At 37.2% G+C, this 144,179-nt stretch overlaps 3 protein-coding genes across 11 annotated transcripts in view; 1 reads left to right on the top strand and 2 right to left on the bottom strand.

Moving 5' to 3' along the window:
* Positions 1-17,967: 17,967 nt before the first annotated feature.
* ACBD4 (acyl-CoA binding domain containing 4) lies at positions 17,968-36,548 on the bottom strand. 7 transcript variants are annotated; one of them, XM_087916240.1, is made up of 12 exons: positions 36,477-36,548; positions 35,221-35,324; positions 33,405-33,492; positions 32,545-32,665; positions 31,401-31,485; positions 28,456-28,576; positions 25,694-25,795; positions 24,561-24,661; positions 22,594-22,669; positions 20,403-20,620; positions 19,089-19,142; positions 17,968-18,654 (listed from the first exon to the last, which is right to left on the bottom strand). In XM_087916240.1, exons 2-12 carry the CDS (start codon positions 35,227-35,229, stop codon positions 18,544-18,546), a joined length of 1,086 nt encoding a protein of 361 aa, XP_087772366.1. In that variant the 5' UTR covers positions 35,230-35,324; positions 36,477-36,548; the 3' UTR covers positions 17,968-18,543. The 7 variants fall into 7 exon arrangements, with proteins under 7 accessions (XP_087772366.1, XP_087772367.1, XP_087772370.1 ...); XM_087916241.1 differs by lacking the exon at positions 19,089-19,142; XM_087916244.1 differs by lacking the exon at positions 25,694-25,795.
* A 9,286-nt stretch (positions 36,549-45,834) lies between these two features.
* PLCD3 (phospholipase C delta 3) lies at positions 45,835-114,465 on the top strand. 3 transcript variants are annotated; one of them, XM_026718252.2, is made up of 16 exons: positions 45,835-46,103; positions 76,744-76,905; positions 88,077-88,305; positions 89,117-89,246; positions 90,219-90,444; positions 96,787-96,988; positions 98,302-98,446; positions 100,095-100,247; positions 101,042-101,158; positions 102,642-102,677; positions 103,746-103,905; positions 107,846-107,962; positions 110,087-110,265; positions 111,454-111,589; positions 112,582-112,731; positions 113,245-114,465. In XM_026718252.2, the coding sequence occupies exons 1-16, from the start codon at positions 45,986-45,988 to the stop codon at positions 113,331-113,333; spliced, it is 2,349 nt and encodes a 782-aa protein (XP_026574037.1). In that variant the 5' UTR covers positions 45,835-45,985; the 3' UTR covers positions 113,334-114,465. The 3 variants fall into 3 exon arrangements, with proteins under 3 accessions (XP_026574037.1, XP_026574038.1, XP_087772364.1); XM_026718253.2 differs by lacking the exon at positions 101,042-101,158; XM_087916238.1 differs by lacking the exons at positions 45,835-46,103; positions 76,744-76,905 and adding an exon at positions 87,911-87,985.
* Positions 114,466-119,943: 5,478 nt separating this feature from the next.
* Positions 119,944-144,179, bottom strand: part of NMT1 (N-myristoyltransferase 1) — a 26,699-nt gene continuing 2,463 nt past the window's right edge. Inside the window, exons 2-12 of the mRNA XM_087916239.1 lie at positions 131,959-132,058; positions 131,356-131,500; positions 130,378-130,496; positions 129,480-129,571; positions 127,824-127,940; positions 127,189-127,359; positions 125,972-126,080; positions 124,433-124,603; positions 122,775-122,942; positions 122,378-122,515; positions 119,944-120,756 (exon numbers count right to left, since the gene is read on the bottom strand). Of these exons, the coding sequence (XP_087772365.1) occupies positions 120,736-120,756; positions 122,378-122,515; positions 122,775-122,942; positions 124,433-124,603; positions 125,972-126,080; positions 127,189-127,359; positions 127,824-127,940; positions 129,480-129,571; positions 130,378-130,496; positions 131,356-131,500; positions 131,959-132,058 (1,351 nt within the window). The 3' untranslated portion in view covers positions 119,944-120,735. The remainder of the gene's footprint in view (positions 120,757-122,377; positions 122,516-122,774; positions 122,943-124,432; positions 124,604-125,971; positions 126,081-127,188; positions 127,360-127,823; positions 127,941-129,479; positions 129,572-130,377; positions 130,497-131,355; positions 131,501-131,958; positions 132,059-144,179) is intronic.

Here is a 144,179-nt window from a genome sequence, read left to right as displayed (position 1 = left end):
GACTCATACTGGGGTGCATCTTCGCTAATCCCGACGGAGGAAGATGCCATCTATAAAACATTTTATAGGCATTTTCTACCGATTATAGGCATTATGCTACCGATTTTGTAATCTTATTGTTTCTACCCCAGACCTTTTCCCATTCTGTTAAGGTGATGCTACGTCCTACATTCCTACTCCAGGCAATCATGTTCCCTTTTACAATTTCTTCTAATTCAACTTCTAATAAATAATTATAATTTTTTTTTTGCCTGATCCTAATAAAATTTAATCTGATTGCTGGAGTTTATTGTTGATTCCGAATTCTTTCTTGTCCTGTTTGTATCTACTTTGAATTTGAAGATATGCCCACTGATCAATTTTTTGTCCTCGCTCTTGAAATTCTTGCCTCGATTTCAAATTTCCTTGTGTATCCGGCAGGTCCTTATATTTAATCATTTTAGTGATATCCAGATTATTTGGGTGGATCATCGCCTCCATTGTTGAAATCCAGATTGGTACTTTTATATAGTGTTTTTTCTGTATTTTCTTCCAATTTGTTAATAATGAGTTTCTAATTAGATGTCTGTAGAAATATTTTTGACTAGTTTTCCCTACCTCCCATAAAAAAGCGTGCCACCCCCTCTGCAAATTATGGCCTTCCAAAAATAATATTCTCTTGTTAGTTAAATTCACTCATTCCTTCAACCATACTAAAGAGGCAGCAATATAATACAACTCCCAGTTTGGAAGTGCCAGTCCTCCCCTGCTCTTTATATCCTGCATTGCCTTTAAATTTATTCTAGGTTTTTTTCCTTGCCAAATAAATTTAACAGTTATTTTGTTGAGTTCTTAAAAAAAAATTGTGTAGTTTAATTGGGATCATCTGAAATAGATATAGAAATTTTGGAAGAATATTTATTTTAATGGCAGCAATCCTGCCTAATAATGAAAGTTGCAGCTTACCCCATAATTCTAAATCCTTCTTTACCTATTGCATCAATTTATCATAATTATTTTCCTTGAGTGTCTTACAGTGTGCTGTCAACCATATTCCTAAGTTTTTAACTTTCTTTGGTACTTGTATTTCCATAACTTCTTCTAATTCTATTTTCTGTTTTTCTGTTAAATTTTTAGTCATTAATTTAGTTTTCTTCCTCTTAATTTTGAGTCCTGCTACTGCTCCAAATTGTTCTAATTCATTCATCAATTTTTGTCCTCTTTCTATTGGTTCCTCAATAAAAAAAAATCATATCGTCCGCAAACGCTTGCAACTTATATTCTTCTTTCTTAACCTTTAATCCTTTTATATCTGGGTTCTGTCTAATTCGCATTAATAATGTTTCTAATGTGAATAATATGAAGAGCAGGGGTGAGAGTGGGCAGCCCTGTCTGCCTCCTTTTTCTATTTTTATTGGGTATATTCCCTGTTTATTATAATATTAGCTTGTTGTATATCATAAATAGTTGTTATAATATTTTCAAATTTGGTGCCTAGATTCATATTATAAAATTTTTGGATTAAAAATTGCCAATTTAAATTGTTGAAGACCTTCTCTGCATCTAAAAACATAAGTGCAATTTGTTTTTTGGGGTGAGCTTCATAAAATTCTAAGACATCTAGTACTGTTCTTAAATTGTTCCTGATTTGTCTGGTCGGGAGAAATCCATTTTGGTCTTCATGTATATGCACGTTTAGCATTCTTTTTAGTCTGCTTGCTATAAGAGAAGTAAATATTTTGTAGTCGGTGTTTAACAGTGAAATCGGCCTATAATTGTTTTTATATCGGGGATCCGAATCCTTCGGGATCAGCGAAATCAATGCCCCCCTCCATGAGTCCGGTATCCTGGCTGCCAATAAAACATCATTAAAAACTTCTACCATAAGGGGTCCAATTTGTTCTGCAATTGCCTAGTACAGCTCCCCTGGAATCCCATCTGGGCCTGGGGTTTTGTTGTTTTTCTGGTTCTCTATTGCTGATTTCAATTCCAACCAAGTAATGTCTTTGTTTAATAGTTCTACCATTTCTTCCCCAATTGCTTTATCCTTCACTTCATCTAAATAGTTTCTTATTCTATCCTCATTAACATCTTCCTTTTTATCTAAATCTTCAAAATACTTATAAGCAATTTCTTTTTTCTGTTCTATCTCCTGCTGTATATCCTCCTTACCATCTTATTAACTTATTAACTTACCTATTAACTGATATATCAATCTCTTTTCTTTCCTTTTTTTTAGTTTATAAGATAGCCATCTTCCTGGCTTATTAGCATGCTCGAAATAAGTTTGTCTAGTCAAATTCAAATTTATAATCATTTTCTCTTGTTCAATTAAATTCAATTTATGTTTAGCTATCATTATCTGATTTTGCAATTTTGAATCCTTTGGGGTACTCTGTAATTGAGTTTCTAGTTCCTTAATTTTTTGTTGTAATTTATTTTGCTGGGCATATTTTTCCTTATTCCTCTTGGCATTATAAGAGATTGCTATACCTCTTATTACTGCCTTCATTGTATCCCAAATATTTTGTTTCATGGTTACCCCATTATCATTTTCCTTTAAGAAATAATTTAATTCCTCCTTGAGTTTGTTAGTATATTCTTTTTCTCTTATTAATTTAGTATTTAACGTTCATATTTTCTTTGGTTTTGCCCTACCTTTCCATATTATCTGAATTGGATTATGATCTGCCCATTCATTAGGTAAAATTTCAATCTCTTTTATCTCATTTGCTATTTCCCCATTCATCCATGCCATGTCAATTCGTGTCCATATTTGATGGGGATTTGAGTAGAATGTGAATTGTTTTTTCTCGGGGTGTAATCTTCTCCATATATCAGTCAAATTTAACTCCTTCATCATTTCCCTACAAATCTTGGGAAGCTCTCTTTCCCCCCCTTTATTCTTCCCCCCATTACTGTGGTCTTTTTGATAATCAGCAATAGAATTGAAATCTCCTATGATACAAATATTTCTATTTTCCAATCCTACCATTTTTCCATAAAGATGCTTTAAAAAGTCTTTTTGATCTCTATTCAGGGCATAGATTGCCACTAAGAGAATTGGGATGGCATTGATCCAGATCTGCAAAACCAGAGTTCTTCCTTCAGAATCTGACCATATTAACTCTGCTTTCAAATCCTCTTTAACATATACTGCAATCCGTTTCTTTTTTCCCGTGTCTGTTGGTGCAGTAAATAGCTTCCCTAATTTCGGACATTCTAAGTGTTTTTCATCTGTTTTCTTTATATGAGTTTCTTGTAGGCATATTATATCGGCATTTTGTTTGATTAGTTTAGCTAGTATCCTTTTCCTTTATATCATCGAATTTAAGCCATTTATATTAATTGATAGTAGTTTTTTTTCTCCCATTTAATTAATTCTGTTTTGCTCTTTGTCTTGTAATGACTCTGGTCTCTCCTTGTGTCTGATGGTGTGTAGTTTCTTCTGTCTCCTGATATAAACGAGTATTTCCTTGATTTCCTACAGTTCCATCTTTATTTTTGTAACAACCATGATCTTCCTGGGAGTTTGTTTCCAGTTCCTCCTTACTGCTCTGGTCTTCTGGACCCACCAGCCGCTCATAGAATTCCTGGGCCATTTCCATGGATTTTTTTTTAATTTTCCTTTCTTTCCACGACACTAACATCCCTTCTGGGATTAGCCATTTGAATGCAATTCTCTCCTGGTTTAAGTAAGCTGCTAATAACTTATAATCTCGCCTTTGTTCTCTTACTCTTCTCAGTTTCTGTTTGAGAATCAAGATTTCTTTACCTTTGTACGTGATTGTTCCATCTCTGGACATTCTATAAATAATATCCCAGACACTCCTTCTTGTAAATCGTATATGGACTTCTCTTGGGCATTTGTGGCATCTCGAATAATTAGTGCTAACCCTATAAACTTCATCAAACTCCCTTAAGATGTCATCTTTGTCCTTTTCCAATAATCCAGCCAGTATTTCCGCCATTAGTTGTTCCAGGTCGTCTTCTCTGGATTCCACCAAATTTTGGAATCTCAAGTATGTAGCTGCCTTGTCCATCTCTAGGTAGACCAGTGAGTCCTCCATTTCTTTGCTCGCATTCTTTAATTCTTCCTCTACCCTTTCTAATTTCCTTTCTGTTCATTCGGTCCTTTTCTCTACCTCTTTTATTGTTGCTTCATTTTTTTCCATGCCCTCCTGTAATATTCCAACTTTGTCCTCTACTTTAGAGATGTCCGCTTTCATTTCTGCTTTTAATTTCCCCATCTCCTCTTTTAGTTCATTGATATCTGCTCTCATCTCGTTATGGTTTTTCATCATTGTTTCTTGCAGCTTTGTCATCAATTCCTGTAAAGTCAACAAGATTGATTGGATGTTGGCATTTGAGATATTGGCTTGTTTCTCTATTGGTATTGTTTTCTTCTCCTCGCCATGGGCGAGGTTGTTGCCAATGTAGTTGTTAATGTTGGGGTGACCTTCCTTCCAGTTTTCAGTGCTGTAGTAGTTGTGGAAGTCACAAGAGACTTCCAGTGGCAAGGCAAGGACGAACAGAGGTGCAGAAGCCTGTCCGTGGTTTCAGCTAATCTCTTCTTGCGGTTGGTGTGATCCTTTGAGGGTGCTCGAGTCCCAGAGAGATTCGTGCCGGTGCGGGGAAGACTCGGGCTGCAGTGTGGGGAAGGCAACCCCCCTGCAGCGAAGAGAAAGCCCTCCAGAACCCAACGAGCAAGAAACAGCCTCCTACCAATGGCGGCTCCGAAGTCCGGACTGCCACCGATGTAAAGAAGCGAGTGAGTGACAGTTTGTGAGATCGTCGGGGAAGAGTGTGGTAGAGAAAATTAGCGGCGGAGAGGAGGATTGGAAAGTCATAGACTTATAGGCTGTTACAAGTGTCTGTCTGGAGCCCTAAAAGAAAGTGGCCAAAAGTGGATGTGAGACAAGTGAAAGTGAACGAGCTTGGCAGACAGAAGAGAAAGTGAGGACATTAACGAGTAAAAAGGGAAATTTATGAGGTTGGGAGGCTAGCGTCTGGAAAGAGTCTGGAAGTTGTGGAGGATTCAGACTATTCCATTTGATCTTTATTCGGATAGACTTTACTAAAGCGGAGACGGGAAGAAGAACAAAGTCGATGGAAAAGAGACAGCGTGGCGCCATAGGTGATACTTAGAAACGCTGAAGTGGTTGTAACAATATAACTGATTTAACCGATATAAACCATTTAACAGACCTTTGGGAGAATACTGATCCATTTGAGGAGGCGGTTTCATCTGAAGAAAACCAGGACAATTGAACTTAGGAACATTAAAATAAAAAGCAAAATTGGAAACTTCCGAATGAGTGGAGATACCGTGTAACTGCAGTCATTCAACATTTTTACCTCCCCACTTCTGGTGCGTTTGGAGTAAAAGCTTGTAAATTGAGAGACGGAAAACCAAAATCTTACCTCTAAATTTCCTTCTCCCCTTTTCCCTTTACTCCCCTTTTTCTGTATATATTTGATCAATTTTTTTTTCTTTTTCCTTACTATTTGGCGTTATGACAAATTATCTCTCTTTCTTTATTCTCTCTTTGTAATGATTATAAATATGTATACTGAGTAAAGGAATATTGATTGTTGTATTAAATTGTTAAATAATTGAATTAATTGATTTATTAATAATAGTGATAGTTATATTTTGACCAGACATATAGGGGAAATAGTAAGAACATTAAGTATTAATTAATTAATAAGTATAGGGTTCTATATATTAATATTACAAGTTATTGTGTGACCATAATTGCGAACGTAATATTGTCTGTGTTTAAGAATATTTAATATTTAAGATAAAGTTAGATAAATACACATAGATTTATAATATCTAAATATAGTTGGATTTGATATGATATTTATTATATAAATATTTATTACATGAAGTAAAGTATAGAGGTTGAGCATAGACCCCTACAAAATTATATATTTGATTTAGAATCAGGATCTAAAATAATATATATATTCCAGTAACCAGTTAAGAACACAGCTACCCAGCAGATAGATAGATTAAGTAATTAGATACCGGTCAATCTTAACATAGAGATTATAACACTGAATGTTAATTTGGGATAATATATTTAATATAGTTCAACAACAGAAACAAATTTTAAAAGTAATGGGGAATTTTAACTACCCTGACATCAACAAACACTGCACCAAGTGGAAGATCAAACAGGTTCCTGACAAACCTAGCAGACAACTTTGATTTCCAAAAAATAGAAAAAGGTGATGATCAGTCATATTGGACTTCCCACTAACAGAGATGAAATGATAGAAGGTGTTGAAGCTTCAAGAACCTTGGGGAGGAATATTGGAATTCTACGTTATGCAAGCACAAGTAATAGAACAAAGTCAAACTAGAGTCTTGGACTTTAAGAGAGCTAATTTCAATAAACTTAGAAAGATTTCATGGACAAGAATCCACAAAGAGTGACTTCCGGGTTGAGCCTTCCTCGCTGACGGACTGTAGATTGCGACTGTCTGCTGCTATGGTCCGTGCTCTTTCGTTGGAGAGCCCCGATCATTGCGATTAGGGGCTGAAGCTGCTTTGGGGGTGAAGTAAGGGGAAGCTGCAAGTCAGGTTGAGGGGAGCCGCATCTCCCCTCCTGGACTTGATCTTTTTCCCCGAAGACGACTGAAGCGATGATCCAAAATGGCCACCCTGAAGAGGAGGACTCAGCTGGATTAAGATTTGTGCAGGAGTGAAGAAAGTGGTGGATAACACCTGAGCTGGGACAATTGGGCGAAACAACTAAACAAAAAGTACCCCAGGATTAAGGTAACATTGAACTTTTAAGGAAAGAAGAGTAAGCGGCGAAAATACAAAGGGACAGGAAAAAAAATAAGAAAATAATTTTGACAGCTAAGCGGGGCTTCGAACCGGGAAAGGATGAAGCTGGAACTATTGTTATTTTTATTTTTAAAATAAATGTTAAAGGATTATATTTGAAATAATTGAAATGAAATGAAAAGATGTTTTGATTGAGATTAATGTAGGAGACTAGAATTAATTTGCTTGTTTCTCTCCTTTCTGAAAGTTTGGAATGGAAAAGGTAATAATAGAATTAAGTGTGCATATATGAATGTATAAATACTGTCATATTTGTATGTAAAAGTGATGACCCGGAAATATGTTGTCCACTAAAAGGAACGTTTTGTTTTTATGTGAAAAATTGAATAAAATTTGTTTTTTTTAAAAAAAGAATCCCCAAAGAGGAAAACAACTCAAAAAGCTTGGGAAATTTTAAAAAGTGAGATTATAAAAGCCCAGTCTAGCACAATACCAATGAAAAATAAATAAATAACAGCTCTCAAAAGAAATCCTATGGCTGCATAAAGAACTCTAATAAATTGAAAGACAAAAAGGACAAGTACAAAAAGTGGAAAGGGGTACATAATTAAGGCAGAATATCAGCAAATAGCCCAAGCCTACAAAGATGAAGTGAGGAAAGCTAAGGTTCATAGTGAACAAAGGCTTGATAGAAGTAAAAAATAACAAAAAACCTTCTCCCAACATGTTAAAAATGAGAAAAAAATCAAGGAAACAATTGGTCTATTGCTGGGAGAAAGTGCAAGAAGGTGACAAACAACAAGGAGAAAGCAGAACTACTTAACTTATTTTTTGCATCTGTCTTTACATAGGGAAGGGATCTTTGAGTCTTGGTGGACAATCATTTAAATATGAGCCAGCAGTGTGCTGCAGCTGCCAAAAAAGCCAACACGGTTCGCAGCTGCATTGACAGAGGGGATAGAATCAGAACATGTAAAGTTATAATACCACTTTATAAGGCCACACTTGGAATACTGCATCCAGATTGAGTTATCGTGGTGTAAAAAAGATGTTGAGACTCTAGAAAGTGCAGAGAAGAGCATCAAAGATGATTAGGTGATTGGAAGCTATCTGATGAAAAGAAGGACTAGGGGTGACAAAATAGCAGTGTTCTGATATCTCAGAGACTGCCATACAGAAGAGGGAGTCAAACTATTCTCCAAAGCACCTAAGGATAGGACAAGAAGCAATGGGTGGAAACTAATCAAGGACAGAAGCAACTTAGAATGAAGAAATTTCCTGACAGAACAATTAATCAGTGGAACAACTTGCCTCCAGAAGTTGCCAATGCTCCCAACACTAAGTTTTTAAGAAGAGATTGGATAATTATTTGTCTGAAATGTTATGGGGTTTCCTGCCTAAGCAATGGGTTGGACTAGAACAGTGGTTGCTAACTGTTGGGCTGGGGACCATGGTGGTCCATGAGAAAATTTTGGTGGTCTGCAGAGAAATATCCCCCCCAAAGCATACCCCCCCCAAAATAATCCAGGCTGCATGGGAACACAAGGCTGCACCACCTACATGGCCCGCCCACCTGCTGGCCCCCACCTTTCGGCCAAGCACACACCTTACCTTGAGTAGAGCCAAGCAAACTGGAACTGGAAGGTAAGACCAATGGCAGGGAAGGGAAATCTGCCCCGTGATGGCTTGCTGAAGTTGGTGGGAAAGTTGGTCCCATATTCTAGAGGTGCAGTAGTCACAGGACTGGTCCTTTGGTCATCTTGGAGCAGCTGCTTCTCCAGTCCATGGCAGGCTGGTGCACCTGGGTGGAGGAGCAGCTGCTCCAGGATGATCAAAGGCCAGTCCTGTGACTACTGCAGCTCTGGAATATGGGACTGACTTTCCTACCCATGTCAGCAAACCACTGTCAATCAAAATTCATATTAGTGGTCCGTGGGATTTAAAGTTATGAATTTGGTGGTCCCTGAGGTCCAAAAGGTTGGCGACCCCTGGACTAGAAGATCTCCAAGGTCCTTTCCAACACTTGTTCTATTCTAATACTCTTTGGAACTACACACCTAGTACATGGAATTTGACAGACAACATAGATTCTCTACATCCTTGTTATGTCCAAAATACTGATATTCTAGACAATATGGTTGGTATTTTTATTTTTGCATTTTGTTTTTTATTTCTTTTTGTACTATTTTAAAAATAATAAATGTAAAAAAGGCCACATTTAGTAACATATGTTCTGAAACCTGAACACATAATACATACGTGCAGTAGAATAAAGCAGGGGTCACCAAACTTTTGGACCTCAGAGACCATTAAACTCATTCTTTTAAATCCCGAGGACCACTAATACGAATTTTTTAAAAAGCTAATATATTTAATATAATTTTTTTATGTTAAATATAAATTTAATTATATACTGTATATTTACACACACACACACACATTTAATTATAACAAAAATGTAAATGCTTAATAACAAAATAAAACATCCCAGGCTGGAAGCCTTCCCCCGGGGAGGGGGGGAGCTCTGGAGACAGGCAAGGAAAGGTGTCCTGGGGGCACTTCGCTCACTTACACAAACTCAGCCACAGCCAGTGATTATTTGGTGGGGGGAGAGAAAGCATCTCTCGCATTACCAGGGGAGGAAAAGAGGCAAAACAAAGTTCACTCTTTCACTGAGACCTACAAAACGCCAATCTACTCGTTCCAGGAGTTCTTCAAAATCACCAAACTCTCCCACTTGCAGTTCTCATGCCTCCCGGTTCTTTGAGGGACTTTAGAGTCAGGTCCCTAAGATGCACGTGCCAACCAGCTCCCACACACAGGTGGCAGCAGCAACAGTCCCCTCCGCGCCCCTGTTAGCTCTCCCATTAGTTCTATAGTTTTGAATTGCTCCCGCCTCTCTTTCCCCCCCTGTGCCCCCCTCAGAGATGCAGGCAAAGCCGCCACAGCGTTAGTGCCCTGAGTTGCCTTAGCATGTTTGGTTTGTTAAGAATCACCCTACCTAGAGAAGGAGGTGCTGGAGGAGGAGGCAATAGTGGAGAAGCAACTCAGGGTGCTACCACTGCAGCGGCTTTGCCTGCATCTCCGAGGTTTTGATGTTGAGAGAGGCAATGAGGGTTGGAGGAGCTGAGAGCTGCACATAGCTCCATCTCCCTTTCCTTGGCTGCCTGCACGTGGGCACAGGTGGGGGAAGGAGAGAGAGGCGAGAGCAATTCAAAACTAGAGAACTAATGGGGAGAGCTAACAGTGGGTGCTGGAGGGGACTGTTGTTGCTGCTGCCTGCCGTGTTGGGAGCTTGTTGGAGCATGCATCTCAGGGACCTGACTCCAGGGTCCCTCAAAGAGCCGGGAGGCATGAGAACTGTGCAGCCCAGATTAATTGCTTTTGGGGGCCATTTCTTCTGTGGCCCACCAAAAATTTTCCATGGCCCACCAGTGGTCTACGGCCCAGTGATGGGCAACTGCTAGAATAAAGAACATAAAATGATTTAACAATGCAAGCCTTGAAGTTAATAATGCAAGCTTTGAAGTTATTTACTCATAAAGAATTCTGACTACCTAATTTGTGCTGTTTACTTTGCCGGGATCTATTCACATGCCATACTGGTTGCAGAAATGGGAGTTGTGGTCCAACAGACTTGGTGATTTCAGGTGATGGAATATTGTTTTATTGTTTATTGTCAGTGCAGGATATCATGTAATGCATGCTGTGAAAAATGAATTTATCATGTAGTATCAATAGGTAATTAAAGTAAATAAATATGTTTCAGAGCGTGCCAAGAACTCCCTCTTCCTCGGCTTTGGTAATGTCTGTTTGACCAAGCCATTTTGGGATTGTACCAACAGAGGTGGTTTGGGGACTTGAAAGTTAGTGTCATGTCCCTGGTGGAAACTGACTTTGAGGGAGAGGAGGAACAGCTGACAGGGAGTGGAAGTGTGGCTCCGGAGGTTGTGGAGGAGGCTGGGGAAGGGCAGAGGCTGGTTTGGCAGTCAGGGCACGCAGGGAGGAGAGGATAAGGGAGAAACATGATCTACTGGAGAGGAGAGGGCCTTGATCCTCTTCATGGGCTGCAGCTGTGACAACTGGATAAGAGTATGGGTGAGTGCTGGAAACAAAGTGTGGAAATATCTCTAGTTTATTGTTCCTCTCTGAGTTTGGCATCCTTCCCAGTGTGTGTTCTGATATCTGTGGACAACTTCAAGCCCTTATCTTGCCTGGTTTGTGTTGTTTTTTACTCTTTATAATTTAAACGGCCTTTCCTCCTTCTTGTAACTGCTTGTGTGGGAGTATTTTGTCTCCAGTCAAGGATATTTGGAACTTGGAAGCAAAGTGAAGGAATAAAAGGGGCTTCACCTGTTTTTTGTGACTGTGTTTATTTTGTATCCCACCTTGGGTCATCACAGTTAGGGTTAGAAAAGTCATCTTTCGGATGTGCTAACTGCTTATTGTGCATAGCAGTGCATAAGACTATTTTGCACAATCACCTTGGTTCTTTTGTAAAAAATAGGAATCACAGTGCCATCTGTCTAAATAACATATACATAGTAAGAATATTAAGTATGTGAAAGCTATTTTTTGCAGGTGATAAGAATGGGTTCTTAATATTCATTTTTATAAAGCAAAAATAGCCCTGTTTTTCAGAGATGTTTTTTTCTTTATTTCCAGGAAGCTTTTAGAAATGCTTCTTTTCTCTAGTTCCAGGGAATCTGTTGTATTTTCCTTTCCAGGGGAGCTGAATATTTATATGCAGAATCCCCCAACTTTATAAGCTGCAACCTGAAATTTGATGCCTGCTGTTGGGACAGTCTGTTCCTTCATTGTATTTGGAAGGCACAGCAAAAAAAGAATAAAACACCACTAGAAAGATAACCCTACAGTTGTCTTCTTGTTTTACTCACCTAGCAGATTGTGAAAGTCCTTTTTTACTCAGAGGGGAACGCAAGATCTAATCCTTACTTTCCCTGGGTTGGTTTTTAGTTTGTTATCCCATGGCCTAGCACTACCAACAATTGCTTAGTGCAGTGCTGGTAGATCAACAAAATTTCTGGGAAGAGGTTTAATTTAGATCCAGAGCCAGATAGAGCTGATCTCTAGCTTTAGAACCTTGTTTTTCAGAACTGACAAAGTTGGAATGAAACCATAACATCAGCTAAGATTTTTAAATGGCCACGGAAAATCAAAACAGAGGTAGCCCAGTGTTCTTTTATGTCACAACGAGAGTTTGCTCGGCAGAAACCAACAGGTTAAATTTTTTATAGCAAATACTACTAAAATTACAATCAAAAGGCTCAGTACGGGAACATAAAGAGCTGGCAACCCCAACTCAACTGGATTTAATTGTTCATAGCCAGCAGCAACAACCTATGTGCAAAAACTCAATTTAGCATAGGGAAAGATGTGAAATTCCATGAATTAGCACATATTCTTAATTTTTATATAGCAAAGTGGTTCCAGATACCTTGGCAATGTGCTTTGTTAAAGATTTCTGAAAATAGCCATGAGCAGAATACAGTAGGAGGTAGATTGGGTCTTTAAAAAAATCTAATGACTAACCTTCATTGATGGGGATGCCCTATGACTAAATTTGGCTATGTGATGGAATGTAGTCTGGATTCCCAAGAGAGAGGGGCTGCATTTCAGAGGACAAAGAGACAGCAAAGCTTAAATAATTTGGTCAGGAAGAAGAGAGTTAAGATACTTCCCTAGCCATTCTCAGAGTATATCTATAATAGTGCAAATAATTTCCTTAGTTTGGTAAGATTTCTGTCTATAGGTGAGGAACATAAATGAAACTGCTCAGAAGTAATTCTATGTCTTTTTCTTAGTTCATGGAGCCTCACAGGCTATAACTCATTAAGATTAAGCCAAGTTGACTTTTATCCTTTTATGGAGTAGCTCAACCTCTTCTGAAAGAGATTCTATGCATTTGGCAACAGAAAGTAAATGTATGTGATTGCAAAACCCACGCAGACACGCAGTATGTCTTCCCCAAGGACTGTGGTAATATGTAGGTCCTTAAGTTCAATATGTTGCATATGTTAATTACCAATATTTTGACCATTGAAAACTACACCTCATGATTAATTAGTTTAATGGTTACCTTATGGATTAATGTTTAAATATTTTCAGGGCACACAAAATTTATTCCATAAAAGAATAGTAATGAATGTTGTTTTATTTTATTGGCTAAAATAAACCAATTGTATTGTTTTAGTTACAGTAGCAATTTTACCCTAAGCTTTGGGGTGCATCTATATTCATATTAAAGCACTTGATTGCTCTGATTTGAGCAAAATATAACTTTCATTAGTTTCTCAAATTCCTAGGCATTTAATCAGAAAATTCTGCAGGATAATCAGCAAATAATTGAGTGGGAGCAAGGATTTGTTGTTTGCCACTCTGAAAGGCTGGACTACAGCCAACAGATTTAATTTATGAACTGTAGGTCTTGGATGAGCCTTAGGAAAATGCACTTTGAGTTAAAAATATAGTTGCCAACCAAAGCAAGTGCTTTAGGAATTGGGGTAAGGGTTTTCTTATCTCCTGACTTCTTATATTATGCATATATGTGTAAGTGTGTGTCAGTGTTGATCTCAGGTAATGTCTGGACTAGCTCTTGCAGTCTTCTTGATAATTTTCAGAAATGGTTTGCTTTGACTTCTTCCTGGGGCTGGGAGTATGATTGGCTCAAGGTCAGCTGGCTTTGTGTCTTAGGTGGAACTAAAACTCATGGTCTCCCAGTTTCTAGCCGGGTATCTTAACTATTATATCAAACTGGCTCTTTAATATAAATATATTTACTACAGATTACTTCCTGTTCCAATTCTCCTGCTTCTCCAGTGAGAAATGCTAATAGCAGCAGCAATAGCACTTAGATTTATATACCGCTTTGCAGTGCTTTATAGCCCTCTCTAAGTGGTTTACAGAGTCAGCATATTGCCCCCAACAATTTGGGTCCTCATTTTACCAGAATCACAGTACTTTAGGCCTCTCTCCTCTGCAAATGGAGGCCTGCATGAGGCCTGCAGCAAAAGGCTTTGCAAATGGAGGAAAGGCCTGAAACATCGAAACTTTCCCTCTGTTTGCAAAGCCTTTTGCCATCTTTGCAAAAAGTCTTCGCAGCTCAAAATGGAGCTCTGCAGCTCTGTTTTTCTTTGTGTAGGTTTCATCTGGCAATTGCAGCCCAAAATGGAGCTCCAGAGGGGTGGATGTGCCACTCTGAAGCTCCATTTTGGTATGGGCAGTCTTGTCTGGCACTTTGCAGCCCCAAATAGAGCTCTAGAGGGGTGTGCACAGATGAGAGGCTGGAGAGGAGACAGCTTGCTACATCTTTGCATGGTAAGGTTGAGTGAAGGGAAAGCAGTTATGGGGAGCATGTGGTATTTCAGTGGCTCTGGGAGGCCTTGTGTGGTCTTAAGCAGGTGGCTTGTTTCATCACTAGCCCCCCTCCCCACAAATGGCCTTCCCCATCCCGAGATACTGTACCTGATGTACACTTAATGAACAATGCATTTGATTAGTGAATGCGTGGGTAAAATGAGGGCAGGATCCCATTCAAGGTGCAAGATTCACTCCCATCAATCCTTGGGGTACAAATGGAATGGGCGGGCTCCATTAACAGATAACAGATAATCAGAGTTGGAAGGGACCTTGTAAGTCATCTAGTCCAACCCCCTGCTCAAGCGGGAGACCTTACACCATATCTGACAAATGGCAGTCCAATCTCTTCTTGAAAGTCTCAAGTGATGGCGCTCCCACAACTTCCGAGGGCAAGCTATTCCATTGGTTGATTGTTGTCAGAAAGTTTCTCCTTATTTCCAGGTTAAATCTCTCCTTGTTCAGTTTCCATGCATTATTCTTGTCTGGCCTACAGGCGCTTTAGAAAATAGCTTGACCCCTTCCTCCCTGTGGCAGCCCCTCAAATATTGGAAGACTGCTATCATGTCTCCCCTGGTCCTTCTCTTTACTAGACTAGCCAAGCCCAGTTCCTGTAACCGTTCATTGTATGTTTTAGCTTCCAGCCCCCTAATCATCCTGGTTGCTCTTCTCTGTACTTTTTCTAGAGTCTCAACATCTTTTTTATAATGTGGTGAACAAAACTGAATGCAGTACTCTAGGTGTGGTCTTACTAAGGCTTTATAGAGTGGTATTAGTATTTCCCTTGATCTTGATTGTATCCCTCTGTTAATACAACTTAGGATTGCATTAGCTTTTTTGGCGGCTGCTGCACACTGCTGGCTCATATTTAGCTGGTTGTCCACTAGGACTCCAAGATCCCTCTCACAGTTACTGCTATTGAGCCTGGTTTCACCCAGTCTATATGGGTACTTTTGGTTTTTCTTGCCTAAGTGTAGGACTTTACTTTTCTCTATATTGAATTTCATTTTATTAGATATGGCCCAGTGTTCTAGTCTGTCATCAAGATCCATCTGGAACTTGAGCCTATCTTCTTGGGAGTTAGCTATTCCTGCCAGCTTAGTATCATCTGCAAATTTGGTAAGTTCCCCTTCTATTTCCTCATCTAAGTCGTTAATGAAGATATTGAAAAGTACTGGGCCTAAGACAGAACCTTGTGACACCCCACTGCTTACTTCCCTCCATGTAGACTGAGACCCATTAAGGACTACTTGTTGAGTACAGTTCATCAGCCAGTTGCAAGTCCATCTAGAGGTGGTGCTATCTATTCCACTTTTTTCTAGCTTACTAAGAAGTAGGTTGTGGTCTACTTTGTCGAATGCCTTGCTGAAATCTAAATATATCATGTCCACAGTATTTTGCTGGTCTACTAATTTAGTCACTGTGTTGAAGAATGAAATAAGATTGGTTTGGCATGATCTGTTTTTAACAAACCCATGCTGACTGCTAGTTATTACTTTACTTGTTTCTAGATGTTGGCAGATCTATTTTTTTATTATCTTTTCTAGAAACTTCCCGGGTATTGATGTTAGGCTGATTGGTCTACAGTTTCCTGGGTCTGTTTTTTTTCCTTTTTTGAAGATGGGAACCACATCAGCTCTTTTCCAGTCCTCTGGTAGTTCCCCGGTGCTCCAGGATTTTTGAAAGATATGATGCAGTAGTTCTGAGATGACTTCTGCCAGCTCCTTTAAAACTCTGGGATGTAATTGATCAGGCCCCGGTGATTTGTTTTCATCACATTACATTTGTAACTCAAGGACTACCTGTATTATTCTAGTTTCTCCGAATGTTCCATGTTTTTTCAGTTTTGTCCCTTTCTTCCATTTAATTTTATTTCTAAGAATGCCTATTTGCCTAAGGATATTCTTAAAAAGAAAGTTAATGCTGAAGAGTGGTACTCCTTCATTTTGCAGAATGCTAATATATTTTATTTTAAAAGATGTTTCTATTTTTTTAAGTCAGGAATGGTAAGAAATCTGATGGATACAAAGGGAGAGCACGTACACCTGGATGCCTACACAATGGTAGCCCCCATGCTGTATGTAGCTTAAATGTGAAAAAGCATGTGTTCATTTCCTATTTGACTTTAGACAGGGGCAATGGCATTGCTCATATTTGTTTGTTCATTGTCACCACACCTTCAGTTTGTAGATGACTAATTTATGAAAACATTCCAAACCATTTTCTGCAAGTTTATTGGAGAATCAGATCGCAAGGGCCATGCATGATTATACACTTGAAGTGGGTTTGCAAATGTCTGGAAATTAGTGGTGAGCTGCCCAAATATCATACTGCTGAAGTATAACCACAAAAGAGCTCAACCTTTGTATCTTTTGGTACTGCTAAACTTTATAGCATGCATTTTAGTCAAAATCTACCTTGAAATCTGCATAGAAGGGCAAAACATTTCAGTTCTGCCCATTTTATACATTAGTGCATGATTTGCCAAATACCTCTATGATTAGATGACCCTGGAATGTTAATAATAAAAGTGCAGCTCTCCTGCCATAAACAAATCAACTAATTCTTTTCTAAGTTAAAAGTGATTAATTATAGCATGCTAAGCCATAAACCAGAGGTGGTTGATTTAACAATATATAACATAGGGAACATGTGATAAAATTGGGTTCTTTTTTTCATTTTTTCCCAGGTTGGGGTAATTTAAAAAAATTATGGGGTAATTGAAAAAAAATTTTTTTTTAGAAAGTATTCCTAAAATTGCTAACCGACAACACTGAGAGCATCTGCACCAAAGACAAATTCAAACTCCTTGTATGTCCAATCACACTTGGCCAATAAAGAATTCTATTCTATTCTAAAAAATAACATTATTTTTGTGAGTTTTAAAATATCACTCTCTTGATCATCACAGGGAAACTGTATTCTGGGGGCTGAAAAAAAGGAAACAGGCTGCTTGCAGCACAAGAACACTTGTTGCCCTACACTGCTGTTAACTATGAGTTTCAAACAAAATGGTTCAACTCAGATTTACTATTCAGAAATCTGAGGTAATCTCTGGAGATGGTAGTGGCATTTAGAGTTGTTTGGAAGTGGTGGTGGGAAGGCTACTTGTACAATGCCGTGCTTAGCTCCTGATATTTACTCAGAATCTTTTCTTATAATTTGAAATAGTTGGTACAGGTCCAATCCTCTTGAGCAACATTAAGATAAATGTGTTTCTTCAGCCAAATAAGGTTTTTAATATTTTCTTCTTCAGGCGAGATATACCAAATAACTCCTTCAGATTTGCCTTACTGGATTTGAGTGGATCTCTCCCTTTCTGGTGTCCTTTTAAGTATCTTCCTGAATATATTTCATTTTGTTGGCAATCTTATTGTAATCCTCAGAACTGGATGCAGATATTTTTATGTTAACTATATGCATTGCTTCCAAAATGAAGAGACAGATAGTAAGGAACTTCAGTATTGAGGGAAAGGCATCACTGTTCATTCTCAGAGGGATTTTTTGGCCTCTGATTTTAAGTTGAGATATGAGATTAATGATTACCATGTCAAGTTGTCAACCTCTTGTTTCTACAATCAGTGGTAAGAACCTGATAATCGTAACTGTGAAAGACTCCCTCCATTATGTAATCTTTTCAAAATAGCATGATCCTCACCTTAGGTCCTTGAACTGACCGCTTGACCAACATTCCCAATTTTTGATTCCCTGGTTGAAAGAGGAAGCATAGGCAAATGAATAGAAATCTCTTCTTAGGAATTATTTTTAACCAGTTTTTCTTAAACAAGTATGTATTATAGACAAAGAAGGAGACTGCAGTTTCTTTATTTAGTACAAAACTATTTTTCACAGCTGTAATGGTTTTAAGCTGTAATGATTTTTTTGTCTGGGAGAAAAAAAGACATTGCCACATTCATTTCTCCTTACATATTGGGGAACTGGTAGCTGAAATATTCCTTTCCTGGACTAGTCAAAAGTTTGTTTACCATTCCCATGCATTCAGGTTCCGAATCAAAGCAGAATTAAAGGTTCCTTTTTTAGAAAATCATCACAAAGTTAAAGTCCATTGGATTATCAGGATATATGTTGTCCCTTAAAGCATCATTTTTCTCTTGCACCTTTCTTCATGCTGACTGAATAAGAACTCCATACTTAAATTTACTTTTGTACTCACCTTTATCTTTATTTTACATTTAGTTAGTAGAAAATCAAAGTGTATTAAATACCTTTCATTCTGAACCACAGGATTGTAGCACAATAGATTGATGAATATGAAAAAGCATGGTAAATGTTGGTAGGAGTCTAATGTTTGAAGTTCAAACCCAACTTTTGAGGCATTTCCAGAAGTTTTTCTCCCTTACTTTTATTAAATGACAATAAGAAATTCATCGCTTCTGTCTCTGGAAGTACCAAAGTAGTTGCTGGACAACAAAAGGCCAAGCCAGCAAGAAAAACCAGGTATAAGGAGACAGATGTACAGGCCAACTTGGCAGTTCCTGTGAGATAAAAGAAAAAAATAATGGCAGAGACTGAAGGAAAAATGGGAAGTGCTTGTCAATCTTCTTGGATTCCAGAAATTCAAAACAAAAGGAGATGTGCTTTCTTCAATTCATTTAATATTTCCCAGATTAAAATTCAGATAAAATGATTAAGTAAAAGTAATCACTTTTGAAGTTTTATTCATTAATCAAATATTCTTACTGATTAATGGGGATTGATGGTATGGAAGGGGAGGAGTAAATATTTTAGTACTAATATAAAACATTTTGACATAAGCTTAGACAAGTCTTGTGCCTTACTACAATTGCTGTCTATATTTCTCATTTAATGCTGCAGTCCTCTCAGAATTAGCAGCCAATTATCTGATACCCAACTAGATATTTGCTTGTATCAATGCATTTGGAAAAATTCCCACCAGGAGCTCCCATACCTTTGCATCAGATACTTTGGATGGAAGGCAAGATTTTAACGTAGATGTATGGTGCTGAAAGACAGAAAAATCAAGATGTTTGTGACACTCCCCTCACATTCTATTTTCTAAGCAATTTTGTTGAAAGTGTAGTTCAGATATCAGAATGATTGGGGGTAACTTTATACATGGATGGGAGATCAGAGATACATGTAAATTTTTAACAATTTTTAAAATCAGTATCTTTGACAATTGTATATAATTTTACAACTCTTGCCTATATCGATTTATACAATAATGTGAATTAAGGCAGATGCCTTTTTTTGTTTTGTATTTGTTTTAAATATAAATATTTTGTGTTTTTTTTACAGAAACATTTGCTTTCTTCTCTTAACAGATTTTGCCACTGCCAGTTAGTGTAAAATCAGGCAAATATCAATTTATTTACAATAGCCAGTAGGGTTATAAAATAACACTGATCATAACAGTACAGAAACATCAGTACAACATGGAGGAGGAGGGGGCTAGGTATGACAGACAAAAATAAAGATAAATGCAGTGGCATTATTGGGACCAAAGGTGAGGATTTAGAAGTATATTGAGAACAAAACAGAATAATAATACCACGCAGAATTCAACAGTTAAACCACTGTGGCCCTATACAAGATGGTTTGAAAAAGCTCCCTGGAAAGTGAATTCAGGGACCCTGATGGAGCCAGTTAAAAAGATCTTGCCCACTGTCTCCCACAGCAATAGATACAGTTTTGATGCATATCAAATTCTTTTCTAAAGATCCTAATACACAAGCAAGCACTGTACTGCTTGTACTGATGAAGATATGAAGAGCTCCAGCATATGAAAAAATGCTCTACAGTACTAGAGGAAATTTAGGATCTTCTATTTGCATTTTTATTCTATTCTAGTTTAGGATTTTATTTTAATAAACTAATGCAATGTGGGCAGCCCTTCAGCACAATAGCACCCTGTTGCTCTTTTAAGGCTGAATTAGTTTATAAAGAATTTGTTACAGAGTACTCTGTGCTTACAGTTCTAGAACTGTAATTCTGAAAATTTCCCCGTCATTCTCCCATATTTCCTTTTCTTACCCACTCCCCTCCCTCTCTTCACTCTATGTCTCCTTATTTCATCAAACATGCTTAGGGTTAGGGTTGAACATGTAGAGCTGCAGTTTCCAAAATCTCAATGCAAGAACTCCAAGACTTTTGATGTGCAACTTGTCCCCCACATATTCATTGTTCATACGTTGCTTTTGGGCTTTCTGGTTTGCCTTTTATAAACCAACATGCTAGTCAGCTGTTAAAGGAAGCAATATACCTGCAGAGCTGCCCATGATTCCAAATAGTCGAGTCTTTCCATTACTTTTTTCATATCCTGCTGCAAAGCTTGAATGGTGCTCATCACTTGCAGGGTCATGTCCTTCTGGGTCAAGACACTTATCGGGCTCTCTCTGATAGCTTCAGGGTTTTGGCTGATCTCAGGTGAGACAGTCTGCAGGTGTGTAAGATGAGATGGAGCCAAAAGACCCATTGAAGCTGTAACAAAAAAAAGAAATAGATAATGAGACCTTGCTAGTTTAAATTAAAAGTGTCCCATGAATTAAATCAGTCTGGATACCACATCTATCCTTGTGTGAAAGATTTAGATGGGAAGGTGGAGAATAAGATTTAAGGCACTTACATGGTTTCATTTGAATGCAGCATTTCTCTCTTTCTTACTTGAGCCTCTTTCCACTTGCAATTATAGGGTGGATAGCCTAAATATAAGGGGTTCCAATGCATCAAAACTAATGAGAAGTTCATATATTCCACTGAAAATGGCAGAGCCAAACCATGTTTGGAAGTGATGAAAATAAAGGAAACACTGTTTCCAGTTCCTAATGTTTTAAGCTAATCAAACACAGGGCAATCCACAAAAACAAGGCAAGGAAGTGGCAAAAACTGGAGGGAAGAATAAGGATCAGCTGAATCTATACTGGTATGTTACCGTACTAATTAATCTTCCATTAGGCGAAAACTTGAGCTGATGAGGAGAATCCGCCAATATAACCAAGGTAAGAAAAGGATATCTTTGCATTATCAGTTTGAACCATATGCTGTACAAGGCCAACCCAATCATGTTGAAGGATACCGATATTCAGGGTTTGTACATCGTGCTCCAGAAAACCACCATCTCCAACTTCTTGAATAACGTTAAAGTTCCTCCAGGAGGTAATGATTAGAGGTGGATATCTGACTACTACGCAGTTCTGGTGTTGAGTTTACAAATAGCCTAGCCTAGCCCAGATTTTGGAAGCTGGTATACAACATGCCTGTTTTGAGTAGTAAATTCTCATCTATGCTTTTCCCTAACTGGATATTGTCTAAGTGCTTTGAATGTTTTGCTGACTGAAAATTGTGGAAGGTATTGTCCTAATATATCTATGAAAGACAAAATTGGAAGATATTATTGCTACAAGAATCAGAAGAGTCCAACAAGAAGTAGAATAAGAATATAGCACAAGATTATCTCTGATGAGTAAAACTTTAACAGAATTACTGTTATATGTTTCCCATCCTTTATTTAAACAAAAGATCCTAGACTGGGAAGACATATTTTCACTATATTTTTTCAAATAAAATGCTTGTAATAAACCATCAAATCAGGAAGGAAAAGTGGTGTATATCTTTCTAAAGGAATGATACTCAATAGAAAAGGACTTTCACATAATGGTTCATTAAACCTCCAAGCTCAGCTCTCACCATATTTTAATACAGCTCTAGTTCCAAATGATCTCAGCCTTGGCATAATTTCCCTCTCTTTTCTACTGATAAATATGTAAATGGAAGTGCATAATAGATTGTGGTCATATTCCTGGTTGGCTCTGGCTGAAATATTTAGTTAAAATACAGTAGAACCTCTGGTCATGACCATAATTCGTTCCATAACTTTGGGCACAACCTGATTTAGTCATGACCTGAACCTAATTTTGGAAATTTGGCACTTATAAAAAAAGGGGTGCAGAAGGGGAAATCGGCCGTGAAAAAAAAGTTGTGAATTTTTTGGTCGGAACCCAATTTGGTTGTGGTCAGAAGCGTTCATGACCAGAGGTTCTACTGTAACTGGGCAGAATTCTACAACATCTCTCATTTGTACCTCACTCCTTCTGAAAATTTATTATAGGATACATAGAATTATTTCTATGGTGGAAACACAACAGAATATATAGTATATTGTGGATGTCCTTCTAGTACGGTTGCATTCAATTTGGGGGGGAATAAAAACATACATTCTCTACCAAACTTATTTGTTTTACTTTTGCCTTGGTTACTCCAGAATGAAAGAAATTAATTCTTTTTCAGACCTGTTTGCACTCGTGGATGAAACAGGATTTTGTTGCCAAATGCATGAACCACAACATCTATAGGCATGTCTTAGACCTGTCTCTCTGCTTTCTTTCTGAAGCAAAAGATTAGGTGTCCCTTCTATTTACCTTCCTTCTCCAACTAAGGATTCTCTAAAAACTTACATCCTGTTTTCTCTGCAGCTTGATTCCTGGGAGGGTTGCTCAAGGGAAAGCCTTGTTTGTCTGGTAGCCTTCTGGCCTATGGGGAAAGAAAAAGTAAAAACTAGATTTTTAGAATCACTGTTTGCCACTTTGATTACCACAGTTTCCTCTCCCAATTCAAATTAATATGATTATTTGTTAGGAAAGTACCTAGTTTTCTGTTGTAAACCTTACATAATTCCTTAAGAGATTATAAATGTTATTCTGTGGAGAGGAGAGTCATAGTATGGCCCTAGAACTACTGTATCTGAAGTAGGCGGCTTGAGAGGCCAACTGTTCAAGCGGGAGGATTGATCCTCCTTAGCAATGCTGTGGGGGAAAAGAACCCTGTAACCAATTTTTTTTTAATGACAGAATACTAAAACCAAACATGAGATGCCTTTTATCTCCCTATTGTTATTTCTAATAGGTTTACAAATTTTACTTCTCACAATTTATATGCGTGTGAATAAGTGAAAATTAAACAACCAAGGGTTTTATCTCAGTCATCTGCTCAGAGCTTGCAAGCCTTACTGTATTAAAAAAAAAAAAACCACCTTTGATACTGTTGCACGTTTTATCTTGCCTAAATTCATATATCTAGAAATTCATATATCTTTGCTTTGAATTCAACAGCTCAAATTATGCCAGTCACCCATTACAGGTCCTCAAAAGCTGATTCTTTAGATAAACATGGTTTAGGACCATGGGTTGATTAAATGTCTTTTAAAAGAATCTGTGATATAATTGATTAGATATAGCAAAACTGACAAACTGACCCTAACCCTAAACAATTGCATTTATCAGTGTAGGATCAGGATATTCTACTCAGAGGACTACTCTTCATGGTTTCCTAACTATGCTACAGCCCTGGCCCAATGACCATTTTTATGCGGTGTCTTCATATTCTTAATCTCCTACACACCAAAAGTTTAAAGCTGCCTTTAATTGTTCCAGTTTTAAAATATTTTTTCCTCTTTTGCTGACACAGTTTTTTGCTGTGGATATGATCCATCAGTGATGTGATTACTGGTGAAGTCAAGAATGGGATATCCACAATTTTTACTGGCTTCTTTAGGTTCCTAGAGGTATATCCACTTCCTTCTTGCCCTGAGCATTAACCTCCAAAGCCATTTTCGCTGGGGGCTGCAGGAAAGTCTAGACTCTAGACACGCAGAAGTCTTTGCCCATGTAATACCTGCGGGGGCTCTCTCTGAAGCACTTGTGAAGTCTTACAGAGATTCCCGAAACATTAAAGTTTATAAACACAGGTTTAATATTTTTCTGGAAGAGGGATAGACTTGTTTTTTTAAGCTCAGGCTTATCAGAACCCTAGTTCTGTGCTGCAGAGTGGTTCATTTAAACTAGGAAAGAGAGTTGGATTCTGCCAATTATGTGTTGCTGTCACAAGGGAAGCATTTTGAGTTCACTCCTGACAAAAGGCAATTTTGGTGGTGTTGGTAGTGCCATTTTACCCACTGAATAGGCTAATTCTAGGTGCTGCTGGCCATGGCCACTTGATGGTAGTAGTAGCTGAGATGGAGTTTGCTTATTATTGATCACTCCTTCCTGTTTCATCTGTGGCTTCTCTCCATTCCCATAATTTGGCAGTTGGGTTATTTTTGACATGGGTTTAGCACTCTTTCAGAAAAGTGCCAGACCTGTGTTTAGAGACAGACAAATTGACAAACAGCATGGGCCATCTCTGGATCTGAGCTGTTTATTTATTTATCAAATTTATACAGTTGCCCATCTCATGAGAATGCTTGGTGGGGGGAGAAACAAAACAGAAGAATCCACCAAGTGCTTGGTGGATTAAAAAAATTAGCTTTACATTCAAACATCTAGAATACCACCAACCATCCTATTTGTTATTAAAGCAGAATAGTGATCAGCAGTAAGGGCAACACATTTATGATGGGATAGTTTTCCTTGCATCATTTCATCACCTGATGAGATTCTTCCTGTTCTAGGCTATCACAGAACACCTCATTCTCTGAATCGTTTGTCACTTGGCTGCTCTTCTTAGCTCTGTTGGCAAGGCCAGGTCCTGCAAAAGAAAAATCAGCTCAGAATAAAAATAATAAAGTAGAATCAGAAGAAACAGAGAAGATATATGATTGTGAATACATGTGCAGGTGATTATACCTTACAAAATCTGAAAATTCAGATGTAAGGTGTTATGTCTTTCCCCATAAATTAGGTCTAGTAAGGGAGGCTAAAGCTTTAAGTGCTTAAAATTGTTTTTGTGGGCATATTATTTAAGTTGGGTTTGCAAAATGTCAGGTCCATGAGAGTCAGGTAATTGCTATGGGTATACATTTTATAAAGAAAAATAAATTGAATTGCATAGGCACCTTATCTGATTTACAAGAGAGAAGGAAAATAATACACCGTGGTCTGCTTTGATCTTATTGCTTAAATTATATACAGCACATTAAGATCCAAGAATCAAGCTGGGCATCAATAAGCCAACAGGCTGATTTCTAATTTATGACATTAATTTTTAGAAATGGGAAGGATGAGGAAGAAGAAGAAAAGCCGCCTTCTTCAAATCAGCTATCTCTTGCTCATAATGAAAACATCAACAAATTTTGGTTAGTTGTTATGGCTTCTCTGAAGAAAACCTGCAAGCTTAAGTTTTTTGAGCAAGTCTATAAAGTTCTATCCAAAGATCCAATGTTCCATCACAATTACAACATTGGTTATTTAAAAAGACATTTTCTGAAGAAGGAAGTAATTTCACCCTCTCACTACACACTTAGTTCTTAATGACTGAATTCATAAGGAGCAGGAAACAGGCCACCAGTTCTTCCAATTATACAGATATAATTTCCTCATGGGGTGAATGCTTGCAGTGAAGGCAAAATCCGCCCTCTTCCATGACATGAAGTAGCTTCACTCTGTAACAATAATCCTACAGTAAAAATGACTGCATTATTCAATATAAAGTGAAAGGAATACACATTATCTACTGGGAATACTTGTAGTATACATAGGGTACCTATACCCCCCCCATTATAGGGTACATACACAGGGTACATACATTCCCCCATTATAGCATTTTACAAAATGCACTTGCCTTCTTGCTTGTACTCTTTATATATTGATGGATTTGGACAGATTTCAGCAAGCCCATCTAATGAACTGTTTTGCAAAGAGACAGTCTCTGAGTCTGATTTAACTGCAAAAGAGTAGAATTATTTCAATGTTGATCAGTAGCTATAGCTTTGGTGTTAGGATTAGTTTTATTATTAGACCTGCAGAAATTATTCAATGAAGTGCTTTGCTGAATCTGTTCTTCAAAGCCAATAAGCGCTCCTTGAAAGTTTGATATGGCTGCTTTTAGGGACCTCAGCAAGGATGGATTTCACATCTAGGCACACATGCCCAGAAACTTTAAGAGAGCCTAACACACTAGTGCCAAGTCTTTGATCATATATGTTGCCTTGGAAGCTTCGAGGAATCAATCTAGTTCTTGCTAAATGATTTGCATATCCTTGCTTCATCCCATGCTTTAATTTAATTTAAGCACAGGAGTATTTTTTATTGACATTAATAGCCACAAGGCAAACAATATCCAAACTGGGCATGACTGTTTCCAGGACTCTGGAATTCCAAGTCAAGCACATGATTTAAAATGGATGATTAGCAGAGAGGGGAGTAGTCACAGAGTAGAGCAAACAAAGAACTCTAACTACTCTTACAGTATGTAACAGTTTGGGCAGAAACAACAACTTGGCTCTAAAGATCTTTTCATGTGTTCTTTAAAGAAAGTTCCAAAAAAAGATAGTTGGAGACTTAAACAGATGGCTAAGTATATAGTACTGATTTAAAGCTTCAAAATATCTCACTTCTCTTCAAGTCCATTATCTGAGACATATTCTAATTAACTAACATTAACTTAAAGACATATTTATTTGACTCCTATCACACTTTTTATCCAGGAGCTGAGGTTAGCATTCCTGAAAATGCCTTTTCCTAATTTTCTTCTTACAATGAAGTTAAGAAATAGGTTAGCTAAAAGAATGACAGGGCCAAAATCACCTTGTGGGCTTCTATAAGTTGAGTCTAACACTTTACCCAATATGCCATACTAGCTGCCTTTATCTTAGCAGAAAAGCTTTTAGAATATATACAAGACTTGACTCCAGAAAACACCATCCACTGAGCTAAATGAAGACTTTCACTCTTCCTTGAGTAATTTAAGGAAACCAAAAGGATATAACTATAATTAAAAATTGCTTCTATGTATCTCTTCTCAATTGTTTGGCAAAATTACAATGGAATTTTTAATAAACATGTATTTCCACCAAAGAAAGAAATTAGGCTTAGGAAAACTGGATCTATATTCATGGGAGATCTTTGAGATAAACTCTGAGAATCTTTATTTTAGTTATTTGATTTATATCCTGCCTTCAAGGAACTCAAAGTTGTAATCATCCAATTTTCCCCATAACCATCCTGTGATTTGGGTTGAGTTAGAGAAGGTGAATGGCTCAAAGACACTTGCTGAGCCACCAACAATATAAACAGAAACAATATAGTAGCTGTCTATGTATACAGACCAAAATAGAGCCGTAGCAGGGAGGTACTCCTATGAATAGCTCAGATGTCACTCAAAGGCAGAGAGCATATAGTGCCAAGCCGTGCAGTCTATTTGACTGGACAGTTTTCCTGTATAAATTTTGCTAATACAAATGGCATTCAAACTTAGCATGGAAAAAGATCACTCCTAGGCACCTTCACAGTCCTGGCACCCTGGCAAGTTCACCATCTCACAGGTGCTTGGAAGCCAGATATGCAAACTGCTACTTTTATTTCATCCACAATGTCTTCAAAGTTATTTCACTTTGGGAAATGTTCATCTTAACTTTTAATTGTCTGCTGCTACACTGCTGTATACAAACTGCAGCCAGACCCAGTGGACAGCAGAGAACCCTTTGTTGAGGATCCTCTGAATTTATCCCAAGACCAGTCTGCAGTGTTACACAGTGAACCATGGATTACTTATCCTATTTTACCTTGAACTAACCCTAATCCTTACCCTAACCCAACTGTTTTTAAACCAGCTACTTTTCTGGGTTCACATAATGCATTGAATCGTAAGCCAAACAAGCTTAATTTGTATTATTGGTCAGCTACAAAATATTGGTCACAGTTAATCCTAACCAAACGTAGTATTGTATGTTTTGATTGAATATCTGCTAGGTCTTTAACTGACCTGCAAAGTGTGTTATAAATCCAGACATAGAATGGCTTTTGTTCACCACTGCTGGAAGAAGTTAAGAGTTGGGTACAGGCCAAATTTTCTTTTAAGTCAACTGATCCCAAGCTGCTCTGTAGACCTTTTGAAAGCTGCTTCCTGTGCCAAAGTCCCAAACAAGTCAAAGCAGGTTTTCATTGCTCCACTCCAAACTGATGAGCTATTTCAACAATTTGGGAGATAGGTCACAGTATCTAAGATTACGGCTTGGGAGGCCACAAGAAAAAACAAACAAACATCTGGTTGAAACTCCCTGGCCCAGAGGACCAATGTTCCATAATCAAACGTATCTATCAAGATCCTTACATTTCCAAGAAGAAAATACTCTGTGCACTAAATTGCCTAGATCAGCAAAGTGACTTCACACAGGAGAAGTCAAAAAGGCAAGAAGGGAGTGAGCAAGATGACTTTTAAGTTTAGGTTGTGGATCTTGAAATGTAAAGAGGATAGCTATCTAATTGTCAGCATTCCAATGAAACTCCCCATTTTCAAATTCCAAGGCTGACACTAATCAAAGCTGCTGTCGAAATATCCCAAATGCCTCCCTCTCAATCTGCTTTTGCTACCCACAAGCATACCTGATTTTTTCTTGAAGAAGGATTCAGGGGGTCTGGGCATATCATGGATCACTTCATAGAGGGGTTCAAAGTATACAAACATATCCTCCGAAGCCTCGTCCATCGGCACGGTGTTGATGACCTGCCAGAAAGTCTAGAAGTGATCCCAGATGGTACAAGACCATTCCCTGGGTCCCCATGAGAGATCTGGAAGCAATTGCAGTGATGGCATTGTTGAAACAAAGAAAGCAAGACCTGATCTCTTGGGAGGCTCCTGAAATGCCTTCTTGATTTTCATAAAAGAAGAATAGCAGACTCAGTACTTGCACTCAGTAAAGGCATTCCAGCTCATAGCTGGTAAGTTCTCAGCTTGCTTGTTTTCCATTTAAATATTTTTAGAATTAGTTATATTTCCCTAAATTGGGCAGGATACTTATCTTTGAAATACGGAAACAGAAACAATGGATTTTTCTAAGTAGAATGTCTTGAACGCGAAGTCAGAATGACACTCATGCAGGAGTACAGGTGAAACTCGAAAAATTAGAATGTCGTGCAAAAGTTCATTTATTTCAGTAATGCAACTTAAAAGATGAACCTATATATGAGATAGACTCATTACATGCAAAGCAAGATAGTTCAAGCCATGATGTGTCATAATTGAGATGATTATGGCTTACAGCTCATGAAAACCCCAAACCCACAATCTCAGAAAATTAGAATATTACATGCAATCAATAAAACAAGGATTGTACATAGAACAATATCGGACCTCTGAAAAATATAACCATGCATATGTACTCAGTACTTGGTTTGGGCCCCTTTTGCAGCAATTACTTCCTCAATGCAGTGTGGCATGGAAGCTATCAGCCTGTGGCACTGCTGAGGTGTTATGGAAGACCAGGATGCTTCAATAGCAGTCTTCAGCTCTTCTGCATTGTTTGGTCTCATGTCTCGCATCTTTCTCTTGGCAATGCCCCATAGATTCTTTGTGGGGTTCAGGTCAGGCGAGTTTGCTGGCCAATCAAGCACAGTAATCCCACGGTCATTGAACCAGGTTTTGGTGCTTTTGGAAGTGTGGCAGGTGCCAAGTCCTGCTGGAAAATGAAGTCAGCATCCCCTTTCGTCTGCGGAAGGAAGCATGAAGTGCTCCAAAATCTGGTAGACGGCTGCGTTGACCCTGGACTTAATGAAGTACAGTGGACAAACACCAGCAGATGACATGGCTCCCCAATCAGCACAGACTGTGGAAACTTCACACTGAACTTCAAGCATCTTGCAGTGTGTCCCTTTCCATTCTTCCTCCAGACTCTGGGTCCTTGGTTTCCAAATAAGATGCAAAAGTTGCTCTCATCAGAAAAGAGGACTTTGGACCACTGAGCAACAGACCAGTTCTGTTTTTCTTTAGCCCGGGTAAGACCCTTCTGACGTTGTTTGTTGTTCAGGAGCGGCTTGACAAGAGGAATATGATATTTGAAGCCCATGTCCAGGATCCGTCTGTGTGTGGTAGCTCTTGATGCACTAACTCCAGCCTCAGGCCACTCCTTGTGAAAGTCCCCAACGCTTTTGAATGGCCTTTTCCTCTCTAGGCTGCGGTCATCCCTGCTGCTTGTGCACCTTTTTCTTCCACACTTTTCCCTTCCACAAAACTTTCTATTAATGTGCTTTGATACAGCAGTTCGTTTGCAATTACCTTTTGAGGCGGAGGGCGTCAGTGATGGTTTTCTGCACAACTGTCAGGTCAGCAGTCTTTCCCATGATTGTGATTTCTACTGAACCCGACTGAGAGACCATTTAAAGGCTCAGGAATCTTTTGCAGGTGTTATGGCTTTATTGGCTGATTAGAGTGAGACACTTTGAGCCTAGAATATTTGAACCTTTTTACAATATTCTAATTTTCTGAGATTGTGGATTTGGGGTTTTCATGAGCTGTAAGCCATAATCATCTCAACTATGACACATCACAGCTTGAATTATATTGCTTTGCATGTAATGAGTCTATCTCATATATCAGGTTCACCTTTTAAGTTGCATTACTGAACTTTTGCGCAATATTCTAATTTTTCGAGTTTCACCTGTATATTTTTTTGCAGTTGTTCCACATCTTTTACTATAAACATGAAGACCAGAAGCTTGAAGCAGTGTGGAGGGCAGAGGAGTGAAAAAGATCAAATTTTGAAACAAATCTGGTTGCAGTACAAATCTCCAAACTTGGATTCTGCTAATACTTTCCAATTAAGCATGTAAATATTAGTATGTAACCATATTTCCTGGAAAATAAGATCGGGTCCTGTCTTGCAGCCGCAACACCACCACATCGCTCGGCCTCCTGCTCCACTGCAGCCACTAAGCAAGCAGAAGTGGGCTGGTGGCCATGTGGGCTCCTGCTGCACATGGTTGTCGGTGCTGCCACCACGAGGCAGATGTCAGAGCATGGATGGCCTGGCTGCGGAGGGCGAGGTAAGCCGGTGCAGGAGCAAGGGGTAGCTCCACTACTCCCCACTGTGCCTCGTGGCTGTAGCACCCAGATGGAATGGGCATCCAACCAGCTGAATATGCGCTTAAGAAGGGCTTATTTTGGGGGTAGAGCTTATATTAGGCACAGGTGTAAAACATGCTAGGTCTTATTTGCAGAATAGGTCTTATTTTGGGAAAACAGGGTAATAGCTATTTTGATATAATAATTAGCACGTTGGTAGTTAGTATATAGCTAGAGCATTACCAAATAAAATATATCATATAAACTTAGTTGCATGAATTTAAGTCCTTAAGCATAAATTTATGCTTAAGTCCTTAAGCATAAATTTAAGCTGAGTCCTGGATGGGCAGTGTCCTGTCATTTCTTTCTTGTCTTGTCTCCTTTGAATCTTTTAGCAGTCCACTTACAGTGACACTCCTCACTATAACGAGTTCCCACAACAACCTCATCAAAACCCTACCAACTGACATTAACATTTTGCACAATTTACCTTCTGGGCTGCCTTCTTCATTTCCATTATGTAAGCAGCCATGGCTTCCTCTTTGGTCATCTTTCCCAAGCTTTTCCAGGCATCCCTGCCAAAACCCCAAAATATCTCTTATCTTGGGAAAGAGCTTCATTTTTTAAAAAAGCAGCCAGAGGATGAACTAATTTGAAATTCAAAATCTCTCAATAATGGGCCTTTCTTAAGGATTTCTTATGTTTGAGCACTAGGGATAATCACACAGGGATGACTGCCATCAGTTTGTGTATGCTATGAATCATATTCCCTTTATTTCATGAATACTTTAAAATATTTACACTCCAGTTTGAACATTTCAAGCAGAGGACACTATTTAAAGCAAATATAATTTTTTAAAAACGGATTGGCTCAGCAAGCAGTTCGAATTGAGGTAACTCCATTGACATTGATATGATTTAGATTAATAATGGATCTTCATCAAGTATAATTAAGCCTAAATCCAACTCAGTTAAAAAAATAGCAAATAACAATGATAAAAATAACAAAATTATAGAATTGATAAGAGAACCCCCGCCCCCCAAAAAGCGCCGTGTAGCTCTTCTGGTTTGTAGTCAAAGTCAGTGGTGTTGGGGAGGGAGGCAATGTCAAAAATAGGCAACATGACAGTTGCACCTTGGGAATAAAGTCCCACTTTTTGTATATGTGTCAATGGCAAAGGTGGGACTTTTGGGGTGATGTCATCCCCACCTATTTTGTCCTGTTCTGTAGATAGATAATGCTATTCCAAAGGGACAGCTGCGAAGAAAGCCCTGTTTCTTATTGTCATAATTCTAATTTCTTTACAGAGTGTGAAACAAAATAGGACAAAAGCATTTTGCTGCAATTAGCTTATAGGCTGATACAAACAACACATTAACGTGTTCACTCTCCAAATCTATAGGAGTTTATAGATCAAAAGTAGCAGTTTTGTACTGGATTAGTATCCAGTGCAATTGAACAATATTAATTGGGTAAGCTTATGTATGTCCATTAGTTTGCAGATATTGTACCTGCTCTAGCATTGAAATAGCATCAGAGGCTGGATTCTAACAAAATCTCTTAGCTCAAAACAAACCTCAGAAAAGACAATGTTTCATTTGGAACTGGGAGAATGTGTCACTGGCTTTCTTACCATTTATATCTGCCAATAGGATCCCAAAATCCCGGCCTTGGGATCTGGCATTGACCCATTGTTGCTTGCTTGTAGTAACCATAAAAACGTAGCATTTCTTCATATGAAGGACGATAGGAACCTGATGAAATGGAGGACATGTTCAGGATCCTACATGAAAAGAGTTATTTGATGGCAGGATTTCATTTGTAAGGTTCCCAATTGTGATGGAACCACTAGCTGAATTGGAAGGGGTGCCTCTAAAAGTCATTCAAATTTAGAGTATATTTGGGGGAAGTAACATTTGACGTTAAACCCATTAGGTCTATATCTGTCCATTTCCCAAGGAAAAGTAAAGGTTTGGCAAGATTTTTGTAACAGATGAATAATAAAATATCTACTTGGACCCTCCATCAGTTATTCTGGTTGCTTGTGCCTGACACCAATCTGTTTCCAGCTATAGTGCAATACTGGAAATAAAACAATTGAATCTCACATAATTTTTTTCTTTAGGGCATTTCATAAGGAGGCAATAGGTCTCAATATATAAATACATAAATCCAATGGTTTTCAGCCTAGTCACTTAAGCTAAATCGGGTTACTATGCAGACTTTTGAATATGAACCAATAGCCGTTATTGTTTAAATCCTTCTACTAGGCCTCTGCCAAATTGAGTGCTATGTGTAAAGAATGGAAAAACCTATAGAATTCTGCATCAAGACATACTGCTCAAATTGGGGAGAGTAACAGGTTTAATTTTTTTCTAAATGTAGAAATCTGGCTTCTTATTCTTTGTGGCTGATGAGTTTTATGTTTGGTACCAGCCCTCAGAGAGATAGGTGAGCTAAGTAACCTGAGAGGATCCCCAAAGAGATTCTTACCATTTTTGGGCAAGCCTTGAATGACCTGAACAGCTGCTTCAAATTGTGTCTGGCAATTCGTTTCTTCTTTCTTCAACCCCATTGGTACCTAGTCAGATTTTTTTTAAAAAAGGTTGAAATTTGGAGAATGCAGACTTCAGGGGAAAAGGGTATAGATGAGTGAAGTGGTAGAAAGAAGAATTTTTCTTCCAATGTTTTTCTCCTACTCAGTGAGTTACAGCAAGATCCTGTTACAGAACTATGCTTGCCCTAAGATCCTGTTTATTATAATTAACTTTGTTAGTTAAAATGAATAATCAGTATTTATACAGAAAAAATGTGTTTACAAATAATATTTATAAGACAATTGGAGAAGTTAGTTCATAATGTCTTAGTTATATAGAAGAGGTAAAAGTGCATAGATACATATGGCCAAATTAACTTCCAAATTTTTGACTGAGCAGCAATTTAATCTCTTGCTCCTAACAATGATTCCAGATAGTGGTTCCTAACATTATGAGTCAAAACACATGTGCAGCTATTCTATCTTTCCCTCATCATATTTTCTGCAATTACAGAAAAGGGTTTTTTTCAGCACAAAGTAAATGTGAAAAGTTAAAGGAAAAAAGTCTCCACGCCATGAAATTCTGTGATCAACGTGGAGTGATTGTTGCAGAAAAATCACATCTGGAAACACCTAATTCCAAAATCCGTACCTTATTGCGAGGCATTCTAGATCTTAGACAAGGAGAGCTTCTCTTAAGAATCTTCCCCATGTGCCATTTTTGCTGATTGAACACAGACACCATACTCAAAAGCAACCAGGCACATTTTCTTTTGGCTTAGGTGAGGATAAGTGGAGCTCTGCAGGGCTTGAGAATCAGTTGTTTCACTGATCATGGAATTTTAGCTTCACTTTGCTTTATTGCCTCGCCTGAACTCAGAGCTCATTTTTCCAATCAGCTTTAAGAGCAACTCTATCTAATCAGTTTCAAGACTTTATATTGCAATCTACAAATAAAGCTTTTGGGAAGCATGCCCAGGCAGGCAGGCAGGCATGCAAACTAGCGTCATACCATCATCATAATAACGTCCAGTTGAAATTCAAAAGCAAAAACAATTAGGTCTTGACTGCCAAATAGTCCTTGACTTATGACCAAAATGGAGCCCAAAATTTCTATTGCTAAAGTGAGACAATCGTTAAATGAATTTTGCCTCATTTTATGACCTTTCTTGGCATAGTTAAATTAGTAACATGGCTGATAAGCGAGTCTGATTTCCCATTGACTTGCTTATCAGAAGGTCAAAAAAGGTGATGAAATGACTGTGGGACACTGCAACTGTCATAAATATGAATCAGTTGCCAACCGTCTGAATTTTGATCACATGACCATGGGGATGCTGCAACAATAGTGTGAAAAATAATCAGCCACTTTTTTCAGCATTGTAATTTCGAATAGTCACTAAATGAACTCTTACAAGTTGAGAATTATCTGTAGTACCCAGAATTCTAGTGGTATTTTTTTGCAAAAACAGACAAACAAGATCATCTCTTATTCTATTAGTCTAGATAGTTCTGCTCATGAGCAAGTGCAATATTAAAGGAATGAAACATGCATTCTTCTATTGGTTAAAGCACTGAGTGGCTGTTGGCTGTTTCTTGCTTACCCTAAGTTTTCAAAGACTGAAAGAATGAAGATGATCATAGCTGGTTTCACAATATTTTAGCTTTTCTCAAAACTTGGCAACATTAAGATGTATGGACTTGAACTACCGGATTCCCCAGCCAGTTGAAATCTACATTTCCTATCATTGCCAAGGTTAAAAAAAACATTACTTTTTGCATGTAATTGCATGTAAATCACTCTCCGAGAGCTTCTTATCTCATCACACGAGGACCCAGATTGTTGGGGGCTGACTCTGTAAACTGCTTAGAGAGAGCTGAAAAGCAATGTGAAGTCTAATATAAGTCTAAGTGCTATTGCTATACAATGCAATGTGACAAATGTTAGGCTTTGACATGGGAAATCTAGAATAGAGTATAGGGTGGAAGCTCTAAATATGGGAAGCCAGCATTAAGAAAGATAAGAGCTTCCCAGACCAGATCAAAACCCTTTCAGATCCCAGATTGTATTTCTCTAATTGGCCAGCCAAATATCAACTGAAACACAAACAAAAGGGAAAGGTGTGTGATAGCTAGTTTCACATCCCCCAGCCACTGGCAATGAGACACAGCCTGCCTTACTTAATTTAATCACATTGCCAAATAGCTATGGGCCATTGTCTCACATAAATTTTTCTGCATCTAATCTTGATGTTTCTATTAGGAGTACCTACTCCATTTATGCCGAGAGATGCCATTTCCTCAGACAATGCCAATGGAGTATTCAGTCATATTCTATGCCAACCATTGCAATCACATTACTTGATTTCTACATTCAGAGCTAAGATGATCCCCTTGTTTGCTTTATCAATGCAACCCGTGCTTCAGCTATTAACTTTGACATCCTCTTCCACCTTTCCCTTGTAAAACATTCCCAACCTCCTGGTACAATGCTGACTGAAATGCTTTTTACCTAACTCAGGTGAACATCTGTAGCAACCGTAAGTGTTGTCTCCCCAAGCATTCCAAAACAAGGATCTGATTTCTTATTCCCATTCCTCTCAAATGCCAATTTATTCAGCAACGTTTACTATTCTGCCAGCCTGCACACGGTACCAGTAAACTCCTGTGGTGATTTCAGGTGATGCCTCTGCATTTTAAAACCTAAGCATTCCTATGTGAATCCTTGGATCACAACATTTCCACCGCCCTCTCCTGATCCTTGCGTATCGGCAGGCCTGCAAGCCCCTTTTTGTAATTGCATCTCATTATTTCTTTGTTTCTGGGTCAAGGTAGAAAACCGGATCTTTACTTCCGTTTTTCTTGGCCTGCCGCAAAGATTTATGCCGAAAGGACATCGGCTTACCGCAGGGACTAACTATATCTCCGGCATCTAATGTCCATCCGGTGAACCTAAATCCGCTGCTCAACTATGATCCCCTTTTTTACTTTCAACAATTATGACATGGATATCCCTTCACCAGCCCTACCTCGTACTCGGTCTCACAAAGTGCTGTGCTCACTTCCCTCTGTGCTTCTACATCGCTTTTGTCAACTTCTTGTTCATTGCAACAGCGGTTGATTCAATTTTGACCTCCTGAGTCCCGCCCATAATCGTCCGAATCGCGGTGAAGCGAGATTCAGCAAATCATTGCACAGTCGAGGAGGTTACGCCTCTCACCTCAGCCAATCAACAGAAGCAGATTACCCTTTTTTCATGCTGCAGACCTCTCTTTATTGTGTGCCTCATTAGGTGTTTTGTCTCGCGCCTCCATAACTTTACCTGTAAAATGTACCTGCCAGCGCCTCCTCCTGGGAAAGATCCCCTCCCCCATTTAATGAATCAGCTCTTGGGATCATTCGAAATGCACATATGCAGATGTGGTTTCCTGAATGTTTCTGGTAAACTATATAATTGCCAATCTCGTGAATTACTTTTTAAGACAAAAGCGTACGGAGTTTCTTCAGCACTTGTCAATGTGAATGGAAAAAAATTATCAGAAAAGTTTGAAAGTAATGGCAAAAGAGTGTAAAAATCATTATTCATCTTACTATTCCTTTGAATGAAAAGTAGTGGTTTCTTCTGCTTAGCAAAAAAAGCACGATGGGGTGTTACCAAGTTGGATATATTGTTGTAAATTTATGCTGAATACCAAGCAAATATATTTGTATATTATGTCAGATAAAATAGAAGCAATTGAACTTAGGGACCACCTTATCTTGGCTGCAAAATTTCAGAAGACTACTAAATAAAGAAAGAGCTAGTGTTCTGTATCCTTTTTCCATCATCTCTAGTTTGCAACCTTGCAATGGCAGCTATATTAAAAATTTTAACTGCATAGTGTCTTTATTAGTAACTGGACAAGATTATCAATGAGGATACTGACAAGGAGGCACAAAGTTAAGAGAGATATTGTATGAGCTGTTGCCCAGAAACTGCACTGTATTAGCTCTGATTTTATTACTTTTAAAGATGTGATTTGAAAATACAACATAGAATTTATGGAACAGAAACCCACGGGGACTTCTCAATGCCAGTTTTTTAAACATTTTTATATTTTAACTGATTGTATTTTAGCTTTTAAAATGACTTTTAATCTTTCATTAACTCAGACAAATGATTGATTAATCAACCATATGCCAATCCCAAGCCTGGATAAATGGGGAGTGTTAGGGAAAGCAATGGTGAATTATCCTACAAAAAAAATATCTCACCAGAACACTTTATGGTAATAACTCAACAGATATGGACAACCAACAGGATGGATGGTAGCCATCAAGCTACTGGAAAAGAGCAAAGGTTAGCTTTTAGTAGTCAATATTTTATGAAGTTGTTGGAAGAAAACCTTTGGGAAACCCGACAACTGATGGTGCTCATGACAAAAGAGATTGGTTACACTATGCAAAGGTATATCAAATTGGAACATGGAATGTTAGAGTCGTCCCTTGGGAAACTCAAAATTGTAAAAAGAAATGATTTGAGCTAATATAAACATCTTTGGCATCAGTGGGTTACATTGAACAGGCAGTGGATAATTCAAATCGCACAATTGTGTGGTTTATTTTTCTGGAAACAATATCAGATGAAAAGGAGTTTCAGTCTGCATAAGCAACAAGTGGCTTAATGTGTTCACAGATCATACAGTGACAGCATAATATCTGTAATATCTAATATACCTATATCTATCTATCTACCTACCTACCTATCTACCTATCGAGTGATTTCAATGCATAAATTGACCAAGGAGAAGTTAAAAGAATAGTAAGCAAGTTTGGGCTAGGTAAACAGAATGAAATTGGTGATTGCCTAGTGCAACTGCCAGGAAAATCATCTCAGCATAATGAACACATGATTTATACAACACAAACGAGATTTACACACATGGACAACGCCAAATGGACAATATTGAAATCAGATAGATTATATTTTATTCCAAGAACACTGGAAAGATTCAGTTAAAACACTTCCTGGTGTTGCTTGTAGACCATCAGCTAGTGGCTAAAATGAAGCTCAAACTGTGCAAAGTGAAAAATTGTATTATTTCCCCCCAAAATCCCATTCTCACATTCCCCTCTGCTGCTGCTTCTGTGCTGATCTCTGGGCCATTTAGAGGTTGGACTGTTTGGTGGTAGTGGTGGCCAGGGAGTGGATGGGGAATAGGTGGTGGCTGGGGTCTTCCCATTTTCATCTCCCCCAAGGGAAGTCCCACCTGCCACTTCCTCCGCACTGCCTACCCTGCCCACTGCTGAATGCTCAGAATAGCCTGGAGCTCACCATGGAGGCAATGGTGATGGTGGTGGTGAGGGATGTGAGAGTAGAAAGTCCCCTGCTGCCATCTCCTTATTAAGACCAATGCCAGTTGACATCATCATTGCCCTGTGTCAAGAGATATGGACTACACATCAAGGGCCTCAGACCTGGAAAAGATCTGTTTTTATCCCATTAGTAAAGAAAGGCAGAAACTTTTCCAGTTATCACATGATTGCACTGATTTCTCACACAAGCAAGATTCTGTTAAAATTATTTTTTAAAAAAACTACTTATACATTTTCTCTTTACATGCATAAGTGCTTTGTGAAGAGCGTATCTGGATCATTTTGCTTACATCATAATACTTTTCCAGTTCCTAATTTCTACCTCTATTATCCAACTATTGGTAAAAGAAGTCTCATGTTTGAAAATATTATGTATCTTCTTTTTCTTTTATTTTTAATGTCAATCTATCCATTTCTGCACAAGCTAGTATTTTTTTAATTAATCTTCTTTTGTAGGTGTTTCTTCATTTTTCCAGTGCTGTACAAATACAATTCTTGATGCTGTCAAGACATGCAATATTAAATAAATATTCCCTTTATTATACCTATATGGTACTATACCTAACAAAAATATTTCTGGCTTATAATCTATACGCTGCTTTAACATTTTTTCTAACCATGTATGTATTTTTGCCCACATCTTTTTTTTTTGGCACATGTCCAGCATGTGTGGTAATATGTGCCTGGTACCTGATTTCATTTTCAACACTTGCTGGACGTGTTTTTAAACATCTTTGCTAATCTTGCTAGTGGGAAATGCTACCTGTAGAACGTTTCATACAGATTTTCCTTATAAGAAGTTAGGATTAAGGTTGATTTGCCTTATCTTGCTGATTTCTCATGCAAGCAAGATTCTTAACAGAGGCCACAGAACGTCATCAATCAAGAGTTACCTGAGCATAAGCTGGTTTTAGAAAGGAGTGCAGCACACGCGATCACATTGCTAATATTAGATGCTTATGAATATCAGAAGAATCTTTATATGTGCTTTATTTATTACAGAAAAGCTTTTGGCTGTGTAGAATACAATGGCCAGCTTTACATGATTTTGGTATCCCAACTCTTAATCAGACTCATCAGATCATCAGACTCATCGGATCATTGTATCAGATCATTGTATATTATCAGGAGGCAACAGCGAGAACACTTTATGGTGACATAGATTGATTCAGAATCACTGAGGGAGCTAGACAGGGATGTATTTTATCATCTTTTTTGCTCAATCTGTAGGTTGAAGAAACAGACAGTTCCAGAAATTAAATCTGGAACTGTTAGATGTTGGAATGAAGATTGTGGGAAGAACCATAAATAATGCAGATGATACAAATTCTTCAAGACCTCTTCAACCTCTTATTTGTTTTGCTATTTAAAAACATATTCATGCAATCTAAACAACAGTTTTCTAAAGACTCATGCACATTAGATGCTGTTTGAATGTTTCTCAGAAAGCAATAAAATTTTTATGGCTACTTCCACAGGTAAATAACTGAAATATAAATTTATTATTTCACATCAAGTGCAAATAAATAGTTAGAAAAATAAATAAGGGGGTGTGTGCTACTGTTTTGGGGGGAACGCCAGTCAACATAATTTTTAAAAATAAATGAAAAATAAGATAAAAAATGAATGGGTGTTGAACAAGTGTTGATTGGATACAGTCATAATAAAAAAGTGTACTGGGGTGACTTCTGATTTTAAATTAATACAATTTCTTCATATTCCGCCACATAATACAGTATATTCACCATACTAGTTAAATATAGAGACAATATTGACAATATTGTATGGATTGTTGTCTCATTTCTTTTCCTATTGTGAAACACTGTTTATCCATTCATTAATTTATTGTCTATTGTAAGATGTTCTGGTACATATTGTCATATTATGTTTCTTATTGTGGCAGTGGCATGATCTGTACAATCAAAGAATATAAAAAAAGCAAATTCTCTTTTGCTCTTTTCGTTAACTGTAGATATATTATACTAGCTACCTTATTTTGTGTCTCCCAAACTTTTCTGAAATCTGGTCTTGTGCATTTGGAATTGCATCTTATTTATATGTCTTATATTATGTGAAGAAATAAAACAAAGTTTGATATATTCTTAAATACCCCTGTATTGGCATAAATGTATATAGCAGGGTTGTCAAACTCAAGGCCTGCGGGCTAGATGTGGCCTGTGGGCTGCTTAATTCTGCTTAATTCTGGCCGCTGAGGCAGCTGTGAAAAATGGGGACAGTGCCTCTACCAGTGAGAATGGAGCTTGGATTTTTTTGGAAGTTTTCGGCCTGGATGACCTCCTGCTACCCTGTACCAGTGAAAATGGAGCCTGGGAGGGAGCACGGACTCCTTTTTAACTGGCAAAAGGCTTCAGGAGGCCATCCAGGCCGAAAACAGGGCTCTGTTTTCGCTGGCAGAGGGATAGTAAAACAAACTAAAAGCAAAGCAAAACAAAAGGAGAAATATCTCCCCGTTTGCATTTGAGCATTCAAGAAGGGACAAGAAAGGAGAAAGGGAAAGAGGAAAGACAAAGAAAAAGAGTTGGAAAGACAGCAAGGAAGGAGAGCAAAAAGTTGGGAAGAGAACAAGGAAGGAAAAAGAAGTAAAGAGGGGAAGGAAGAAGAAAGGAGAATGAAGAGGGAAGGAAAAAGAAGAGGAAGAAAGGAGGGAGAGAGGGAAGTCCTTCTCTGGAGGACAAGAGTTTGGAGCTCTCCCTGATTTTGACTTCCTCTGCTAGAGACAATGGGTCCCCCACCGGGGCCACCACAGGTCTCCCGACATAAGAGTTGGCCATGCCCCCTAGTCCATCCCAGCAAGTCAAACAGAACCCTGATGTGGCCCTCAATGAAATCGAGTTTGACACTCCTTGTATATGGGGTGTTCCAAAAACTCAGGTCTTCTATACAATTTATTATATAAATTACATTAAATGTTCAAATTGACTGTCCATCTTCTAAACACTTATTTTACTCATTCGATTCATGATCTTTGAACATTCTTGAGTTCAATATCATTTTTTTTAAAAAACTTTTGATATACCTTACATATATATATATATGTATGTATATATATGTATGTATGTATGTGTGTGTGTGTGTGTGTGTGTGTGTATATATATATATGGATCTTTGGTTGTTCGGGTTTTCTCCCGCGTAAGATTCGAAGTATCTAGGCAACGTTTCGATGAAGTCTCATTCATCATCTTCAGGCTTCTGTCTCCGCCTCTGTGCTTCTCAGAGTAATGGAGATTGCAGCTGCTTCCTCCTTTAACTGCCAGTGGGGGTGGGACTTGATTGGGTGGGGGCTTGGCTGTGTTCTGATTGGGTGGGGTGTGTTCTCATTGGTAGGGGTTTGGCTGTGTTCTGATTGGTTGGGGGTTAGCCGTGTTCTGATTGGTTGGAGGCGTGTTCTGTTCAGGTGGGGGCTTGGTTGTGCTCAGGTTAGTCTTAGTTGCTGGGGGATTTGAGCTGGTGAGCTGTGATCTTGCTGTTTGGCTTCGAGTTCGTGGTCGTGCTGCATCTTCATAGTGGGTGTCGGTTTGCTTCATGTATGGCTCGGAGGGGTTTGAGGTGGGTAGTGATGCAGCTGCAGTGTAGCTTCTGGTCCATGGTCGTGTCTCATCTTCTGAGTGGGTGGGAGTCTGTTTTCTACATGGAAGTGTGGTGGTGGCATCTTGTGTGGCTCTCATGGGTGTGGGTCTGGTGTCCTTCTTCATGTTAGGTACTCGTCTGTTCATGAGGGCGGGTTTCCAAATGGCTGGAAGGCGGGAGGTGTCATCTCGCTTGTTCATGCTGTGTGGGCGTTTTTCTATCTCTATGGCTTCTCTGATTATTCTGCTGTTGAAGTGTTCGGTTTTGGCGATGGTTCTGGTATTTTTAAAATCAATTTCATGTCCTGTGGCTTTGAGGTGTTGGACCAGGAAGAGGTCGTTTCTTCTTTTTGATTGAGTTCTTATGTTCTTCAATGCGTGCACTTATTCTTCTGTTAGTTTGTCCAATGTATGTGGTAGGGCAGGCAGTGCAGGGATTTCGATACTCCTTGGTTTTCTAATTCGATTTTGTCTTTGGGGTTTCTTAGGATGGTGGATATTTTTCTGTTTGTGCAGAATGCTGTTTTGATGTTGTGTTTTTGGAGGATCTTGCTAATTTTGTCTGTAGTGCCTTTTATATATGGGAGGATCAAATCCCACAGCAACTAAGACTAACCTGAGCATAACCAAGCCCCCACCTGAACAGAACACGCCTCCAACCAATCAGAACACGGCTAACCCCCAACCAATCAGAACACAGCCAAACCCCTACCAATGAGAACACCCCCACCCAATCAGAACACAGCCAAGCCCCCACCCAATCAAGTCCCACCCCCACTGGCAGTTAAAAGGAGGAAGCAGCTGCAATCTCCATTACTCTGAGAAGCACAGAGGCGGAGACAGAAGCCTGAAGATGATGAATGAGACTTCATCGAAACGTTGCCTAGATACTTCGAATCTTACGCGGAGAAAACTCCGAACAACCAAAGATCCACATACAAATACCCGCGAGAACCTCAGAAAACAAATATATATATATATGGATCTTTGGTTGTTCGGGTTTTATATATATGGTTCTTTTCCAGTCAGATAAACAATCTTCTTCCATATTTGTTGACATAAGAGTTTTTAATCCATAGACTTCTTGTGAAGCATCAAAGTGGCATTTCATCTGTGCCTGCTGCTTTCCTACATGACAGTTGATTTATTGCGTTTTATATATCTTTTTTTCTATTGTAACTAGCTCCTTAATACTGTTTTCTACAAATGTTTCTGTCATTCTATAATTCTGCTTGTAAAGGGTTGTGAAATATTTTAAAAGTATAACTTTCATTTAAATCTTTAAAAAAGAAGATTAAAAACTAATACAAACTAATGTAAATTAAGAAAGAAAAAAGAGAAAGCAAAAAGAACCAGTTTGGTCTAGTGGTCATTTACCAGGCTAGACAGTAGAACGCTGAGAGTTCAAATGCCACCTTAGCCATGAAAACCATCTGGGTGACTTTGGGCCAATCACTCTCTCTCAACCCAACAGCTCACAGGGTTGTTGTGAGGAAAAATAGTAGGAGAAATAAGTGTTCTTTATTGCCTGGAGTTATTTGTCAAAATAATAAATGCAGGATATATATAAGTTGAGCAAAAGAAAAAAAAACAAAGGACTGGTTTCCTATATTATTTATAGTAGTTATAAGCACAATTATACATTTGCTTATACCAATTCCCCCTCTTAGAACTCATACATTATTTCTTTTGGATAATTTTGTTTAATTTTCCTGTGATTTTTTAACTTAGGTTATGATTTCCTCAATTTGTTGATATTCTTGGTTGAGATATTTGGTCTTGTGATTTCTTACTTGACAGTGAAAACTGTATTCATTGTCTGCATCCTTTTAAATGTCCAAAATTCTCATTCTTTGTTTTTCCTTGACTATTATAATAAGTTGTTCTGAAAGCCAGATAAATCTAGATAAAAATTGGGAGATAAATGCTTTTGGCCTCAAGATGGTGCTGCTTCCCTATATAGACAAAATCCATTTATAAAATAGAACGTGCCAAGATACATGTGCCAATGTAAATCTTACTTTTGACTGAATGTGTGCTGGATCCAGTGGACTTCAACATCTGTACTTAGAATCAACTTTAAAATGGAATCCCTCATGTGCTTGCGTTGCATTTGGATGGGAGCTGTATAAGTTTGCACAAGTAAAAAATTGTGAAACATCTTCATTTAGAGTGTGCTGGAAGAAATGGATTTTTATCCCTTTAAAATGTGAAATAATGGGTAGGTTAGGATTTCTCCTCAAGGGACTCAGAAGGATGTGTGCCTGTCTGTGTGTTAGGTGGAGGGGTATGTCTTTCTAATTTGGGAGTCTTCATTTTTGCCCTGTATAGGGTGTTGCTAACTGTGACAATTCTCTTTTTGCATGTCTTTTCCTCGTACCTGTTGTTGGATTCATGCTGCCTAGTATATATAAGCCATGATTTATTGTAGTTTACATAATCATCCAACATATTGTGTCATACATTAATTGGTTGCATTCAGCCAATATTCCAAGCCACAAAGTAAGCAACCTTGGTGCAATTTGTTACAAATTCAAAACCCAATTGGAAAAAGTTACAAAGTTTGAAAAACACTTGTCTAATATGTAGTGGGAATCCAATCCATGTACATGAGGCGTTTCAAATGTGTTACTCAAATAACAAAAAAAATTTTCCCCCCTTATTTTATGCCATATACACACTTAATCCTTACATATATCTGTATATCACTACTATGGTTTTATCCTATCCTCTTTTGTCTTTTAGTGTGAAATCTATCTTGGTCTATCCATTTGTACCAGCAGTTCCAGCTGTTGTAGTATATTGAAGTGTCTTTATTTTTTAATGCCAAGGTTAATTTGTCCAAATAAGGATAAAAAGGAGGTCTCACAAACTGTTGAAGATGAAAATGTTTTTAATTGTTTTCTGTCTTTTTCTTTCTATTTTCTTCTTCCTTTCTTCTTTTCTTTTTCTCTCTTACATTTATGTATGTGTTATTGCTCTGTTTTAATTGTAAAATCAATAAAATTTATTTAAAAAAAACAAATAAGAAAAATTTACTCAGCAACTGTATTTTTTTTTGTAAACAGTGCCATCTTTTTAAACCACACACTCTGTGCTATGGCCTTATTTTCCATATCAATGGAAGGGATGTTTCATAAAGAGGAAAGTTTGGTGAAGTGGAAACATGAGTAATCCCCCTCCCCAATTTTATAAATATAATGCAAAAATTGCAAACTTTGTAGTAAGGCGCAAATCAATCAGAATTATTTTTTTCTTCCCCCAAATTCGAGAGGGCTACTCCTTGGGGTGATATTGAGCGCGCACCATCGAGCTTCCCAGCCGCTACGGAAGGCTGTGAGTCGGCGCGCAGATCCTCCAGCCAGACAGCCGAAGGGCGGGAAAGAGTTAAACCTTTCGCCTCAGCTGTAATTTGAGAAATCCTGCAAGCTCTGCTTCTCCAATCTGCGCGCGGCAGCGGCGAGTCACAAAGGAGGCCGGACGAGCAGAACTTCAATCCTAGAGGGTAGGGCTGCCCCGTAAGTGGGGCGACAAAACAATAAAAGGGCTTCCTCAGCCCCAAACCGGAGGATAGGGGAGCCAATAAAAGCTCAGCCATGTTTTGCGGAAAATGGAAAAAGTCCGGCTTGGAAAGTTGTCAGCACCACCAGCAGCTTTCTGCCCATCATGGAGGAACTGCCAAATCCTCGGGGCACCGCGCGTTCAAAAAATTGGGTAAGTGAAGTGCCTGGCGAGCCGGGTAGCCTCGGAGCGAGGAAAAGGCGTACCGCGCCTTCCGAGATCTTTCCTGGTTATTTTACTGGGTTCAGATGCAGCGCTGATGAAAGTTGGGGCTCAGCTCTGGCATCTTTTCATCTTTGCCGGAGCTCAATCCCGGAGCAAAGTATGTCAGCCTAGGTAGAAGAGCACCTCTGAGCGGCTGCAGAGTGCTTTCCCTAGTCAGCCAAGTAACTCCCGAGTTCGAGCGGACTAAGGGCTGCTACATTTATGGTGTAAAAGTGCGGACATAAACATATTTTGTTTTTCTCTTGAAATGTTTACAGTTATTTTTTAAAAAATTTAAACCGTCTGTCTAACTTATTTCTATACAAATCCCTATTTATTTAGCGGCATACTAATTTCCCTTTTTTTGAGACTCCAGGAAAATATGTGAATCAGAAGGAATTGACAGAACAACTGGATGACTTGATCTGTTTTTTTGGTTTTGAAACTTGAACTTAAAGAAGCGTAATAACTTGATCTTAAGTCAAAAATAATCCATAAATAAAACATATTTTAAGAACCGTGAGCAATCTTTTGTTGCTTAGTAGGGTGACAGGAGTGAAAAGAGAATAGTTATTTTGTATTATAAACTGAGTAAAATAATTCTTTACCTTCATTTTTCAATTTAACAATGAAACTATATAAAAGGTGAGGCTAAATTAGTACATTAAAATGAGATAAACCTCTTTAAACTATAAGACAATGAATATATTAATAACATATGCATTTAAACATGCCTCTGATATTTATATGATTCTTAACATGTTCTGTTATTTCAATTTTGATTTCATCTAATATATTTTGAATATGGTTAAGTTTTATGCCTTTTTCTTTCTTACACTGATCCTTCAAAAAGTATATAGGAGACTGTTCCTGGAGAAGAGATTTTACTTTCAGATTCATTATCTTTATTCAGGTAATCTTGAGTTATTTATCTCAAATAGATTAGGCAGGAAAATATTTAATTTTCTCAAGAAAATACATAGCCCTGTATCAGGTTGTTTTTACTACAGGAAGGCGGGGCATTTAAAAATTGCTGTTCCAGGAATTTAGCTTTAAACCATGGAAAATAATAGTGGAGTGTTCTTTTTTGTGGTACATTATCTCAGCAACCAAGTATATTCTAATTGTAATGCCTATAATTATGTAATATCTGCTAGGAAGTAATCAGAGTAAATAGTATCATAGAAAAAATTGATTGCAAATTTCCTTTCAGGAATTTGTAGTTGATGTAGGAGTTGAAATTTTCAGAAAATGTTTGTGTATAAAATTAAAAATTGTATCAAATACTAAGGTAAGAAAGTACAGCTTTATAATTTTCAGTGAAAATGTTTTTTTGGGGGGTCTCCTAATAGCTCTCCTTAACAAAAGGGCACATTAACAATAAACATTGTAATTCCAAGTTAAATATATAACTTACAAGGATAAACAACTAATTTCTATGGGTATTTATTTCATGTCAGACATTGTAGGAACTGATTAACCTATTCATTTATGAATTACCTATCCATTTAAAAGATGCTCAAGATGATGTGCTATAAAGTGGAAATTGCCTTCAGAATGCTCTTGAGAATAATGGAGGTAGTAAAATGAATATAATAAAGCCACCACTCTGTATTAGAATGATATTTAAAATATTTATTATAAAATTTCACTTAGAATTAATATATTAGAGCATAAAGCTAAAGAGGAGTGACATTTAATTAAAAGAAAGCTGATTTAAGTCACTTTCTGTGAAGTATGAATGAAATGCATGCATTAAACAATGCATTAAACAGCTTTAAATATTGACTTGATGGCTCTTACATTGAAATCTTGCATCTTTTATAATAGCATTCCTTAGCTTGCTACCATGTAGGTGAATTGGGACAAGTGCTTCCAAAAAATTCCCAGGCAAAAGGTATACAGCATATACTGTACCAACAAAATTGCTGTTTTAGCACTTGTAGAAGCAACAGGTTGGGAAAGAATGGAGCAATGCAACGTGGTCCTATTTCCTATACGGGGAAGAATTCTGCACTAACTGAAGCTTTTGTTTATCAAGTTTTTATTCAGCTATTATACACACACACCAATGCATGTACACGAACAGTACTCCATTAATTGAAATTATATCCCACTTTTGGGTCTATCTGACAATCAAGGTGATTTTACAGGAATTCAAATGATAAAATATCAGAATAAAATAAGTTCAGAATTAATTAAATTATTTTTAGAGAAACCTTTTCAACTAAAGATTAAAAGCTTAATGGAAAAGAATTTTTTTTTCACATTTTCCTAAATTAGGGAAGAGTGGGGGCCAAAATACTCCTCCTCTGAAAAAGTTGTAGGTCATGGGGAGGAGGCTTACCGCATATATGAGCTGCCAGCAGTGGAACTTTGAAGTACACTACAGCAATGCTAAAACATGTCTAACAAATAATAGTACTTAAAGTGGTAAAATAAACAGCAAACTGTTAGCTCAGCTGAAGAAAAATGTAAATTCTACATTTACTTAAAAAATCAAATGAAAATATTAAAGTTTAAACTTCAATTTATTATCTGCTGTTTAATTGATGCTAGTAGAGCTGCCAAACACTTTCCTCAGGAAGGGGGTATTGCAAAGCTAAAAAAAAAAAAAACTCCATAAAACATTTCTTTTCTAATTGCTTTTTTCTGTACATAGGAGCCAATTTGATCTGCTGATTAACATACCAGGCTGGAAACCAGGAAACTGAGTTCTAGTCCCATCTTATGCATGAAAGCTGGGTGGATGACTGCAGGCACTCTTTGTCAGCCCAACCTACCTCACAGGATGGTTTGGGGAAATAAGTGGGGGAAGGAGTATAAGGTACATTTGTTACCTTGTGCTATTTGTAAAAAATAATAGAGGTGAGATTTTAAAAATCTAATAAATAGCAATGATAATCAGAGGTATCCCAGAGTGAACTTTGCAATGGCAAACTTTATGGACAAGTTTTGTGTTAAATGTCTATGGAGATTCTCAGTCATCCAAGCCATGGTTATTCCAAAAGTGTTTTTTCAAAAGTCAACTGGACTTTCTGGTGTTTCTTTGAAAATATTTCTCTTCTCATCCAAGAAGCTTCAGCTCTGAGCTGAAGAAATTTCTTGGATGAAAAGCGAAGCATCTTCAAAGAAAAACCAGAAAGTCCATTGTTTCTTGAAAAAGCACCTTTGGGACAGTTTTGTGTTACTCATTAAAGTTGTAATAATAATAGGACCTGCAGATATCAAATTTTGATTTTCTCTATAATGTAGCTATACTGAGATTTGAGATGGGTGCCACTCTCTTGAGTCTATTGATATAGACATATTCATGCTAAACAATACACTAAGCCAAAAAGAAGGTTGACAATTTGCGATTCTGTAGAAACCATTGTAGCATGCTGTGGGAACTAGGTCATCATGTAAATAATAATGAGGTTTGCTTATTTTATCATAATACTTACATAATTATGGAATTGTGTTTTACTAACCATTATTTAGCATGCTGAATGAACTCAGATAGGGTCTTCATATTACCATTTTGCTGTATTATGTGGGATAATTCTGTAGAAAATTGGATTTAAGGAATAAATACATAATGGTGTGTATGCAGAAATGTGTTGAATGGAGCCCGCAGGAATCCTTTGTTAAATGTTGAGGATGATTAAGAAAATCAGCTTGATATACTTTAATGGGTGACCATAGATGGTGACAAGCTAATGCAATGAGAAACACTGAGGAGAGATCAGCTTACAGTGACCTAGTTGTGATAAGGCAGGCAACGTAAGAATAAGTTGTGTAAGCTCAGTTCTGCCTAAGGGAGGCTAGGTAGAAGAGTGCTTAAGGAAGAATTGAGAGAGGATGGTTTTTGATTTTTTACCTGGCGGAATTTTATGTCTCTCAAGAAATTGCTTCCAGATAGCGGAACAGGATGCCTCTGTTTTTATGAATTGGCGGCACCTTTCTGCATCCTTCCTCCTACTCCAGCAATTCTCAATCTCATCAACTTTAAATTGGGTGGACTTTCAACTCCCAGACTTCTCCAGCCAGCATGTGGAAGTCCATGGCAGGGAAATTGGAGTCTACCCATTTTAAAATGGCTGAGGTTAGGAAGCACTGCTCTACTCACTAGGGAGGGACTGAGCAACATTTGAATCAGCTGTAAATTTCCCACATTTCAGAGAACAACAACATGATTATGAGTCGAGTAGTTGCAACACAGAGGACAGATGGAGAGTCGTCTCCGTATTGGTAAATAAATGGTCAGTTATAGAGGGCAAGAATTAAAATTAGATGTAAGGGGAAGGGGTGGAACATTGTTTATATTTGTAGAGGTGTTTTTGGATTATAGCTTCTTCAAGGTATCTGCAGTTCTTATGAACTTGACCTAAGTGATTCATTCTTGTCTCTGACTTCTACTCTCGTTGATCTTGTTGGCCTTCTGGTAAGGACCGATGAGAGTTGGTGTTTCAGCAATGTTTTTATATTTGCCATCCTTGTATTAGGGAATCTTCTACTCCTGCTGCTTAATATGTCCTTTGTAAAGGGAAGGAGAGAAATATTAATTTATATCCGAACTACATCACACTGAAAAAAAAAATCCTAGGATGAAGCATCCTGATTTATTTATACTTATTCAGGATTGTTGCAAGGGCTTTGTCAAGGCTAAAAGCAGTATGAATGCACAACTTGTGTTCTCATTCAATGATTTTCCATTTTTAAAAAGCCCATTTGTTTTCTATATACTTACATGCCATTATCTAAAAGATTTTTTCCATTGGAACTTTTTTTTAGAATTTTAAAAATCTAATCTTTCTTATTTTTGTCATCTCAGGTTGACAAATATGTCTAATAATCCTTCTTCCTCCTATTTGCCCCACATAAGAACAACCCTGTGAAGTGACTTCACTGAGAGAGAATGAGTAGCCCAAAATCATCCAACCAGTTTTCATGCCTAATTCAGGACTAGAACTCAGAGTCTTCTGGTTTCTAAGTGCTTGGTGACTTATAACAATGTTATGCAATTTGTTGGCCTCAGTAAGGAAGTGGTTTGTCATTGCCTATTTCGGGGATACTTACACATTTCCACTTTAACCTTCTGTCTACATCTTACATCCAAAGATAAACCTTACTGATTTCTTACTGATTTCAAGCCTAGTCAAGCCTTGTCAAATGTAACTCCTCACTTTACTGTTAGAAAGAACAACAAAGTTATAATATGTAACTTAAAGTGTTCCTCATGCAAAAGAGTATTTGTGTGCAGATTTCCTAATAGCATGAGTGCAAAATGTGAAGCCTAGAGTTTTATAAACCTACTTGCCAAATATGGCTCTGCCATCTTCTGGTGTGCTGCACAAAATCTGGTGTGACCCTTGAACAAATGGAAGTTTTGCATCCTTCTCTTTCATGACTTGAAATCATTAGAAAGATGGGATATGAAAGGATGGTATTTCATAATGTGTAGCTATTGTACCATGGAGCGCACTCCCTACCTAATCTAGAAACAGTGGATAAAATTTGAGTTCTGCACATTGCAAACAATGTGTTGCATATTGTATATGCATGTTCAAGTACTCCTCTTTTCCACAAGTCTTCATATGAGATCATGTGAAGGTTTTCTATTTAATATTAAAAACAATTATACAATGGCTAGATTTCAATGCTTGACTCTAAGAAATTTTAGTAGCCTACTTTGCAACACAGCAAATAGAATCTGTGGCTTCTTCGTCTCTTGTCAGACTGCTAGATTTCTGAGAAGATTGCTGAATATCGAAGCATTCAAAACTCAAAATGTTTCTAGTCCAGTGTTTCTCAAACTTAGATGAATTATCCAAGATTATGTAAGAATGGTTATTTTGTGCTAAAGACACACAAATCCATTACTTAATCAAAACAGGAGCATTTATATTGTCTTGACATGTTTTATCTACATTGGATAAAAAGGAGTTTGTGATAAATGGTTTCGGGTTATAGAGGAAAAAGTTTGGGAAGCTATTAACAGCAGGGACGTCACTGAAAAAAGAAATGGATGCAACATGTTTTGAATGCAAAACAAACATTTAATGCTGATCTGATCTTGTCAAACTGGAGGCAGATCACTTAAACCTGACAGAACCATTGAAGACCTGAACACTTTTGGTATGGTCAGAAGCCGTTAAAACCCTATCATAAAGGTCAGACCAACATGTATTGTTCAGGATATAACTGGTTTGAAAGTGAAACTTTTTGCACACTGCTGCTGTGAGAAAGCCTATGAGCAGAATTTAAAGGCAGAGCACAATGCTGGATAAACACAAAGAAATATAGAAACATTCTCATGTATCACTAACAGCACAATTTTATGACTCTGCATAAGTAAAGCCCACTTGTGACATACTGGATAGTGGCTGAAGGTAAAGACTTGCATGAATAAAAAGCATCCAAGTCTTTTGTTTAAAGCAAGAAATAAATTTTTTCTAAAAAATTCTTGTTTACAAGCAGCAGTTGAGGTTTTTCATAGAAATTTGTAGCCGAAGGATTGGACAATAGGATTCTACTTGAAAAAAAATTCTTTCACTAAAATAGTGCTTGTTGGACAGAAAAAATGTCCTCTACAAATATTTTTGGTCTAATGGCTCTTTGGTTTATAATAAATCATGTGCATATAATAAATTCACTGTGCAAATTGTTCACGGTATACAAAGTTACCCAGGAATTGGTGAAATATTGTCCAGTTATAACATGAATACTAGGAATGTATCCAGATATCAAACACTTAATGCTACCAATAAAAAATCCTATATTTGTTCAATTTGTTCTTTTTTTGTGGAAAGTGAAAACATGAAAAAAAACTTGAGGAAAAATATGGGTGTATAGAAAATGACATGAAATCAGGTCTTCTAATGAAATTACAGGATTGGGAGTCAAATGATAGCATAACCAATTTCTCCAAGATTCAAAGCACTGCTTGCAAATGAATTTACGATGTACAGATATTAGACAAGAAACTTTTTTCAGTCTTGATTAAAGTTCAAAGGATTTGTAGAGTAAGAGATGTTTATTAAAAGTGTAGGTAGTATAGAATAGTTACAGAAGCAATGAACAATTATGAATTTTAAGATAGATTTGAGAATAGCCCTCTTTCAAAGTTTAAAGCAACTTGGTCTTCCAAGTGTGCAGGAATGAAGTGTTTACAGCAAGCAGCAAATGCTCTATTGTATGGTGGTAATGGAAATTATAGTCTAAGCCAATAGATGGGTGAAAACTGCCTTCAGAAGAAGAGTTGCTGTTTGTATGCTATCCTTTAAGCCAGTGGCCTCCAACCTTTTTTGTGCCACGGCCCGGTACCGGCATCACAAAATGATCCGCGGCCCGGTACCAGCATCAGCACGCATGACAAGGCAAGGCGAGCTGAGCGACTGGCCAGCCAGCCGTCCCCCGCTTCTCCCCGCCATCTTCAACTCCTCCTTTGTACCTTTGTCGATGGGCTTCGCTTTGGGACGGCTTTGGGACGGTCGCACAGCTCGCCTTGCCTTGGGTGCTGAAAGAATCCTCGCGCCTTAGTTTCGTTCGAAGCCCCCTCCCTTCGATGAAACTAAGGCGCGAGGATTCCTTCAGGACTCAAACGCCGCTTTCCAACCGGAAAAGCTCACCCAGAAGCACTTTCTCATCAAACAAGATGGCGGCGCCGAACAAACCGGCGGCCTGGTAGGAAATGTTCCACGGGCTGGGACCGGTCTGCGGCCCGGTGGTTGGGGACCCCTGCTTTAAGCTATAGTGAGGATGTTTGGATTAACCAACCCATCTGCTACATAGGAGAAGGATAATTCCTACATACACTTTTACCTATTTAAATTGGGAACTTCTTTAATTTCATTCCCTCTGTGGGGGGAAAAAACCCTAGGTGTATCACTCTGAGAAAAATTCTGTTAAGATGCAGTGTATACCATACAATAACAATATTGAGGACCAGCAACCGTGTTAGACTAAATGAGAAAACCCTCTTCATTATGCTATAGCTGGGGCTGGACACAGTTGTTATTTAAAAGATCTTCATTTCCCAGGATAAACCATTTTTTAAAATTAAGCTACTGTTCTTAAGAGGAGAAAAGAAAGAAAAGATGGATTGGATGTATGTTTCATATTGTTTATATGCTTGAATCAGTGGTGGGATTCAATTTTTTTTACTACTGGTTCTGTGGGCGTGGCTTGGTGGGCCTGGCAGGGGAAGGATATGATTAAATCTCCAGTCAGAGGTGGTATTTGCCGGTTCTCTGAACTACTGAAATTTTCTGCTACCGGTTCTCCAGAACTGGTCAGAACCTGCTGAATACCACCTCTGGCTTGAATGTAGCATTACATCCTCTGCTTTTCTATTATCTCCATTTATAGATTTTTAAAATGTTTCCCCAAATGATTTTGTATCTATTGTGTTTTCTGAGTTGTTTTTTTTTTTTTTTTTGCTTGTGACCCCTAAGGTATGCAGGGAATACCTTCTATGGTAATATTTGGTCTTTCTTTGTACTGGGTCAGCAAACATTAAATATCATCCAAACATTTAAAATGCTTCCATTATGCCAGTTAGATCTAAAAGTTTGATAATTCTATAAGTTTAAATGTCCATAGAGTACCAAGGTAGGTGTGTATTTGGAAACTTCTGCTGATACACCCAAGGGATTAAAAGGCTATTGTTGCCATTATAGACAAGCCTGAACTTGTTTTATCTGTTATTGTACCAGTCCTAGTTTTAGGACTGCAGCTATACAGCTATGTATGTTGTTATCTCAAGCCTTGAAATATTAGTCTCCATGGAACTGTTATACAAAGCTGAATTCCATGCTTCCTTATATCAACATTGTCTTAAGAAATGCACTTAATGAACAGGTAGAAAGTGCACTAAACAGGCAGTCTTCAACTTATAACAATTCATTTAGTGATTGTTCAATGTTACAATGGCACAAAAAAGTGACTTATGGCCATTTTTCACACGACTTGCAGTATACTCATGGTCACTTATATAAATATGTGTGTGTGTGTGTGTTATACATACACACACACACACATATTATATATACATATATATCTGACTCGAGATATAGAGAGACAGATAGATATAGATATACGTACATACTATATAATGATATACACACACACACACACACACACACACACACACATATAATGTATTTTATATAAATATATAAAGACCTTATATATATATATATAAAGACCTTAATTAAGGTGTTCTTATTTTTCAGCATAATTATATAAGGTGTTCTTAAGAAATTCACAAACAAATTTTTGCTGTAACTTTGTGGGGATTCTGTGCCCCTGAGATGGTGCACCAAGTTGTTCCAGTTATTCTAATCTATTAATCTGATCCAGAAGCCCCACAATCTATAATCTACATTTGTATTGAAGTGCTGCTTTCATTGACTGTGTCTGAGAGCAAGTCATTCCAACAATATATTTTTCATTTCAGAAGCTCAGGATTTTAAATGTTTTGGAATATGATATTTGGTTCTTCAGAAATTAAAACAGAGAATATTTTATCAACAAGCTGCCTGTTATTAAAAAATGATAGACCGAGTTGTCCTCCTTTGAGTCAGTAAAGTCATGCAATATTTTTATGCAATGCTGAAGTTGCGCATTTTTAATATATAGCCTCTTTATGGAGTTTTCAATGGTTCATGATGAACATTGCACAACTTCAATGGTTTGACAGCTTGAGAAAGGAGAACGTCATCCATCATTTTTAGTAATCAGTAGTCATTTGTAAGTACGATTTTTGACCTCTATGCAAATTTGAGGTGAAGATAGTGTTAGGAATAGAACTCGTTAACTTGGGGACTACTTGTATTTTTTCATATTATGGCTTGTTTTAGAATTGTTACTTTAAGAAGCTTGCATTTAAAAAAGGAGAAAGCTCCCTGATTTCCCTCTTGCCCTGGAGAGTCCTTTCCCCGTCTTTTGGTTTTAGAACTTGTTGTTTGGATTCATAACACACAGTCTGATGGTTGGCTGATTTTGGTGCAGGTGTGTGCTCACAGATCTGACTCTGCCAGCAACCTACGGAGGTATGATATTCCAGACCCAAGAAAATGTTTCTTTTTCTCTTGTTAACTGCAGAAGACCCAGCCACATATTGAGAATGACAAAATTTTGCCTTCCTAATTATTCCTAAGACAAACAAGTTATTCATAAAGATAGTGTGCAGGAAGTAATACATGAAATAAATACACCTATAGATCTCAAATATGCAACTCTAGTTTCACCTCATTATGAATTATTCTTCTGATCTTACTTCTTGGTAGCAACTTGATTGCAAAGGTAGGAAATTCTGTAGTAATTTCTGCATTGCATGATTGGGCTGATGTCAATCTCCTCTGAAAAAAAAAAGTCACACGGTAATCACTCATCCTCTGAGTGGGTTGTAAATTTTCTAACTTGTTGCTCTGAGGCTGTCTCACTTACAGAGAAAACCAGCTTGTGTGGAAATACTGGACTAAGGCGGTGGAGGAAATCAGTGGTGGTAATCTTATGTTTACTAATTTGGTTACTAACTGCATGATGTCAGTATTTTATTGGAATGTGAAACAGCTTCCTGAATAACTGTCTTCTAAAGTCAATAATTGGGTGCAGAGGGACCAGTAAAATGAAAATAAGTCCAGACAAGATAGGTGGTGTTTTTGGTATGTACAGTACAGACATACCTCAGAAATATTGTAGGTTCAGCTCAGACCATCAGAACATTTGATAAAGCAAATATCACAATAAACAAGTCACACTATTTGTTCATTTCCTAGTGCATACAGTATAGGATATGCTGTACTGTAATCTATTATGTGTGCAATAACATATCTGTAAACCACACAACGTGCATAATATGATATTTTTTAAGTATATTGTAATTCAAAAAAAATGCTGCTCATTTCCTGAATCTTCTTCAAGTTAATAGTCTGTTGTTCAATCATTAAGTCAGGTCTACTCTTCGTGACCCCATGGACTATAGCATGCCAGCCAGGGGTGGGATTCTACCAGTTCGCACCTATTCACTAGAACCAGTTTTTAACATTCTAAGAAGTTCGGAGAACTGGTTGTTGGACGAAATTACTGGCCTAATCCTGTAAGGAAGGCAGGAAGGAAACATTCTGGTATTGCTTACAGAAACTGCCTCTCCGTTAACCCTTATTACATTCTTGGCAGGACTAGATTTCCTGTCTCAGGAACTTCTCTGGAATGTTTTCCCCCTCCTTTGCTGGTACTTTGCTTGTGTGGAGTGATCATTCAAAGTTACAATGGCACTGAAAAAAGTGACTTATGACCATTTTTCACACTTACAACTGTTGCAGCATCCCCACAGTCATGAGAGGCCGGCGAAGAGATGCGTGCCTCAATGTGAGTGATATTGAGTTGGCCACACCCAGCCAATAACATGACCACCAAGCCATGTCCACCCAGTCACATGACCACTAAGCCATGTCCACCACCTAAGCCATGCCCACAGAACCAGTTGTTAAAAAATTTGAATCCCACCCCTGATGCCAGGCCCCTCCTTATCCTCCACTCTCTCCCTTAACCTTATGCCCTCTGCATAGATGACATTATCTAACCATCTCATCCTCTCTGCTGCCCTTTTCTCCTTTTACCTTCAATCTTTTTCAACATCAGGGGTTTTTTTTTTCCAGTGAGTCCTTTCTTCTCATTAGCCAAAGTATTTGATCCTAAACTTCAGTATCTGCGCTTCCAAAGTTTTGCTGGTAGAGGCTCTGTTTAAAAAACAACAACAACACAGTATCTTTGAAGCACCTCTGTTTGTACTGAATCCATTAAATATCCAACCATGTGTATATGAAAATATATAAATCAGAGGTGGCCTGTAATATAAATAAAATATAGAGATTTCTTCAAATATCACTAGAGAGTAGCCATTAAACTACACTTTGGGAAAAAGTTGAATGCTCTCAAAATGAATGAAGAAATGAAAAATGGGGAAGAAAAGAAGATAGAGGAGTGAGGGAAGAGGCAAAATGAAATAAGACAATCAAAAAGCAATATTTTCTGATTTATTTATTTTTTTGGTGCAGTAAGATGTCTTAAAATTATAATACCAACTTTCTGCTTATATCAAATAATTGCTAGTTATTTCTATTCACTTTTGGGTATATAGAATTCTTGCAGCCGTCAACATGTATAGCAACATCATTTCCCCCATTATTTCTTTACCTAATATCCTAGAATAGTTTCCGGTTTCCATTGTAAGCCCATGTTTAAAATCTTCTGAATTAAATCATGAATCTGTTCCCTGTATTTCTTTGTCTTGTTGCAAGTCTACCACATGTGATAAAAAGTGTTCTCCTTACACTTGCATTTCCAACAGATGTTCAAAACACCCTGATACATCTTCAGCAATTCTCTGATGTTAAGTACTATGAGTACATCATTTTATACAATCTTTAAGAATATAATTCAACATGAATTTTGGTACTTTAGCCTGTATATTGTCCCATTCCTCTAGCATTACATTATAATAAAAAAAAATTCCACATCGAATCATAGTGTTTGGCACATTCACTTTCTAATCAATTGTAACAGCATTTTATAAGTATTATCTATAGAATGCTCATCATTGGTAAAAGTATCATTTCAAATTCACTTTTTGCAACTTGACAAAGTAAATCTTTCAGTTGTATATAGATAAACCAATGACATGTACAACCTTCTAGCTCTAAGTATTCTTTTGATTTGAGAATGGATTCACCTTGAATAAATGATATTATTTCATTATAAATCCAACAACTGGAGCTCATTATCATTTCCTTTTCAGAAAAGGTTTCTTGAGGTGACATCCAGAGATATTTTAGAAAAAAAGTCTTTGTATTAATTCCAAGCATTACACACCTACATACTCCAGACGCCTAACAAAATGATTCTTAAAATCCGAATTCATTTTAACTTTAGATAAGTACCATATCTAAGGTACCATATCTACCATATCTGGTGTACCATAGATAGGTGTACCATCCAAACCTCAGTTTGTAAGTTTCCAAATCCAGTACCTTTTTATTCTTCAGGGTCATCCACTCCTTCAGCCAAACCACACAACATAGCTCAAAATACAATGTTAAATCCAAACCACCTCTTTCTTTGATATCCTGAAACAATTTATACTTAATTCTTGGGGTTTTTTCCCTTTCCAAATAAATTTAGAAATTTGCCATTGCTTGAATGGAGCCCTGGTCATTATTACTGGCAAAGTATGAAATAAAATAATGTCTTTGATAGACATCTAACTTGATTATAAAGATCCTACCCAACAAAGATTGCTGCAATTTATATCACTTTTGTAAGCCTTTCTTAGTGTAATTCCAAATGGATACATATTTATTTTGAAAGAATTTAGTTTGTATTAGACAAAATATTCCTAATTAATTAATTAATAATTGAGCTGTTTTTCTACTTTAAAACCTAATTCTTTTTATTATGTTTTCAGGGTCATGTGCAGCCATATTTTTGCTTAATATTTTTGTTTTCTGTTTATTTATTTTAAAATCAAGCCAAAGATCCAGAATCATTCTTCATCAAATGTGGCAAAATATTTTGGTGATCTTGCAAATATACAAGTAAATTATCCACAAAGGTTCTTAACTTATAAGTCTCTTTCTTAATTTTCATACCACTTATTTTGTCATCTTGCCTGATATCTCTATTCAAAACATATAGGACTAAAATAAAGAGCAGTGGTGATAGGAGACCACTCTATCTGTATCTTTTTGTATCTTACATATTTTATTCAGTTCATCATTAACTATTACATGCGTGTTGGGATGTGCAACTCAAACAAATACCTTGAATGAATTGTTCCCCCAAATCCGTTTCATCCCAAAGCCTGAAGAAAAGTATATCCTCATGCTTATTTATTATCAGGGTCTTAGGATCCAAATATATAAAGCTATAGTATCTGTGGAAACAATTACATCAGTCAGAAAAAATTGGAATGTAATGTAATATTTGGAATTTAAAAGGTTCAACCCCTTCTCCGCTGAGCCGAAGAGAGAATCCAGGATGGGTAATCTTTGGTCTCATAGCTCTGCAGACCAAGTTGAAAAAATGAGGAAGAGGCATGTCAAGGTAGGACCAACGCCCCTTTTCTCATGCTAAATTAAGTTTATGGGAAAGCTTAATTTTAGAAACTGGTGAAAAAATGACGATGGAAACAGGGATATTGAATATTTAATTTGTCAGATGGTGAAAGATGAATTTCTAATATACTCTGTGTTAAGAGTCAAATATCATCATATAATACAATGCCAATATTTACAGGTGAAACTCAGAAAATTAGAATATCATGCAAAAGTTCATTTATTTCAGTAATGCAACTTAAAAGGTGAACCTAATATGAGATACACTCATTACATGCAAAGCAAGATAGTTCAAGCCCTGATTTGTCATAATTGAGATTATGACTTACAGCTCATGAAAACCCCAAATCCACAATCTCAGAAAATTAGAATATTACATGCAATCAATAAAACAAGGATTGTACATAGAACAATATCGGACCTCTGAAAAGTATAACCATGCATATGTACTCAGTACTTGGTTTGGACCCCTTTTGCAGCAATTACTTCCTCAATGCGGTGTGGCATGGAAGCTATCAGCCTGTGGCACTGCTGAGGTGTTACGGAAGACCAGGATGCTTCAATAGCAGTCTTCAGCTCTTCTGCATTGTTCAGTCTCATGTCTCGCATCTTTCTCTTGGCAATGCCCCATAGATTCTTTGTGGGGTTCAGGTCAGGCGAGTTTGCTGTCCAATCAAGCACAGTAATCCCACGGTCATTGAACCAGGTTTTGGTGCTTTTGGCAGTGTGGCAAGTGCCAAGTCCTGCTGGAAAATGAAGTCAGCATCCCCTTTCGTCTGTGGAAGGAAGCATGAAGTGCTGCAGAATCTGGTAGACGGCTGCATTGACCCTGGACTTAATGAAGTACAGTGGGCCAACACCAGCAGATGACATGGCTCCCCCAATCAACACAGACCGTGGAAACTTCACACTGGACTTCAAGCATCTTGCAGTGTATGCCTCTCCATTCTTCCTCCAGACTCTGGGTCCTTGGTTTCCAAATAAGATGCAAAAGTTGCTCTCATCAGAAAAGAGGACTTTGGACCACTGAGCAACAGACCAGGTCTGTTTTTCTTTAGCCAGGTAAGACGCTTCTGACGTTTGTTGTTCAGGAGCAGCTTGACAAGAGGAATACGACATTTGAAGCTCATGTCCAGGATCCGTCTGTAGGTGGTGGCTCTTGATGCACAGACTCCAGCCTCAGTCTACTCCTTGTGAAAGTCCCCAACGCTTTTGAATGGCCTTTTTCTGACAATCCTCTCCAGGCTGCGGTCATCCCTGCTGCTTGTACACCTTTTTCTTCCACACTTTTCCCTTCCACATCACTTTCTATTAATGTGCTTTGATACAGCACTTTGGGAACATCCAACTTCTTTTGCAATTATCTTTTGAGGCTTTCCCTCCTTATGGAGGATGTCAATGATGGTTTTCTGCACTACTGTCAGGTCAGCAGTCTTTCCCATGATTGTGATTCCTACTGAACCAGACTGAGAGACCATTTAAAGGCCCAGGAACCCTTTGCAGGTGTTATGGCTTAATTAGCCGATTAGAGTGGGACACTTTGAGCCTAGAATATTGAACCTTTTCACAACATTTTCTGAGATTGTGGATTTGGGGTTTTCATGAGCTGTAAGCCATAATCATCTCAATTATGACACATCACGGCTTGAACTATCTTGGTTTGCATGTAATGAGTTTATATTAGGTCCACCTTTTAATTTGCATTACTGAAATAAATGAACTTTTACACGTTATTCTAATTTTTTGAGTTTCACCTGTACAGTAACAGCTTTTCTTAATAACATTATTTGGACCAGTAACATTCTCATTTTCTGAGGCACTGAGATACTAGGACAATTTATTAAGTCCTTTGAAAACAACAGCAACACATTCTACTATTGGTTATTTGTTGTTGTTTTTCTGTCATAATTTTAAAAGCAACAATAACAAAAAGATTGTGTGAAATGCAATAAAACAAAGCACAATAAAATGAAGTATTCTTGCAGCTTCTTTTAGAGTCATTTACATTTCTAAAACTGCCCAGGTCCTTGATATCAGGGCAAAATTTAACAAGGTCCACTACTGGCTAAGAGTAAACACATAACAATTCAGTCTTTAGTATCCCCCCAGCTTGTGGAAGGTTTCTTTTCTTGGTTTTGTGGTTATAGGAGCCATATGGAGCAAGGTCAACGGCAGGGCCAAAAGGTCTGATTGAGATGCTTAGAGGTCTGCCCTTGGTCCACATACTGAATTTTACTAACCACATTTTAAAAAATATTATTGTTGGTGCTTTTTCAGGTATGGAAACCTTGCAAACTAAGTGACATCTTTTGCCACGCAAAATTATTATTTTTATTCAGATATTTCATCCATTTAATTACTACTATTATATTGTTTTGATTTGCCCTGTATTTAATTCAAATAAAGTTCATATAGCTCAAACTACTTTTTATTGATAAAGAAGGTACAGATTTTTTTTCATAGAAACACTAATCTTGCTACTAAAGCACGGATAAATTACACAGTTGGACATTGCTAACATATGGCTACTCATAGCATTAACAAATTCAATTCGTTCAGAATATTACGTACTTAATTGGGATTCCCAGGTGAAGGGATTTTGCACTTTTTTTCTATAGAAAATGAAACTGAATAAAATGAAAACGCCTCTGTTCAGTTGCAGAATGCATTTTCCTTATCCGGAGTAAGAATGGTGGAAGCGCTTTATTGCATCACTTTCGCCATTGTCTCTTTTGCAATATTCTCCTTCTGCTTTTGCACTTTACATGGGGTGATTTTTCATATGATGTGTTGATGTTAGTCCTGGGCTCAGACAGCCACGTCAACTCAGTAAATCTCACAATAAAAGGAAGATAGAGCTAAGGTAGCATTACATATTCCTGAATTTGTCAATCTGTATGAAATGCCTAGCTCAATTTTATTTCAGCTTTACTTCCCACAGCATCTGAGTAATTTCACTACTGCGTCATAGAAACTGCCAGTGAGTATTGCAGAAGAAATTCCTTGTATCTATATTTAATCTTGGTGTCCTTATGTAAGTCTTCCAGCCCTCCAGGTCAAAAGCAGTTCTGCAAGACGTTCTACTCATATGTCATCTTGTTTTCACCAAAACTATTTATACCTTACTAAATGTTTTGTCTACTCATATGTCATCTTGTTTTCACCAAAACTATTTATACCTTACTAAATGTTTTGTCTTAGATTCTAGCAAAATAATACATATTTTTGCCACCGTGTAATGGAATTCAGAGGAGGACATAGGGATTACATGCACGTAGCCAAACCCTGATGCACATATACTTTTTAACTTCAGATTTCCAAAACCAAAGAGACTGTCAACTTAACTCCAAACTATAACAAACAGTCTTTTTGTTTTTACCTCCTATTCTTTCCTTCCTAATTACTGTATTTCACTTCTCATTCTCTTAAGAAAAGAAGAAGAAACCTAAAACATAGGTTATACTATTAAAATGTTACCTTTGTGTAAAATTGCCTTTTGAGTGGGGGCAGAAATCCCAATATGCATAAGAGTTGTAGTAAATCTACCATGATGTATAAGCCACCATGATGCATAAGCGCACCAACGTGCCTACCGTCCCTGTCCTATTTTTTCTTTTATTTTTCTTATATGTATCCATGTATTCATAACTAGGTTTTTACTTATACCTATTATCTTGTAAGCAATTGACAAAAATAAATAAATAAATAAATGATATCCATCCCCTGACAAATGCAAGTGACCAGTGTTTTTCCAACCAACTTGACCTATTTGCTTGTTTCTCTATTTGAAGCATTTAAAAGGTTAACCAAATGGAATTTACTTTTTGCAGGACTAATGTTGACTTTTCTTCATCCCTATCCTACTATGTGCTTGATAATTTTATCTTTAATAAAACATGTGTACATGTTAACCAACATTAAACTAGGCAGCTTCTAGCTTACTGAATTGCCTCTGGATTCTGGACTAAAGTAAGCTATACATTTGCAGTTTTATCATATCGAAGCTAATCTAAGGGACACATTATATACATTTTATTGCAATTTCACCTCATGCCAACAAGGAATAAAATGCTTTTCGAATTTTCATGGCTACCAAATTTGAGGCATCATTTTGTATTTCTCTGCTGCCATCCCATGGTCATGCAGAGTTTTGCAACCCAGATCTGGCAATCCTACTGTAGATTAGCTTCAGTATTGTGATCCTGATATGCATGACCTATATTTTCTGCAGGAATTTCATTAGATTATGATTTCGGGTCAGGATATAAATGCTGACTTGACTTGACTTTACCTTTTGACAATTTTATATTGCCACCTATATTACATGGAAACAACCCGAAGTGGCTGAAAAACAAAGCAGTCAGATAATTAAAACACAGAAAACTTTAGCACACTACCAATACAAGACAATACCCTTTCAAAAATCACACAGAATGCTGGGATTACCTCCCATCATGCCACAGCATCTGAAGGAAACACCAGATCTTTGTAGCCTTTCAGAAGAAACAGAGCAAATTGGGGGGGATGCTATTCTATTGAGTAGGCACAGCTATGGAAAAGACTTACTTACTAGGTCCTTGCCAGACAACAACATTTAACACAGGGGATCTGGAATAAGCCAATCTTATTCAATCTGATGGGATGGGAAGATGTTCTCAGGAAGAGGTGATCCCAAAACTACTTGCATCATTGCATTCTGGACCAGATTCTGGGCGGTCTTTAGGGACAATTCCATATAGAATGCATTGCGATAGCTCAAAGAAATGACTAGGGCAGGAATGACCTTAAGCAAGGTCTTCTGATCCAGAAATGGGTGCAATTAGTACAGGATTAAATTTGTACAAAAGCCCTCCTAGTTATATCTGTCATCTACTCCTTAAGCGTGAGTTGCGAATCAAGAGTTGGACATTGTTCTTCAATTCTGTCCAGGGGAGTAACACCCCATCAAGAATTAAATAGAATTTCAGTTCCCCAGATCGACTGGAACCATAACCCCAAAATTACTCATGTCAGATGAGCACTAATGAGTTGACAACATCTAAATGGACCGAGTTTTGCAAGGGATGCTTGGATCCCTAGTTGTAGAGAAAGAAGAGTTTTTTTTTAAAGCCTGAGATTAAGAAGAAATAGGCCACAGGGAGTCATTTTTGAAGGACTGTCTCCCATAATATCAAACCAACTGGTTCGAATTGGCATGTCTGGCACATTCAGGTTTCCATTGATTAAACAGTACCACCTATCCTAAACATGACTACTCTATAGCAGGACCTATCCTCTGAAATAAAACACCCCCCACTTCAAATAGTGCTCCTATCCTGCTTGGGGTTTGAAGAGCCTTATAAAACTGGTTGTTTGCACAGAGGCCTTTGAAGGGACCATTTTTTTTCTTTGTGTTCTTGGTTTATTTTCTTTGCCATCATTGTACTTCTGCCTTATATTACTGTCTTATATTGTTTGTTTGTGTGTATGCTTTCTATTGTTCTGTTCTTAAACGTTTTAACAATTCTAAGCTGCCTAGAGTCATTGGGAGACAGGTGGTATCTAAATAATGATAATGATGATTAAGGAATATATTAATCCATTGAGAAAATAGTCTTTACAAAGAAAAGAAAGGCAATAGAGCTAGTGAAGTAGAGGCAATGGAGGTAGTTTCTAAGCTTTTATGTTAGCTGCTTTAGGAAGGAAAATTGCGGCTTACTTATTTTCTGTGTGGCAGCAAGGGGACATCCCCTTCTTGTTGAAAAACACCAGTCTGATAAGAGAGTGGAATGGCAGAGAAAAAACAACAAGGGACAGTTTATGAGAAACGAATTAAATTGTCCCCCAAATAAAACCTGATCCATTCTGGTTTTGTTGGGGCATTAGCATTTTCAGGATTCCCTCATCTTTTTATCTAATTTGTAGGAAAATAAAGCTCCAAAACAGCTGATGCTCTCTAGTCTATACAATTCTAAAAATAACACAGCAGTCTTAGCTTATGGGATTTAAGTCTATAAACATTTACTTTGGGTACAATTCGTTTAATTCTGTAAGATTACTTCTGTGTGGACTGTTTGTTTGGAACAATCAGTTGCTTTTCATTAAATTACTATAAGTTTGATAAATGACTGCAGTTTAAGTCTTTCCCTCCGTCATTTTCCTCCCTTGTTTCACACTTGATTTTGTAAATTTTGTGTGTGTGTGTGGTTTCTGGTGTAACTCTGCTCAACTATGATAACAAGTATTATAAAGATATTTGAAGGCTTAATATACCTTAACTATATGTGATTTTCTTCTCTTGCTTATATTGCTTTTTTCTCTGTGTGTATTATCCAACAATTCATAAGCCCCGAGCACTTATTTTTTATTCTTATTTTTCTTGCAAAATTGTCCTGTTTAGAAAAATTGCACTTGGGATCTTGAGATGGAATGCTGTGACAAATAAAACATAACAACTCCTGCATGAGTCTTCCTAGCTACAAGATCCAAGGTTTTTCTTGTAAATAACTTAAGGTTTGAAAGTGAATGCAAACATTGTGCATATAAAAACCTAGATAAGTGAGGCTACTTGTTGCATAGTAAGAAAAAGTATGCAAGTTTGATGGTGTGATTCCCTTCCCAACAGATTCTAAGCTGATAAAATCCATTTCCATATAGAAGTGGCATATTGATCTGCTTTTATCACTGTTTTATTATTATTCATATATGAATTCATACAAGATATATCCGCTTGTTTATTTTAATGTTGGAATCTGCAAGGGATAATATGCTCTTTAAAAAGATAATTCTGTGTTAAACACATCTGTTAAAGCCATGGCTGATCCTGTAGTTAGTCTTACACACATCCTTTTGACCTATTGCCACTCAGCTGGCTATAAACAAAATCTTACAAATACAGATGGGATCTGTGGGATAGATAAAGAAAAGTACAGAAAGTGACAAATGATCTGGCCAAAATCAAAACATTTGTGGTCCTCTCTGCATTGTAGTTAAGCATCAGAGCCAGGAGAAATATTTTTTAAAGCAACAGTGATGATGTGGTTGTTCCTTGCTAAAATATAGGCTAAAATCTCCAACCGTGGCCAAAAGCTAGGAAAAAAGTCATTGGCTTTTCTTCTTTAAGAACAGCTGGAAAAGCGATAACACTGTGTGTGGTGCCATTTTCATTGTGTTTACTGTATTGGAATGATGCTGACGGTAACACAACTGAAGCTCTCCAGGAGGAGTCAGCTGCATTGCAAACAGGAATCTTTGCCCATTTTTCTATCAACAACATCCTCAACCTTTCTTCCTCCACCCCATTGCATTCCAGCACCCCATGGATTTGCATGATCTCTGGAAAAATTACACCACTCCCGTGTTCCTTCTTGGAACAAATAACAATAACTTCCTCCGTTCAAGTGGAGCCCAGGAGCAGGACATTTCTCACCATGAACAGAAATTATTCTGCCTAAAGTACAGGAAACAACTTCACTTTTGACTTTTCTTTTAAGTTTAGAATTGAAAGACATGTACGTATACGTGCTTGATATTGTGAACAGATACAAGCAAGATCAATACTTTTCAGCCTCAGAGTTTGAGAAACAGCGATCTAGGTGGTCCTCTATTTCCCTCTGTATTTATGATTCTTTTTTGCTTTGTTTTGCTGATTTGAGGTAGGGGAGAGATTTAGAAACTGGACATTTTCTCCAACCCCGCTCCCCTTTCTTCAGTCCCTTTTATTTCTCCACATTATTCTGTTCTATAAAATATGTCCTGGCTATTCTATGATATCTGTGGGAATATGAGGCGGTAGTGTGCTGTAGCTGCCAAAAAAGCCAATGTAATTCTATGCTGCATTAACAGAGGGCTAGAATCATACCACTTTATAATGTCTTGGTTAGATTAGAATACTGAATCCAGTTTTGATCACCGTATTATAAAAATATGTTGGGACTCTAGAAAAAGTGCAGAGAAGAGCAACAAAGAGGATTAGGGGACTGGAGGCTAAATCATATAGTTGCAGGAATTGGTTTAATGAAAAGAACTAGGGGTGACATGATACCACTGTTCCAATATCTCAGGGGCTGCCATAAAGAAGAGGGAGTCAAGCTATTCTCCAAAGCACCTGAGGGCAGGACAAGAAGCAATGGGGGGAAACTAATCAAGGAGAGAAGCAACGTAGAACTAAGGAGAAAAATTTCTGCCAGTTAGAACAATTAACCAGAGGAACCACTTGCCTCCAGAAGTTATGAATGCTCCAGTATTGGAGGTTTTTAAGAAGAGATTGGATAACTATTTGTCTGAAATGATATAGGGTTTCCTGCAGAGGGTTGGACTAGAAGACCTCCAAGCTCCCTTCCAACTCTGTTATTCTGTATTCTTTGATCTGAGAGGCATTCTCCATTTTTTTTCTTCATGGGAAAAACGTCATAATACAGTAGGTAGTAAAGACATAGCTGGAATATACAGCTTTCTCATTTTACTACAACCCATTTACTAAATTTTCCAATTTCAGTTACTTCTTCCTCAGCTGTTATCATTTTTGGCTGAACGTCTGTGTGTGTGTGTGTGTGTACATGTGGTGCAGGTTTTCCATTAGGAAAGTTCTTGTATCAGGTAGCGTTGAGGTGTTAAAGGAAAGAAATGTGTGTATATGCTTTAACTTGCCCTGCATTCCACTCAGTTGGTGGAGAGAGCTATTCCCTGTTAGCTGTGTTGGAGTTACAGTTAACTACCTACTTCTTTGCAGGAGCAGGACAAGGACAGATGAGTACTACCCTTGTGTTTAAGCAAAATGTCTCAGTCGCATCTTGGTATTCTTGTTTGGGGGGCAATTTCAATGGATTGGCTTAGTATAGCTTTTGCTTGCTTGAAAAGTTGGCGGGAGAGTTTTCTGTACCTCCCAGTTCTTCAGGGAAGTGTCCAGTTTAGGCATTGTTACTCCAGGTGAAGCAACACAAACAACTGTTGGATGAGCTGGCTGGTCTCCTCTCCCACCCAACTTGCCGTAGCCAACTCACTGCAGAAGAACTCGCAATGGTCAACTCGCAACAGGACAACATGCTGTGGGACAGTTCAACAATTAAACTTGATTATTTAAAATGGTTAAAAATTATTTTAATTTTTGTCATTCAGATTTAATTTTCTTTGGCATAGTTTCTTTAATGATTCTATTCCACTGTTTCTTCGATATTAGTGTAACTCTTGTCCTGTGGCAAGTTGGCCAAGTGAATTGTCCCATGGTGAGCTGGCCTTGACAAGTTGGCTGTGGTGAGTTAGCTTTTAAGTATAAAAACCTTTTCCTACCTTGATCCCAATAAGCTTCTTTAATCTAGCAATCATTTTTAAATCTAATCTAATTCTAATTGCATTTTCCAGTAGTACAAATGGTCTGTTTACAATCAATTGCTCTCAGGGATAGAACATGAAAACATTTGGAGGTAGCAAATGGTCATCAGAAGTACACACACACACACACAGCAGTGCATCATATTGGTACAGTTCATACCCGTATTTCTACAAATTTCATAGTTGTACTTGCTTGCCTGAGCCATATATACATATATTACATATTTATTTGTATATGTAACATACATGGAACGTTTAAAATTCCAAATAAATTACTTGCTATGTTATTTGCCAAGTTATATTATTATGGAATGATTTCCAAATTATGTAATACTTTATGCAGAAGTGTTTTCTTTCTAAAAAGAGTTACTGTATAATAGATTCATTCAGAAATTTTCATATTTATCTTGAATAATCCAGATTTCAGTCATGTACTCTTTGTATATTGATTTTAATGCTTTTCCTCTGTTTTTTTTTAAAATGATATCCAAATGAATCTTATCTCTGTGCCTGTTTCTATTGCTTTCCTCATCTTCTAAGAGAAACAGAAATATTTTTGCTGATAGATTTCAGGAAACACTATGAAGTATTCTGCTGGACAAGTGGCTGGGAGTGGCATAGAAAAACACCTGCCCCGCCTGCGTTTGGAATTTTTTTTAAAAAAATTATAAAAGTTTTATTTAAGTTTTCACAAAACATATAAATACAAATAAAATATCTTTTTTTGAGAACAGCGTGACCACGGGTTATCACTTCTCCATACAGACATAAACTCAATACATATTTATCTTATAAATTCTAATCCATATCTTATACCCATTTTCACAATTTTTTCAATAGTTTTTCCCTTTCTTTATTTCCTATAGTCTTATTTTAAATTATCTCACCCCTTTCTTAATTCAATTACATCTTTTTCTAATTTTTAAAATCTTTCTAATCAATGTTTTTATACTTTTGTCTATCCTGTTTACAATTTCATATTATCTTTTCTCATAAAATAAATTTTCACCTGTAATTACTAGACTGGAGTGTAACACCTTTGTATCTTTTTTCAAATCTTGTTTAAAAATTTAAGTTACACCTTTACAGTTATAACATTCATTTTTTAACCCCTATTTTATAACACATACCTATTTTCAATCAAATTCTGCTTGGTACATTCCCTTAAAAATACACACTAAATTCTTAAAAGAAAAAAATATATATGTATATATATCTGTGTATATATGTATAACAATAGTAAATGGAATAATTATTCTGTTCAAGTACAGCTCTGCCATTAATATTAATAACAATCTTTTACATTTCTATTTCTTTTAACAAACATTACCTAGTAATATCAGTTGTCTTTCACTTTAATCATCTATATTTCATATTTTACTTATTACTGTCTTTAAATAAAAAACAAAACAATAGTTATTAACAGTAGTCAATAAAAATATTACTCTTATTCAAATTCATCTTATCAACTGATAAAAATCTTCCATCTTTCTTTTCAGTTATTTTTAACTTTCTTTTTAAATCATTGAGAGCCTTATTCTCTTTACAAACAAATATTCCATTACACATCAATTCAAATTTTTTCTATCACTTTAATAATCTAAACATATTTTCTAACCCTTTTCTATTTCTAATATAACAATACTATCCCATGCACCCTTGCAGAATCCTCTCCTTAAGTTAAATTTTAACCATTGTCTCTGTGTCTTTTAAATAGGTTTATACCTTTAATTTTTGTACGCTTTTCCTGTACCTTTATATCTTGTTTCTGTCCTTTGTAGCTTCTTTTCCTTTCCCCTTCCCTATCTTCTTCTCCCTCCCTTTTTTATTCCTTTTTCTATCTGATTCTCCCTTCTGTGATCCTTCTGCTTTTTCCTGATATGATTACTCTTTTTTTTATTGTTGCTTCTATGCTTAAGTTTTTAACTCCCTTTCCCCACTTTCCCCTTTTTACCCCGCTTAAAGTTGCTTGGTTATTAAAGATTGCTTCTTCTTTATTCCACCCTTCTTGTTCTGCCAGCGTTTTTTGTTGTCTTTCATAGATCAAAATCTCCATTTCTAAAAATTGAAATATGAAGCCAAAAGATCCTCTTCTCTCGTGTGCTTCTTTTTGTTCTTTAAGTCTCATTTTTAACTCTTCAAGGAGTGATGCCATTTTAAAAAATTTTAAACAACCCCCAATTGATTTTATTTTGTTTCATTAGGATCCACCATCCAAAATTCCAGGAATCATCCAATAATCCAAAACTGTTTCTTGCTTCATTTCTCACTTTCTCTTTCCAGGGGCTTTGTTATCTTGTAACAAAGTTTCAGCTACAATATATTTTTTGCAAGCCTTGTTAAAATTCCACTATCAATTTTTTTAAAGTTCCAGGTGGTCTCCTCCGTTTTCCAGATTCCAACTTCTTGTTTCCTTTTTCCCTCCTCTGCTTTCTTTTTTTAAGAAAATTTTTAAATTATCCAAGAATCTTTATCTCTTTGACACTTTATTTTCAGCTAGAAATAGCCTATTAATGTCAAAGTGAATTAGTATCAATTTCTTATTCGAATCTCTTCTTCTTAACATTCCAAGTCAATTAAAACTGTCAATATTAGAGGAAAAAAAGCCAATTCCGTTTCCTTTCCCTTTCTCTTTCACTGCTTAAGATCTTTTTTAGGAATAGTATTAGTCTTTAAAATTCAGATTCCAGGTACCTTAAATAGATGTTCTCCATTCAACCCGGTCAGTCAAACTTTCTCCTTTAAACTTCCTCCTGCACAATCTTGTCTGGTTCTTCTTTGAGGTGGCCATTTCTGACCACTGATGCAACCGCCTTTGGGAAAGGGAGTAATGGCCAGCTGAGGAGGAGAGATGCAGCTCTCTTCAACCCCGCTGATGGGTCCCCTTTCTTCACCACCTCTACGGGGTGGCTTCAGCCCCGAATCCGGGTGGCTCAGGGCGCTCCACGCACGATTGCGGATTTCAGTCCATTGCTGAAGAAGCCTGAACTGGAAGTCGGAATTTCTTAATATATAAGAGTGTATAATATATAAGAGTATATCTCTTTGTTTCATATTTTTTTTTCTGTTATCCAAACATTGAAACTATGTAGGCCCCAACAGAAAGTGGAGGATTATAATCTAGTAAGAAATATAAAGTTTCTTCAACACAATTGCCTTCTTAATCTATGAATGTGGCAGAAAAAGCAATTTTTAATTTGGCTATTAAGTCTTAAAGATTAAATATTAAATATTAAGGTTAAATATTAAGTATAATCCCATCTATTTGTCCCTTTGGGGGACAATCAGAAACTGGTAACAGGGATTAACCAAGGTTTTTGTCTATTTTTCCAGAATAAAAGGTGCAGCAACTTTGCATTCTATGGATCAAAGTGTCCATCTGAATATATTTGGTCATATGCATCCTATAAGTGGACACATTTACTGTATTTTTTGTATTTCCATTTTTATTTGTCTCATTCCAACTATAATACTGATCTTTTTTTGCTTTCATTTTTAGAAAGCTTAAACCACAATGAAAAGTAATATTGAACTATGTACTTCTCTCTTATGTGTATTTTGCCAGTGGTTCAATGTTTTCCATATTCCAATCATCTTCTAAACCCGCGGTTGCCATGGGCCATGAGATAATTTTGGTGGGCTGCAGAGAAATGTCACCCCTAGAGCACCCCCCCAAAGCAATTACTCCAGGCTGCACAGAAACACAAGGCTGCTCCACCCACATGGCCTGCGGGAACCCTTCCCACCCACTCCTTACCCAGCAAAGTTGTCTGTTAAGTTGCTATTTTTCCTTTTTTTTTTCTGACCATCAGCTGTTCTGCTGTGCCAGGAGATTTAGATTAGCTAGGAAGCAGGAAATGGTTGGATTTCTTGCTTTCTAGCTGGTCTTTAGATCTTTGGCTCTGCATAATTTAGATCTTTGGCGTGCATAAGCACACCAACATACCTACCGTCCCTGTCCTATTGTTTCTTTTATATATTTTTTATTTTTCTTATATGTATCCATGTATTCATAACTATGTTTTTACTTATACCTATTATCTTGTATGCAATTGACAAATAAAAATAAATAAAATAAATAAACAGCCGAACCTCCCTTAGGACTGAAAGTTCTATTATGTAGACTCACGGCAAGCAAATTTTATGTGACAGACTCAAGTAGCCAATGGCAGATAGATAGATCAATGAATGATTCTGTGAGCAACTCAATCTACCTGCCTGCTTTGCCTGATTTTGAGTAAAAGTTGCTCTTTTTTTAAATAAAAAACACAATATTTACATACATGGTGTGTTGTGAGTTAATTTTGTGAGTTTGCTTGCTAGCAAATTTTATGAGTTCGCTTGTAAGCAAATTTTATGTGACAGACTGAGCTAGCCGATGACAGATAGATAGATCTCTGAATGAATCTGATTCTGTGAGCAACTCAATCTGCCTGCCTGCTTTGCCTGATTTTGGATAAAAGTTGCCCTTTTTTATAAAAAATTCAATATTCATATAAATATTTATAATATTTACATACAAGCCATGCCCAGCCAGTCACATGACCACCAAGCCACACCCACAAATTAGGTCATACCCACAGAACCGGTTAGTGGTCCCTGAGATTTAAAATTATGAGTTTGGTGGCCCCTGAGGTCCAAAAGGTTGGCGACACCTGTTCTAAACCATAAAAGCCGAGGTTGGCAGGAATTATGATTCAGCATATTCACATCAAAGAGCTGTTGAATCCTTGAATGTCTTACCTTTGCCAGTTTGAACAGACTTCCACATCCGCTTACTTGTCAGACTAAATTTTCCTCTGCTCCCCAGTTAGGTAGAGCTGTCCATCTAGAGTTTGATAAACCTGTTGTTGATGTGGAAGGGTTCTCACTTACTGACAGGATACAAAACATAATCCAGTGTCTCTGGTTTACAGTTGTAATAATGTATGCCTCCTAATTGTGAGACTTAAAATCCCATTACGATGCAAACAGAATATTTTTAAAAAATACTTGTCACTGTCCTCAGTTAAACTTCCCTGAATGCCCTGTGGGAAAGGACTTTCCCCCCTCACCTGTTTGTTAAGGGACAAGAAGGTGACCTTAGGAGGCCAGTTGAATGAGGAAATATCACTTTCTGTATCCTAAGCCCACAGATTTTTATGAGTAGGCATTTAGTAGATCCTCTTGTGGCTAGAGAATATATTAACATGCAGGGTAGAAGATCTTCTAAGAGCATTGTATGGAACAATGCAGTACCTTGGAAGCTTGGAAGCCTACTAGTAGCTAGAGCAACTCCTGAACAGTAGTAACTATACTGTTGAAATGGGCAGGTTTGGTCAAAAGGTAGGTGGCGGCATTTGGTGCCAACTATAGAGTCCAAGTTTGCAATTCTTTCTGTGCATCCGATTCAGCTCTTGAGAATGGCAGTTTCAGGCTAATCTTTGCTATTATCAAAATCTATGCTGTCATTGGAGGTACAGTACAACAATTTGAATCAATAGATTCAGGAACTAGTAAAGGCATGGCTTGCTCTGTATGATGTTGATCTTGATTCATCAACCCAAATATCTTCCCTATTTGAGAATTGCCTGTGCTTTGTCTTTTGAATCTGAAACATGACCATCACCCCTCTTTTGTCTTTGTCTTCTGATCTTTTGGATTTGCCTGCTCTGGAAATTGAGTCTGAATCATATTAGTGTGACAAAGAATCAGAAAATGTGCAGGTTAGATAACTGGATCTTAAGAAGTATCGTAAGAGTTTCCAAACCTTACCATAAAGTTATTTTTTCCAAAATGTCAGGATACAGGCTTTTTAAAACCAAAAGATAGGGAGAAAGGAAAGTGGAAACTGTAGTTGTTTTCTTGCCTCTTCTATTCTTCTGGATGGTGTTGACTGATTGTAGATAAGTGAAAAGTTAATTTCACCTAATACCGTGTTTCTCACAAAATAAGGCCGGGCCTTTTTTTTGTTTGAGCCCCCCAAAAACGGCTAGGACGTCTTTTGGGGGGGTGAATTAATTTTTCCCCCCTGCGCACCAGCGCCGTCTCCAAAAACAGCATCTGAGTCGCTCCCACTTTTCCCCCGTCCCCGTAACAACAGGAAAAAAAAGATTTTTGAGGTACCTTGGGAGCATTGCGCGCTGCATTTTGGTTTAATCCCGAGTGGCTGGGTGGGCGCGAGAAGAGCTGAGTGAGAGTCTCTGCTGCTGCTACCCTTGGTGCTCCAGCCTCGGGCTCTGCAAGTTTGCAAATGTCCCGGTGAGCAGCCCGTTCCTGCATTCTAAGCGCCCAGGCTGATCTGCAGCTGTCCCTCTCTTGCCAGCGCTGTCTCCAAAAACAGCAGCAGCAGTGGCGGGAACCGCAGAAGTTACGGAGGTGGCTCCCCCACCCGAAAAGTGGCTGAAATGCTGCCACAGTTCCGCCGCTGCTGCCACTGTTATTGGAGACGGCGCTGATGAGAGAGGGACAGCTGCAGCTCAGCCCGGGCACTTGGAATGCAGGAACGGGCTGCGCACCAGGACTTTTGCAAACTTGCAGAGCCCAAGGCTGGAGCACCAAGGGTAGCAGCAGCAGAGACAGTTGCTCGGCTCTTCTCACACCCACCCAACCACTCGGGATTAAATCAAAACGCAAAGCACGGCGCTCCTTTTTCCTGTTGTTACAGGGACGGAGGAAAAGCGGGAGCGACTCAGATGCTGTTGTTGGAGATGGCACTGGCAAGAGAGGCGCCAGAACTGGTGGAAACCATGGAAGCTATGGAGGCCTGAGAAGTGGCTGAAACGCTGCCAGACATCCACACTGACGCCTCCCGCCTGCTGACCCGGGTAAGGGAGGGGTAAGGAGCCCTCTGTGCTCCACCATAGTGTTAGGAGTGGCTGATGGTGGGCGTAGCTGCCGCGGGCACTCCTAATGGCAAATTCCCACCTGCCTCCCCGCCCACTTTCGCATATTTTAAACTAGGCCTAAATTTGGGGGGAGGGGCTTAATTTCATTTTATGCCTAGAAAAGCATGCTGGGTCTTCCTATTGGGGGGTGTATTGTTGGAGAAACACGGTATTTTACAAATTCCAAGGTTTGCCCAGAAAAAAAAAAGTTCTAAATCATGGTAAAAAGCAATGCCTCTTGCTCTTTTATTTCAAGATGTAAATTAAGTACTAAATTTGTTTCATCTTTCTCCCCTGCTGTTTTCTCTCCAGGTTTGACGGATGATGAAGATATTAAGATAATGCTGAAGGGAACCAGTTTCTGGAAAGTCAAGAATTATCAGCCCCAGAAACAAAGACTGTTCCGGCTTCTTGAAGATGGGATGTCTATCTGGTTTGAGACTCGTTTTAAAAAGGCTCACTCCAAACATATTTGTAAGTTTCAAAGTATTTACAAGTGTTTTATTCTGAATTTTACTAAGTGTGTTAATTCTGCCTGTTTAACTTAAATTCTTATGATCTACTATTTGCAGCCCATTTCTGGGCTAAACACTTAGATAAATCTTACTGTTGCTTATTCCAGAATTAAAAACTCAGACAATCTTCCCATCTTTGATGTTCAATGTTGATAAGCTCAATTAGTTGGAAATTTTATGTTGATAGGAAAAGATGGTGATTCATGGAAGAGGAGTATAGTGATAGAGAGAAAAGGAACACACACACACACACGTATCTAATTATCTATTATAGATTTCCTTCTGATTTACAGCTTCAGAGTTTTCCACCATTGTGGGATAAAATGTTAGCATAGCGCTGTAGTAATTGTTTATTCGAGATGCTAATTGGAGGCTACAATTGTGACAAGACAGAAAAAACAGAGGTTTGTCCATTTTTTTAAAAAAAATCCTGGCTTTGTCTTTGACAGTGTTATTCCTCACAAGTAATCACAGCTAGATTTTTGTCTTTCCTGGGATTAATGTAATTCACTATAAAACTGTCATGAGGTCATCAGATCATTTTCATTCAAATATTCTTGTTTGTATGCACAAATTGCCATTTTCAGTTTCCTATTTAAATCAAATATGAAATGTTTATTCAAATATGAAAGAATGGAACTTAAAAGCATATCAAAATTACTTTCATATCCTTTTGCAAAAGATTAATTATTTTCAGTAAATATAGAATATCACATAGACTTTGTTATATAAAGTTAAACATTTCAAAAATCCTATCACATTTTAGTTTACAAGATCCCACATAAACCAATAACAGCAACCATCTCAACTTTAATTAATTTCATATTAGTTTTATTTCTCACCATTTCCCCCTTTTATTGTTATAGTTTTTAGATGTTTTATACAATAGTTGTGGGTCTCATAATCCACTTTGTATGAAGAAAATGAAAACAAGCAAACAATTACACCAGATTCAAAGAAAAAGTTTAACTGAAAGCATTACATTTAAATATGTCAATGTTCTTTTTCTAAAGACAGATTGTCAGTTCACTATTAAATAATATGTCTACTATTTTTCTTAATACTTATAATTATATCAATATTCATTAAATAATAAAACCTTTTACTTCTGATCCTCTTCTCAGGAAAATAATTGTAGTGATAGACAAAATTTGCATCAATTTAATTTCTAATTGCCACACTTAATTGAGCAGTAATTAAATAAGGTTTATAGGTGATATTTAACTATCAAAAATTCAGAATTTATGTAACAATGTATAAGGAATTAAATGTTTGTTTTACTTCAGTGCAAAGTTTCTGCCATACAGGACTTTAAATCTTTGATTAAGATATGTATTTACTTTCCATCTGTGAACTCTGAAATGGACCACTATTTTTCCATGTGGTCAGAGTTATTAATGGCTCTATTATATAATATATAATATAATATCCATTCTTGTTCTATTTTAGTTCTTTGTTTCTGACTTACCTTTTTACCTACATTGAAAACAATTTAAATATTCCTTTAAAAAGGGAGGAGAGAGAAGGAGGAGAGGAATAGGTGGTCAATGGTCAATTATATATAAAAAGAATTGTGACTGAGGACTTCCTGATTCACGGCTTAGTCTCTTAATTTGTAAAAGTAGCTCTTCCCATTCGCAAACAAGAAATACTTGTACTCTCCTGGCTATGAGTTATTCATGGTTGATTCCTTGAGAACAGGGTGTGGGGTAGGAAGGAAGATTTATTTGTTTTCTTTGGACATTTTTTAAAAAACTTGATAGGGGTAACACTGCCTTGCCGGAATGCATCTTGAAAGATAAATACTTTATTAGGACAGGGTGAGGCAAGGGAAAATTGCAGGAAGATTAAATATGTTGAATTGTGGCTTGACTGCTAAATATAACAGCTTGGGTGTAGGCTTTTTTTTTAAAAAAAAATACAGACTTGCTTGGGCATGTGACAGTGAAATAGCATGTGATAACTGACAATCAGGTGCTCTGTGATCCATCTTTGTTGGGGGTAACTCATTAGGCCAGGCATACAGTCTTCTCATGAGGAGCAACAGTCCAGGATGCAAGTGGGTGATCTCACAATCTCTTCTTTGTGCAGAAGGACAACGGCCAGCCAGAATTTATCATCTGGCTTCTAATCTCTGCTGCAATGCCATTCCTGGTCTTTCAGAGACTCCAGCTATAGATCCTCACTTGGAAACAAAACGTACTGGGGTTGCTGAAAAGATTTTATTTGCTCATAGGATAACATAATAAAACGTTGAAAAGTCATAAGAGCAATTTTCCAGGTGAATTTATCCTGATATAATTAAGGTGGAATTAGTTTCAAATGTTTCTTCCTCTCCTGAACTAAACCAATTTTTCTATAATAATGCAGCTCCCTCTAATAACAATTTTCTTCTTTCTGCCATGTTCTTAATATCTGTTAGACATCCCATCACAGCTATGCAAACCCACCCTCCCTCCCTTCCTTTACATAAAATGTTGAGATTGCCTTACATCTATTATTCTCCCATTGTTTTCCACTGCTTCCATTGTACCGATTTTCTTTCCAGTTGAAAAACTGCATGATGTTTTTGATGTGTAATACTAAGAACCCTCTTTCTGAAATCATCATTCAGAATAAGAATTCACCCACATGTACTACTCAAAAGTTACAAAAGTTATCTTTTCCTTCTTTATGTTGCTATGTCAAACATGGAGATTCAAATCCCCCAAACTAGGATTCTCAGAAATAATAACTAATTCTCGTACATGTTGAGGTAGAAGTAGAGGCATTTCTTAGACAGTGGGAAATGTTGAAGGGCAAACTGGCCAATATGTCTAGGACTGGTTTTCCTTGAACTGAAATGCTATTACATGTAATTAATCAATGAATTATTAATCAATATTCTGCCCATCTCATGGTTCAAATTGACTCTGACAAGCTTACAATGTAATAAAACATACAGATATAAAAACAATTTAAAATTACAAAAGATTAAAAAGAAATTTAAAAAAAACCCTGCAGGTTTGCAGTGGAAAGGTGGTGGTGGTGCAGTGGTGGAATTCAGCCAGTTCGCACCACTTTGGGAGAACCGGTTGTTAATTTTCTTTCTTTTTTTAATTCTAGAAAAAAACATTTATTTGATATACATTTAAAACAGACAAATCAACATATATATATATATATATATGGATCTTTGGTTGTTCGGGTTTTCTCCCGCGTAAGATTTGAAGTATCTAGGCAACGTTTCGATGAAGTCTCATTCATCATCTTCAGGCTTCTGTCTTCGGCTCTTGCTTCTCAGAGTGATGTGAGATTGCAGCTGCTTCTTCCTTTTAACTGCTAGTGGGGTGGGACTTGATTGGGTGGGGGCTTGGCTGTGTTCTGATTGGGTGGGGTGTGTTCTCATTGGTAGGGGTTTGGCTGTGTTCTGATTGGTTGGGGGGTTGGCCGTGTTCTGATTGGTTGGAGCGTGTTCTGTTCAGGTGGGGGCTTGGTTGTGCTCAGGTTAGTCTTAGTTGCTGGGGATTTGAGTTGGTGAGCTGTGATCTTGCTGTTTGGCTTTGAGTTCATGGTCGTGCTGCATCTTCATAGTGGGTGTCGGTTTGCTTCATGTATGGCTTGGAGGGGTTTGAAGTGGGTAGTGATGCAGCTGCAGTGCAGCTTCTGGTCCATGGTCATATATATATATATATATATATATATTTGTTTCTCTGAGGTTCTCGCGGGTATTTGTATGTGAAAAAACTACCAAATCCAAAATAAAAGCCTCCCCATCAGTGAAGAAATCCAGCAAGGAATCATACCCAGAGAAAAATCATCCAGATGCCCCAAGCTTTATGGTCTCCCCAAAATACACAAAGAAGGAACCCCACTCAGACCAATAGTCAGCTCCATAGGCTCACCTCTACAAAACCTGGCCAAATTCCTCGCCAAACAACTACAACCCTATGCAGAATCCATCAACTCACACGTAAGAAACTCATTCCAGTTCATCGAGATCATAAAGAAACAAAACTTACAACCTAGCGACCTACTAGTAAGCTTCGATGTCATATCCTCTTCACCCAAGTGCCAATAAAAGAAGCCTTGACAGCCATCCAAAACAAATACAACCCCCAAGCACATCCTAGATCTAACCAACCACTGCCTATCAATACATACTTCACCTACAATGGACAAAAATACAAACAAATAGAAGGAGCACCCATGGGATCACCCTCTCACCTGTCATCGCAAACCTCTACATGGAACACTTTGAAACACAAGCTCTAGAAAAATACGACCACAAACCCAAACTCTGGCTCAGATACGTAGATGACACCTTCATAATCTGGCCACACGGGAAAGAAAAACTGAACAACTTCCTCACATACCTCAACAGCCTACACCCCAAAATACAATTCACCATGGAAACAGAAGCCAACAATCAACTTCCTTCCTAGATGTCTTGGTATACAAAAGATCCAATGGCTCCCTAGGACACACCATCTACCAGAAGAAAACACATACTAACCGCTATCTACATGCACTCTCACACCACCACCCAGCACAGATCAATTCCGTAGCCAAGACACTCATCTCCAGAACAAAATGCTTAGCCGATGAACAACACCAAAAACCGAACTACACACTCTCACCAACGTGCTTACAGCCAATGGATTCCAAAGAAAGAAGATTACCCACCTAATCCAAAAAGAAACCCCAACCAAAATCCAAGACAGAGAACAAGAAAACGGCAAAGCCCTCCTCCCATATATAAAAGGCACTACAGACAAAATTAGCAAGATCCTCCAAAAACACAACATCAAAACAGCATTCTGCACAAACAGAAAAATATCCACCATACTAAGAAACCCCAAAGACAAAATCGAATTAGAAAACCAAGGGTATACGAAATCCCCTGCACTGCCTGCCCTACCACATACATTGGACAAACTAACAGAAGAATAAGTGCACGCATTGAAGAACATAAGAACTCAATCAAAAAAGAAGAAACGACCTCTTCCCTGGTCCAACACCTCAAAGCCACAGGACATGAAATTGATTTTAAAAATACCAGAACCATCGCCAAAACCGAACACTTCAACAGCAGAATAATCAGAGAAGCCATAGAGATAGAAAAACGCCCACACAGCATGAACAAACGAGATGACACCTCCCGCCTTCCAGACATTTGGAAACCTGCCCTCATGAACAGGCGAGTACCTAACATGAAGAAGGACACCAGACCCACACCCATGAGAGCCACACAAGATACCACCACCACACTTCCATATAGAAAACAGACTCCCACCCATTCAGAAAATGAGACACGACCATGGACCAGAAGCTGCACTGCAGCTGCATCACTACCCACTTCAAACCCCTCTGAGCCATACATGAAGCAAACCGACACCCACTATGAAGATGCAGCAGGACCACGTACTAGAAGCCAAACAGCAAGATCACAACTCACCAGCTCAAATCCCCAGCAACTAAAACTAACCTGAGCACAACCAAGCCCCCACCTGAACAGAACACGCCTCCAACCAATCAGAACACGGCTAACCCCCAACCAATCAGAACACAGCCAAACCCCTACCAATGAGAACACAGCCAAGCCCCCACCCAATCAAGTCCCACCCCCACTGGCAGTTAAAAGGAGGAAGCAGCTGCAATCTCACATTACTCTGAGAAGCACAGAGCCGGAGACAAAAGCCTGAAGATGATGAATGAGACTTCATCGAAACGTTGCCTAGATACTTCGATATATATATATATATATATATATATATGTTTTCTGAGGTTCTCATGGGTATTTATATGTAGATCTTTGGTTGTTCGAAACGTTGCCTAGATACTTCGAATCTTACGCGGGAGAAAACCCGAACAACCAAAGATCTACATATATATATATATATATATATACGCACACACATACACACACACACATATGGTATTCAGCTTTTTCCCACGTCATTATAGTTGTGCTTTTAAAGTTGTAGCAATGTTTCGGCAGAATCTCATCTGCCATCATCAGACTTCTGAATAGTGTTCGTCTGTGAGTCAGACTTTCACAGCCGTTTCTGTTTTAAATTTGGTGCTAGCCTATGCTATGCCAGAATGTTTTTTTCTTCATCCTGATTGGTTGGGAGTCTTGGTCTGTGTTTATTGGTCTTGGAGTTTGCTGTGTTCTGTTTGATTGGTGTTTCTAATATCTTCTGTCTGTTTTGTGGCTTTTTTTGTCTTGACTGGCTGGCAACATTGTATTTCCTGTATTGGAGGCTTTTTGTGCGGCTTGGCTCCGAGTAAAAGTCTCCAAAAAGCCGCACTGCTTGCACTGGCATGAAGCTGAAAGCACCAGCCTGAGGATGGCGAGTGGGACCTTACCGAAATGTCGCCAAGATAGTCTTAATCTTACATGGGAAGGTTTTCATGATCTTTGGTTGGATCTTTGGTTATTCGGGTTTTCTCCCGCGTAAAATTGGAAGTATCTAGGCGAAGTTTCGATGAAGTCTCATTCATCATCTTCAGGCTTGTGTCTTCGGCTTTGTGCTTTATAATGTGTAATGTGAGCTTGCAGCTGCTTCTTCCTTTTAACTGCTAGTGGGGGTGTGACTTGATTGGGTGGGGGCTTGGCTGTGTTCTGATTGGTTGGGGGGTTGGCTGTGTTTTGATAGGTTGGGGGTGTGTTCTGTTCAGGTGGGGGCTTGGTTGTGCTCAGGTTAGTCTTAGTTGCTGGGGGATTTGAGCTGGTGAGCTGTGATCCTACTGTTTGGCTTCACATTCGTGGTCGTGCCACATCTTCATGGTGGGCATCAGTTCGCTTCATGTATGGTTCAGAAGGGTTTGAAGCGGGTGTACATACATACACACACATACATACATATATACATTTTACAGCATATATTGAGCAATGGTTAAAAAAAAATTCTTTATCTTTATCTTGACATGATCTGCCTTGTTACAATAACTCCTTCGTTCTTTTAATGTTTTGATTTCTCTATATAGTTTATGATTAAATTGTGGAAAATTCTTTCATTTCCATAACTTATCCAAATATCAAGTATTACCTTTTCTTTAACCACTCATACCAAATGTTCTATATTTCATAGTAGTCACTATCTTGTTTATTTTTTAACAGTTTGGTTAGGCTATTCATCTCAGCACATTCATGTATTTTTTAATTACCATATCCTCTGAAGGAATGGAAGACAGTTTCCAGTTTTGTTTGTAGATTATTCTGGCTGCAGTTATGATGTGCAAAATTAAATATTGATATTTTTTTCTCCATGTTTGAATCTATCATACTTAGCAGAAAGTTTTCGGCTTCAAATTTTAAATTTTGTTTTGTTATATTTAAAATCCAATTTCTAATATTTCTCCAAAATTTCTGAACACGTGGGCAAGTCCACCACATGTGAAAACATGTTCCTTATGTGTAGTTTTATTTCGAACAATTCGATGGTAGGTTGGAGAACATCTTAGCCAGTCTCGCGGGTGGTAGGTGCCAGCAATAAACCATTTTATATAAGTTTTCTTTATACGAGACTGACATGGTTAATTTGTAATTTGTTTGCCAAATGTGTTCCCACTTATCTAATTCAATACCATGACCCACGGTTTTAGCCCAAATTATCATAGATTCTTCTTTTAATTTGTAGTCCGAAAGATATTTATATGTTTTACTAATTGTTTTCTTTTCCTCTCCTAGCCATATTTTGTCTAATTCTTATGGGGTCATATTAAAGCCAAATTGTTCTCTATCTTTTATATAATGGGTTTGTATTTGTGCAAAGGGCCACCTTTCTTTGAATTTGTATTTGGTTCCTATTTTTAAGCTCTCCAGTGTCATATAATAAATCTTTATACCTGACAATATTTTCATAATCCAATACATTTGGATGTGTAACTGCTTCCAATGTAGATAGCCACAATGGAACCTTTGGGTAGTGTTTTTTTTTTAATCTTTCCCCAGATATTGAACAACACATTTCTTACATGGTACCTTTGGAAATATGAATGTTGTTTAGATTTTCCATCCCACATGAAGGCGTACCAGCCAAGTTGGAGATCAAAACCTTCTAATACTAATAACCTTCTATTTTCTAATTTAACCCAATCCAACTTGACTGGCACTGTCTGAAACAAGAACAACAATTTTGGCAAAATATTCATTTTTACTATCCAAATACGTCCCAATAGTGATAACTGCAATTTGACCCTATTATCTAAATCTTTAACTATTTGCATTATTAACTTATCATGGTTATCTTTTTTAATCAACGAACATCTAGCAGTCAACCAGATCCCTAGGTATTTTACTTTATTTACCACCTGCGTACCTAATTTATTTGCTAGTTCTTCCTTCTGCTCCTTTGTACAGTTTTTTGTTAACACTTTTGTTTTTTCTTTGTTAATTTTTAACCCTGCTACCTTTCCGTATTCTTCTATTTCTCTTAGTAGTATAAGGCTCGCTTCTAAGGGTTCTTCTAATATAAATGTCATATCATCGGCGAATGCCTGGAGTTTATATTCCTCTTTTTTAATTTTTAGTCCTGTAATCTCTTGGTTTTGCCTAATTTGCACTAAAAGAGTCTCTTCTGCCAATATATACAGTAGAGGAGCTAGGTGGTAGCCTTGTCTTACTCCTTTATTTATCTTTATGGTATCTGTATTTTCCCCATTTATTAATATTTTTGCAGTTTGCATGTTATAAATTGTCTTAATGAATCCTACAAAATTTTCACCAAATTTCATGCCTATCAGTTGTTTAATAAGAAAGTTCCAATTCAGGTGGTCAAATGCCTTCTGGGCATCTAAAAATATCAATGCCATTGTCTTGGTTATTCTAATATATCTATAATGGTTCTTGTATTTGTTTATATTTGCCTATGGGGGAGGAAGCCATTCTGATCAGTGTGGATAATTCTACTTAATACTCTCTTTAATCTTTCCACCAATATTGTGGCCATTATTTTGTAATCTACATTTAAAAGTGATATTGGTCTATAGTTTTGAATTTTTTGTGGGTCTGAGGGTAATATATGCTTCCATCCATGATTTAGGCATGTTAGCATTCTCCAAGGCTTCATTGTATAAGTCCACCAATATCTCCTCTATTGTTTCTTGGAATTCCTTATAGAATTCCGAAGGAATTCCATCTGGGCCAGGGGTCTTATTTGCTTCTTGTGTTCCAATTGCCTTCCTAATTTCTTCTATAGATATTTTATTATTCAAATTTTGTTTCTCTTCAGTAACTTCGGGTAAGTTCATTCAAATATCGATCAATAGATTCTTCTGGTATTTCTTCCTGTTTGTACAATTTCATAAAAAACTCCTTAGCAATTTCTTTCTTTTCTTGGCTCTGCGTGCATAATTTCCCTTCCTGATCTTGGAGAGCTACGATCGTTCTCTTTTCTTGTTCTTTTTTAATTTTATGGGCTAACCACCTCCCCGGCTTATTTGCATTGTTAACTTTCTGAGCAGTTTGGTGAACTGGTTGTTGGAAGAAGTCATTAGGGCAGAGAACCTGTTGTTAAATTATTTGAATCCCACCACTGCGGTGGTGCCTTCTCCATTAATGCATTAATCATCTCCAGCCAACTGCTTCTCCTTCAGGGGCCCATGCTCCAATGGGCGCAACCAAGTTTTAAGGTTTTTCCTGAAGATCAGGAGGGAGGAGAGGGATTTCACAAGACATTCTTAGGAGTGGAAGGCTGTGACAGAAAAGTCTTTTCTCCTGGACTCCACCAATGATAATTATTTGCCAGCTGTTTGCAAGAAGATATTTGCAAAAATTTAAAACAACATCATTCTTTATTTATTGGTTAAAATATATAATTTTTCCATGAAAAATATTTTATTATGTTAATATCTTATTGAGTTAATATTGTTATTTTTATATGAATGAACATATGAATGTATCAATTTTAATATTTAATATGGCAAAAATGGATCAATACAGGTAGACCAAATTTACAATAGTTTTTTAAATGACTGTTCAGAGTTACAATGGCACTGAAAAAAAGTGACTTATAACTGTTTCTCACATGACTGTTCCATGATCATGTGATCAAAATTCAGATGCTTGGCAACTATTCATATTTATAATAATTGCAATGTCCCAGGGTCACATGATCACCTTTTGCGACCTTCTGACAAAGTCCATGGAGAGGCCAGATTCACTTAAAAGCCATGTTACTAATTTAACAATTGCAGTGATTCACTTAAGAACTGTGACAAGGAAGGTCATAAAATGGGGCAAATGTCTCACTTAGCAACAGAAATTCTGGGCTTAATTGTGCTCGTAAGTTGAGGAGTACTTGTATAAACCATATAAACAAAAGGTCTGCCATAATTTTTAAAAGTGGAAAGGAGTTCTGAGAGCAAGAAATTTAAGAAACATTATTTGAGATATCCTAGCAGAGAAGAGGTGGTACATTTCCTTGGCTGATCAAGCCTCTAGTTCTCTCCTAAGTTGGAGCCAATCACTTTTTTGCAGAGGTATTTAAAGTCTTACTGAGATGGTAAATGAGAAATGTTATAAAATAAGCACAGCCTGGTCCGAGATTTGCTTCCTCTTCTAGGAGTGCTAGGTTATTATTCCCATCCTAGCCAGGTATAAGCCTAAGCATCATAAAACCTTCATTCTGGACAATTTTTAATTAGTTTTTGATAGACTCTTGGTTGGGAAATAAAGAAAACTACCTTATATCACAGCCAAACAATGCTCCATCTACTTCAGACCCACCTTCTGTCTGCTGATCTGGAATGATGACAATTGGAATTCAGTATGGTTGAGAGATACCAGATCAGGAAAGATTAATTGGCACCAATGACACTCATTCTCCAGGGTCTCAGTGACTGGCTTTTCCAGCCCTATGGTAAAATATTGTGAGTTGAAACTGGAGTCTTTTGCCTGTTCGTTCTATGTTCTACTATTTGTTTATTTATCAAATATATATACACACACACACACACACACACACACACACACACTTCATCCCATGGTGCAAGGCAACTATAAGTCTTTCCCTGCTTTCTTATGGCAAATGAAAACATTTTCACTGAAAGTGGTGGTAGGTATTTGGTGAGTTGAGACACTTAGAATATTTTTAATTTTTATCTCTCTCCATGAATGACTCCCTTTGATGCCTTGTCTTTCAGTCTCCATCCTCCATGTTGAAAGTGTACGTGAAGGTTACCAATCTGAGGGGCTTCGGAAATTTGGTGGTTCTTTTGCAGAAGAGCAGTGCTTCACTATAGTCTTCAGGGGGAAACGGAAAAACCTGGATCTGGCTGCTCGGACTGGGACTGAAGCCCAGCAGTGGGTGAGGGGACTCACAAAACTGATGGCCAGATGTGAAGCCATGAGCCAGCAAGAAAAACTTGAGCAATATCCTTTCTTTCTATATCGGCAAATAGAAATGGGGTAGATATTATTCCCCCTTAAAGCTGAGGCATAGATTGTAAAAAGAGAAAGGAAGTTTTTGTTGAATCAATACAAAACCCTCCTTTCTCTTTTTAAAATCTATGCCTTGGCTTGTGTTAGGTATTAGACCCATATGGTATCATATTTATAATGGGATTTGGAGCCCCATTTGATTTCATGGGTTGCTGTACACTGGTGATGTGCAAAAGAAGCAAATAGTATTAGTATTTACCCCTACTATCTTGTGACATCTTCCATGGCAGTGGAATATAGGGCAATGGCCACAGAGTCAGAAGTTGAGTTATGCCTCAAAGGCGAAAATGCACCAGCAAAGGAATTATGTGGCAGTGATGTTACTGGAGTGTAACTATTCTATGTTTGAAAAGCCGTACCTAACAAAGGATAATTTATTGCCTTTAGAAGTGGCAATTTGTTTTTTTCTGAAAGAAATTTGGTCAGAAATTTTTGACCAAATTTATGGCCAGAAATTTTTATTTTCTTACAACTTGAATTTGATAAAGACATTTTAACCATATATCTAAGAATTAGACAGAAATTGCTCCATCAAATATTTGTGGATAGCTGATATCTTTGTGCCCTGTCTCCTGCATTTAAAATATGCCCCAACACTTCTTCCCTTTTTCTTAATAGTTTGTATTAAGACTTATCTTCACAATTTTCTTGAATTAATTATGTAAAACAGAAGGAGAATTAATTTAAATTTTAAGGTAGATGCTTCCCAGTTTTTTTACATTGTCCTTACATTAGGCCCTACCTGGATCCATGGCATCTTACACGAAGCCGACAAGAACAAAGACAATAAGATGAGTTTCAAAGAGATCAAAAACATGTTGCGAATAGTAAACATAGATATGAATGACATCTATGCTTATCAGCTCTTTAAGGTATTCATATTATTCTCTCTCTTGCCTTCTGGGTTCTATTTCATGTCCTTTTCAGCAGTAACTTTATATTTAAAAGGTGCTTTTGTATGTTTCATGGTTCCTGTAATAGTTAAAATATTGGACAAAGACTGAGCTTTAAATCCATTATCTGCTATGAAAATTCTCTAGATGATTTTGAACTATTGTTTGATAGATCAATCTACCTCCCAATGTTATTTGGACTTGATATTCTGAAGAAATGTATATAATATGTATTTCCCACCCAAAACATGTCGTAGGACATGACGAATACTACTTTGTTTCTTCTCTTAGTTTCCCTTCCATTATACTTGCTATTGTAGGCCTTTCAGCCTTGCTAAGTTATTAACTCCAAAGATCTGCATTAATGTGTTCAAAAGTTTTGAGACAATTCATAGAGATGAGAGACATCAGTGTTGTGTCTTCATTTGGTGATTTTATGTTCTTCTTTAATACAACTTTTGATAATAAATAATATAGAACATGGATCTCAGGCCATAATACTTACTATATTTCATTCTGAACCTAGTAGTTTTTAATACTCTTCATAATTTCATGTATTTTTTTTGTTGCTGCAGACTAAACAGTGTATGTTATATAGGTGTGCTTTGTTTTTAATTACCTGTTGTAATTGCGGTGTAAAGGGGAAAAAGCAAGTAGCCTTTAGTATAGCGCCGTCTTTCCCAAACTGTTATGCTTTAGATACATTGGGACTGCAATCCCCAATGTATCTAAAGCATATCTAAAACGTATCAGTTTGGGAAATCCTGAGAATTTCTGGCAGCTGTCTGAGCTGAGAAATTGGGGGATTATGGTATCAATACACCTGAAAGTTGCCAGGCTGGGAAAGTCTGAAAGTTGCTTTTTTCCATGTTAGACATTCAGTTGCTAATTAGGTGCCTCTGATCCAGTTTTCACTGCAGCTTATTTATTCCTTTGTCTCTCTTTCACCAGGAGTGTGACAAATCAAACAATGACCGCTTGGAAGAATCTGAGATTGAGGAATTCTGTACACGACTAATGAAACGGCCTGAGCTGGAGGACATCTTCCACCATTATTCAGGAGAGGACTGTGTGCTTTCTGCTGAGGAACTACAGGAATTTTTGCATGATCAGGGTGAAGAAGCAAGCTTGCAACAAGCTCAACATATCATTCAGACATATGAGCTCAATGAGAAAGGTATGAATGTGTTACATGTATCTCAACAATATGATTGTAAATTTTCCAACAAGCATATTGCAAGAACATCCAGAAAGGCTGGGGTTCTTAGGTATCCCAGCTGATCAAAAACCTGACACAGGTTGATGAAGGTCATTATTTTTGTGGAACAAGCCACAAAGTTTTCTTCCTGCTCCCACTTTTGGAGAGGTAGTCAATCTTATACTGACAGGCTTGTAATAAATATGTAGTATAGCAGGGGTCCCCAAACTTGGCAACTTTAAGACTTGTGGATTTAAACTCCCAGAATTCTGGGAATTGAAGTCCACAAGTCTTAAAGTTGCCAAGTTGGGAGATCTCTGCAGTATATAGGTACTACTAAGATTGGGAGTATTGCAGAAAAAAAATGATTTGCTTGGTTTTAGTAACTAAATTCCTTTGATTTTTTTTAAAATATTGTATTATATAAAACAAAGAGAGGAAATAAGGCAGGCCAAATACAGGAAATGATCTAGTAAAATACTTCTGGCAGAGATGGCTAAATTGACTGTTTTGATTAAAGAAAAGAATATAAGTACTTTGTTTCTACATGGAAACAGCTTCTGGGCTTCGTGCTTGAGGTGGAAAAAATGAAACTTTGATTTTAGGTTTTATAGATTAGATTGATTTGTTGTTATAGAAATGGCGAGTTTATACTATTATGGAAAACAAAAAGTTCAGGTTTGATGTTAATGTTCTACTGCAACAGAGGGAGTCAAAAGTCAATGCTTTTTTTTTCCCCTTCCCCCCTTCTCTTCCTCACTTTTCCTCTCCCCACTGTGTCCTGATATTTGCTTTTGTATTTTTGTATTTTATTCTACAATCTAATAAAATGTTATAATTAATTTTTTAAAAATGTAAAATATTCCAGATTTTATTAGTAACCTAGAATTTTAAAAAGAAACTTGATACGGTATTTAATATATTTTATCATACTGGCAAACCAAAGTAAGTTATGGCAAGACTGCCTTGTACTTTCTGCACTGTTGGTGCTGATGTAGCAGCCTGGCCTAAACATCATTCTTTGCTCACATAGATGCAAACACTTTTAGATAAATTCAGTCCGTAGATCAACCAATCTTTAATATTTTGTTTAGAAGTTAAATTCATTGTGTTAGATAATAAAATTAATAATAAAATTATTCTCAGCAATATAACAGTAGAGTCTTCTATGAGCTGAGCTTGTCTAGTTGTGGTTATATGGATTTTCCTTTGTGTTACTGGCACTGTCACCTTCAGATTTTTTAAAAAATGCATCCCAGTGTAGTTTAAAGCCCTGGAATTTTCTGGTTGTCATATCAGAAATACTTAATCAGCACTAAACCTGTTTATTTCTTCATTTTTAGTCCAACGTAGGTGCAGCTACCCTACGTGACAAAACAAATGAGGGGAACGATGAGCCAGATATAAAATGCAGCTGTTAGCTCTAGTACTTCCTCTTTCCTCTTAGAAAATTCTAGACGTGGACTTTTGAAATGGAGAAGCAAAGAAGTCACCTTTGCCCAGCTGCTTAACTCAGTCCTAAAGCTTCAAGGTCTCAGATTATGTACATGTATAGTTTATAGGATGGTTTACTCCCATAATTGCTTTTCTCTGGAATTTTGGTACAACAATAAATCAAGCAAGTTCAGTTTTGGTAGCTGTATACAGTCAGTGAGAGTACAGAAGAGATTGTAATACTTAGTAAGGAGTGAAAGAGGTAAGGAGTGACTTCTTGTAAAAATGTCATCTGAAGCAATCTCTTAGATGGCCCAAAATCTCATATTTAACCCCCATTGGCATCTTTTCTTAAGATTATTACTTTATTCCTTTTTGGTATTTTGTTCTGTATTCTTCAAGCTGATCCAAAGCATATTACAACTGGATAATTAGAACTGTAATCACTTTATTAAACAGGAACTCTGTGTAGATAGCCAAATTCTGTCTTCCATACAAGGAAAATGTGTGTGTGTGTTGTGTGTGTGTATTCTATTTCTTTTTTTTTTCAGGATCTAATTTGGAGAGAAAAACTTTCAAAGCCATTCCATGGCTATTGTTGTAGCCATACCGTAATCTTTTACAATCAGAACAACAAAACATTTTATGTAGGGGTGGGATTCAAAAATTTTAACAACCGGTTGTGTGAGCGTGGCTTAGTTGGTGGGTGTGGCTTGGTGGTCATGTGTCTGGGTGGGCATGGCCAACTCGACATCACCCACATCAAGGGGCGCTTCTCCTCACCTGGCCTCTCATGACTGTGGGGATGCTGCAACCGTCATAAGTGTTAAAAATGGTCATGTCACTTTTTTTAATCCCATTGTAACTTTAAAAGGTCACTAAGTGAACTGTTGTAACTCAAGGATTACCTATACAAAAATACAAAAAGCTTCTTTGCTTGCAAAAAGCTGCCCTAAATACCAATCATTTGATTAGAAATGGGGGAATACACACTGAAGATCATTCAGTCACAGCCCTCATGGAAACCTAAACCATTCCCTCTGAATCCCTTCCTTTTCATCAGCAATACCTTCAACCCAGAGTTACAAATCAGGCAGGATGCCTGAGCACCTTGCGGAATGAAAATAGTTAAAATGCAGTGATAGCTATCAGCAGCCAATTCTTACTCATAAAGTGAAACTCTTTAGCAGAGAGGTCATTTAAGCTCTCCAGAAAGAGGACACCCAGGAGAAGCAATCCTTAGATCCGTTTGCACCACTTAAAGACACTAGCTGGTCTCACTCACCTCACAAGGAAATCATCCAGATTTAAGAAAAGATCACATGCCCTCAGGAAGGCAGTAAAAAAATCAATGCCAAGCTTGCCTCTTGGAAGTACACCCCAAAAGGACAGTGCCAAATATCACTAAAGCAGTGGTGGAAGACCCCATCCCCAGATAAAAAAGAAACCAGGAGGCAGGAAAAAATTCAAACACAATACAAATAATTAAATCACAATAGTAGCAGATGTGGTGTTCAGTGGGTTGTGACCAGTTCTGGAGAACCAGTAGCAGAAATTTTGAGTAGTTTGGAGAAGTGGCAAATACAACCTCTGACTGGAGATTTTACAGTATCCTTCCCCTGCCATGCCCACTAAGCCACGCTCACAGAACTGGTAAAAAAAAAAAATTGAATCCCACCACCGAACAGTAGCTGTTACTTGTTAAACCAATTACCAGAACAAATAGATACAGGAACTAGCCAGATTTCTCAATCCAGTTTCTTTTCAGGAACCGAGATTAAACTTTTTGCTTCCAAACAAAGCTGAATAGGGAAAATTATCCAATCAATAAACAGAGGATTAAACCTCACCAAGCACAGAATTAATTTTCACCAAAAACCAGTTTTAGACCAAAACTCAGAAAGGGTATATGAACTCACGTTTGAATGACAATCTTTCTAGCTAGCCAAGAAGCCTTGCTGAATATCACTCATCTTGGTTCCTTGTCATTAAAAGCTTCTTTCTGGCAGCTCTTCTTCATTATTTCTTCAAAGTGCTAATCGTTGCACCCAGACTGGAAGAACTCCAACAGGGAATATTTCCACCTAACAGCAGTGTAAAAAGCTTAAAACAACCCTTTCCCTTTAAGAGAGTCAAACAAAGTACCAGCAAAAGGGAGACAGGAAGTCTAGCGTACTGCCAAGAAGGTAATAAGGGGGAGACAGTTTCTATAAGCAATACCACCAGAATGTTTCCTTATTAGCCCTGCAAAGTGGAAAAAAACAAAGGGAGATTTCTTCCAACAACCGGTTTTCTGAACTGCTTAGAAAGTTAACAACAGGTTCTAGCGAATAGATGAGACCCTGTCTGAATCTTTCTCTGGGACTCTTTCCTTTGACCTTAACATCACCAGAGAATGATGCTTTACCTTTCAAAATGTTACAAACAATAGTTGTTTATCTGTCTCTAAAGCAGCCATAACTATCTTTGCTTAAGCCAATGTTTTTCAACCTCAGAAACTTTTAAGATGTCTGGATTTTAATTCCCAAAATTCTTAAAGATATTAAGGTTGGGAAACATTGGTCTAGACTCTAGACCAGCGGTCCTCAAACTTGGTAACTTTAAGACTTGTGGACTTCAACTTCCAGAATTCCTGAGCTAACATGACTGGAGGAGGGATTTTGGGCGTCGAAGTCACAAATCTTAAAGCTATCAAGTTTGGAGACCCCTGCTCTGAGTCTAGACCATCTGTGGTTTGCTGCTGGACTTGCAAAACTACTTCATTTTTCCCTAGAACCAAAGGCTACCAACAAAATGAGATACAAAACAACAGCTTGTGGATATATTTTATATTTCAACCGAGGTGTTTTTTATATCAGCAACAAGAATATCACTAGGAACCTCAGCCCAAGGGATATCAAGATACCCAAGCATTTTTTCTGCTCGGAAAACACAGTCCTTTATCTTGTTAGACAAAGAAGTCTGTGATTTTTCCATAACAGCAGCTTAATTTAGAGTGCAGGATAGTAGCAAATGCTTGGGAGACAGAAATTCTATTCTAAAATAACTTATATCCTGATTACATTATTGGTGCTCTCTGAGCTTTGTAGTTTTCTTGCAGATGTTTCATTACTAAATAAATATTATTTGCCATCGATATCTCTGCTAGCCTGAAATCCCAAGCCAATATAAAGCCACAGTTACAAGTCTATAAGCTTTCATTAATCTTTCATAACACCTTCAGCAGAAGCTAGGGCAGAAACAGAGGTGGCTTATTGGAGAACAAGAAAGTTGAAAAGACAATGCAGAGTTTTAGACAGGTAAGCTATGTCAGAGGTGCAAGGCTGCTTTAAAGAGGCTGAAAATAGAAAACTTAGGTCATGCAAGAACAAATTGTATGTTAAGAGCTGAAGAAGTCCACAAAGCTCACTCCAATAGTTAAGGCACAGAAAATGTTACAGAAAATGGCGCAGGAAGTGATGGGAAGCAGGAGAGTTTTTCCCAACAAGGGGAGGTGATCTGGAGGATGCTCAGTCTTTTTGGCTTGTCTGATTGGACTAGTTAATATTCCCTTCTCCTGAGGGATCACACAGATATCTGCTCTCAGTCCTCTTTCTGGTGATATGATTTAGAGATTGGCAGTCTTCCAAGGCTGAATCAGCATCCACTTGTGCTGAATCTGATTCACAGGCCACAGGATGCTTACAGCCTCCTCCTTTACAAGTGAAGAATTCAGCAAGCTCTCCTCAGAGGAATCAGAGGAATGCATAATACAATGTATTTTTTCCCCCGGTTTTGTGTTTTACTTTTGTGTATTGATATTAACTTAGTGTTCCGTTGAGAAAAATAGTTTATTTGCCAATATTCTGACCCTTCCAACTACACTGCAAATCTTCAGTCTCAGCACTCACCTCAGGGTTTTTTTCTCTGCTAGCTTCTCAGTCTTACCTTCAGGGCTTCCCACATCCTTCCTATTTATAACCCGTTGTTGTCAACCTGTACCGGTCTTAGCCACTGGAGACCCTGTCTCAGCCTCTGAACTCTACTTCCTTCCTGCTCCTAATGTCTGTCTCTCAAATTGTCCCAATGTTACCAACTTTTCTAGTGTTCTATCTTATAACCCACTTTTTCCATGACTCTTAAGACACTGTACTGACTACATCTATATGCACATAACTAAAATAATTGTGGATTATTTTCCTGTTTACTGTTGTTCCACTCATTCCTCATTCTCTTTCATCTCACCTGTGTATACCAGTAATTAGACTGAACTTCTTCGGGGAGGGATCTTTAAACGTGTTCTCTGTAAAGCTCTGTAAAAATTTACTGTATGTAGATGGCATCGTATAAATGACAATATAATATTGCCCTTGAATCTTTGGAAAGTTATCATCTTTATGTAGCAACAAAAATAGATGTTTATTCCTCAGAAGACGCTCTATTATGGATGGGGGCTGCTGAACATAGATTTTATCTTCTTCCTTTATCTCCAGAAAAAAATCCATGAGATGATGCTATCTTCCTTTTCTTAAAAGTGGACTCCTTGATGGTTTCAGCACAGTATTAAAACATAGTAGCTTATCATAAAACCAATCCAATTATTTAAAAGATTAAACTAAAAATAAAACAACAACATTGAGAAAAGAAAAAGTTAGAAGTGGTCATTCATTCACAAGAATTTACCATGATTTTTTGGTCCTTCACTTTTTCCTTATTCTTCAAAATGTGGACTGAGGAGGAAAAAAAAGAGGTTACATCACATTATATATTTTGTTCGTTGCAGGGAAAGGGAAATAATGAGATGCAGGTATTTGGAATGTATACAACAGTACCTTATGAAATGTATCTGGTCAACCTGTTACATGGATTGTAATCAAACCAGCTTCACCAACTGTCTCTATTCCACAGCCAGGCAACACAGTCTCATGATGCTGGATGGTTTCACAATGTACTTACTATCCTCAGCGGGAAACATCCTCAACCAGGCGCATGCTGGGATTTATCAGGATATGAGCCAGCCTTTATGCCATTACTTCATCTCTTCCTCCCACAATACCTACCTAACAGACAATCAGATTGGAGGGGCCAGTAGCACTGAGGCATATGTTCGGTAAGAAGTTTTCATGACCCAACTGTGAACAGCTGTAGACTGTGTGGGTCATATTGAAGAACCTGAAAGAAAGGAAGGAGGTAGAGTTGGTATTGTTCTCAGAAATCCACAAAGGTCTAGTTGAAACCAAGTCAGAATATCAGATATTTGGGAGTAGAAGTGGAGATGAAGATCCTGTCATATCCTGAGAATTGGTAACTACCTGTTGTGAGGTTTTATCATGGAAACTGAAGGGGAACTGGGTGAGCAACGGGTTAGGAGTGGATAACTGTTCAATGGGAGTGGGTATAGTTTGAACGGGACAAGAGGATCAAGGCCAAAGCAAGATGGCAGAAAGGAACAATTAGACTGTTACCTAGGGAGGGATTTTTCCATCTGTTTATTCACATTCCTAGCATCAGGTGGTTCCATTAATTAGATAGCATGTAAACTTATTTAGAATAGAATAGAATAGAATATTTTATTGGCCAAGTGTGATTGGATACCCAAGGAATTTGTCTTGGTGTAAATACTCTCAGTATACATAAAGAAAAGGTACATTCATTAAGAATCAAGAATCATAATGTAAACACTTAATGACAAACTTATTATTCAATTCATATGGTAAAAATTACCTTCAATTGTCCTTAAATGAATAGTTTAGGGCCATTTTTGAATAGGATGCAGTGAAGAGCAGATGTGGTCAAGCAGGTATTATTTGCAGTTCTTGTGAATTGAAGGAAGTATGCATAAACTCTCTAGGGTCTCTGATATCAGATCCAAGCATTTGACACATTGTAACAGCCAGAGAAAATATTGAATTTGGTCAGTTCAGCAGGAGAATCAGATTACATATTAGTAGCTATAGAAAATCCAATGGCTCACATAATGTATAACACAAAAGGTAAACTATTTCTCTTACATCACCTGCTCAGTCTGACTACATTTCCTGACCTTAATCCTCATTTGTCTGATCTGGAATTTAATCTTTATTTTATGAATATTGCATAAAATGATTACACTACAACTTCTATATTAATTAGTTTGATTATGCTACCCAGCATAGCTCATTGCTTTTCCTAGGCCATCTTACATGTATCTATTTATATAATTTTAGATGTGGGTGTCTCCTGAATTTCAATAGCACATATAGTTTCACATATTCTAGATTTGCTTCGGAAGCTTTAGAGAAGCATCTTGATTTCATACAAACCTGAACATCTTGAGTCCCAGAATGAAAATAATATATTCTACTATCTTTTACCTCTATACATTCCCAGTTGCATTTGTAAAATGCAAAATCTATTTCTTTATCCTCCCCCTCCATTTGGCAGGGCATTAATGAAGGGCTGCCGTTGCGTGGAGCTGGACTGCTGGGAAGGTTCTAATGGAGAGCCCATTATCTACCATGGCCATACACTTACCTCCAAGATCCTCTTCCGGGATGTAATTGAAAGCATCCGGGACCATGCCTTCAAGGTAGACTTAATTACAATACACAACATTTTTATACTTGAGACCTTTTTTACTAGAATCTTATTGCCAGCTTCAAACAGCCAGAACCACTCATAAATAGGCCCAAGTAGATATTTGATTGTTGATTACCTATATTACAGGAATCTTAACAAACTGTCTTCCTGATCTTAGAAGTTTCCTTTCCTAACTGATCCTAAGCTGGAATGTCTTTTTATTATCCCTAGAAGAGCCCCCTCTCCTTTAGCCAGTGATTCTACCATATTTAATGATATCATTCTTCATATGCAGTATTATTGATTAAAGCAATAGTTGAAGTAAAAACTGATTTATAAATGATATGGCCTAGATATTTATTTTATTAGAAAAAGCATCATTTATTGTGTGAAACAAGAGTTTTCAATAGAGGCTTCCCAGCACTCCTTATCAAGTAGGATTATATTGCTTATATATTGCAATGCAATATTCACAATACTCTGTATTGTTTAGTGTCCCAGAATTAGATATTAAAAAATATTAAAGATTGGTTGAAAGCTTGTGAGATCTTTGAGATGCCAAATTGATCTGGGGCATTAAAAAAAAAGATGCTGAAAATTTGCAAGCATTTTAACATATCTAATAGACATAGCTTCTAGTTTCTTTTCATTCTCGTTTTCTGATAAATTGGCAGGATGTTTTCCAAGTAAAACTTCATTCTAGAATCATGAAGAATAGGAACAGTATTTCTAAGATGGTGCTTTGCCACTTGCTATCTTAGTAAGTCCTTGTTTTTGAAATAATTTAACACCATATATTCCTCTAGCCCAATTGTACAACTGTTGATTGATAAATGATAAATTTTGCATAAGGTAGAATGGGTTTTTCATGTACCCTCACCTAAACTTTTTAGACCCTTAAAAATCAATGCAACAGCAGAATTGTTGTGAAATGTTCTGAATGTGTGGGTCAAAAAGGCATCTGGGCAACAATTCTTAATTGTGTAAATATCATAACGTATTTACTTTGGTCCGTAATAGCAATAGCACTTAGAATTATATGCACCTCACAGTGCTCTACCCTATAGCACCCTCTAAGCAGTTTACAAGTCAGCATATTGCCCCCAACAATCTGGGTCCTCATTTTACCAACCTCATTTTACCAGAAGAATTGGTGGCTGAGTCAACCTTGAGCCAGTCAGGATGGAACTCTTGGCAACTCCTGCAATACTGCATTCGATACTTTACCACCACAGCTCAATACAAATAAAATATTTAGGACCATCTAGGAAATGTATTGATTTATTCTTCTGGAGTAGCCCCTATATTGTCCAGCATATCACATGAATTTAACAAAGCTGGCAACAAGATTTATATATACAAATACACTATATATGTCATCCTATATTTTATAGATAGTATCAGTTTCAATAGTTGAGTAATTTTGTTTTCCCACTGTTGAGACATAATGAGGAAATGTTTATGTGCTGTTATTTGTATTTTATATTGTTTTTTAAAACCATAGATCCGCTACCCACATGAAAATAATGGCAGATCTATATAAAACTATATCCAGAAGTTGTCCCTGAACTAACAGGGGGAAAAAAGTTGCTATGAACAATATTTGAAAAGGCTGCTATAGAGAATTGATATCTTACAATCCTACTTTATGCCCCCAGCATTCTTCCTATCCTGTGATTCTTTCTCTGGAAAATCACTGTGGCCTGGAGCAGCAGTCTACAATGGCCCATCACCTGAAAACCATTCTAGGGGACATGCTGTTGATCCAGCCACTGGATGGAGACCTGTCCAAGCAACTGCCATCACCAGAGGTAATATAGCCAATTATATAATTGGCCAGCATTGCATAGGTTGGGGATCAATGTCTTTCCTACTAATCTACAGGCTACACAAACCACACTGAGAATCATGAAGAGATTTGATTTGAATAAAATCTTTCTAGGCTTCAGAGCAAGAAGCATGAATTCAACAAAGCAACATTGCTTTGCAGCCGTTGTCCGATTTGTATTTGTACAGTATCACCGTTGCAGAAATTTGAGGGATTAAGAATTGCATTTCACCACCTTCTGCCATTTGCAATAATTGCAGTTTTAAATGTTTGTTTTATATTTTTTAGTTCTTTTTTTGTACTCAAAATGATTTTTTTTTATGGTCTTGACCATCTTACAATATCACACTTGAAATAGTGTTTTTTGGTGGGATGAATAAACAATAGTTTTGCCTAGTGGTTAAGGCACCAGGCTAGAAAATGGGAGTCTGTGAATTCAGCTGAGTGACTTTGAGTCAATCAGCCCAACTCACCTCACAAGGTTTGTTGTTGTGGGGAAAATAGGAGGAGAAAGTTGTATTGAATATGTTTGCTGCCTTGAGTTATGTAAAAATAATAAAAGTGGGATATAGCTAAATAAATATTTTATTTTTCATACCATATTGGTACTTCATAAAAGTCTTTGCCAAATTAAGTGAAGAATAAGAGCACCACGAGCTATACCTTTGCTGATTTAAGGATGTAGGAAATTACAATCCCCTGGACTCAGCTAACTAAGATTATTAGGAAGGATTTATTGTAGAGCTAAGTTTATTTTTTTTTTCCCAAACCTTACAGCAATTGAAGGGGAAGATATTAGTGAAGGGGAAAAAGCTATCAGAGAACAAGACTGATCCAAGAGTTTACTTGATCTCCAATCGTGAGGAAGAAATGCAGGAGGAAGAAGACCAGAGGGTGAGGTTTAGATCCATGTTTCTGACGGGGTGATTAAGAGAATGTTAGGGAAGCCTCTAAGGTGGACACTCTGTAACAGCATACCAATATAACCGAGTGTCAAGAATGCAGCAGAAGTTGCTCTGCTGAAAACAGTGAAAGTAGAGTTCTCTGGATCCCAAGACAAATTTCTCAGATGGGGCAAACTTTAAACTTATCTCAGTTTCTTTGCTTACATCCAACAGTTATCTGGATTTTTGTAGCCCAGATATTGTCATGTAGCCAAGTGTGTCAAAAGCATAATGTAAAGAGGGATCATTTTTGGGAAGCTCAACAACCCCCCCCACCACCACCAAAAAATCTGTGCTTGCAGCTCTAAGATCATTGTCTCCCTGCATTTGCTATATTTATGCTATTTTGAAAGAAGGAGGCTACAAAAGTACTAAATATTTTTAGTAGAAATTTGTAAACATCTTCTTCCACCTGCCCCCCCACCCCCACCCCAAATAGCCCAATAAAGATCAAGCATGATTTATGGCCAGAGAATGACGAGGAACGGAAAGCTGAAAATTGGGTGGGCTAGAAAGGAATTTCCAGAAAAAAATCAGGCTAGAGTTCTTAACAGAGCATTACAACAACTTTGACATTCCACTCTTGTTGCTGTGGAAAAGTTTATATCAACAAATGAGGGCATCATTTCTTCTGAATGGAAAATTGGGGTCTTCTGCTGTCAGAAGCTTCCTTTAAAAGTGTCAGAGCAAAATATAAATAGGGTGGTCAGTTGCAAGCCAAAAGACAGCCATCCTCGTCTAAGGTTAGACAGCCTCTGCGTATTTTCTTTTAGATATTTAAAGTATTCTTAGGAGTTTGCTGTAATTCAAAAATCCTTTTTTTCTTAAAATAGCGAAAATAGTAAGCAATTTTTTGTGGGGCAAGGTTTACATGAAATGTTTCAAATTGGGGACTGCTAGCAAAATACATCAGTTCCTATGATTCTTAGGAGTGTTTGTATGTAATGGGACAATATGTACCAATGATGGGTAAACTTTTTTAAAAATAATGTATATTTACAATAATGAGTTGACTGTTCACTGGCAAAAGTCAATCTTTCTTTCATACAATGCCTACTTTATTTTTGAAATGTAATGCTGAATGTGTGACTGAATAAAGAGCAAAAAGGATTATTAGACAAGTAGATAGAGAATAAATATAATAATAATAATAAGAAACTATTAAATTATGATAGCTGTATGTAAATAAGATCAGAGGTTGCAGTTCTATTATTAAAATGTCCTGGGAACAAAACCTGAGGAGACAGTAATGCCTTCAAGGCCTTTTAGTTGTTTTCCAGAAGCTTCTGGTTGGCCATTGTAGGAAAGAAACAAGATCCTGGATCATTAACAAAATCGTTCATATTTTCTTAAACTCTTCCTTTGAAAATACAACTAACTGTATTTTGTACACACAGAGATCTTCTAATTTCTGTTTCTGCTTTTTTCTTCAGTTTATGTCTTCTCTTCAGGAAATCAGACCTTTGCAGGTGGGTATTCCTTCCTTCTTGGAAGAGATCCCAGCATGGCTGGTAAGTGCGACGAGCAAGCAAGCAATGTAGTCTCTTAGCTATTGGTACTCAAATGTTGCCAGATTTGAGGGTATCCTCTTCATCTTGGTGATTAAAATATTGTGACAAAACAAGGGAAGAAAACAGCTTTCTTTATTTCCTTGAAACCATTCCAAGGTAGAGGGATAGGTGTTCTCTAAAGATCATAACATAACCATGCTGAAAGAAAATATCCCAAGGAAAAAGAAGTGCTATTTCCACAGAGTGCTAGGCCCATCCACAAACATAATATCCACAATTGCTTTTAACTGCTTTTCATGATGATCTCATCACATGCCACTGCAAGAAGATTTGTTGGCAAGGGAAGTTAACATCAGTTCAGGAGCCAGGAATTTCACTCTTTGTGCTAAAATGGCTATGTCCACTGTGCTACAGTGTCACCACTACGGATAGCTTGAACCCAGAAGTTTATCTTTAAAAGAGCTCATCTTTGTGGTAAATACATCCTTATATGATCACTTAATAATGCTGCCAGATTTACCAGCTGTGTTTCAAGTTGGGCCTTACTTTTAGTGCCCCAGTCATGTAGTTTTCTTGCTGGTTCTACAAAAGTTTTCATTTCTCAGATTTTTTGGGACTCCTAGTCTCCTGTCCAAGTATATTTGGGGCCACTCTGCTTAGTTTCTGAGAGCTGTCAAAGGTTGGCTAAATACTGCCACCTGCTGAAGCAAACCTATGTAAGTCCAGCCACGATTATAGCTAGATTTCCTAACTCCCGAAAGACATCTACCATACAGAATCCATGATATGACCCATCAATAGCATTAATGAAGGGGGAAGGAACTTTCAACTTACAAAGCTTTCAACTTACAAAACCTTTCTAGTTAACTGAAAGGTATTCTAGTTTGCTTAACAGGAGTAGCAAACTAGTAGCTATTTGCAAGTCTAAATTTAATTTGTTTGCAAAGTAGGATGTGTTACATGAAATGGACTTTTAAATTAATTAAAGTTAATTTTTTGCACATGGTACTTCTTCCTTGCTCCCAGGCAAAGGATATAGTACAGATTTCACGAGAACTCTCTGATGTGGTTGTATATTGCCGGGCTGTTCCATTCCAAAGCCTGTCTGATGCCCTACTCCACCAGAAACCTACAGAGATGTCATCATTCAGTGAACGGAAAGCCAGGAAATTGATCAAAGATTCAGGTATGGGAGATGGTTTGTTTGTTTGTTTTTTCTTTTTGAATACTAAGGACACTATGATGTGCTGGCTTGCTTTGTGGCTCGGTCTGGCTCAGTTGGCTGCTAAAGTACAATTGAGTCTTTTACGAGTACAGTATAACCTTGGACATTATTGATTGTGATAAAACTAGTGAGAATGATATTTTTTCATACACAACACTAACTTTTAACCCTAAAGGTGCTTTTTCAAAAGGCAACAGAACTTTCTTTGTTTTTCCTTGAAGATGTTTTGCTTCTCATCCAAGATGCTTCTTGAATAAGAAACAAGTCATTGTAAAGAAAAAACAAAAATAGTCCAGTTGCCTTTTGAAAAAGCAAACAACTATGATTGCTTTAGGGACAACTATGATCTGGATGACTGACAATCTCCATAGACTAACTTTTAATGTGGTTTTGGATACAGCATGAAATGTGAAATTACTTATTATGACTTTGTATACTGTCATAGCCTATTATATCTTGTTCATCATACCATGTGTTTTTGGGGAAAGAAATCTTACCGTAACAGGATCTGTTACCAGGATTAAAAGTATTGATTAAGAGCATAGCTAATATACATCTTCTGTAACACACACACACAGAGAGAGAGAGAGAGAGAGAGAGAGAGAAAGAGAGAGAAAGAGAGAGAGCGCGCTCTGTAGGAAGGCTGTTTTTAAAAGCTGTAGGAAGTAGGTTAACTTTTTCCAAAGGTCTTGATCTTTAGCCTGGACTTATAGGTAGCCAGTTTTTAGAGACTGAAAAGGAATGCCAGAATATAATCTTCAATATTGTAATAAGATATCCCCAATGCTCAAAAACATTATAACTGGCAGAGCATGGATATGCTAGTCAAGCAGGACAAGACTGATTGATTTATTCATGACCTTATGTTCGAGGCAGTTCTAGTTGGGATTGGCAAACAAGTAGTCCTCATTAAACATCCAGTCATTCAGCAACCACTTGAAATTGTTTTTTTATTTATTCTTTGATTAATTTTAAAATAGGACAAAAGAAATTAAAAAAGAACAAGACACAAAAATGAAAATATTTAAAGGTAAAGGTTCCCCTCACACAAATGTGCTAGTCATTACTGGCTCTAGGGGGCAGTGCTCATCTCCGTTACAAAGCCGAAGAGCCAGCACTGTCCGAAGATGTCTCCGTGGTCATGTGGTCAGCATGACTAAACACCAAAGGTGCACGGAACGCTGTTACCTTCCCATCAAAGCGGTCCCTATTTTTCTACATGCTTTCGAACTTCTAGGCTGTCAGAAACTGGGACAAGTAACGGGAATTCACTCCATTACACGGTGTAGGGATTTTAACTGCTGAACTGCCAACCTTTCTGATCGACAAGCTCAGCATCTTAGCCACTGAGCCACAGTGTCCTCAGTAAAATATATTTATATACATTATCAAAAAACAAAGCAAAAAGAGAAGTAAAAAAGTGAAGTAAAAGACAACAAAGAGATGAAGTTATTACTGAAATACATGTAAATTTCTAATACATTTATATAACCTTTTTACAACCTGCTGTGTTTTGTACCAATGAGCCCATATTTCCTTACATTTGTATGTACATATATATATAATCTGCTCATATATATACACAATCTGCTCATAGGTGGCAATTGCAATCAGGTCCTTAATCTATTGAGTAAAAAGGACTATACATTTAACTTTCCAATGCTTCAATATTGGTATTTTGTCCATACTAAGGGCATGGAGAATCCATTTGTGCTGTCCAGGTGTACTAAGTATATTATTCAGAAGAATATTATTGCCTGAAAATGTTAGTTTTTGTCACAGAGTTACATTTACATAGTTTCCTCCTAAAACCTAATAAGTACATTATAGAAATATATGTTTTAAAGAAGCATTATCCTTACTACATCTTCTGTAAAATGCTGGCCTAAGCAGTCCATTTCTATACAGATGTAAAGGAGTCTAAGTATTATTTTTTGTTGTGGTATAAGTTACAGCTTAAGGCCCACTGACACTAGTGGTATGGAAGTTAAAACTCCATGCCTAAGCAATGTAGGAATCTCTAATTCCTTATTCCGGACATTTCTTAGCATATGAATATTGAAATGATTTCTTGATAATTGATATCTAAAGAAATTAATAGTAGAGGGTTTTGCTTTTAGTTTTAAAGGATTTAACAATTTGCTCTATTATCTTGGGTATTTCAGAAGATGACAATACTGCTGATCTAAACACCATTGTTGGCAAATGTTGTATGTAAATATTCCCATTGGGTTATATCAGGTAGATGATATTTATTTCTTAACCCACAATATGATCAAAAATCCACCCACATAATTCATCAGTTGATCCAAGGTCAATATCCTCACTTCAATTCCAATTTTTACATATCTCTTTTGTTCCATTTTCTAGTTTGGGTTTCTCCATAAAGTTAATTTAACATGGGAGGAAAGGGTTGAACTTTAATTAGACATTCCATTCAGTTAGCTTTCTAATTGATGTAATTATTTCCAGAGATACTAGAATTTTAGTATATTCCATCCAACTAACTATGTCCTACACTATATGTATATTCCAAAGTTGCCCACATCTGAAAATTAATAACAATTTTTGGCTTCTGATATTTAATACTTGACAAAGGTAAACATGAGGAGTTCCAGGTTAGAAAGACCAAATCCTCCCTCATTAATTGATAATTGTATTTTCTGTAAATATATTCACAGAATCGAAGAACCCCATAGAGATTTTCTAAACAAAGAATTTATTATATTATATATTATAATAGTTAAGATTTAGTGACTATCAATACCTGAAACTTCACTAAATATTTTATTTATAATTTATAGTATTAATTTAAAATATTTATGTAGCTGCTTATATATAAGCAGTTCTAGGTAGCTCTTAATCAAAAATTAAATGGTGCATAAAAGCAACATTAAAGCTATAAAAACTAAACCCATGAAACATAAAAACTTGGAACTGGGTCAAGCTTCTGACGTGCTTTTATCCCAGCACTTGGAATAAAAGCCAGCTTTAAGGCTTTATGGTAGGCTAAAGGTGTGGAGGCCTGTCAAACTTCAAAGGGAAGAGTTCCGTAGAGCAAGGGAGTACCACAGAAAAGGCAGGTTTCATAGTTCTCTCATCAGGACTTATTTAGAGGAAGTTATTCAGGGAGAGGGACTAGTATTGTGCACATCAATCTGATTTGGAGTGGTAGATGTTAGGAGAGCTATATTTTTTGGTGTTCCCATACCTAGATATTTAATGGATTTGGTACAAATACAGAATTAATATTCCTTAGATAGTCATTAAGTGTTAATATTTCTTAAATAGATGGATATTTTCCACCTATTTTGATGGATAGCAGTCCGAGGTTTACAAATAATTATAATAATAAAAAAAGTATGTCATCTGCAATAAAACCAATTTGTGTACCGCAATCATTGGAACTGTATGATGATTCTGAAGGAAGGGTACTAGCAATGGGTTTTTGTAATTGCAGCTGATGCAATGCCTCTATGGACATGTGATCTCCATACGGGCATTTGGCAACCAGCACTCAGTTACAATGTTGCAGTGTGTTGTGGTTATGAAATTGGTATTTGCTACAGTTGTTGCTGGCTTCCAACAAACAAAGACATTGGGGAAGGCAGCAGTTGGTTACCAATGATGATCACGTGACCATGGAATGTTGTAACCATGTGGGATTTGCTTAACAATTGCAACTGAGAATGCTGGAACTGCCATAAGTTATCATGGTCATGTGACATCTCATCTTATGACCATGTTGGTTAGCAACAAAATATTTGGTCCCAATTATCATTGATAAGAGAGGTTTACCTTTAGTACTCCATCACTGTCAGGTGCATAGAAATCAGCAGCAGGACCACTGCCTCTTTCCTTCTTTTTGATCTAAAGCCGGAAGCTTCTTTCCTTTCTGCAGGAAACTTCTTTGTCCGATACAACACCCGGTACCTCAGCCGTATCTACCCATTGGGTCTGAAGATGAATTCCTCCAACTACAATCCTCAGGAGATGTGGAATGTCGGCTGCCAGATTGGTAAGAACAAAGAGGAGTAATCCATGCCGTGCACTTCACTTCTAGTCACCTTCTCTCTCCCACAATTGCTTTCTCTGCTGGATTTGCTTTGATTTCACAAGTGAATCATAGATTGGAGGAGTATTACCCACAACTCCAATATGTGAGCAGGAGAGATGGCTACTTTCCAGTAAAGTTCAAACCTACCAATAGTCATCCTTGTTTTACCCTGAAAATTGAAAGTGGCTTTGGAGAGAAGCAGGAAGTTGAGGATGAGCAGAGAGATCTTAGTCCGTGACTGAATGGAAGCTTACTCAGACTACAAAGGCAGACCAGAATTCCATTTTTGTGGAACTCTGTTCTCCTTGTGTTAACTAATCCCTTTGGCTCTGTGGCAGCAGCGCTGCAGAGTTAACAGAGACCAAGCCTGGAATCACATTATCTAGCAACCAGTAAGAATATCATGGATCACTTGATGCATCTGGCATTGCATAGATCCGTGATGGCGAACCTATGCACAGGTGGGACGCAGAGCCATTGTGCCAGCACGTAAGCTGCAGGAAAACTTACCTCACTGGGCATGCGTGTGCCTCACAGCTGATTTTCAGCCAGTTTGAAGCCTTTTTGGCCTCCCAAAGGCTTGGGGGAGGCTTCTGCAGATTGAAAACTAGCCCCTTTTCATCACTTCCTGTTTTTCCAAAAATATCGGAAGTGACAAAATGGGGTTAGTTTTCGGCCTGCAAAGCCTGCAGAAACCTGCAAAAGCCTTCCTCAAGCCTTTGGGAGGCTGAAAAAGGCCTCAAACCAGCCGAAAATCAGCTATGAGGCGCAGTGCAGGTAAGGGGGTGGGGTGGGTGGGTGGATTACGCCTGTATATGTAGGGGGCATGGGGTGGGCACTCATTGTCTTCTGGGTGCTGGCGAGTGCAAGTGTACAAGCACACACAAATTTTTGGCACAGAAGCCCAAAAAGGTTAGCCACCACTGGTATAAATCTTTTCACGTTATTGTTTATTCACTGGAGGAAGTTACCTTATGCAAAGAAAGAATACAATCCATTGAGCCGAATAGGATGGGCGATGGTTGTCAGCTTGAAGTCACAGAGTTGAAGAAACTGAAATCATTTGGATTTTAAGTAGATGCTCTGCTGTTGAACTGTACACCTTTCCTCAAGGTTTTAAAATAATATGCAAAACAAAGCATTAAAATGTTTTGGTCCGTAATACTTTCCTTCAGCAGCTTAGATATAATTTGAATTAAATGTAAGATGTATTCCTTAGAACAAATTAATAATCACAAATGAAGAGAAATATGCGTCTCAGGTTTAATAATGCATTAATAGAAGGGAGTACCACAGATATCCTGTCTTTAAACTTCCCAGATCTGCTCCTATTTTACTTCTCATTATTTTTTATTTATTTTGAAAAAAATATTTGCCACCTATCTCATCACGAGGCTACTGTAGGAGGGTTACAATTATAAAAAAGAATGAATGAAAGGAGTGTAAACAGAAGTAAGACAATAGAACTCAGAAAATAATGAAAAGGGAACACAACAAGAATATATCAATATGAATACCAAAAAGTTGGATGGATGGAAACAGAGAGCAAGGGGGAAGGGGGAATCTGTCATCAAACCAGCAGCCACCTCCATTGTGGAATTCCCACATTTGGTGCCCAAGTCAACCAGCAGAGCCACATCTTCAGGCACTTGCAGGATAGGAGGGTGAGTGGAAGTTTTACCTTAAAGGGTAAGATGTTCCAGAAAGTGGGCACTGCAGCAGAAAAGGTTCTTCTTCTGGATCCTGATTGATGGGATCCAAAGTAGACCCTCTCTGTTGGCATGAGTAGGATGGGCTTGTCCTATTGGTTCATCAGGTAGCCTGGAACTATGTCATTAATTGCTCTAAAGGTCACAACCAATACCTTGAACTGCACTTGAAAGCAGACTGGTAGCCAGTGAAGTTCATAGAAGTGTAATATGGGCCATCCTAGGGACCCAAAGACTGCTTGCACTGCCACATTTTGTCCTGTCTTGCTGCTTTTTGAATGTGCCAGTAGATACAAAGTTTTATGAAACTGCACCGTGATAATATTTCAGTTTTATGATCTGTTTAATCATCTTTCTTTCTATGTTCATATTTCAGTGGCACTGAATTTCCAGACACCAGGTGCTGAGATGGATTTGAATGATGGGCGTTTTTTGGTAAATGGCCGCTGTGGCTATGTGCTGAAACCTGCTTTCTTATGCAATAACCAGAGTAATTTTGACCCCAAGGTTCCCATTCATAGGAGTGGCCAGCACCCTGTTGTCCTCACCATCAAGGTATAGTAGAATGTAGGATATTCTTTGAATTGTTTGCTATATGTATTTAGGTGCATATAAATGGAAAGTAGATGGAACAGTAGACTTAACAAGAAACATTATTGCATAAATCCTATTGCTTGGCTTTAATGTCATGACCATAATTAAATGTGCTATTTCCAGGTTCTACAGAAACGGAAACATGCATACCTTTAATATAAAATACTTTTGTTTAAAAGCCAAACACAAAATGGCTTCCGGAAGATCTTTTTATTGTAAAGGATCTTTACTATGTTAATAGAATTTTGGAGGAAATCACCCATATGATGCCACCTTTTACTTATAACAATTATTCTCTACTTTACTATGATTTTGAGTTAGTATATAGACCTGCCTTTAAGGACCCTAAAGCACCATGTGTGGATCTTTACTTCCCTCACTGTATCTCATAACTCTGTCAGGTAGTTTGATTTAAATATATTTAAAATTCTGAGTTTTTTCTTCTCCCCAAAGAGAAGAAAGAACTTTGCTAAAACAGAAAAGACTGAACAGATAAACAATGTTTTTTAAGAAATAACCCTGAGAACTGCAAATATCCTAGGTTTCTAACTCTTAGGCTACAAAGTTATTTCAAACTAGTATGACCAATATCCACTGAAATCTCAAATGCTGAAAAAAGGATTAAATAAGTTTCACTGTGGTTGGTGTAGAACTTCAATGCTTCTGATGGAATATATTATCACGCAGCCCAGATTTATATGTTAAATTATGGAAAATAGCTTTGCATCATTTTCAGAGACTGCAGACCTCTTTTTTTTTTGGAAGACATTAGTCCCTGGGTACAGAATTTTAATTTGATGATAGCAGTGAGCAAATAGCCTGATTAAGGACACAGGTTGAAAAGAAGATGAGGCATCTGTACTTTCATTAGCTGCATTGAAGAGGGCATTGTGGCAGGTAGGTAGTAGTTTTGCAAGGGCCCCTTCTGCTAAAATTCTCTTTTCTACTGAACAATTATAAGTGTAGGAGCCCTCTCCTTTTCTGTTTGTTTGCATTTGGCTACTCTAACCAAATCAAATCAATGGAAGTTAATTCTGATTTCAGGATCATACTAATTAATATATTCAGCCAATTTTGTGTACATTGTTGGTTTTTAAGAGTTGCAAGAGAATGCTCAAATGATTATTATGACTTTTTTCCTCCTTTCAGGTGATTACGGCTCAGCAACTTCCCAAACTAAATAAAGAGAAGAGTTCTTCCATTGTTGATCCTTTTGTACGGATTGAGATTCATGGAATTCCTGCAGACTGCTGCAAGAAACAAACTGAATACCGGTTAAATAATGGTGAGACAAAGCCTAGGAATGAAAGCAATAAGGAGAAGCAAAAGTAGAGAATTGTTGGTTGTACTGGATCCACCCAGCACGATGAATAGTCATGAATTGTGCATAGTTAGTTCATAGCATAGTATTTGATGTGCATAGCATTTGATGGACCATGATATCCTTCCCCCTTCTATTGGACCAGAGGAGAAACAAAGGTAGAGTTTGAAAAAAAATCCCAAGGTTAGTTCTTAATATTTCCAGATAAAAAGGAAACATGAGTAGCAAGTCTGAAAAAGTCCTCTGAACATGCTTTTTGTTTTCAACCTTAATTGGTGAAACAACTTAACAACCATAAGGTTGGTATAAGAAGCTGGCTTATTCTGAGTTGGCTTATTCATACAAATGGTTTCGCCATGCTTTCCTCCTATTCTCCCTGCTCTGAAAACCCTGGGTTATCTTCACAGAATGTCTTGTGCCAACCTAATATGCAAAGCACTTCTTCTACACAGGAAGACCTAAAAGCTGTCTCCAAATTTTCAGTGAATTGACATTATGATAGGTAGTATTGTGAAGACGCACTCCCAACAAGGAGAAAGTGGAATAAGCATCTTTGTGCTGGGATAACAAAATTACATGGATCTTTCAGATTTCTGATTCATCCTTTTCCTTTCAACCGAATTGGGAGGTTATAGCAGGTGAATATTTAGCCAGGTACAGGATAAGGCAACATCTTATATTCACCCAATGCAGTATTCATGGTACATTTATTAAAATCCCTTTATCTGTTGAATGCAAACATTTGTTTTTGACGTTGAAAATTTATAAATAAGACCAAATAGTGGAGAAAAAAGGTCAAATTCAAAAGTCTGAAAAAAACCCCAACTTTCTGAAAATTTGCTAGATTTAAAGCAATTCTTAAGTTAGTATAGGTTATACTGGAATCTGACTTTAACAAAGGATCTCCATACTATTTCTGCCTTTGAAATTCTACTTCTTGGATTTTCCCTCTGCAGGATTCAACCCATGTTGGAATGAGATATTGATGTTTCAGATACAAGTTCCAGACCTGGCACTGGTGCGCTTTGTAGTAGAGGATTATGATACAACTTCCTCCAATGATTTTGTGGGACAATTTACATTGCCATTGCCCAGCATTAGGGAAGGTGAGTGTTTTTCTTCCAGTATTAAAAAAAGGCTTGAGTAGGGTGTTGTGAACTTTCTAGAAGAGCCTGCCTAGAAGTAGCAGAAATTCTACACAAGTTTAGATTAGTTGGTTTCATGTCTGATTTATTTGTTGAATAGATCTACCACCAGAAAGTACCAGTCCTGATGGGCTCTACATAGAAGTTTGCCTGTAGAACAAGTTCCTTGAGTGAATTTAAATAATGACACAAAGACAGATGTTTCAAAGGAATTTTCAGTGTTAAACCATTCCAGCAATTATCTTTCAGACATTTTAGAATCAGAGGCTGCAGAATTTGCAAATTACTACATTTGGTGTGACTCTTAAGAGACATCAGATTGCAGATTTAGATCATTCTGTGATTTAAATTCTCAGAACTGGCTATGAGCTGAATGATGATAATGTGTTTATATAACAGAAAAGGTCATGTAGAAGAAATATATGCTAGTTAGTGAGCACTGTAGACCCATTTTCCCTGTAACTTTCTCTTCAGGTTACCGGCATATCCATTTGCTTTCCAAGGATGGTACATCCCTTTCTCCAGCTACCCTTTTTGTACATGTTAGATGCAGGAAGATGTGAAAGCTACAATAAAGGTTCGATTTGGAAAATGTGAAAGTGGATTGAGAGGGTCTAATCAGTCCTCAGAAGAATGGATGAATAGTTGTGCTAATTCTGGATGCCAGCTGCTACTAAATCAAGTGAGGTTGGAGCCACAAAGAACGAATGTTGCAGCCAGAAGATCCGGACTGAGAGAAGAGCCTGAATATTCAAGCTATTTTATTAGATCATGATTTCAGATTCTTTGTGTAGTTGAAGCTAAAAAACGATGTAACCTAAAGACTCCTAGAATGCTTTCCTAGACAGGATTTTAATCTGACTAAATATTCCATTTTATTCTCTTGTTTGCAGTGGCCTGCAAAAATACACATTGCAGATAGGGATTTTCTATATTATTTCTTTGTTAGTCACAATAGAAGAAGCCTAATGAAAAGATGTTAAGTGATATCTTGTAAACTTGGGCTAGGTCCATTGAAATCTAAGGATGTGAGATAGATTGAGTTGTGACTAAGATTAATGAGTGATGGTGGTGTGACCCTTGTAGTAAAGACCTAAGAAAGTGAAATGTGACCCACAAATTTAATTGTAGAATTTGAGTTAGCCCAACTGATTTGGAATCTGATGGAATATATATGCACTTTTGACAGGCCAAAATGGAGATTGGGCACAAAACTTTTGTTTAGGACAAAAATACTACATGTAGCATAAAACTTAGGTTATTTCAAAGATCATGTTTCAAATAATGAAGAACAGATGGGAATTTTTAAGACAGAAAATCGTAGAATTTAATCACAAGCCCAGAAGTATCATAGATATATGAAAATTCTGTACCTCACTTCATCTACTTGGTTAGCTTTTCCTGATACTCTAGAATAATTTTAATGAGATTTAAATACTAATTGACAAATTAGTCTTAACTGCTATTCAAAACATATGTATTTATATGGTCTTTATTCTGGACAAACACTAATAATTATTCTTAGGTTTATTTTGATACATCACATAGATTGATATGAGGAAAATATTAGTATTCCTACACATTCTCAGACTCATTTGTGGAGAAATGTACTTTTAGAAATTAGATTTGAAGCAGTGTGCTATTTTTCTCTTAGAACTTTTCATTGTGAACTATAAAAAAAAATCACTAGAGCATTAAGGATGAAATTATTTTTGCTATATTGTTTCTCCTGGTGAATTTGAAATAATATAGTTTCAGAGGATTTAATCTTTCAGTACAAATTAAAATCAGCTGTTGGCAGCTTGTGGCTGTTTTGGCAATTGCTAGTTAAGCTGTCACTCACAATGCATCTCAAAGGATTTTTATATTACAATCCTACATTATCCTACTCCTATTGGGAGCCATCAAGTTAATCACTGCCTCTCAATATTACCTTTTACAAGATTGTTCTTGTGACACACACACACACACAACACACAAACACAGTTTTGAGTTACTAGAGGAAAGGCAGCCTATAACAATAATTTTGTAAGGTTTTGTTCCAAGAGAGCACTTACAAGAGTGTAGTTTTAACTGAGGTTTTTTTTATTTTTCACCATTTACTGCAGCTTGGATTAGATGGAAGATAAGTCAATTGAAAATTTATAGTATGCACTCATGCTTAAGCTATGGATGATAGCTTCACAGTAAATATTAAGGTGGCATAAAGGAAAACGGTAATAACTCATTTGATGTGTTTTTTTCAAAGCATTTCAAGTATCATATAGTCTACTTTTAATTTGCAATAGTTTCTTGAAAGAGTTGGTTCATCATTTATACTTTAGAGACTAAAGAACTTCTGAACATTTAGTAACTGTTTTTATCATACAACCTAATCTTATTTTTTGGCGGTTCAGCCTCAATACAAATAGAGTGCAAGGTATTTCCCAAGCATTCAGAAAGAAGTCAAATGAATCTGACAGCTGAGTTTGGATGACAACATACATAGGAACAAGAAGAGTATGTAATTATTTTAGTGCTACTTATGAACATTTTCAAAGAGGCTTCAAGTAAAATTCTTTAATGATTCTTCTCACAGATCACACCCAGATTTTTAGCAAAGATATCAGACACCATCAAGAAGCTTGCCTGGCTGCTGCTCCTATTTCACTTTTGGCTCAGTAGATTCTCTTTTGAATTTGCTCTCTCCCCTCTTCTGATTTTTCTAGGCAGATTTCCAAACTATGACCATTTCCTTCCTATGTTCCTACTTACAATTAGATCCACCCCATGAAGCAGCAGCTGCTTACTCTCTTGCAGGGTATAGTTACTATTTCTAAACACAGGAAGGCTTGTACACTACAGCACTTTAGAGCTGTACTCTCGTTTGGAGATAGAGGTTCACTTTTTACTTGGGGTGTAGAAAATCTGGGGCATCAGTCCCGACATAGCAAGGAAAAACTAGGCTATAGAATTGGCCCAGACCTATTGTTAGACAAGCTCAAATTTCTCTTATGGGTGTACTTTGGGCTGCTATCAGAAGTGTGAGGTTCAGGTTTCCATATTTTACTTCTGCACTATTTGTAAAAATAACCTTACCTTATGGAACAGAAGGAAGATGACCAACCAATGGTAATATCTAGTCATGCAGCATGAAATTCAATCTCTTGGCAACAATACAGGATGCAAAAGACAACATAGGGCAAGAGGAAGGGTATTTGAATAGCAGCTACACATAACCTATAAAACAGAAACCTATTACTGCAGTTTTCAAAAATTAGTCTAAATTGGCCTCCCACCCAAGCAGTATGAGATGGGCCTTGAGTCAAATCCAAATTTTATAGGTAGCAGTGTTACTTTATGAAACAAAGTTCAAATGTGGATAGGGAAGTAAACTATACATATTTCTTGAGATTTTTCAGAGGAAGGTGAGTTGTAAGTATAGAAATTAATAAAACAGTTTTTTTCCTGGCCATTTCTAGATTTTCCTGTGGAATAGATTATGACAAAGTGATCAAATCAAATTCAGAAATGAATTTAAATAGTTGAAACCTGATGACGTTTGCTTTCGTCAATCCTGTATGTTCTGTGATGTTTAGCACTAGACAAAGTTTACTTTTGAATTTATTTATTTATTTTTGATGGAGCCTATTTAAATGTAATTTACAAATCCAGACCTGGTCTTTCTATGCAGAGAAGTTTCTCAAAAGCAATGACATGTGTTCATTGTCTGCCCCTCTCCTCTCCAATGGAAAAAAGACCCCATGAACCTAAAAATCTTCTAGAATTTGTTACTTTGTAATTATCTATATATTAAAAAGACTGTTGTTTGTAATGTATTAAATAAGTAAAATCAGATTTAATTTTAGTAAATGATCTAAGAGAATATTCAAGTTCCATGGAGCACCCAAACAAGAAAAAGAATAAAGCTGTAATTGCTATGAAGAATTCTGAAGGATCAGTTCCTTTAATATGTATGAAATTTGGGCAATATTGATTGGGATAAATTTGTATTTTTTTAATGTTCTTCTAGGTTTTATAAACAAATTTAGCCAAAATATTTTTGTTCTGTTTTTAAAAAGCAGGTAAGATCATAAATATGGATTTCTCCCTAAAATTCAGATTTCCTTGGGTTGTGCACAAATAAAAATGTTTCTCCCATTTTCCAAAACATGTTTGAAAAATGCTAAGTACTTTGTAATGCAAGTATAGTTGAAACATATTTTACAGAGAAAGCCACTCACATTTCCATGTGCAAATGTGTAAGTCAAAACTCATTCTCTGGCCACAAAATTTATTCAAATTGTCTGAAAACTTTATACCAAGCCAACAACAACAGCCCTTTGACCAAGGTGTATAGCTGAAGCTTGTAATACTTTTCTTACAGAAATTGAGGAGTAAACCTAAGTCTTAAAGGGGAAAATGTTTCCAACAGATGATTTTTTTCAACTGGCATGATGTCTGACTTTTAGAAACATAACTTTATAACTATTTAATAAGAGAAAAGATTTATCAATTTGAGACGGCTGTGGCATTTTATTACAAATAAAGTAACTACACGTCACTTAAGATTCTATATCTGGATAGTAAGGAGGAAGTCAAGGATTAAATTATTAGAAATTTGCCCCAACCCAATGACCCTTGTTGGTTTTGCAGGCTAACCCATCAATTAAATTATATAACCCTGCCAATCAGCATGCTTTAGGAAAACCTGCTCCCTTATATAAAACAGTTCTAATTTTATTGTCTTGTTTCTCAAATAAACAGCATTATTTTGAAGGCAACCTTCTTACCATGGATTAATACTTATTCACTCTCAGTGGACTTCCTACTCTTTACCCAGGTCACTTTTAATTGCATGTTATGAGAGGCAGGAGAACCAGCCCATGTAATGCAAATAGTAACTTATGAGAATGTCATTCTCCTAAATCACTGCATATGAAATTATTGAATCACTCAATTATACCTGGTATACCTTAATTATTCAGTAGAGGCAGGATGGAAGAAGTTTTAAAATACAGGATCTGAAAAAGTGAACAGTAGAATGTGGAAGAGCTTTCAGGCATGTGGGTGGAATGATGCTAAGAAATAATGATCTGCTGCTTTGTCCAATGGATTGGCAATGGATTTATGTCAGGTCATGCTTCAGCATATTGGAGACATCTTAAGTGCATCCCATCATACAAGAACTTATACAGTGGGATTGTACTAGCATGTTATTTCTGACTATCTGTATTTATGCCTATCCTAACAACTACTGATTTGCTATTCTTATTTTAGGATACCAGCTAGCTAAACTTTTTAAATTAATGCTTATGCAGTAAATGTGCCATTTTTAAAGATGGGATGCTATCTATAACTGGGATCTTTGATGAAAATTAAATTCTCAAGCTCTCCCTCATGAAACACAGAAGGGACAAAAAAGGTTGTTATGCATTTCTCACATTCAACAAATCCTACAAAGAGATCACATGCACAAGAGACCGGGACTCCAAAGTTATCTTTGATATGGTTCACATCCAGAACTGTAACAGAAATGAAAATAAAACTACAATAACCAAACAAAAATGCCAGAATTTGGTCTTCCAAAGTGTACAGAATCTGAATTCAGCAGCACATCTGCAATATAAGCAGATATTAGAACTGAAGCTTTCAAGAGCAGTTTTCTATGTTTCCCATATCATATATGGGAATAATTACATCCCAAAAAAGTTACCAGTGAATTGCCCATACTATATAAAGGACAACTTGGACACTGAGCAAAGGCAGAGAGATCATATTGAAGTTTTATCATTTATACTGCTGTCATTGTGAAAATTAAGCTAACTATGCAAATAGAAGGATTTTTTTAAAGTGTAGATGTCTTTCGCTAATTGAAAGGAATGACACAAGAAATGTGCAGGTTTGGGGGGGAAATATAATCTTTTTCCACAAGATTTGTTTCAAATTTCCAAAATGCCTTTTTTCTCCAAAGCAGTATATAAGCTCTTGAATTAGGCATTTTGTGCTATATTGTCTATTATACTATCTACTAACCACCACACAGATGATGCATACTAAAAGTCATATAGATATGTGCTCCTCTGTCACTGTATTTTCCCTGAAGTAAAAAAATCTATAATTACAGAGATTTCGTTATGTCAATAAACTAATCTGTGCAAGATAAATTAACCTTGATTTACCTAGCATGATTCAAGCTTTCCACTGAGAAAATGAGATGAGATGATACTAACTGTCCTAGTCACATGATAATCATATTTTGGAAGATTTTTTAAAAAAACTTTTCATTGTCATACTATATTATGGCATGGTAGTTTGAAATAGTACACTGGAAAGGCCCTTCAGATGTTGATGAACTATAAATTTCAGTAGTCCTCATCATTGGTCCTGCTGCCTGGGAACTGTAATGTAGTGTACTAAAATCTAGATCCCAGTTCATCAATATGAACTAAACTAAAATTACATCCAAAAGCTGACTTTGACAAAGAAGTATATCTTCCTAAAGCATATTTGCTGCAAAATTCACTCCTATCAGTTAAAAAAAAATAGGGTCAAGTTTTAACTGGGCAGTTAAATTGAACCCCCTCTCCAAGATGGAATAATTAATAACTCTGTTACTAATTAACAACTGCAGTGATTCACTTAACAACTGTGGCAAGAAAGTTCATAAAATGGGGCAAAACTCACTTAACAAGTGTCAGCTTGCCAGTGGGAATTTTGCTCTCAATTTTTGTTCATAACTCAAGGACTACCCTATATAACCTAACTAACATTTATCCCACCAACGAAGTTCTTACATCCTATAAAATATATTGAATACATTTTCATTCTAGCTTCTCTGGTGTTTTCTGTGAACACTAGCAAGTTTTATGTGAACACTAGCAAAATTGCTATATATATTTAATCCACTAGTAGAGCGTCTGATTTTATCAGCCAATTTTCATTAGAGGAAATTCATTAGTTATTTTCAAAGCTAGACAATATAAATTGATTGCAAGACAGAAAACTAAAGTTTAGAATAGTTGATGCATTAGATACCATAGCTAGAAAATAAATGGAGATCAGAATTTATAGAGAATAGCTACAATTCATGATATTAAATATCCCCCCATTACAATTTCTTGGAAGTAATTGGAGAATTTCCTCAACAAAACCAAGAATGGATTCCATAAACCAAAAGCCACAAACTATACATTTGGTTATTCAAACATTATACTATAGTTTTATTAGTGCACATCCAGGGAACAATAGCTGGGATTCATACCCCATCCACCATAAAGTAAAGATCATCCATCATTGAAATAGCCCTTTGGTTTTTAAAAGAAAGTTGTCTTAACAAGGGATCAGAATTAAAAAGGCCATAGTGCCATGTAAAAACTGAAAGCTGGCTTTAAAACTTCCATTAATTAGGCCAATTATGTACCGCAGCTCAGAATCATTTTTGTTTCATAAAAAGAGGGAATACACCTCTTTGGGGAAGAGGGAATGCAATATACTCTTCTGACGAAAATCCAAAGAGCCAAATTTTTGGTCTTTTTTTTTTTTTGAAAAAATCATCCTAATAAACCACTAGGCTTTGAATAATAATTCTAAGATTAAAAAGCTATGTTGCCTGATGATACCACCCCATTTTCCACTTCAGATGAACAGCAATCATTGTTAAAATATAGAATATATAATATAATTTTTGTAATTATTCACCCGTTAACTCCAATGTATGCCAATTGTAAAATTGTGAGCTAGTTCTCAGCAGTTACATTCCCTTGATCATGTTGTATGAGGGGAAGAGGGAGAGGAAAGGCCAAGAGCTGGCAGAAATACACTGGTGTGCTCAGTGGCACGTGATACAATCATCAGAAATGTCATGTCACATAGCAAATGCAGTGGTCACCAGCTCCTCCCCAGGGCTGTGTCACTTCCATGGAACTCTGAACCATGAGGACTTCAGCCTTCAATTTCCGCCTGCCCTTCTTCGGAGAAAATTGGTTACTGCAGCACCAAGCCAACCTATGAAAAATATTCAAGATGAAATGAAGAGTTAGCAAGTATTTTTGTGCTTTTGACTCAGCAGGTCTATGCACAACTCACCTGACTGGTGAATCCTGCTTTATACTCAAAGCAGGTTGTCTCCTGAATACTGAAAAGGAGTCTGATAATCAGTGCTGGCCTTTAATTTTTTTTTTCCAGATTTTACTTAGGCATAATAGTTCAAAACTTAGGAAGGATGGTTATTTTTTTTTTCAACATTTACTCCAAAGGAAGTCTGAATTTGAGACCCCTTTCCCAAAGATCAGAGGTAAAACCAAACAAACAAACAAAACAAGCAGATATCCTGCTTATTTTGCCAATTGCAAAAGATTTTTCCTCCCAGCAAATGTATTTATGTGAAAACCAAACTTACACATGTGAATCTCAGCATTATTCAATAACCTGGATCCAAAGAAGTATTGGATTGAACCATGCATATTATACTGATTGGGATTTGCTTAAATCAACCATATTTCAAATCAATCCAGATCAATGCAAAACTGTAATGCACACATGAATATTACATATGAACTAGCTAAAGACTATAGCAAGAAAGGATGGAGCAGGATAAAAAAAAAATCTTATTCCTATTGAAATATTAAATGCCTGCAAATTAAGGCTTTCCACTAATTTATCTGCATAAATATACAAATCATTTCCCCTTACAACATTTTTTCTCTTATATACAGAGAAAGAAATTGTTTGCGGGATTGGGCTCAGAAGCATAAAGTTAAGCAGCTTACTTTGTAATAACTAATTTCCATGGGTGTTACTTCCACATAACATATAAAAGCTGCTACTGTACTACTAAACCACCTCTTCCTTTGGGGGAGGGAGGCTTTTGCACTCAGTGCAAGCACAAAGAAATCCATGCATGCTTATTCTTGTAGCAAATCCCAAGATCCATGAGCCTTACTGCAGGATAAGCATGCTTAATACTTCCAGTTCTGTTCATTCATTCCACTAACCCTGTTCTCCTGTTCTTGCCTTTAATGAATATTTGACATGGAGAATCTCTTATCCACACAGACTCCACTATTTTCTCACGAGTTCTTAAACTGATAAGAGGTGGCTTTCTATATGCACAAAGCATAAAAAGGGTACACAGCTCATATGCTGATCTAAATTTGCAATGAAGCAGACGCAGCAGGTTTCCTCATCAATTCTTTTCCACCTCTGCTTTCATTTGCACCTTTTGCCCACATTCATTCAGTTACTTTCAAAGACACCTCCCCACCACCATATTCTCAGCAACAAGACAGCACCTGGGATAGTGCTTCTCTTACCTCCGCTTTAGTCACTCACTTATTTGGATCTCCCACAAAACTGCTGGTTTTCAACATCTTCCTCTAGAACTCCATTTTCAGTGAATTTAAGACTCCCCCTAGCTCTCTGTTCCTCTGAGGTAATTGCAGTAAGTAGACAAGCTATGTTCCTTGGGATTACATTGCAGCTGTTGCTACCCCTTCTCTCCAGCAGCAGATATACCTATCCTTTGTTGTGTCTCAATCTGCATAATGATTTGGAAGGCTTTTTGTATGGACAACTTTTTTCATGTCATTTGTCTAACCTAACATGCAAGAGGCAGGGTTTTACCCACCTTTTCTGCTCCCATGCTGGGGCATTTCCAATTGTAGAAGTAATACTGCAAGTTTCCATCACCAATTCCAAATTTCAGCTTTTCCAGGAAGGTCTTGTTTTCCATAAGATCCAGGGCATTGAAAACATCAAAACCCTTCTGCAAAAAGAGGCAGTTAAAGAAAACTTGGTGGGTATATATGCTTTGTAGCTCCATGGTATTAAGAAGAAAGATGTTTTGCTCAATTGTAGAATTAATTTCATTTTTTTAAAAAATGCAGAAGGCTCACTTTGTTGTTTTTAAAAACAACATCAAGTAGTGAGCCTTCTGCATTTTTCTCCTCTGAGAGATTGATTGCATTAACACCTTTCCCCCTAAATGCTACATCATTTAGAAGCAAACCAAGAAAGAAACTCACCAATTTGGCCAGTATGAGAGCATCATTCATGAGGTCAATAAGAGGTGTTTTGGTGTGGACATTGTAGAAAGAATAGGCTGCCTTCAAACTCTTGTGTGTAGGATGATTCATAATGGTGGAGGGCAGTGTATAAAAACTCAGGAAATCTGTCACCTTCCCATCAGTGTTCTGGTGAAAACAGTTAGATTCTTTAGAATTATTTTTTTTCAATCTTCAATCAGAGGAAAACAATTGTAACGTTAGCACCATCATCAGCTATTATGCCTGTTCTCCACAGTTTAGCATAGTAAGGAAATTTGTATAGCATTTCCGCCCTTTTTGTATATTATTCTGGCTTAGATATGAAACAGAATGAATAGGAAATCAGGCAGAAGAGCTCTATATATACCACTTCAGACTGCAGGTGGTAAATATGTAATTTTTGAATTTTCTGTTCTTTTTCTCTCTCCCATTCCCCCGTCTCAAGTTCCAGGATTTTAATAAATAGAATACATTTCTCTAGGAGCAGTTTTAAAAATGGCATTCAATTTCTGAAATCTTTATACATAAAAGCAAAATACCACTCATGCATCATCATGAAATTTCCAGAACCGTAAAGCCTACAAACTTGAAATTTGGCACATATGTTCCTCTTAGTTTCTAAGTGCTCACTAAGAAATGATTTTTCAAAATGACTATCTGAGCATTAATACTTCGTATATTATTATAATAATATATATTAACACGCTCTGATATTAAGGAGTTCTACTCACCCTCCCTACCTGAAAAGAAATCTGTTCCAAATGCAAAATACAAGCAGAAGAGAGGAGTTTCAGTTTTACTTTCACAGAAGCAAGCAGCTTTACTACAGAACAGCTGATCTAAGCCACACCCAGGTTCCTTGCTATCTCCTTCTTGCTCACACAGCAAATACTGTTTGAGTTTCCAAACAGCCCTCAATTTTCTCATACACTGACAGGATGCTAGCCAGATGAATATTGATGGATGCTGGTAGGCAGAGACAGAATTCCACCACCACCCCTGTTATTTTCTTCCCCCAAAACTAAGCCCAACCATATAGTTTTGTAGTAAAGCACAGGGAATCAAGCTAATGGCAATATATAGTTGATCGCCTCAGAATTTCATCACTTCTTTCCCTTGTATCTGCAGGTTTCTGCTCAAGTTGCTTTAAATCCAAACTGTTTAGATATAGCAGTGCACCAGAGCACAATTTACTTTCTGGATAGTCATCCAAATCAGTTGGTCTTCAACTCCCATAATGATCTGTCCATTGGACATACTAGCTGGGCATTATGGAAGTTGATGTCCAACAAGACATATGAAGGGTATTAGGTTAGGGAAGACTGTTTTGCATTTTCAGGGTTTTTAAAATAAACAATTAAGAGAAGAATTGAATTCTCTTTCCATGTACTATATCACACTTACACAAGACCATGAACATACTGTGAAATCTCTGCTTCAGTTTTGCATGTCCAAATTCTGCACTGAGGTAATAATTTAAAACATACAGTCAGAATGTAAATTGACCTTCACACACACACACACACACACACACACACACACTTACTTTCTCACACTCATAAACACTCTGCTGATATACTGTATTTCAAAACAACGGTGAGCTGATTGGACTAATAAAAAAGGAAAAAAGCCCTCACTTCAACAACAAATGTGTCAATGATGTTGAGCTGGGGCAGAAACCAATGCTCCACTTCTTCTTCAGTCATCATAGGGGACAAATGGAATTGTTTCAAATATTCTGCCAGAAGTTTGTGCACAGCAGGGATATCTTTGCGCTCCATTTGCCGTAGTCCTGGTGTCTTAGTAGTCTGGAAAGAGATACAATTCACTCATTTAGAAACACTCTCTATATTAACTTTGGTTGAGGATGAAGGGAAGTCTTCCTGTCCATTTTCAAGCTATATTTCAAAAAATCTCAATGAAAAACTATTCCTTAATGATACACCAGCTTTGCATGCAAACGATCAGTCCCTGACAACTCTATAAAAATAATATGCTTTCTATCAAGGTGGCAACACTAAATTAGAAGAACTGACTTCACAGATATTGTAAATTAACATGGGACTGCTCCTACAATGTCTTGATTTTAGAAGCAAAGAAGAAGGTCAAAGAACATTTAAATCTAAATACCTTGCTAAGATGGGAATTAAGTTGCACAGTTCACATCGTTGTGCAATCATTAGCACCCAAAGCTAATGATCCTGAAGAACACAAAAAATCCCCCCCACCATTCCAAACTATTAGCCAATGTAATATGGTGGGGAAAAAATCTAAAAATGACCAGTCTTACTATGAGAGGGAACAACTTTCACATCATTCCCTATACAATTTCCTGTTCTGCATTGTCAAAATATCTGACAGCCATTTTCTTCATGATTTAGAAGCAAATTTTCTGGAATAGAAGAGAGCTCCCAGGAAGTGCTAATGCTTATGCTTCTATAAATATCAGACTTTCTAGCACAGAATATTTTATCCAGACTTGAACTAAACAGTAATATTTGAGAAGATTCTGCAGTGCACTGGGAGTAACCAAAATTATCTAGACACATCTGATGGTAATGTGGAGAACTACTTCCTCATAGAAGAGGATGAATAAAATGGGAAAAACAATGAATAATGCTTTATTCAAAAATACACCAGTTACTGTTTCCCATGGGGTAACTGCCAGAATCCTGACACTATAGACCAGTGGTGGCAAACCTATAGCACCCGTGCCACAGATGGCACACAAAGCCTTCTCTTTGGGCATGTGTGTCATTGCCCCAGCTCAGCTCTGCCGTGCATGTGTGCATGCCTCCCTCCAGTCAGCTGGCAGGAGGCAATAATTTGCTCTGCTGCACTTTGGGAATGTTTTTTTAGATAATTTCTGGAACTGCTAAAGAAGTGGAATGCAGAATGTAGCAAAGCAAAGCACAAACACAGGTCTATTCTAACTTGAAATTCATGAAGACAAAATCTTTTTCAGCACTGAAAGTTGCAGCTTAAATATAACTCTTGAAATATTCCCCCTCCCGTTAGATTTAATTGTGTTTTTTTTCCAATCCTAAGTGACACTCTCAGACTCTAAATTTGGAGAACAGGTGAAAGATGGGTCAGCAAAATTGAACTTTTCTTGAGCTTCTGTTATAAAAAGAACTCTTTAAGAATCTCTTTAATCCCTGTCCATAATCACACACCTCGGGAAGCCGATAAAGCTTCATGGTGCGTTGCATAGTCATGTTTCTACTGAGGTGGGAAAATTTGACTTCAATCAGCTTGCGTGGATTCAGTGACCGATGCCAATACCTATTTAAAAAAAAAAAGCAATATCCCAGGTTACTCATTCCATTTATATGGTGTTCTTCAAAGGGGTGTGTGTGTCTATCTTGAAACCTATCAACAAGGCTTAGCTCAGTATTAGAACTATATTTTACATTCAAAAGGTATGTATTTTTTTCAACCATTTCCAAGAACAATGAGCAGCTGTCAATCTAAAACATGTTTCCTTCCAGCATCTCATATTCTTCATATTCCCAGTCATTCAGGATTTTAAATGTGAAACTACTTTCTTAGCAATAGTGATACTTCTAGCATTTATCTGGGCCCATCCACTGCAAAATCTACAGTATCAGAAAACTTGATACCTCCCTTCTCTCTTCCTCGTAATGAATTTGTCTGTCCATACTGGCAGAGAAATGGAAAAATTAAGTCTGAACCTCTAATTTTTATTTTTTAAAAAATATTTACTTATATTATCCCGCCTGTATTACTTTTACAAATTACGCAAGGCACCAAACATCCAATACACCTTCCTTCGCCTAGTTTTTCCACAAGAACCCCGTGAGGTGATTTGGGCTGAGAGTGACTAGCCCAAAGTCACCCAGATGGCTTTCATGGCTAAGGCGGGAGTTGAACTCACATCTCCTGCTTTCTAGCTAATGTTTCAATCACCAGACCAAACTGGCTCTATGCTCATGTCTAACTCACTGAGACAGATGCAAAATTGATGTTTAATTTTGCAAAGCAATCTTTACTTCTCACCCCCATTAACTTGTGAGCTATTGAGAATGACTGGCTTAAATACTGGCCCTACTGTTTCCAAATATACACTGCTTTATTCTCAAGCTAAGGTAACTAGTTAATCAGCCAGGCCAAGAACCTCCCTGTTCTACTTCAGTAACTTATGCCTAAAGAAAAAGTTCTGTGACTCCTGTTTTTTGCAGTATGTAAGGAGTTTTCAGCTCAAGAGTGTGAACTCATGCTCAATAATTCCCTTTTCTGGTTTGAGGACTAATTTTCTTTTCTTTTTTAAAGTAAAGGGTGTATCTAAGAGATGAGATTTTAAGCAACAAAAATAAAAACATGGAGGGAAGTACAGTCGAAAAGGAAAGAAAACTTAGGAACTTATATCTACCTGCATGTTCCAACGGGCTTTGGTAGAACCACACCAGCTGTGTACACTGCCTGAAAAATCCCTTCCAAGTGGACTCGTCGGGTGATTTCCCGGATCAGAACAGGTGCCACCCTCTTGGAACGCAGTTTCTTGTGCACACAAAGGAAGTTTATTTCTACCATCTTCTTTTCCCTTTAATGGAAGAGGAGAAACCATTACTCACTACTGTTTCTTACAATTTGGAAAGCGAACTGGAGGAATGTAAAAAAGATGTATTCCTGTATTTGCTAAGGCTACAACTTTTTCTCCTCTCCATCTAAGAACCTAAGATATGCTGTCTCACTCTGCAACATAGAGTTACATTCTCTACTTCACGATGTTTACACCACCATACGTTTATATGATTTTTTAAATGGAAGGACTCAAACCTTCTACAAAGTCTTGCTTATTTATTCCACATAGATACCTGTAACAAAAATCTGAAAATCACTCCATAAATGCACAGAGCTCTTAATTTGAAAGAATACAATGTGAGTTTACTTTTTTGTTCAATTCTAAGCTCCATTTAACTCTCATCAAGGAAGAAAAGAAAGGAGGGGGGCAGTTGGGGAACGGCAGCTCTTTGGGCATAAACAGAGAAGTGTGACTTAACTTACGTTTCATATATGTGGATAGCAGCTGGAATAGCACTGATGAAGCCAACCAATTTCTTGCTTGATATCACCCTGACACCACAATGCCATTGGGGAAGCCAGCCCGGAGGACGCAAAGCCCTGGAGAAAATCCACAATATTATAAAATGAAATGTTTTTGATCCAAGAACCTGTAGTATGTCACCATTTAACACAAGGCATTTACAGTGGCCAGAGGATGGAGCCATGTATGCCAGCAATAGGGAGACAAAGGAAATTTTATGAGTGTGAATCTCATAGGAAAGAAAACCTTTAGGCATTTAATAACACATTACAAACTTCCCTGTCAACAAATTGTTTCACCTGCTTTTCATTCATAAGGATTCCCTGCATGAATTAAAAGCAAGTCTGTAAAAGGAACTATGGGCTAAAATTGCATGGCACTTGCAAAAGACAAATAGGAGACTACTTTTTCTTCATGGGAAACCGACTCAGTTTCCAAAGTGATGACAGGTAGGGCAGCCTCTTGCTCAAGGGCCCAACATGAAAGCCAAAGAGGCTGGTAAAAGAAAGATGGAAGAGTCACCCTTGCTTTTCTAGTCCATTGCAGCAGAGAAAAGAACTTTTCTTCCTTCATAGCCAATAATAAAATTGAGTGAAATGGAACAAGAAGAACAAACTGTTTACTCCTTCACCAATCCATTCACTTGGTTGGAGAAAATCCCAAATTATTGAATGCCAAGGCTGCCAGATAAGAGAACAAACGCAGCACTAACACATGGTCTTATTCCAAAAGCCATTTTGATTCAACCCTAGCTAATATATCCATAGTAGGTATGTTAAAAAAACAAATCACTAACCCTAAGAAAGCTGCCAATATGGGACTACTCTGTCTGAAAGAGGTACCTTTTTGAATAATACAGAAAGCTTACATTTACTTTTGGGGTTTTTTTCTGACTAGCTCTAATTTATGTGAACTAACAATAATAAGCTTAGGCTGTCCCTATCTAAAGAAGAACCTTATTGGCACTTAAACCTTAAAATGTCTTTTCCCACCAATTCAATTTAAATGAACGTAGAAGGGAAATCTATTCTACCTGTTAATACATTAACATGAGCAGTTCTTCTTAGTGGGCCCTTTTGTCACACAGAAGAAGGAAACAACTGACTTGTTAAATGTTTACCTGAAAGAAACACAGCCCCTCATTCACCGTATGCAAGGACCCCCAAAGCAGGACCCCATCATGGTTTTCAGATCTTTATTTGAAGTACTATGAACTGTCTGTTCCTTATTTTTCTAATGTTTTCCTTTCAAGTTATGCATGTTTAGCACACTGAACTAAATTACTATGCCAAAAGCAGCATTTCAGCCTGTGAGCCTGTAAGTGCAGAACTGCCTCCTATTTACTAACTACTCAGGAAGATAAAAATAGATTTGCCTAATGCAGATAAGATAAGCTATCTCCTGCGAAAGGGGCTTTCAGTCTTTTGACAAAAAAAGATTTTAGAGAGTAGGTAACATGTCAAGATGAACACAATGAATCTACTCCCCAGCACTTGGAGAAAACCTCTGTGTTTATATTTGTTGAAAGGAAATAGTTTGTCTTTATTATCTTCTGTACAAGAAGAAAGAAAAATGGACAGACACCTCTGAGATATTCAGGAAAAACTATAACTCACCACAGGAGAAATTCAGGGGAATAATCAAACCTAAACATGTTGTCATCATCTTCCACATAGTTTTCATTCAGGAGAGTATACAGTTCCTTCAGCTAAAGAAAGTAAAAAGGAGAAGCATAATCTGCTTAAGGAAGCAAAGCTTTCTCTATTAAGAGAAAACAGGGTACCTGCTGATTATTAGAGATTCACTGTGGGGGGAAAACAACCAACACACTATGGCAGAGGTAGAAATGGCTATAAGAAAAATTTACTTCTGTCAATGGATTTTAGCAAATAATTTTAATCCAATTCTACTGAAGCAATAAAACCTATGAATTTATAGCACAGTTTGTGTATAAAATTTTAAACCAGTCCTGAAAGAACCAGTTTTTAAACTATAAAAGTGTAAATCAACATTGGCTCTAAGATAAGGAGGTATTTCACATTCTCTACACATGAGGTTCTGAGTTAAACTGTGACACAAATGAGTAGAATAAGAAGAGAAACCCAGAGATATACAGCAGAATCAAGCGCGCAAGCCACGCTAAACACTACAAAATGAAATTGCAAAACAATTCTGCAAAAGATGCTGTCACAAAGTCTACAAAAGAAACTGTTTTTAGAAAGATTTCTGAATGTGGCTGGGAAAGAGAACAGGAAGTATAGTTGAACAAACCAAAGAAGAGGGCAGGTGCAAAAGTAGCTATATCAATCACTTCTGTCTAACGCAGACAAGAAGAAAAAGGAATATAGGATCATTAATAAAATGCTTGAGAATTCAATTAAAAAAACAAGGACTCTAAAACTGATGCTAGAGAAAGTGATGAAAAACATCATAATAGCAGAAAGAGGGGTGAGGGGAGGCGGTTGTTTTAAAAAGAAATTTAAAGGATGGTTAGTTTGCCTCATCCCTACTCACCACACCTCGATCCCCCAAGTCCAGGGCATCCCACATAAAGCCCTGAGGCAAAGTATAGGGCTCCTGACGGATGTTGTCCTTGTCTGGTTCAACAGGTCCGTGAGTGTTTACTACCTCACCTGAGAGAAGGGAAACAAGAATGAAAGCAAGCTGTCTCCATACATGAGAATTCACTCTCCAAGAAACATTCCTAGCCTTGACTAGTCAGTCTTTATGTCTAAACTCACAAACTACTTTAATACCTTTTGTTTGGGCAGCTCCAATCATCCATGCTTCTGATTCCTATGACACTATAGCTACAAGACAGCCTTAGAAGGGAATATTTACAGCTCAAGGTTGAACAGCCTTGTCCCCACTAGCTCACATGTTATTCCTGTTTTCAGTCTACATCTAATCAGTTCCTGGCCTTGGATCAGTATTGCTTCTAATTTGAGTCTTCTTCTGTCTATCAATGTGGCATGAAAGGCATGAATGTACAGGTAGTCCTTGATTCATGACAATTGGGACCGGATTTCTTTTTATTAAGCTGTTAATAGTAGTTAAGTCAAGATACCCATGTTTACAACATTTTTTGTCATGGTCATTAAATGAATCACCAGGGTTGTTAAGCAAATGCCACAATCATTAGTATAAACCCATTCTTCTGAATAGGCATTTTTTGCTAAAAACCTGGCAAAAAATGTTGCCAATGATGGTCATCTGACTGCATAACACTGCAACTGGTCATAAAGGTGAGGCAGCTCCCAAGCAGTCATGTGCAATCATGGGGCGGTGAGGGGATATTTGTATATGGTACATTTTACAATAGCCAAAAGTGCTTGATGGGCCATAAAGCACCCATTTCGGGCCAACTGTAATTTTCAATAGTCATTAAGTGACCAGTCATAAGTCAAGAGTTATGTGTCCAGTTTGCACGTGCTTTATTTTCCTTAAAACAGAAAGAAGGGAAAAAGAAAAAGACCCTCTTTTCATATCTACCTAACTTGGGCACAGGCTGTGTATCCCAGAACTGATAGCTGCGTTTAGTGGCTTCTTCCATGGTCTTAGCAGGCCCTTGTCCTACAGAAAAGAGCTCAATGGCTTTTTGAATCTCCTGCATCCTTTCTGCTGGCAATGAATTCACCTGTATATGAACCAAATGTAGAAAAATTAATAGACTGACCAGCCTTCATTATTTGTCCTTTGAGAAAAGTTAAACGGTTCTCTTTTTTGAGGGAGAGATATCCTGCCTTTCTCCTCTAAAGACTACATAAAATGCATGTTTTCTCTTTACACCTCTACCTATCTTGAACAAGAGTAAGACATGTTGCATAGTCAATCACACAATCTCCCAAGGAAACCCCTCCCCACAAAGAAAGAGCTGCTAATTTATATAGCTGTTGGTAGTTAGGCCATGACCAGACAGATTAGGATTACTTGCAATTGAAAGAAACAAGCAGCTTCAATTTGGATTCTTAGCACTTCTAGTTGCACATATACCACAAAGTAAATAAGATAAGCATTAAGCTCCAGTATAAGCATATGTAGGTATGAAGGTTTGGAAGAATTCAACATAGTAATCTAACAAAAAAGTGATTTTACCTTTGCAGATTGATCTTGGACCAGATCAAATTGCTCCCCCTTTTCTTTCTTCCGTTTCTGCTTCTTCTTCTTCTTTTTACACACACTTTCATCTGTTGAGCTGAAAAACAAAGGGAACATTAGAAACAAACCTAAGATATTCACTGCTAACAACAGGATTTTGAGACTACAGGAGAAAAGGAGAAGATTCAAGAGTTCCTTCTTTTAGGTTGTTCACCACACATTTTTGGGTAGTCTCAAGATGCTCAGAGAAACCACTGCTAGGAATTAAACCATGATGGTATCATATTTTCCTCCCAGATATTATCCTAGCATCTTTTCAAACACAGGATCAGAATTAGAGAGAACCATTTAGTCACCAAGTCCTAAATTAATTCCTTGCATGAATCCAAATTAAAGCATTCAAAACACACAGCTGGTTAGCCTCTGTGAATGACAGCACAACCTTTTCTGACTAACTGCTTCTACTGTAAAGCTGTTCCTATTGAGAGGGACACTTTCCTAATACTTAACTGGAATTTTCATTCTTTCTAATTCTCTGACCATTCTTCCTGCCCTTTCCTTAGCATGTTTCAGTTTGTCTGAATCCTGTGATTTGCTAAAGTATCCCTGTGAGAGAGATGGGTGGCTCATATGCCTGATAAATAAATAAATAAATAAATAAATAAATATAGGGCTATTGAGAATAAAATTCTCAAAAGAGAGTTCAGTCAGTGTGGAATAATGTGGAAGTATTAATTCTGTGATTTGGATTCTAGACATTTAAATTAAGTATATTAACTATACTAACCTACAGGTGCATACTGCAACTGTCCTGTGCTATGTTAACACTGCACAGATCCTATCACTGTGGATAAACGTATTAGGATCTATCCCAATCAGAAGCCCTGGATGACCAAGGAACTCCAGCGCCTCTTGAGTGACAGGAGCAAGGCCTTTAGGTCCGGTGATGGGGCAAGATACAGCGTTGCCAGAGCTAATCTGAAGAAAGGTATTCGGAAGGCCGAGACTGATTATGAGAGGAAGATTGAGGATTTTTATAGCAGTAACATGAGGCAGGTATGGTGAGGGAATTCAACAAATTACAAACCATCAACCAACCAATGTCATCCCTGCTGAGGGGGATGCTTCATTGGCAGAGGAACTGAATCATTTCTTTGCTCGCTTTGAAGTGGAGACATCAGAGACAGCTAAAATACAACCACCAGCCAATTGTAGCCCCCACCTCATTGTGGAGGAACAGATCAGACATCCAGCCCTTGCTTATCAATGGAGACTGAGTGGAGCAAGTGGCCAGTTTTAAGTTTCTGGGTGTTACCCTAAAAGAGGTGCCCACATTGCAGCCCTAGTCAAAAGGGCCCAGCAGAGATTATACTACCTGAGACTTCTCAGAAAACAACTGAATGAAAAACTGCTGGTGATCTTCTACCGCTGCACCATAGAGAATATCTTAACTTACTGCATCTCTGTATAGTTTGCCAATTGCACAGGGGCAGATAGGAAAGCACTCCAGAAGGTTAACGTCATTGCCCAGAAGATCATTGGTTGCCTTCTCCCCTCTTTGGAAGAGCTTAACAGCTCTCCCACTGCCTTAAAAACATTCAAAACATTCTCAAAGATCCATCTCATCCTGGGAACCCTTTTTTTTGAACTATTACCATCTGGCAGACGGTACAGAATAATAAAAACAAGGACAAATGGGCTGAAAACAGCTTCTATCCCAGGGCAGTAGCTCTGTTGAATTCTACTATATAGTGCAGTGTTGGTGCGGTGTCAGGGGTTTTCTGTTCAATGTGTGAAGGGTGAAGGATGTGTGTTTGTGTTTATTTTCATGGTCATGGTCATGATGTGCACTGAAGATGCTGTTTGATTTTGTTGTATGAGGTGCAATGACAATAAACTAAACTAAAATTGCACTTGCATTTTTGCAACCATTTTATACTGTTGACTCATAATCAGTTTGCAACCAACTATTCTAATATCTTCATTAATTCTCTTGCCAAGCCAACTCCCTCATTCCTACCATGCCTATGTATTTTATTTCTGATTCCTAAGTAAATACTTCTCTGCTGTTTTCAGTTCTTTCTTCTAATTTTTTTTTTATAAATATAGATATCCCACCCAAATTTAGGCCATTTGCAAATCCTAGCAACATTCCCTCCAGCTCCTCATCTAAACCTCAAGAGTGAATCCCATGATATGCTATTCTAGTTTGAAAATAACCTTAGGCAAGTATTCTCCTAATGTTGTTAAGCTATCTATACATTCTTGCAATTGTCATACTATCCATAATATCCTTAACTGGCTTTCTAATGCAAATATGCAAATATTAACTGCATTTCATTGGCTTTCAAACCAAAGTCAGTTTCTATTGGTCTGAAAGACTGCACAAACAACCACAAAATGCTTCACATTTATCCTGAAATTACCCATGTATTTATACCATACTACCATTCACAATCCTATCATTTCCATCTCTGGCTAATATGTGACATAGACATTGTGTTTATGGGGAAAAATAATCAATGTCTCATGAGCAGACTAGGAAGGTGGAATGAATGGAATTAAGTTGCATGTTTATACAATTAATAAAGTTTCCTTTGATGTGCACTAAAACTGTAATCTGTATTCCAGTTTTGTGAAGAAATAAACAAGTTTGATCATAATATATTATATGAAATGTTTACATGAGTAATGTCACTTGCTTGGCTGTTATTCTGATGCAGCACATTTTCTTTTCTTAATGATACTACAGTAATTTTTTGAGTCAGAAGCCATGGCAATAATGTAAAAAACTTCAAAATATAACAACTTATAGTATAATTCTATACAATCAACACACTATTATTATTACTGAACTTAGCATTATTTTGCTTAGCATTAAGATAAAAGACTGAACTATTTGGATAGTAACAATCTTAATTATTACATTAATAACAATATAGCATATAATAATTTATCACCATAATAAAATAATAAACTTGCACAGAGTGGCAATCCTTCTGTGCTGGAGATTTCACTTTAAATAATAGTTTGGTTGTCAAGGCAACATGGGCAACATTTTGGTGATGTGACATATATTCAGTGGCATAATGAGGGGAGAGGGAGATTACGAAAAGAGTTTGAAAACATGACTAATAAAAGCTTTTGTTTATCCTGACCTACAATTTTATGTTATGAATTGTTTTCCCAATATATGTTCTTCTGCAACACCGCAGAATAACAATCATTGTAGACAAATATTACTATTGATCTACTTCAGTTGATCTGTCTCCAAGGGATTCCACTTTAAAATTGTTCTAACCATCTTCGATGAAACATTTATGTCAGTTCTTTTGAATATTTCAAAAGAAACATTTTAAAAAACCTTACAAACGAGATTGCCCTGGCATTTTGCAAGGATATTTTTAAAAAAATTAAATCCTCAAAATTGGAGACAAGCACAATATCATGAACAGTCAGTTCAGAAATTATTTTTCTGAATCAGAATTGGAACTGGCCCACAGAAATGTTTCAAATTGACTACAATTTTAATGGCTTCATTTAGGTAGAATAAGTGATTGTGGTTTTTTTTTGTTATTTTGAAATAATTAAGAGTAGAGAATCCTCATTGGACATCACTTGGTATCAACCAATAGTACTCCATGCAATCCTTATCATTCTGGAATTCAGAATCGGCATAAGATACTGATTAGGCACCATGACTGTTATGAAAACCTTCTTTGTAGCTGCACGTAACAGGAGTTGCCAATCTGGTGTCTTCCAGTTGTTTTGGCCTATAATTTTCTAACCCATTAACATTGCTTATGCTAGCATAACAGCAGTGTTTGAGGAACAAGTCATTTAATGACTGTTCAAAGTTACAACCAATTCCCCCAAAGCTACACGTGATCCTGTTTCAGTTATGACACTTGCAGCCCTCTGTGTATATTTGCCCTTACAACCAACTGTAGAGATGCTTCAGCACGCCCATCTACCAATTTCTCCCCATTCTTCCTTACTGTGTCCCCACAGGCACTGGGGCCTGCTTTGCCATCCCACTGGATTTCACATACTCCTCCCCACTCCCAGTCACTGTTCACTTACCTTTGAAGGTATCCAGTGCTCATAAAGTTGCCTAGAGAAGGCCAGTCCATTGTTGGGCCATGCTAGCTTTATGGTAACACAGTTAATGCTGCGTGAGCTAAGGTTACCAATGAGAAGAAAATCAGCAGGGTTTCTTCTTTTCACCAGCAAAAACTCTCAGCATTGATTGTGTTAGCGTAAAGTTAGCATAGCTAAGACTGGGGGAACTAACGCTAGCAATGAAAACTGGCATGGTTTCTTCTCCTTAATTGTGCCACGTGGCCCAGCAACAGAGCAGCCTCCCCACTTATCCTGACCTCTGAGGATCTTTGAAATATAAGTGTGAGATTGTGACAGAGTGGACCGTGATGATGTCTATAGGGCGGTGGGGACCCCAAGGGGCTAGACGGGGATCATGGGTTTCTCCAGGTGTGGGCCTTAGGAGGCCTTGTGAGGCCCACTGTTGGTGGGTTTGTCCCTGCACTACACTTCCCAGGGTCTCTCTCAATCCAGAGGCACCTCATGCTCCACTTAATGATCCATGCATTGATTTAACAGGTGCACTAGGGAGAGCAAAGAAGGGGGGTTATTAATGAAGCGATTCACCTCAGACTCCATTGCTGTCGTTATCATGAGGACTACTTGTATTGTAAATTGAGACAGGCTGCTGGTTTTTTTAAGAAATCTGCAATGTTGTTCATTCTTCAGGTAAATGAGCATTATTACCACTATTACCTTCCACTACAAAAACATTAAGGTAGACTATCCAGAACTTCTCAAAATAGCTTGCTTCACTGGTGATTAAAATGTTCTTTCCAGCAGAAATATAAATTGAATTTCTGGAAATTTTAAATCATTGCACCACATCACTCTCTAATATATTTTCTGTTGAATCATACCCTCTCAAATGTAGAAGCTAGCATAAATTCTACTTCACAAATATACATTTAATCAGCTACAATACTTTGAACAAATAAACTTTCCTAAACCCAAAGGGATAGCAGAACAAGTCTGGGCAAAATATTATAGTGAGAAGGAATCTGCATGCTTTTGGTTGTATATAGTGGTGAAATCAAATGAAGAAAGAAAACTAAGCTATGATATAAAAATATAAAGCTCTGTAGCACAGATTAATCATAATTCCATAGAAAAGAATAAAACACATTCCATATAACTCACATAATGTCCTATTGTCAAAAATGTATAGTTGCTGTGGGGTTTTTTCTTCTTTTTTATGCAACATCATCTGCAAATATGGCAATTAATATACAATAATCCAATTATGTCTTACTACTGCATAAACTCAATCACTGAACACATAGGTGGTGTTTAAATAGAGAATTAAAAAACACAGTTAAGCTGAATATAACTAAAGAAAATAGAGAAATGCAATTGCCGTGTAGTGTCAGTGTAGTGTTCTAGATCATGGTTCCCAACCTTTCAGGTTCTGTAGACCAACAATGGCCAGAGCGGAAGGGGGGGAAGGGTTTCACACATGCAACCAAATCCTGCACATGTGCAAACAAAGCTTTGTGTGCTCGCTTGCCAATTGTGTATCCCGGTTCCCAATGGGCCACACACTGGACCAGAGATTGGGGACTCTTGTTCTAGATGAAAAAGATGAAGCAAAAACAGCCCTAAACCAAAAAAATAGTGCTTTTTAAAACTATTTAATCATAAAATGAGAACTACACCATGTGCCATGTGCTGAGAACAAAACCAAGCAAGATATCCTGCTGGGTATACAAATGACTCCAAATGATTGAAATCACACAAAATAGAGGAAACAAACATAACACAGTACAACCCAGGGTCTCTGAACAATACAACAAATGAAAATAACCTCTAAACCCATAGAAGGCATTTTTAATCTTATGTCTAGCACACAGAAAACAGTATAAGGCCCAGAAAATGAGCTGTTAATCATTTCTCAATGGACTGAGGTAAACAAGTTTTCTTTAGACTACAATTTAAAAGATAGGAACTATTATATGCTACTCAGTCACTTTTGAAACTGGCAGCTATGTAAATCTGATATGGCGGTTGCAGTGGCTCAGCGGTTAAAGATGCTGAGTTTGTAAGCTAGAAAGCTGACAGCCCAAGTTTGAGACTCAAGTGCCACGTGATGGGATGAGCTGTGATTACTTGCCCCAGTCCAGCCAGCCATGGCAGTTAGAAAGCATGCATATACCACTTCGGTGGGAAGGTAACAGCATTCTATGCACCTTGGTGTATAATCATGCTGGTCACATGACCATGGAAATGTCTTTGGACAATATTGGCTCCTCAGTTGAAAAACAGAGATGAGCACTAAAGTCAGATATAACTGGAAGGGGAAATCTTTACAAATTTGACAAATTATAAACATTTCAATAAAATATTGTTTTGTGTACATAATGAAGATACACACTCTCTTTTTACTCATTAATAATGTTTACTAGTTCTTAATATATTAATACTTTATTATTCCTCCCTTAATGGTTGACCATTCAGTTAAAAGTAACGTCATGACTGGTCCTTGTATTCACAACTATTACAGTATCCCCATGGCCACATAGTCAAGATTTGAGCACTTTGCAACCAGCAGGCGTTGAGACACTGTTGCAATGTTCCACAGCCATTTGAGTGCTATTTGCACAATTCATGGCTGGTTTCCAACAAGCAAGCAATGAAGAAATCAGCAAAATCACAAGCTGCAGTCATGCGATAATGTGCTTAATGACCATGGGTGATTCACTTAATGATTGCAGCACAAGTGAGATTGTAAGCTTGCTGCGATCATGTGATATTTTGTTTAATGACCATGTTGCTTAGATGGAGTTGCCAGTCTCAAATGTGGTTAAGTGAGAACTACTTATAATGTTTTCATTATGGTTTCATTTCAGGAACATTAAAGTTGTTCAGTATCTATTTGGATTCTCATAGTTCTATACTTTTCTTTCTTCAAAAGAAACCACTGAATTATACCAGCCAGGTTGCATTAAAAGAATGCAGGATGGCACTTGTGTCATTTGAAAGTTGACTCAGCCATATTAATATAGAACATTTTCATGAAGCACAACCTCACTTCAGGTGTATCAGTTCAATGTTAAGTCACATGGTAGAGAAGAATAGCTTGTTATGCTGATAATTGGTCAGAGGAGCTTCAATCAAATTAATCTGAACCTTAAAGACAAGGGAAAAAAACCCTAAGATTTTAACTATTCTGAATGCTCTCTCTCTCTTCAGTGCATTTAAATGTTCAGAATTACTGAATTTATGCACATAAAACCCAATCTGCATCATCTGAATAAAAACATGCACGATCCAAGCTGTGATAAAAAATGAAAAGCTTCTTGTGATTAAATCACATAAAGAATGACCTAGCAGCAAAACTCTGGAAAACAACTTGCCACAGATGTGGTAAGCTTTGAAAGGAAACAAAGATAGTAACCTCCTTATAAGGCCTTCATTGCAGAAATCACTTCACATTTTCTAAATATTTCCAAAACACTGAGCAGGAATTATTTATTTCTATGATTTTATCATTCTAGCCAGAATATAGAATTTAAATTCAAGTCACTTATATCCTTTAATTTTTTATTCGGCTCAAAAATCTAATCTATTGCTGAGATTACTCTGGTTTATGCTATGAATACAGTGTACTGAATATTTTCACACAGGAGCTCTTCAGCAGGAAACAAAGATGGTGACTGTTTTTTTGGTCAGATTTTCCTTTAGATAATTCTGAAGGAAAAGCTATTCAGTAAATCTTGTTAGTTTAATCAAAAGAGTTCGGGTTTATTTTTTTCCTCTGCAAATGTTTCAATTATTTCACCTGATACAGATGTGAGAAGTTTTTCAATCCAGCTGCTGCTAAAATGGATAGGAGTTAAAAGAACAGTAGGTCTGGGGGATGTTGCCCCAAATTTATCAGGTATTTTTGAGTGTAGTAAGTTGATTTGATTCAGGAAATCCTGCACTGTTGTTTTTGCAGTGCATCCAGAAGTTGTGGTAGAACATTTTGGAGTGGAGGTTAAGGGCCCTTTTAGTTTTAATGTCATATATTTTATTTTATTTCATTTTTTAAAAAATGGCATAGTTCCAAATAATTTATTTTTACTCTTACCCACAAATATAACAGCTAATAAAGCAGGGGTGTCAAACATGCGGCATCACATGGTTCTCACGTGATGTATCGTGACTTTTCCCCTCTTCATTAAAATGGAGGCAGGTTAAATGGTCAGCACGTGACGCATTTGGCCCATGGACCATGAGTTTGACACCCCTGCAATAGAACATATGTTTGTTTTTTCTTTGATTTTCAGTCCTACAGTATATAAGGTCTCTTACCATATTCTGATATAAAAGGGATGGAGACACTTCCCAAACTGGCCAACCTAACTATGTATAAACTCATATTTTCCCAAACGAATTAGCAGAAGTTCAAAATCTGCCAGTGGTATAGTCATTCTAACAAGTGTTCAAAATTTGGAGTAGATCAAGGAACAAATAATTTAGAAACATATTCTTAAAATAATAAATTTATTAAATTCCTTACTATAGCTTTACTAAATATTTTCCAGTTATTTTATTGTATGTATTTAAACATCATTAGTTGGACTGTGGATCAGATAATTTGGGAAATTTTAATCAAGTTTTAGATCACTCATTAAATTACAGCACTATTCCACCTAAATCTAATTTTTTACTCATGGAAATTACTGCATGTTTATATGCTCAATCCAGAGATAAGGGGTGAGTTTTAAGTCATCTTTAACAGGAACCACTTTTTCCCAGCTTCCTATTAAACTTGTTCTCAATGAGATTACTGTCTGGTATTTTGATAACATAGTAGAAGAAAGAGTTGCTCCATGTTTTCCAGAGGATATTTAAATATAATTTATTGTTGATACCTGCAGCAATTTTATTTTTAATTTACGCTACATTTTGTATGAAAAATGCAAATAATTTCATGCTTGTAATATTTGTAATAATCATGCTTGTAATAATTCAAAATTGTAATTAATATTGATAGAATTGTTTTATTTCCAATACTTCGAAACATATAAACAATAGAATATTAATAATTTTAATACTGCACACATATGATTGCAATAACAATATCATGATTTGTAATATAATAAAAGGACAAATATATAACTTTATTAAAGGATCCATTTTTATAAACAGATACAAGAAGAGTTTTCTTTTTTATGGTCGTTTTATAAATGTATTGATTGTTTGGGATACATTTTAAAGAATATGCATATAGTCATATTTTTCTTATGCTTTATGGAAGTTAAATGAAATTTTTTTTTTGGGGGGGTGGAGTTAGTGAACTTTTGAGCACATATATAAGACCTACTCCAGAAATATTAAAATATTTCAAAACTTAATTTCCTTGTCAACCCTAATCTGACAAAGTATTAGACTTTAGGTTGAAAACATTTCTATAATCTATTTATTCAAGGACACATGGATTAATTATTCAATATTCTGACTCAATAAATCAATATATTTTCATGTTTAATCTTGAGTGAATAATACTGAATCACATGTAACTGAAGAAACAATATTTTAATATAATTTTAATGTTTATACATAATTACCTATCTAGTTAACATTTTCAATAAATGAATTAAAACTATGAATACAGAAAAGGTTTCCAGTCTGGATTGTTATCTCATTAAAACATACATTGAATTTTTTGTCCCAGCATCAGTAGAAGTTTATATTAATGATTTTTAAACAAAAAAATTCTTTACATTCAACTGTGCTCCAATTTTTCCACACAACAACCACACTGCATTAAGAGAAATAACTAGTCTAAAGTCTTCTGGTGAACTTTGATGTTGAGAACTGACTATTCCAGGCCAGTATCTTGATTACATTACTTATTGTACTTGGATAATTGTACAAAGAGAATGAGCCGTCTCTAGGGTTCAGCATAATCATTCATTTGAAGTAAATTCTTAATGGAATTATCTTCTAGAAAAATTCCAAGAGCATCTAATAAAGTTCAGTGTAACTTTATTTAAGATGACACCATTCTCATAATCTAAACACTGTGACAATGGATGGGGAGAAAAGTAAGCATTTTCATTATTTTATTTGAGAAAAAAAGGTCACATCTACTTGATGTTTCCCCTAATACTACTTTAATCAGTTCTATTCTTTGTTTAGATTGCACTGTGCCCTGGATTAATCTTAATATTGCTCTGTACAGAAGTTCTCAGTCTGAAAGTAGTGAAGGTTGTTAATTATCTTTTCCAACCTAATTTTTACATAGTCTTTGGCATAAAACTAAATTATAAAAGGCAGCCAAAAGAGACAAATTGTCTAAGGAATACAATATTTCAAAAAATGCTGATTTGTATCTGTCCCTATGTTAGAGCTATACATAAAAGCTGTGAATATAATACATTTGTTTTGGAAAACTCCTGAGAATTCTTAAATGCAAAAAGCAAAGTCTGATTGGAAATTCCCCAACCTCAACCTTTATGAAAACTGCAATGTATTACCAAATCCTTTATAACAGGTCTGACTAAAAAACCATTTAGTCAACTTCTAGCAGGGTGAACTTATTTATTTATATATATTTATATATATTTATATATTTATTTATATCAAAGCAACCAAAGTGGGTTTCAAATTATCTAGTGCAGGAATATCCAACCTTGGCAACTTTAAGACTTGTGGACTTCAACTTCCAGAATTCCTCAGCCAGCTTTGCTTTGCTGTCTGAGGAATTCTGGTAGTTTAAGTCCACAAGTCTTAAAGTTGCCAAGGTTAGAGACCCCTGATCTAGTGTGCATTTAAAATTTTCATTTATCTAAATAGAACTTCATTAGTTTTCCAAATAGTAAACAATGTATTTTCTAAATAATATATATTTTCCAAGACCAACTAGAACAAAAGTCTTCAAACTTGGCAAGTTTAAAGACCCCTGAACTAGAAGATGAATTATGATGAATTATATTTAGTACTAAATAACATTTAGTACAATATTATTCTAAAGTCTAATGTAAGAGATAACTGCCTGACTCTAGTAAGTAAATTCCAGAAAATGTATGTTAGCCATCTTCACTAACCACTTTTTGAAATATCACAAAGTTTCATCTTGCTCAAATAGTAATTAACTATAAAGTTCCACAAGATTTATCAGGAAATTTAAGTTAAAACATTATAAATATAACATTCCTTTTCCATATCACATGGAAAATAAACCACACAAAATAATGTCTGTTCTGAGGAATTCTGGGAATAGAGATGGACTAGGGGTGTCAAAATCGTGTCATCACAACAGTGTCACATGTTTCGTGACTTTTTTCCCCTCTGCTAAACCGGGTATGGGCATGGCCAGTGCATGATGCATCCAGTCTGTGGGTCATTTGACAGCCTGGACTAGATAAATTTCAGATTAAACCCAGAGTAAAAAAAAAAACCCTTGGAATATGGGGTTGAGGTAAGATTGTACTCCACCTAGAAAGCCAAGCTAGAGTTAAAAGCACCTCCCCAAATTGTGAATGTTTTTTTTAAAAAAGATGTTATGACCAGAAGCAGTTTTGATTAGATACGGTATGTCAATTTAAATTATAGTCACTCCTGTAAAATATCTGTCTACAATTGTAAATTTGTTCAATGGTACACTTACATATATCAATAACATAGAAACATCTGCAGTATTCCCAATTAAGATATTGGGTTTTGTGTATAATCTGGGAACAGAACATCTGATTAAAATAATGTTGGAATATGAATCTGCTTGTTTCCTCAAATCATCATCTGAACACACTCCAGCTGCATGGGAAAACAAAGGAGAAAAATTGGGAGAAAACGCAAAGTAAACGTTTGTCTTAGGCCTGTGTTTTGTTGTATTATTGCCTATGGTTTACTGATTTCTGGGTTTCTTTATGCAACTTTTCAGGTACAGCTGGAATAATAAGCTTTTAAAAAAATGAATATATGTAATACAAGATTACTCAGCCAAACAGGAAGAATAGAATTGTAGTACTTGTGCTAATTTAGCTCCTTTGAATGCCCCAAAATCGCATTATACATTAGCTGTACTGAAGCTAAGCACATCTGGATCAGTGCAACGTTAAAATACTGCTTTGAATTCCATAATGGAATCAGATTTTTAAAATCAATCTTTGCCATTCCATATGATAAAA

The sequence above is a fragment of the Pseudonaja textilis genome, chromosome Z (assembly GCF_049901715.1).
Source record: "Pseudonaja textilis isolate UNSWEBS1 chromosome Z, rPseTex1.2, whole genome shotgun sequence".
NCBI classification, from domain to species: domain Eukaryota; kingdom Metazoa; phylum Chordata; class Lepidosauria; order Squamata; family Elapidae; genus Pseudonaja; species Pseudonaja textilis.
Note: the sequence above shows the minus strand (reverse complement) of the source record. Positions and strands in the feature narration are given on the sequence as shown.

Coding starts and splice junctions, on each gene's coding strand:
- ACBD4 (XM_087916240.1), bottom strand. Junction 22,670..24,560: donor AACAGGAAGAATCTCATCAG/GTGATGAAATGA, acceptor CTTTCCCCATAG/GCCAGAAGGCTACCAGACAA. Junction 20,621..22,593: donor AGCTGCAGAGAAAACAGGAT/GTAAGTTTTTAG, acceptor TTTTTGTTACAG/CTTCAATGGGTCTTTTGGCT.
- PLCD3 (XM_026718252.2), top strand. CDS start 45,986: ATGTTTTGCGGAAAATGGAAAAAGTCCGGCTTGGAAAGTTGTCAGCAC. Junction 46,104..76,743: donor CCGCGCGTTCAAAAAATTGG/GTAAGTGAAGTG, acceptor TTTTCTCTCCAG/GTTTGACGGATGATGAAGAT. Junction 102,678..103,745: donor AGGAAATCAGACCTTTGCAG/GTGGGTATTCCT, acceptor CCTTGCTCCCAG/GCAAAGGATATAGTACAGAT.